The sequence below is a fragment of the Pan paniscus genome, chromosome 1 (genome assembly GCF_029289425.2).
Source record: "Pan paniscus chromosome 1, NHGRI_mPanPan1-v2.0_pri, whole genome shotgun sequence".
Taxonomy (NCBI): Eukaryota; Metazoa; Chordata; class Mammalia; order Primates; family Hominidae; genus Pan; species Pan paniscus.
The window spans coordinates 27,092,852-27,237,030 of record NC_073249.2 but is presented as its reverse complement, the minus strand read 5'-3'; the positions used below and the strand labels follow the sequence as shown (position 1 = coordinate 27,237,030).

The window sequence follows — 144,179 nt, the reverse complement described above, 5'->3', positions numbered from 1 at the left end:
AGCTTTATTATATAATCATCTAAGTTATGTATTTCAAATGGTTAGAAAACCAAGGTGCTGCCTTTTGTGGGTAGCCCCACCACATGCATGGGGAGCGAAGAAGGTTGAGAGGCTCCACCCTAGCTGGCTCTGCTCCTGGCTCTCCTGGAAGACTGAACCCTGGAGCCTGCAATCCACATCTCAAGTGGACTTAGGCCGTGGCATGTTAATCCTCCAGTCATCTGCACCCTAAACCTTGGAGGCTTAGCATTTGTCTTTTTGCTTCACGGTTGAATTCAAAATCAATAAGATGTGATGGAAATGCTTGGACCACTGGACCGAGGAAGTTTTCCAAGACCCCGACATGAATTTGCCCACATCGGACAAGATCAAAACAAGGTGGCCCTATGAAAGACCATTTGAGGCCAGCTCCTGAGTTTCCTATTTCCCATTATAGAGAAATTTTGGGAAAGCCTTTTCACAGGAGATGGAAGTTGAGGCAGGATTTAAAATACATGTAGAATTTGGATAATCGAAGGGAAGGAAATAGCATTCCAGGCTGAGGTTTGGAAAAAATAATTGAATAATTCAATGTGTAAACCTAAAATAAAATCCTAAGCCCCCAGCTGACTGAACAGACTTCTTCTGGGCCATGGGAAACCTGAAAAATTGAATTCCCATCCATGACAAGAAGATAGGTCAGACATACCTTGATATGCTCTCCTGCCTTTTGGAGTTTAGGCACAATGGATCATAACTAATATTAAAATAGAGATCACAAGACTGATAAAGACTCTTTGTGACACTAAGATACAAAATTTCAGTATGATTCTGGTATAGCATCACATGACAGATAGCAGGCTGTGAAGGAAATAAAAATTTTTTACCCCAAAATATATTTCTTTGACATATTTTGAAATGGTCCTGCAAAGCCACCTCTTGTGGGGAAAATTTGCATCTGTAGAGAATCTCTCCCCATTTATAGGTCTTTCTGGATCCAAGAGAGATCAAACTAACAGTCTGACACCTTTTAAGATACAAAAAGAGACACTTATCATCTATCTGTCTGAAACCTGCTACTTAGAGGCTTCATCTATATAGCAAGAACCTCAGCTTCCACAACCCCCCTTATCTTAACTCAAGCATTTCTTTCTACTGTCTCCAACTCTTTAGGCAAAGCTTAACTATTTCAATCAATTGCCAATCAGAAAATCTTTGAATCTATATATGATCTGTAAGGCCTCACTTGGAGATGTCCCACCTTTGTGGGCTGAACAAATGTATATCTTGCATGTATTGATTTATTAATATGTCTTTGCCTGTAATTTCTATCTTCCTAAAATGTATAAAATCAAGTTGTAACCTGACCACTTTGGGCACACTTTCCAGGACATTTTGAGACCATATTCCAGGGCATGGTTACTTATATTGGCTCAGAATAAACCTCTTTAAATATTTTAGACAATTTGATGTTTTTCATCAACAAATGCTTGATAACTAGTTTAGACTCTTACCTTATCTGCCCAGCTCATACCATGATAAAAGCCTTAGGAAAGAAGACAAAGTTTATCCTAAACCTTTATTCTCTATTCCCCTAAAGCACCTACCTCAAGGCTGGACGCATAGTGAGTTCCTAATAAACATTATTAATTATTGCTCTCAACATCACTGTGTGAAACATATATAGGCACAGAAGGCTGGATTTTGTGATTACCCATAAAGAGTGCTTAGTTGTTATGTAAAATGAATAATGTGAACATGCTGAAACATAAGAGGATCAAATTATGCCCTAACCACTGCCTGTTCGCAAGTGAAAACCAGCGAAAATGGGGATGACTCATCTTAAATCCACCATCAAATGAACAGTGTTTCTCCATTTTCAAAGCTCCACTTGGGAATTAGAGTCAAGATAGATGAACATATTCAGACTCTATATGAACATAACTGGAGGACAGGGGCTACCAAAATTGAAGCTAGTAAACTGTATCTGGAACACTCTTGCTGTTTCTGGTGGTGTGGATAACATGTGCTATTAGCACAGGGGTCAGTTTCCACTGTAACCAGGACCTGCCCAGAAAACTTAATCTCATCAGAGTTCAGGCCTAGTCTAAGACACACTGTCCTAACACACAGTGCCCCTGTCTCCTTACAAGGACAATCTTTGAAAATGCTCCACAAATTAATAATAGTAACAACTTCTACTCTCCATTGAGTACCTCACTATGTGACTGTCTACGCTTCTATGCATTTAGGTACATTTCCTCATATAAGCTTGTCAGCAGCCCTCTGATGTGGATATCAGGAGATCCAGTTTGTAGATTGAGAAACTGAAGCTTAGAGAAGACAAGCAGTTTACCCAGTTTGCCCCTTAGCATCCTGCTTCCAAATCCATGCAACCAACCATTAATCTTCCTCTGCTCTCTGCCCACTTGGACACCAGAGTCCAGGCAGCCAGTGTAGAAAAGGCCTAAACTTTATCTCCCCGCCTTTCCTTCATCTTTATCTTTCCTGAGGATCCATATAGGAAACAGCGAGCTAGAGAGTTAAGCCTGGGCTTAGATGCCCCAGCAGGGAGAAGTTGGGGTGAGCAGTTATTTCTGATCTTTTCTGTGTTCTCTGCAGGTAAAGGCCTAGCATCTCATGATTTAGTGTGGTGGTTCTCAAAGTATGGTCCTGGCACAAGCAACATCACCATCACCTGGGAGCTTGTTAAAAATGCAGAATCTTGGGCCATAACCCAGATATACTGAATCTGAAATTCTGGGGACAGAGCCCATTAATCTGCATTTTTAAAGCCCTCCAGGTGATTCTGTTGCACACTAAAGTTGGAGAACCCCTGTTCTTCACTAACTATTGTTTAGTGGAATAACGAAAAAAAAAAAAAAAGAAAGAAAGAAATTAGCACTGAAGCCAGTAGAATGCAGAAGGTTGGGATTTTCAAAACCAGTCTTGTAGCTGTCATATTTAGAATCACAATATCCTATCTAGGCACAGTAGCTCATATCTATAATCTCAGCATATTAGAGGGCTGAGGCAGGAGGATTGCTTGAGGCCAAGAGTTCAAGACCAGCCTGGGCAACATAGTGAGACCTAGTCTCTAAAAACAAAAATAAAGATAATTAGCTGGGCGTGGTGGCATGTGCCTGTAGTACCAACTACACAGGAGGCTGAAGTGGCAGGATAGCTTAAGCCCAGGAGTTTGAAGCTAGACAGTGAGCTATGATCATGCCAGTGTATTCCAGCCTGGGCGACAGAGCAAGACCCTGTCTCTAAAATGAATAAATAAATAAAATCACAATATTCTAACACTTAAAAGATAAAAAATAAATTCGAGGCTTTCTAACATAAAGTGTTCATTTCACACTAGAGAAAACTGAGGCCCAGAGAAGCAAAACATGTTGTCCCTTGTCACACAGCAAGATTGTGGCAGAGCTTTACAGCAGAACCCAGGCCTCCCCTTTCCAGTTCTAAGTTATCTTCTGCAATCCAACTTGCCTTCCAATGTCCAAATACACCCTCAACAATTCTGGCTGCTCCCATGTCTGTGCTTATAACTGTCTGATAGTCTATGCATGGGGAAAAAAAAAACTTTCTCCTTTTCTGAACATAAATATAAGTAGTAATTTCTTTTCTTACATTTCTACTCTGCATCAATATCATACAGTCCCAATTTTTAAAGCAATCTATCAAACATTTTATTCAAATTAGTATACAAATTTTGGTTCTTCTTTCAACTCATGGTGGGGCTAGGATTTAAATTGTTATATGATTTTTTTATGCATTTACATAATTTTTTCCTGACGAACTCAGAATTTTGTTTCTTTATCTCTCTGGAAGATAATCATCTCAGATTACTCTAATCATGATGTGCCCAGCAACACTGTTTGATTCTCTTTGCTGAGCTGTGGGAAGTCACCTCTCTAAAACTGTTCACCCTCAGAGCAAAATCCACTCTTTCCTACTCTCATGTAGCAAACCAGATGCCCAAAAATCCAGACAAAGTGAGTTATTTGTGTCCCAGTTAAAATGGCTTATATCCAAAAGACAGGCAATAACAAATGTTGGCAAGGATGTGGAGAAAAGGGAACCCTTGTACCTTGCTGGTAGGAATGTAAATTAGTACAACCACCATGGAGAACACTTTGGAGGGTCCTCAAAGAACTAAAAATAGCTGGGCACAGTGGCTCACGCCTGTAATCTCAGCACTTTGAGAGGCTGAGGCAGATGGATCACCAGAGGTCAGGAGTTCGAGACCAGCCTGGCCAACATGGTGAAACTCCGTCTCTACTAAAAATACAAAAAAAATTAGCTGGGCATGGTGGCAGGCACCTGTAATCCCAGCTACTCGGAAGGCTGAGGCCAGGGAATCACTTGAACCCGGGAAGCAGAGGTTGCAGTGAGCTGAGGTCACGCCACTTCACTCCAGCCTGGGCAACAAGAGCAAAACTCTGCCTCAAAAGAGAAAAACAAAACAAAACTAAAACTAAAAATAAAGCTACCATATGATCCAGGTATACCATATATACAACTGCTGGATATATATCCAAAAGAAAGAAAATCAGCATATCGAGGTGATATCTGCACCTCTGTATTTGTTGCAGTGCTGTTTACAATATCCAAGATTTAGAAGCAACTTAAGTGTCCATCAACATTCAAATGGATAAAGAAAATGTGATACATATACACAATGGAGTATTATTCAGCCATAAAAAAGAATGAGATCCTGTCATTTGCAACCACATGGACAGAATTGGATATCATTATGTTAAGTGAAATAAGCGAGGCACAGAAAAACAAACATTGCATGTTCTCACTTATTTGTAGGATATAAAAATCAAAACAATTGAACTCATGGACATAGAGAATAGAAGGACAGTCATCAGAGGCTGGGAAGGGTAGTGGGGTGCTTGGAGGAAGAGGGGGATGGCTAATGGGTACAAGAAAATAGGATCAAATTTACCTAGTATTTGATAGCACAACAGGGTAACTATAGTTAATAATAACTTAATTGTGTACTTTAAAATAATGAAAAGGGTAGAATTAGATTGTTTATAATATAAAGGATAAATGCTTGAGGGGATGGATACCCTGTGTTCCATGATGTGATTAATATGCATTACATGCTTGTATCAAAATATCTCATGTGCCCCATAAATACATATATAGCCACTTAGGTACCCCCCAAAATTAAACATATTTTTAAGTGAGTGATTTGTGAAAAGAACTCGGTAATCGGCATTCAAGGTGGTGGATAGTTTTCAGAATTGTAATATTTCCATCCAAATGTTTGGAATCTTATAGGTGGGTTATTGGCTGAGTTGTTTTTGTTGTACTTAATATCTTTAATTCTTCCTTTCTTGCCAAGTATTTGAGAAAGCGGTCTGTTCAGAGACACTCCCATTCACATTTAACTCTAGAGATGCTCTGGAACTCTCAGAGCTGGGCACCTTCCCAATAGAAGTGGCTCCCCAATAGAATCACTCAAGCTCTACCTTCACAAGGGCCACTTAGTTTTCAACCTATTTTAAGCTTCTTCATTTTTTTAAAAAAAAAGCAATTAAGCACTTGATATGCTACATTTTTAGGAGGGGATACTGGGAAGTCTCAGAGAAATAATGTGAATCCAGGCTCTGAGAGCTTGCAATCTAAAACCAATAGCAAGAATACAGACACCAATAGGAACAGAGAGAATAAATGGATGTCAAAAACAAGAATGCATTGTGCTGTTTGGCACTCTAGAGAATATCCTGGCTCGTAGCAGTGCAAATTGCTCTTACTTTAGAAAAATAACCCAGCTGAACATCTGCTTTGTGTGAAAGGTTAAGCTTTCCTCCAGGCCAGGAACTGGAAGAAGTCCTGAAGAAGGAGAAAGCAATAGGGCTAAATTTTCTCTGCTTGAGGAAATTTGGAGTTTCAGAGCTGTTCAGGAACAGCTGGAGGCAAGAAGAGGGGGGCGAGATACAAGAAGGATGTGGGGAACTGACAGAAAGGTTAGAGAGGTCCAAGCAGGAGCTGAGGCACCAGCCAACAAGAAATGCCCTAGTCTTGTGTTACTGAGAGTTGAAGAGATAAAGCCTAGTGTGGGTCAAGGTGGGATGTTAGAAAGGATGGCACAGAAAGCTTTCATGCTAAAGCCAGGTGGGTCATTCATGTTCTTGGGTCCAGGGTTAATTCATACGAAGTCTTTGGGACATGTAAGAAGGAAAGCGATTCCTCGATTCCTCGGACCAGTTCAATTGACATTGTAATGAAAACCAATTGTTCTCTTTGAAAACCCTAAAATGATATGCCAGAGCAAAGCTGGTGACTCCAAAATCTAAAGAATGTTTAAAACTACAGGCCAGGCACAGTGGCTCATGCCTGTAATCCCAGCACGTTGGGAGGCCAAGGTAGGTGGATCACCTGAGCTCAGGAGTTCGAGACTAGCCTGGCCAACATGGTAAAAACCTGTCTCTAGTAAAAATACAAAAAAAATTACCCGGGCGTGGTGGCATGTGCCTGTAATCCCAGCTACCCAGGAGGCTGAGGCAGGAGAATCGCTGGAACCCAGGAGGCAGAGGCTGCAGTGAGCTGAGATCGCACCACTGCACTCCAGCCTGGGTGACTGAGCAAGACTCTATCTAAAAAAAAAAAAAAAAAAAAAAAACACAAAAAATCTACTAAGTACTTTTTAGACCCAACACAGACCCTCATAGGCCAGGGACGATTACAAGAGTATGTTTTTTGGAGATTTCAATATACATCCAGTGGTCTGCACCTAAGCAACTTGAAAAATATATTGAAATTTCAGAAATAATTGTTGAGGCTCTTTGTCAAAAACAGTGGCACATGTTGTGTAAGGTAAATGCATACAATGTTATTTGCCAAATTAAAAACAAAAAACAGGACCAAATTCTGAATCCTTCTCCTGAGGTTGACCACCGTTGTTCTAAAGCCAGGCTTCTCCAACTGTTTCCATCTACTGATTAATTCAGAAGGAGAAAAGTTTTTATGAAGCAACCTCCATGTCAACTATAAATGGTTGCTGAAAGAAAGAAAATAAAAAATATATTACCAGAATAGAACAGAAATGTGAAGGATAAACCAAGAATCAGGGTGAGTTATTAACAATCTACGTGAAAAAGGAGGCCTTGGCTCTCAGGTCACGCCACCTGGAGGCCACCCATGGTACTCTAATTCCCTGCTGGGAACATTGTCCTCGGAGACCAAATCATGAATCTAAGATATCAATACCTCTTACAAAATAGGCAGGACATGTCAAGGCAAATGTGCCATTCATGCCCAGTGCCCAAAATGGGGCCTGTTTTCCCTGTTAGCGTGAGTCTGACTCATAGCCCACATACTGAGTGGGTTGAGAATTGGGGTTTTGAGAGGTGAGTCAAGAGACTCCAGATGCCCACATGTTATTTTCACTGTGAGGCTGGACACTCATCATTAGACCATCCTCCAAAAGAGCTGTGTTGGTCACTTGTTCATTTCGGTGTGCATGAACTAAATCATAATAGTTTTTAGAAAGTGTATAAGCTGCCTATTAAAAAGTCAACCTCCAAAGTCACAATAGATTTAAGACTTCCATTGTGAAACAGGTGCTTAGAAAAATCAATCTATAGCAAGAGTAAATTAGCTGATTTTTAAAAAATTGTAATCACCCTAGACTAGTTTTATTCAATGAATGTGACACTAAAGACAGTGAGATTTGCTTTTTCTTTCTTTAAGGAAAACAACAAATGCCAGAAAAAGAAGGCAAAACGATGAAATGATCTTTCCAGGTTACTAAATTATTGGTCAAATTAATTATTCATTATTGTCGATGAATATTGATTAAACACAATATGAAGAACTATTTTCTTTTATTTCTTAGCCCTCTGTCTAAGCCTGAGGTCTTTAATAATTTATGTCCCTTTTCTACCAGAAAAATGCTTATGAAGGACAGTCTGGTCACCTCTTTCTTACTCAAAACCCCCCATAGTTTCTCCCTTGCCGACCAAGTATGAAAGCTTTCCAACATTTTCTGACTCACTTTCACTCTTCTCTTCATGCACTCTACACTGTACCTTCCTGGAACTACTCACTGTTGCCTATACAAATTCCTGCATTTCCTCTAACTCTTTGCCCATTCTGTTTCCTGAGCCTGGAATGCCTTTTGCTCCAATCTTCGTAATCTTCACCCACTTTACATCTCTTTTTCTCCCCATCTTCATTCTCTCCTCACAATGTAAAAATTAAATATCCATATGGATATTTATCTTTGCCTTATATATAACAAATCCCTTTTCCAGTATGTCATTTTTACCTTGTTTTGCTTACTAGATAATAGCCTGCAGAAGACTAGCTATGTTGGTTTTATCTTTGTAACCTGGTGTCTTCCCTGGTTTCTGGACCATAGTAGGTGTTCAATATGCATTTGTGAATAGAAATACAGGGGCAGCAAGAGAAGGAAGAGGGAAGGAGGAGGAGGAGGCAAGGAGGAAGAGCAGGAGGAGAGGGAGAGAGAGAGAGAAAAGAAGAAGGAAGAGGAGGAGGAGGAGGAGAGGAAAACTGGGAGGAAGAAGGAAGTGAATGAAAGAAAGAGGGAGAAAGAAATTCAGTTTGTTCTAGTCTAATTGGCACTTAGGAAAGTTTCAGATGTGGGCTTTACCTTCCCTTGTCTGTTCTTTCACCTCCTATTCACTTCTCATTCACCCAAACTTTGTTCCCACCCCTCCACTGAAATGATCTTGCCAAGGTCAACAAAAACCCCTTGATGTGGTTTGGATGTTTTCTTCTTTCAAAATCTGATGTTGAAATCTGACCTCCAATGTTGGAAGTGTGGGCTAGTAAGAGGTGTTTGGATCTTGGGGGTGGATCCTTCATGAATGGCTTGATGCTGCCCTCACAGTAATGAGTGAGTTCTCACTCAATGAGCTCATGTGAAAGGTTGTTTAAAAGAGCCTTGTACTTCCCCCCTCTCTCTCGCTGCCTCTCTCGCCATGTGACATGGTGTCTCCCTTTGCCTTCCACGATGATTGTAATCTTCCTGAGGCCCTCACCAGAAGGAGATGATGGCACTAGGCTTCATGTACAGCCTGCAGAACCATGAACCAAATAAACCTCTTTTCTTTATAAATTATCCAGTCCAAGGCATGTGTATGTATTAGTCTGTTTATATAGGTATGTGTTAGTTTGTTTATAGTGACACAGACAGACTAACACATACCTACTTGCCAAATCTGGTAATCACCTCCATCACTCTTTTCTTGGAAATCTCTCCACATCTGAATTTTGTGATATCGTCATTCCTGCTTTTCCTTATATCTCCTTTATTCTTGCATCTCTGACCCCTTTGCTGCATCCATTTCCTCTAACCATCCTTTAAATTTGGCGATTTTCAGTATTCTTCATCTTCCCTTTCCCCCTTTCATGCTGCATACTCTCTGGTTAAACTTATTCGTTCCCATGACTTCAAATTAGTTGCTATAGTTAATAATTCCCAATCTACATTCCTAGCCTTCTCGTCTCCTGAACTCCATCCATATCTATGTTGCCAAGCATCTACGATACATCTCTTCTCAACCACCGACTTAAGTTCAGCATGTCAAAACTAGAAGGTTTTTTTCCCAAGATGGCAGATTAGAGATTTTCAGTGTGCCTCACTCATGTGGAGTTAGCAAGATAGTACATAAAAGTCAACTCTGTGAGCTTTAATTCAAGAAGAAAAATAGGAATCCACGATAATTCTGAAGGACAGCCCAGATCCCAGAGACGAGAACACCAGAAAACAGTCCCTGTGACAGCATCCATCTGATAAAAATGAGTCAAGCCCCAGTACATGAGAGGGACAGAGATCCTCCCCCATAACTCTCCCTTCCAATGGGAATCTGAGCAACTCAGGCTTAGGGAGAGTATTTTGTTTCTCCCAAGCCCTGGAGCTAACTTGGGGAGAGGCTTGGAGATGCTGTGACAGAAAGATACCATGAAGAACTACAGACATTTTCTCAGACCCAAGACTAAGAGCAGGAAGCCATTTTTAATCTGGGCATATAAAAAGATCTTTGGTAATCTGGCAGCATGACCATGGAGGCACTTTAGTCGCAGGCCAGAGATTGGAACATTTGCTCTGGAACAGGGTAGGGGCCTTCACAGCCAAAACTATGGAAAGCATCTCAGCAGCAGGTGTTGGAACTGTGCTGTCCCCCATCATGAGCCTGGGGTGGGAGGAGAGCTGCTATACCTGCAATTTCTCCTGGGTGGCAAGACTTGCAGCCAGAGCCAGCTTGGCGACTTGGAACAGGTCTGCATGTGCCGTGGCTGAATGCCTCATCTTGTTCCTCTGAGACTGTGGTGCAGCAAGGCCCTCTCTGTTCCACACTCAGGCAGAAATCCAGGCATTTGGAGCACCTGCTTGCCTGGAACAGCAGACTGAGCTTCCCCACCCTTCATGGACATAGATTGTGGTACAGTGGGGCTCTCTCTGCTCCATACCCACACAGATCTCTGGGAATTCAGAGCACCCACTCACCTGGATCAGCAACCTGACCTGTACCACACTTTCTGTACAGAGATTCTGATGCAGAGAGGCCCTGTCTGCTTCACATCCAGGCAGATTTTCAGGAATTTGTATCACCAGCTAGCCTGCATTAGGAAGGCTCATCAGTCCCACCCTTCCTGGACATATATCATGGTGCAGGGGTGCCCTCTCTGCTACACATGCAGGCAGATCAGGCATTTAGAGCACTGCTCTCCTGAATGAGAAGACTGAGCCACCCCACCCATCCTGTGCAGATATCTTGGTGCAGGGGGACCCTCTCTGCTCCACACCCAGGCAGATCTCCAGGCATCTGGAGTTTCCACTCTCCTATATTAGGAGTTTAGGCCACCCTACTCCCCGTACAAAGAACTGGGGACCAAGGATGTTTCCCAGCTCCAGATCTAGGCATAACTCTGGGTACTTGGTGGCTGTCCACTGGATTCTACCTCAGCAGCAGTGATGGTGCCTGCTGTCAGGGGACATATAAGTGAACCTGCCTAATCCAATCTTACCCTTCATGGCTCCTTCCACACTAGAGCTGAGCAGTGAGCTGAGACCACTGTGTATTCCACATGTCAGCCCATTACCTGAGGCAACAGAGAGCTTCTGCCAATAAACAAGGATCAAGTATATAACCAGCTGTGTTGGCTGCAGCTAGGTCTTACCTACAAGCACCATCTACTGGTCTGTAGGTTGAACTGCACAACCCAATATAAAACCTATCTAAAGAAGTGAATAGGGCTATAGAAGTAAAGCCAAAAGACCCTACCCAACATACTCTATAGTCACACTCCTAGGGAAGGTGAAAAGAGAAAGGGAAAGAAAAAATAATATTATTATAGATAAAGAAAAAGAAAGAAAAAATCCTATCTACACAAAAATAATTATAAAAATTAGAAATGTCAGCATCTGTAGGTGAGAAGAAACTAGCACAAGAATTCTGGAACTATGAAAAATATAAATGTAGTGACACCACCAAAGGATTGCACTAGCTCTCCGACAATGGTCCATAACCAAAATGGAAGCTCAGAAATGACATATAGAAAAATGAAAGCATGGATTGCCAAGAGGCTCAAAGAGATCCAAGACAAGGTTGAAAAGTAACACAAAGAAAAGTCTAAAGCGATCCAGGAAATTAAGAGATAAATATCTTAAAAATAAGTCAATTGGAGCTCTGGAATTGAAAAACTCACTTAAGGAATTTAAAAATACAGTTGAAATCTTTATCAATAGACTAGACAAGCAGAAGAAAGATTTTCAGAGTTTGAACACTGATCTTTCAAACTAACCTAATTCAGATAAAAATAAAGAAAAAAGAATTATAAAAAAATGAAAAAAGCCTTTGAGAAATTGTTTGATTATGTAAAGCAACCAATTCTACAAATTACTGGCATTCCTGAGAGAGAAAAAGTAAACAACCCGAAAAATATATTTGAGGATAATTCAAGAACACTTCCCTTATCTTGCTAGAGAGGTAGACATCTATATACAAGAAATCCAGAGAACACCTGCAAGAAACTGTGTAAAATGAAAATCACCAAGACTCAAGACACACAGTCACTAGACTATATGAAGTCAATGCCAAAGAAAAATATTTTAAAGGCATGCAGAGAAAAAGGACAGATAATTTACAAAGGGAATCTTATCAGGTTAAATGCAGACTTGTCAGCAGAAACCTTACAAGCCAGGAGAGATTGAGGACCTATTTTACACATTCTTAAATAAAAGGAATTCCAACCATGAATTTCATATTCCACCAAGCTAAGCATTATAAATGAAAAAGAAATAAAATATTTTTCAGACAAGCAAGCACTATAGGAATTTGTTACCAGTAGACCAGCCTTACAAGAGAGCTTTAAGAGAGTTCTAAACATGAGAATAAAAGAACAATACCTACTACCACAAAAACGCACTTATGCACATAACCTACATATCCTATAAAACAACCACACAATAGAAACTGCAAAGTAACCAGCAAACAACTTCACGATAGGATCAAAACCTCTTATATTAGCATTAACCTTGAATGTAAACAGTCTAAAAGCTCCACATAAAAGTCACAGAGTGGAAAATTGGATTAAAAAACAAGACCCATTCATCTGCTGTCTTCAACAGACCCATCTCACACATAATGATACCCATAGGTTCAAAGTAAAGGGTTGGAGAAAGATCTACCATGCAAATGGCAAACAAAAAAGAGCAGGGGTTGCTATTCTTATATCAAATGAGAAAGACTTTAAATCAACAATAGTAAACAAAAAAAGAAGTCAGCTGGGCATTATGTAATGATAAAGGTTTCAATTCAACAGGAAGATTTAACTATCCTAAATATGTATGTACCTAATATTGGAGCACAAGAATTTATAAAACAAGTACTTCTAAATTTATGAAAACACTTAAACTACCACACAATAATAGTGGGAGATTTGAACACCCCACTGACAGCATTAGACAGATCATCAAGGCAGAAAACTATCAACAAAATTCTGGACTTAAATTTGACACTTGACTAATTGGACCTAATAGACATCTACCGAATATTCCACCCATCAACCACAAAATATCCATTCTTCTTATCTGCATATGGATTGACCATATGTTCAACAATAAAGTGTGACTCAAAAAATTAAAAAAATCAAAATCATACCCATATTCTCGGACAACAATTAAATAAAAATAGAAATCAATACAAAGAAGATAAGAAGATCAGTAAAAATCACACACTTACATGAAAATTGTATAAATTGATCCTAAATGACTTTTGAGTAAACAACAAAATCAAGACAAAAATTTTAAAAAATCATTTAAATAAATGAAAACAAAGACGTAATGCATAGGCTGTCCTTGTACTGCTATAAAGAAATACTTGAGATTGGGTAATTTATAAAGAAAAGAGGTTTAATTGGCTCATGGTTCTATAGGCTGTACAGGAAGCATAGTGGCTTCTGCTTCTGGGAAGGCCTTAGGAAACTTACAAACTTACAATGGTGGAAGGTGAAGGGGAAGTAGGCACATCTTGCATGGCAGAAGCAGGAGCAAGAAAGTGAGGGTGGAGGTGCTACTCACTTTTAAACAACCAGATCTTGTGAAAACTCTATCACAAGCATAGTACTAGGGGGTGGTGCTAAACCATTCATGAGAAACCGCCCCTATGGTTCAGTCGGCTACCACCAGCCCCCACCTCCAACATTGGAGATTATAATTCAACATGAGATTTAGGCAGGGATACAGATCCAAACCATATCATTCCACCCCTGGTTCCTCCCAAATATCTTTTCTTCTCACATTTCAAAATATAATCATGCCTTCCCAACAGTACCCCAAAGTCTTAACTCATTTCAGCATTAACTCAAAAGTCCAAAGTCTCATCTGAGAAAAGCCAGTCCCTTCTGCCTATGAGCCTGTAAAATAAAAAACAAGTTAGTTACTTCCATGATACAACAGGAGTATAAGCATTTGGTAAATGTTCCCATTCCCAAAGGGAGAAATCAGCCAAAAGAAAGTGGCTTCAGGCCCCTTGCAAGTCCAAAACCCAGCAGGACAGTCATTAAATCTTAAAGCTCCAAAATAATCTTCTTTAACTCCATGTCTCACATCCAAGGCACACTGGTATGAGGGGTGAGCTCCCAAGACCTTGGGAAGCTCTGCCCTTGTGGCTTTGCAGCATTCAGCCACCCTCCCAGCTGCTCTCATGGACTGTTGTTGAGTGCCTGCAGTTTTTCCAGGCACAGGGTACAATCTGTTGGTGGATATATTATTCTGAGGTCTGGAAGGTGGTGGCCTTCTCACAGCTCCACTATGCAGTGCCCTAGTGGGGACTCTGTGGGGTATCCAACCCCACATTTCCCCTCTGCACTGCCCTAGTACAGGTTCTCCATGAGGGTTCTGCCCCTGTAGCAGGCTTCTGCCTGGATATCCTGGCTTTTCCATACATCGTCTGAAATTTAGATGGAGGCTCCCAGCCTCAACTCTTGCATTTTGGGCACCCACAGGCTTAACACCACATAGAAGCCACCAGGACTTATGGCTTGCAACCTCCGAAGCAGTGGCCTGATCTGTACTTGGGCCTCCTTGAGCCAACGGCCCCTGAAGCCAGAGTAGCCAGGATACAAGGAGCAGTGTTCCAAGGCTGTGCAGGGCAGCGGGGCCCTGAGCTTGGCCCATGAAATCAGTTTTCCCTCTCCTTTGCATCAGTTCCCAATAAGTTCCTCATCTCCATCTGAGACCTCCTCAGTTTGGCCTTCTATGTCCATAGCACTATCAGCATTTTGGTCACAACCATTCAGCAAGTCTCTAGAAAATTCCAAACCTTCCTTCATCTTTGTCTTCGCTGAGCCTTCTACACTCTTCCAACCTTTGCCCATTATCCAGTTCCAAGGTCACTTGCATATATTCAGGTATCTTTACAGCAGTGCCCCACACCTCGGCACCAATTTTCTATATTAGGCTGTTCTTGCACTGCTATAATGAAATATCAGATTGGGTAATTTATAAAGAAGAGATTTAGTTGGCTCAGACTTCTGTAGGCTGTACAGGAAGCATAGTGGCTTCTGCTTCTGGGGAGGCCTCAGGAAAATTACAATCCTGGCAGAAAGCGAAGGGGAAGCAGGCATATCTTACATGGCATGAGCAGAAGCAAGAGAGAGAGTGAAGAGATGCTGCATACTTTTGTTTATTTATTTATTTATTTTGAGATGGAGTCTTGCTCTGTCACCCAGGCTGGAGTGCAGTGACGCCATCTCGGCTCACTGCAAGCTCTGCCTCCCAGGTTCATGCCATTCTCCTGCCTCAGCCTCCCGAGTAGCTGGGACTACAGGCGCCCGCCAACATACCCAGCTAATTTTTTGGATTTTTAGTAGAGACGGGGTTTCACCGTGTTAGCCAGGATGGTCTCGATCTCCTGACCTCGTGATCCACCCTCCCCGGCCTCCCAAAGTGCTGGGATTACAGGCATGAGCCACCGCACCCAGCCGAGATGCTGCATACTTTTAAACAACCAGATCACAGGAGAAGTCTATCACAGAACAGCACTATGGGGATGGTGCTAAACCATTTATGAGGAACCATCCAGTGGTCCAATCACCTACCACCAGGGCTCACCTCCAACACTGGGGATTAAAATTTGACATGAGATTTGGGTGGGGACACAGATTCAAACCATATCACATAACATAGCAAAATCTCTGGTAGGCAGCAAAAGTAATGTTAGCAGGAAAGTTTATAGACCTAAAAACATACCCCCAAAAGTTAGAAAGTTCTCACATGAATACCTTAACATTACACCTAGATGAACTAGAAAAACAAGAACAAACTGACCACAAAGCTGGCAGAAAAAAAGAAATAACTAAAATCAGAGTGGAACTGAATGTATTTGAGATCCAAAAGTCCATAGAAAGGATCAACAAAACCAAAAAAGTTGGTTTTATAAAGATCAACAAGATCAATAAACTGCTAGCTGGACTTACAAGGAAAAAGGAGAGAAGATCCAAATAAGCACAATTAGAAACAACAAAGGAGACATTACAATCAATCTTACAGAAATTGAAAACATCTTCAGAGACTATAATGAACACCTCTATGCACATAAACTAGAAAATCTAGAGGAAATTGATAACAGTCCTAAAAATACACAATATCCCAAGATTGAATCAGGAAGAAATTGAAACACTGAACAAACCAATATAGAGTTCTGAAATTGAATCAGTACAAACAAACAAACAAACAAAAACCCAGACCAGATGAATTCACATCTACAAAGAAAAGCTGATACCAATTCCATTGAAACTCTTGCAAAAAACCAAGGAGGAGTTACTCCTCCCTAAATAATTCTATGAAGCCAGCATCACCCTGGCAAAAAGACACAACAAAAAAAGAAAACTGCTGTCCAATATCCCTGATAAACATAGATGCAAAAATCCTCAATAAAATACTAGTAAACAGAATTCAACAGCACATCAAAATGTTCACCATGATCAAGTAGGCTTTATTCCTCAGATGCAAGGTTGGTTTAACATATACAAATCAATAAATGTGATTCACCACATAAAAAGAATTAAAAACAAAACCCTGTGATGTGATCATCTCAATAGATGTGGGAAGTTTCCAATAAAATCCAACATCCTTTCATGATTAAAAAAAAAAAAAAAACCTCAAGAAAGTAGGCATCAAAGAAACATACCTCTTTTGCTGTGCAGAAGCTCTTTAGTTTAATTAGATCCCATTTGTCAATTTTGGCTTTTGTTGCAATTGCTTTTGATATTTTCATCATGAAGTCTTTGCCCATGCCTATGTCCTGAATGGTATTGCCTATGTTTTCTTCTAGGGTTTTTACGGTTTTGGGTTTTACATTTAAGTCTTTAATCTATCTTGAGTTAATTTTTGTATACGGTGTAAGGAAGGGGTCCAGTTTCAGTTTTCTGCATATGGCTAGCCAGTTTTCCCAGCACCGTTTATTAAGTAGGGAATCCTTTCCCCATTGCTTGTTTGTGTCAGGTTTGTTGAAATTCAGATGGCTGTAAATGTGTGGTGTTATTTCTGAGGTTTATCTTCTGTTCCATTGGTCTGTATATCTGTTTTGGGACCAGTACCATGCTGTTTTGGATACTGTAGCTTTGTAGTATAGCTTGAAGTCAGGTAGCAGGATGCCTCCTGCTTTGTTCCTTTTGCTTAGAATTGTCTTGCCTATACAGGCTCTTTTTTGGTTTCATATGAAATTTAAAGTAGTTTTTTCTAATTCTGTGAAGAATGTCAATGGTTCTTGAATGGGAAAAGCATTAAATCTATAAATTACAGCAAAGGAAACTATCATCAGAGTGAATGGGCAACCTACAGAATGGGAGAAAAGTTTTGCAATCTACCCATCTGACAGAGGTCTAAAATCCAGAATCTACAAGGAACTTAAACAAATTTACGAGAAAAAAACAAACAACCCCATCAAAGCAAATGATATGAACAGGCACTTCTCAAAAGAAGACATTTATGCAGCCAACAAACATATGATAAAAAGCTCAACATCACTGATCATTTTAGAAAAATGCAAATCAAAACCACAATGAGATACCATCCCATGCCAGTCAGAATGACGATTCTTAAAAAGTCAAGAAATAATAGATACTGGCGAGGCTGTGGAGAAATAGGAACGTTTTTACACGGTTAGTAGGAATGTAAATTATTTCAACCATTGTGGGAGATAGTATGGCAATTCTTCAGGGATCTAGAACCAGAAATACCATTTGACCCAGCAATCCCATTACTGAGTATATACCCAAAGGAATATAAATCATTCCGTTACAAAGACACATGCATACATATGTTTATTATAGCACTATTTGCAGTAGCAAAGACATGGAACCAACCTAAACACCCATTAATGATAGACTGGATAATGAAAAGTGGTACATATACACCCTGGAATACTATGGAGCCATAAAAAGGAATGAGATCATGTACTTTGCAAGGACATGGATGAAACTGGAAGCTATCATCCTCAGCAAACTAACATAGGAATAGAAAACCAAACACCATGTATCTCACTCGTAAGTGGGAGTTGAACAATGAGAACACATGGACACAAGGAGGGAAACAACACAAACTGGGGCCAGTCAGGGGTTAGCAGGAAAGGGTAGGGAGAGCATTAGGACAAATGGCTAATGCATGTGGGGCTTAAAACCTAGATGACAGGTTGATAGGTGCAGCAAACCATCATGGCATACATACACCTATGTAACAAACCTACACATTCTGCACTTGTATCCCAGAACTTAAAGTAAAAAAAAAAAAAAAGAAAGAAAGAAAGAAACATACCTCAAAATAATAAGAGCCATCTATAACAAACCCACATCCAATATTATACTGAATGGGCAGAAACTGGAAGCATTTCCATCAAGAACTGGAATAAGACATGAATGCCCACTCTCACAACTCCAATTCAACATAGTACTTGGAAGGGTCAGCCATAGCAATCAAGCAAGAGAAAGAAACAAAAGGAATCCAAATAGGAAAAGAAGTCAGACTTTCTCTCTTCACTGATGATATGATTCAATATTTAGAAAACCCTAAAGACTCTGCCAAAAGGCTTCTGGAACTCATAAACGACTTCAGTGGAGTTTCAGATACAAAACCAGTGTGCAAAAATTAGTAGCATTATTAGTACACCAATAATGTTCAAGCTGTGAGCCAAATCAAGAATGCATTTTCATTTACAATAGCCATTTAAGGCCAGGTGTGATGGCTCACTCCTGTAATCTCAGCACTTTGGGAGGCCGAGGCAGGCAGGTCACCTGAGATCAGGAGTTCGAGACTAGCCTGGCAACATGGTGAAACCCCATCTCTACTAAAAATACAAAAATTAGCCAGGCATGCTGGCACAGTTCCAGAACTTGGGAGGCTGAGACAGGAAAATCACTTGAATCAGGGAGGCAGAGATTGCAGTGAGCCAAGATCTCGCCATTGCACTCTGGCCTGGGCGACAAGAGAGAAACTCCATCTCAAATAAATAAATAAATAAATAAATAAATAAATAAATAATTTTTTAAAAGCCATTTAAAAAATAAAATATCTAGGAATACACCTAACCAAGGAGCTGAAAGAGCTCTATAAGGAGAACTAAAAAACACTGCTGAAAGAAAGCATAGATGACCCAAACAAATGCGAAAACATTCTATGCTTATGGATTGGGAGAATCAATATTGTTAAAATGGCAATACTGCCCAAAGCGATCCACAGATTCATCACTTTCTAACAAACTATGAATGTCATTTTTCACAGAATTGGAAAAAAAAAAAAAACTATTCTAAAATTTATATAGAGCCAAAAAAGAACCAAAACAGTCAAGGGAATTCTAGCAAAAGAACAAAGCTGGGGGCATCATATTACTGACTTCAAAATATACTCAAAGACAACAGGAAGCAAAACAACATGGTGCTGGTACAAAAATAGACCCATAGACCAAAGGAACAAAATAAGAACCCAGAAATAAAGCCATACACATACAACCATTTGATCTTCAACAAAGTCGACAAAAATAAGCAATAGAGGAAGGACTCCCTGTTCAACAAATAGTGCTGGGATAGCTGGTAAGCCATATGCAGAAGAATGAAACTGGACCCCTACCTGTCCTCATGTATAAAAATTATCTCAAGACAGATTAAATATTTAAATGTAAGACCTCAAACTATACCAATCCTGGAGAAAAATCTGGGGAACCCCTTTCTGGATATCAACCTTGGGGAAAAATTTATGACTAAGTCCTCAAAAGCAATTACAACAAAAACAAAAATTGACAAGTAGAACCTAATTGAACTAAAGAGCTTCTACATGACAAAAGAAACTATCAACAGAGTAAACAGACAATCTACAAAATGGGAGAAAATATTTGCAAACTATGCACCTGACAAATGTCTAATATTCACAATCTATAAGGAAGTTAAACAATTGAATGAGGAATAACAAACAGCCCCATTTTAAAATGGGCAAAAGACATGAGCATACACTTCTCAAAAGGAGACATTCAAGAACCCAAAAAAAAGTGAAAAAATGCTCAACATCACAAATTATCAGAGAAATGCAAATCAAACCACAATGAGATACCATCTTACACCAGTCAGATTGGCTATGATTTAAAAAGTCAAAAAACAACAGATGTTGGCAAGGCTGCAGAGAAAAGAGAACACTTTTACACTGTTGGTGGGAATGTAAATTAGTTCAGCCACTGTGGAGAGCAGTTTGGAGCTTTCTCAAAGAACTTAAAATAGAACTACCATTCCACCCAGCAATCCCATTACTGCATACATACCCCCCAAAACCCAAATTGTTCTACCAAATAAAGACATGTGTACTTGTATGTTCATTGCAGCACTATTCACAATAGCAAAGACATGGAATCAACTAGGTGCCCATCAATGGCGGATTAGATAAAGAAACTGTAGCACATACATACCATGGAATACAAAGCAACCATAAAAAGAATGAAATCATGTCCTTTGCAGCAATATAGATACAGCTGAGGGCCATTATCTTAAGCAAATTAATGCAGAAACAGAAAACCAAATACCATATGTTCCCACTTATAAGTGGGAGCTAAACATTGGGCAGTCATGGACATAAAGATGACAACAATAGACACTGGGGACTACTAGAAGGGAGAAGGAAAAAGGCGGAAAGGGCTGAAAAACTAACTGTTGGGTACTATGCTCAGTACCTAGCTTACAGGATCAGTTACACCCCAAACCTTGGCATCACTCAATATACCCAGGTAACAAACCTACACAGGTACCCTCTGAATCTAAAATAAAAGTTGGAATTATTTTTTTAAATGAGCCAAAAACCTTAACAGACACTCACCAAAGAATATATACAGATGGCAACTAAGCATATGAAAAGATGCTCCACATCATATGTCGTCAGGGAAATGCAAATTAAAACAATGAGATACCACTATGAACCTACTGGAATAGCCAAAACCCAGAACATTGACTCCAGTAAATGCTGGTAAGAATGTGGGGCAGTAGGAACACTCACTCACTGCTGGTAGGAATGCAAAATGGTACCACAACCTTGGTAAACAGTTTGGCAGTTTCTTCAAAAAACGGACAAACTCTTACCACACAATTCAGCAACTGGACTCTTTGGTATTTATCCAGAGGAGTTTTAAACATATACCCCCACAAAAACTTGCATAGAGATGTTTATAGCAGCTTTATTCATAATTACCAGAACTTGAAAGCAACCAAGATGTCCATCAGTAGGTGAATGGATAAATAAACATTGATACATCAGGCAATAGAATACAATTCAGTGCTAAAAGGAAATGAGCTATCAAGCCATAAAAGATATGGGGGAAACTTAAGTGCATATGACTAAGTTAAAGAAGTCCATCTGGAAAGAGTACATACTGTATGACTATATGATATTCTGGAAAAGGCAAGACTCTGGAAACAGTAAAAAGATCAATGGTTGCCATGAATTAGCAGCAGGAAGGGGGAAAGGATCAACAGGCAAAATGCAGAGGTCAGTGAAACTACTCTATGATACTATAATGCTGGATACATCTTATTATACATTTGTGCAAACCCATAGAATGTATAATGCCAAGAGTGACCCCTCATGTAAGCCATGAACTTTGGGTAATAATGATGAGTTAATGTGAGTTTATCACTTGTAATGTAGCACTCTGATGAAGGGTGTTATTAATGGGGGGCAATGCATGTGCAGGGTGAGGGGATAGCTGAGTAATCTCTGTACCTTCTCAATTTTGCTATCAACCTGAAACTATTCTAAAAAAATTAAGCCTTTTTAAAAAAATGCACCTTTAATAAAAAATGCGAAGATGTTCTCATAGAAACTCTATGAATTTAGGATATGAATGTATAGCTATATATTTATATCTACACATATATAATGGATTAAAAATTAAATAGCACAGAAACTATCATTTATAGAGTGAATTTCTAAAACTTATTTGATGTAATTAGGTAAGTGCAAATTTAAAACTAAAATGAAATACCTCTATACACCTATGTCAATTGCTAAAATTCAAAAGACTAATAATGCCACAAGTTGACAAGGATACGGAGCGGCTAGGACTCTTATTCATTGCTGACAGAAATGCAAAATGATACAGCCACTTTGGAAAACAGTGTGGCAGTGTCTTATAATGTTATCAGTAATACCACTCCTAAAAATAAAAATATATGTCCACAGGAAAAAAAAACAGAATGTCCCATGGACCCCCATAAGTTTATTCCTATTACATACATATTCCACTGCCTAGCCAGCCCACAAGGCCAGAAAAAAAGAAGCTCTTTCTAAGCTCTCCCTCCTGCAACTTATCATATCCAATCAGTTACTAAAGTTCCTTAATATTTTTGCATTCTCCATATTACTGTCTTCCTTGATGCAGAACATCATTACTTCAGGTCTAGGTGATATGGTTTTCCTGTGCCCCCACCCAAATCTTATCTTAAATTGCAGTTCCCATAATCCCCATGTGTCATGGGAGGGAAATGGTGGGAGGTAACTGAATCAATGGGGTGGTTACCCCCATGCTGTTCTCATGATAGTGAGTTCTCACGAGATCTGATGGTTTTATAGGAGGCTTTTCTCCTTTGCTCAGCATTTCTCCTTCCTGCCAACTTGTGAAGAAGGACATGTTTGCTTCCCCTTCTGCCATGATTGTAAGTTTCTTGAGGCATCCCCAGCCCTGCAGAACTGTGAGTCAGTCAAACCTCTTTCCTTTATAAATTACCCAGTCTCTGGAAGTTCTTTAGAGCATTGTGAGAATGAACTAATACACTAGGTTACCACAAGAGCTTGTAAAAGGTTTCCTAGTCCTTGGTCTTTCTTTCATTTGAGTCATCTTCTGAACTTTAGCCAATTCATTTTACTTTCCTAAAATGTAAATATGTTCATTTCACATCCTACATATAATCCTTCAATAACACAACATTATCTTCAGGAAAAAACCTGAACTTCTTAGGTTTATGTGTAGTTTCATACTTCAAACCAATCTTATTATCTTTCATTGCTGGTTGATGCAGTAACCAATAACCATGGCCATTCACATCTAACTCAAAGTCAGGGAGTGCAGTGAGGGGCCAATGATCATTTCAGCCTGGTGTCCGTCAGAACTCCCACACAAAACCTAATCAGGTCTTAGTTATCTCTTTCCTGAGCACTTCCTATTAATATTTTGTTAGCCTTTCCCAGACTACACACATGCAGAAACATGATAGACAAAAAAAAAAAAAAATCTTTTTATTGAAATGCCATGGAGTTCTCCTGAGAGTAATACAGAATATGAAAAACAGATTATAATGTCATCTTACCAGACTACCCACTTGTGTAACACAAAAGAACAAGGCCAACAAGGCCTTATAGGCTCAAGCCCTCAAAAGCTCTTTCTCTCTGCCATCCCCTTTCTCTCCCACAATCCCACCCCTTTCCCTGGTAACACTTTTTTTTTTTTTTTTTTTGAGACGGAGTCTTCTGTGTCCAGGCTGGAGTGCAGTAACGCAATCTCAGCTCACTGCAACCTCTGCCTCCCGGGTTCAAGCAATTCTCCTGCCTCAGCCTCCCAAGTAGCTGCGACTAGAGGCGCACACCACCACACCCAGCTAATTTTTGTATTTTTGGTAGAGACGGGGTTTCACCATGTTGGCCAGGATGGTATTGATCGTTTGACCTCATGATCTGCCCACCTCGGCCTCCCAAAGTGCTGGGATTACAGGTGTGAGCCACCCCACCTGACTGGTGACTACTTCCTTATGTTATGCAACGTGGTGTCACATCCCGTCCTCAGAAAGATTGATTCTTCCCCACAGGGTACAGACATTTCAATCCTCAAAGTCTCTTTATGTTTGTGTATTTGCCAAGTCAAGGAATGAGACCTCTGCCAGCTGTAAACAGAGGTTCACTTCTATGCAGACACTGCAATTCCAGGGAACACAAGGTGGTCTCTGGTCACATTATATGGACAATGGTGAGTCCTGAGTATCTGGCATCTCCACTAGTGAAAGCTATCCTTGAGTTCCTCACAATTTACCTAGGAAGCAAGCTCACCTTGCTAAGGGTAACGTAAGCTACCCCATCTCATATGAAGAAAGGATATCCTTCCGGTTAGTAAGACTCTAAGCCCACCTGCCTCCTTGTTTTATCTGTCATTTCTTAGATTTTGGGTGAAATATTTGAGTTAATTTTAAGCTTCCCACCCCTTACCCATTTTGTCTTATGAAACAATAAACCTTGATTTATTATTCTGAGATCCTGCAACTCTCCTGAGCCTGACCTAAGTTACAAAAGTCAACTTACTGGCTGTAAATAGCACTAGGGTTAAATTCTCCCAAAATTGATAACTAGCAATTTCACTTTTGACTTTGCCTTCAGCAGAAGGAAGGGAGGGAAGATTTTCATTCATCCCACTCCAATTGTAAGAATTTCATAACCCACACCATTCAGTTCTCCAGCCTCACCTTCCACCACTCTGCTGCATAAGCCCTATGTGTCAAAATTACTTGCAGTTCCCATGCCATGCTCTCTAATGCCTCTGTACCTTTGCTTGTGTTATAATTTTCAGCTTGAAGAATCTTCTCCACGTTTATCCTTGCCCCCTCCATTATTATTCCATCACTCTCCACTCCCTAGGTATCTTGTATTTAATTTATCTTGTCATTAATTAAAACCTTGGAAGCTTTTTCATGCTCTGTTTTTCTCTTTGAATTGGCTGACCATCCTGTGTTCCCATACTGACTAAATACATCTTTATCATAACAAGGAAACACTGCATTGCCACTGTGGAATGATTGTCCATCTCAGCCATGAGACAGTAAACTCCTTGAGTTTATCCTAGAGATTGAGAATAATTTTGTATGTTTCTTTGTAACCCCAGAGTTTAGCAGTGCACCTGGTTCAGAACCATTGTTCATCAATCATCTTTTGAAAGATAGATAGATGATAGATAGATACATAGATACATATAAAAATAGATGATCGATAGAGAGATAAAATGATGTTAATAGTAAGCCTTTCACCAGAAAGAACAGAACTCATTAAAGGAGTTTGATTTTGTCTCCCAGCCAACTGGAGAAGGACGTTGCATTAGGAAAAAGCTTCATTCATTATATGAGGGCAGATTCTCTGAGATCTTTGCTGGCACATTTGCAAATGTGACTCTGGGAAAAATGAAAACCCAACGTGTGGAGCAAACAAATATTTTTGTGTGTGTGCATGCACATGTGTGTCATGACGTAAGAATGGAAGTAGACAGAGAGACCTGGGGAAGCGAATGTTACACGCAGAGTCTATATGTATGGCATCTTTTTTACTGGGCCTCTCTTCCTAACTGGACAATCTGTGTTTTAGCACTTTCCAGAAGGTAACACCAATATTCTCCCTTCAGCAGACCCCCTCAGCTTGATATTCTCCCAGAAACATAGGTTTCTCTGAAGAGAAAAGATCAAAAATAAGAAGCAGAGACTTTTGAATTATATTTAGATTCTCTGCCTCATTTTCTTTGGACCCAGTATCCAACTTCTTTAGGGATTCTGGCTCAAATGCTAATTAATGCCCATACTCACAGATGACATAACTAAGACATCTTGATAAATCATATGGGATCCACATGCTGGAGTTAATAGAGACGTCCAATATACTAGAACAGTTGTTTCCAAATATGTTTTTCTCAACATACACTCACACAAAACGAAACAAGTCTCACAAAGCAATGTAGTGTCCCCAATGTCCTAGTGCAGTTTTTTTCTTTTTTTTTTATTATACTTTAAGTTTTAGGGTACATGTGCACAACATGCAGGTTAGTTACATATGTATACATGTGCCATGTTGGAGTGCTGCACCCATTAACTCGTCATTTAACATTAGGTATATCTCCTAATGCTGTCCCTCCCCCCTCCCCACACCCCACAACAGGCCCCAGTGTGTGATGTTCCCCTTCCTGTGTCCATGTGTTCTCATTGGTCAATTCCCATCTATAAGTCCTAGTGCAGTTTTAAGCCATAATAACTTCAGAAGGATAAATGCTATAAACTTAAAACAGCATCATTTGGAAATCTATTTAAATGTAATATATACTTACTTAGTTTTATGAACTTTGAAATATTACTTTTTTCGGTCAATGTTTTCCATATTCAATCAGAGGGACTAAAACTAAAAATTACAAATTACAAATGTATTTTTGAGAATAATCTAAAACTGAACTAAGTCTCTGGGGACACTATGTATATATTTTTAATACTTAGCATTCTCTGATATTATTCTCTATTCTACTTAATTGACATTATTGTATTCAATTTGTCTTTTCTTAATGCTAGTCTCACTCCAATAAATTGGTTTCATGACCCATTAATGAAAACCACAACTCTAGAAGGCAGGAGTGTATGATTAGGTAAGAAAAACTTAGTCCTTCCTTGATTCAAGAGCTCAGTCATCCTGGGCTCAGTGATTTCCATGTGCATTCATTTTACAGATATGCTAGTGAGGGAAAGCCATTAAAGCTATGGTAGGATGAAGTTGGGGGCCCCATGGCTATGAGTGTTGCTTCAGAAAGTCATCACTTTAACAAGGTCTGAAAGCAATGGATCCTTGGGATGCAATGATTCTGGGACACAATGGAATATTTTCTGGACTCAAGAAACATCTGAAAATATTTTACTTGTTAACAGCAAATCTTGTCCCCTGCCAGCACTCTCTGCTCCCCATTTCCCACCCTTGGTAACAGAATAATGGTCTTAATGAAAAACATCCAAAACAGAAATGACAGTCTTTTAAACACCAATCATCAAGTTTAGGTACCTGGAATAGGGGAAAAATAAAATCACATCCTCTGTCACATAATCTCTGGCTAACGATGCCTGTTTCTAATCACTGATGTTATACCTATTACTCTCCAGCATATGATACTACAAGGCTCCTAATTTTCCACTCGTGCTCCACTAGTTCTAACTTTTATTTTCTTAGCTCTGATCACATGTGCTTTGCCTTTCACCTACACTACACTTCACCTAAGCTACAACTATCTCAAGACTTCTGTGCTCTATCTCTTGTACATTTCATTCTGTTTCAGAGTGTTTTCAGCTGCAAGTAAACAGACAAGTAATAAACGTTGGCACATTAAGGACATTGTTATGATCTGATATGGTCTAGCTGTGTCCCCACCCAAATTTTGTCTTGAATTGTAGCCCCCACATTTCCCACATGTTGTGGGAGGGACCTGGTGGGAGGTAATTGAATCATGGGGGTGGGTCTTTCTCAAGCTATTCTCATGATAGTAAATAAGTCTCACGAGATCTGATGGTTTTATAAAGGGGAGTTTCCTTGCACAACCTCTCTCTTCTCTTTTCTGCCACCATGTGAGATGTGCCTTTCACCTTCCACCATGATTGTGAGGCCTCCCAAGCCATGTGGAACTGTGAGTCCATTAAACCTTTTTCCTTGTAAATTATCCAGTCTCAGGTATGTCTTTATCAGCAGCGTGAAAACGGACTAATACATGATCTCAACAGAGATGAATTTCCTAGGGTCAGTGACACATGATGTCAACAAGGATCCAGGTGTTTCCATTTCTCTCTTTTCCATTTTCAGCATAGAGAGCTGCATCATCCTCAGTCTTATTGCTTTATGCCCGCAAGATGGCTGCCATGACTGCTGCTTCATACACCACATCCTCATATCACTGAGCCAAAAGGCAGGGAGAGAATCTTCTCCCCACACTTCTTGGCCTCAGAAGTTCCCCAGCAGATGTTCCCTCAGGACCCTTTGGCCAGGATTAGGTTCCATGCTTATGCATCAGTAGCAAGAGAAGCTGGGGAAAATGAGTCTCTGGCATTTTCAATTTCTGCATCAGAAGGCCGTCTCTCCCACCAAGGAAAACTCAGCCACCCTGTGTTCTGCACTCAGTAGTGCTCACAGTGTTTTTGAACTGAGTGCCCTGTGGTTGCTCTTTAAGAAAGAGGATGAGCACACAGATTTGGTTTAGATAGCAAGTGAATCCGTTAATTTAGCTTTATTGAAGGGTAATCGACTTTTCTCCCCTGCCTGGGGAGAAGTCATTTCACATAATGCCAATTACTATTCACAAGGATGCTGGATGGGAGAGTGTGCAGAAGGATCAATACAAAGCCGTTCCCCAAGCTGTAAAACCAATTATAACAAAGCTCCCTGATGCTGGGTCAGGAGGACAATTGTTTTTCTACTAATAATGCACATTTCCCCATTCCTGTTACTATCTTTATTTTACATGGGAGGATACTGGCAGTAGAGGGATGTCTCCAGACTTCTGATACCATATCTCCAAACCATCCTGCATTTGATCATCAAAATAACTTTTCATAAAGAGCATTTTCATCATGAGATCCAATCAGTAAAGATACACAGGAAATTTACTACGCAATTAGTTCAAGGCAGGAATGAGGAGGTAGGGTGAAGAGAAGCAGAGAGCACCCTTAAATGTGTATGCCCATGCGTGTGCACACGTGCATATGCATGCATGCTAAATTTCTACCTCACTTTTAGCTCATATCTATTAATTTAGATTCAGAATTGTTTGGCTAAATTGTCCATTGATACATTACTCACTGTTGGTCTATGTGTATTGGCCTTCTATCTTAGGATAGGAACCTTCCATCTTTATGCTCCACTTCAACCATCCAGTATCTGGCAGACAGTAGGTGCTTAAAGAATAAAATGAATATAAAGACAAAACTCTGAGTTCCTTCAAGACACACGTGGTGATTTTCTTTGTAAAAAAAAAAAAAAGAAGAAGAAGAGTGCAAATAGCAAGCATTTGTTAGGACAGGCACTGTGCTAAGCACTTAGCCCTCATTTTCTCATTTAATTCTCATACTGAATCTTAGAAGGAATCCCTTTTTCCCATAGAGAGAGGATATTAACAAACTTGTCCAAGATCAGACAGCTATCAAATTCCTGAGCTGGATATCATACTCATCTTCTGTCCTATAATCCCAGCACTTCCAGAGGCCAAGGCAGGCAGATCACTTGAGGTCAGGAGTTTGAGATCAGCCTGGCCAACATGATGAAACCCCGTCTCTACCAAAAAACACAAAAATTAGCTGGATGTGGTGGCACGCACCTGTAGTCCCAGCTACTAGGGGGGCTGAGATGGGAGAACTGCTTGAACCTGGGAGGCAGAGGTTGCAGTAAGCCAAGATCATGCCACTGCACTGCAGCCTAGACAACAGAGTGAGACCCTGTCAAAAAAAAAAAAAGAAGGAAAGAAGGGAAGAAGGGAAGAAGAGAAGAAGGGAAGAAGGGAAGAAGGGAAGGGAAGGGAAGGGAGAAAGGAAAAAGAAAGAAAAGAAAACTTACAATATATTCCTAACTCTTACCTCTCAATTTTTATGTCATTGTTATGGCACATTTTATCTTTACATATATTATAATTCCCACAATACAGCGTTACTACTTTTGCTTTAGAAGGTTAGTTATATTTATAAATAGTGCAAATAAGAAATGAAATGTCTTTTATGTTTACCTTCATTTTTATGATTTCACATTTCTTTATATATACCCAAACTTTTCTCTGGTATTACATAACATTTTTCTGAAGAGTTTCCTTTAACAGTAGTTATTTTAGCATAAGACTTCTAGTAATGAATTTTCTCAGCTCTCATTTATTTTAATAATATTTATTTCATCTTCATTTTTGAAAAAAAATTTCACTGAGAGTAGAACTCTGGATTTATAGTTTTGCCTTTGTTGGTTGGTTGGTTGGTTGGTTTGTTTTAGTACTTTAAAAATGTCCCTCCATTTTCTTTTTAGCTTGGAAATTTCCTAACAAGAACTCTGCTTTAATTCTTCATGATTCCTCTCAACAAAATATGTCTTTCTCTGGTTGCCTTCAGTATAGTTTATTTATCTTGGTTTTTAGCAATGTGATTACAATGAGTAGGTTTTTTTCTTTATTTGTTGTTTTAATTTATTCTGCCCAGTATTCTCTGGGTTTCTTAAGATTTTTGGTTTGATGAATCTCACTATTTGGGAGAAATCCTCACTCATTATTTCTTCATCCATATTTCTTCTTTTTTCTTCTGATATTCTAAGTACATATCTTGACCATCTGATATTGTTACATGGCTCTTGAATGCTCTGGAGGTTTTTTAATTTCCTCCACTCTATTTTCTGTGTTTATAAGTTTGAATAATGCCTATTGACCAGTCTTCGAGTTCACTGATTCTTCCCTCTGCTGTGTGAACTCCATTGATGAGCCAGTCAAAGAAATTCATCATCTTTGATATCATCTTTGTATTTCTAGCATGTCCATTTGATAATTTTAGTTTCCTTCTGTCTGTTGAAATCTCCATCTGTTTAAAATGTTGTCAATTTAGATGTTGTAAAACCGTTTTAACTGTAGTTATTTTAAGGTCTCTTTTATAGACTAAATATTTGTGTCCCCTCCAAATTTCATACGTTGAAGCCCTAACCCCCACTGTATTTGAAAATAGAGTCTGTGAGATGATTAAGGTTAAGTGAATCTTAAGGATGAAGTTCTAATCTGATAGGGCTGATGCTCTTATAGGAAGAGGAAGAGCTATGAGAATGCTCTCTCCTTTCACCATATGGGACACAGCAAGAAGGCAGGTGTTTGCAATCCAGGAAGAGAGCTCTTGCCAGGAACGGAATCTGCTGGTACCTTGATCTTGGACTTCCCAGACTCCAGAACTGTGAGAAATAAGTTTCTTTGTTGACGCCATCCAGTCTGCGTTTTTGTTTGTTTGCTTGTTTGTTTTTTTGGATGAAGTCTCACTCTGTTGCCAGGCTGGTGGGCAGTGGCATGATCTTGGCTCACTGCAACCTCCGCCTCCCAGGTTCAAGCAATTCTCCTGCCTCAGCCTCCCAAGTAGCTGGGATTACAGGCACATGCTACGACGCCCAGCTAAGTTTTGTATTTTTAGTAGAGACAAGGTTTCACCATGTTGGCCAAGATGGTCTTGATCTCTTGATCTCATGATCCACCCGCCTCAGCCTCCCAAAGTGCTGGGATTATAGGCATGAGCCACTGCACCCGGCCTGAGGTATTTTTTAATGGCAGTCTCAGCTAATCAACACAGATTCTGTTTGACATCTGTGTCATCTCTGAGTCTAGTCCATCAGTTGCTTTGTCTCTTGACAATGGGTTGCCTCTTCTGGTATTTTATATGTTTTATAATTTTTAATTAATATCAGGCACTGTGTATAAAAAAGTAAAACTGAAACAAATAGTATTTATTCCAAGAATGGCCAAGTATCATTTTATATTAGGCTATTAGTGTTTGGGGTTGAGTTAACCTAGTCAAGAGTTGAACTGAGTATGGATTTTGTTGTTGGTAAAGTTATCTTAAGTAGACCACAGTCTTCAGGTTCCTCTAGGGGTGAGCTACCATTTACGTTTAAGGTGTTGTTAATTTGTTTGGATTTAAATCTACCTTCTTGGTGTTTTCTCTTTGATCGATTCATTCTTGGTGGGAGTAGGGTACACAGATTTTTTTTCTCAGTGTCAGTGCTTCACCCTCCACTTTCAGCAGTCCCTAAACACCTGCCTCACAGAGAAGGTCTCTCTCCATGCCAATGTTCTTGTTTCTTTCTCAGCAACACATCACTGTTGCTTGGTACTCTGTGTCATGCCCATGATGGGAGCAGAGGGGAATTCTGTTTTGCTGACCTAGTTTTAGTCATAGAGAAACACTATGCTCTAGAGCCTAAGAGTGAGGTATTTTCAGCATTTCAGAGTTTTTGTCCCTCCTTCCGATGTCAACCAAACTCTGCCTTTTATCTACAGTCTGTCTTAGTAACAGTTTCTTGCCCCACTCTAGGCCTCTCCTTGATCTCTGTCACTGTAATTACCACTTGTCTGCTTCAGTCTGGATCCCACCAATGTTCTTTCTCACATGAGCACTTCACATCATGCACGCTGCTCTTAAACACTCTGATTTCATTATTGATACTGATCGCCTGCCCTCCTCTTCACCTGCTCCACAATCAGACTTGCTCTGTGCCCCTTTGAAGTTGCCATTCTATAGGAAACTTTTCCTTACCACCACATGTCCTATACAACCAGTCTCCTAGGTACAAAACAAGCCTTCCTAAACCACAAATTATCTTATAGATTTCATATTTTTGCATTAAAATTAATGCCTTTTATACTGTTCGATTCATGATTCTTAAAGATAATGGTGCAAGGAATTAGTTCATAGACTAAAACCTCTTAAACAGCTCTCAACATACATTTTCTCAGATTGCTGTCCCATCTTGGAACCCTTTCTACTGTCATATTGACCCATTGTGTGAAAGAAAGTTAACTAGGTTATATACTACATTAGAATTTGCAAAATGTTGTGCCATTTGCAAAAGTAATCACCATTGCTTCTCTCCTTATAATCTTCCCCAAATATTCACTTCCACACACATTTCCTTCATCACAAATTAATATGACACTGCAGAAACTCGTAAATAAATCTTTGACTTTTTATTAACTGCAAAAGGTCAAATAATATTCTGTCTTCCTAACAATGATTTACACCAAAGTCATAAATATCTGCCTTAGAGTGATGGAAACTAATGTTTAAAATCAATTATTTTGTTATTCAGCTACTGAAACAAGTAAATTTAATTAACAGTATTAAGCATCATTACATTTATTTCTGGAGTAGATAAATTATTTTGCTAATACTTGTCATTTCAATTAACATCATTATGTAATTATAAATGGAACTTACACAGAAAGCAGGCTTCCAACCACCAGGTCTGTGGCCTTCTCCACCCCTAGCCTTAGCATATAATGGCCCATCTTCAATCACCCTTTGGAAGCTCCTATGCAAGAAGGCTTTTCTTGAGATTCTCCCAGGAACCTGATGGTTGGTTCAGACCATGTTGAGTCCTAAACAGAACACCCATAAGCACAGGTATTCCTCCCAAAATGCAATTCATTTTGGCTGAAGCTGACTTTGAGAACCCCAAATTCTCTATTCCTACAATTAACACCATGCTGCACCTCTCATGATCCACTTGCGGCCAATTTAATGCACCATTCTTACTTCTTTGTGATCTATTATTATCTTTTGTGCACACACAGGATTTAACTGGGTTTTCTAGTCACCCCACACTTTCATCCTAATTTTACTCTGTGTTTTTGCCCTGGCCCAACTCCTGCTGCTCTTGTCCATCCTGACAAACCTTCCACAGTAAGCAAACTTTCTTCTATTTTTAAAGGCTCTTTTAATAGTCCCTGTGCTTCCCGGCCTAACTAAAGCCTGGTTATCTCCTAAGGACACAATTGCCTCTAAAACACTCTTATGTGCAGGTTGCCCATTCTCCCATGGTCCACAGACCTCAAGACCCAAAGATAGAGCCTACACCTTTCCCATTATCCAGTCCTACTTCCACACCCTTTTTTCTGCTCCTCTGAGGCTCATACCACTCAGCAATGCCAGTATCAGTTCTCCTTTATTTTCTTTACCCACTGCTCATGCCCTTTCATTCACCGAATTATTTTCTCCCTTTTACCCACTCCACATGTAGCCATAATAATGGATGACTTCTCCTCTAGTCCTTTAATTACTAATGGGGCTTGTTATTTCTAATGACTTTCACCTTCACTCCATATCAGTCACTAACCAAAAAGGTCATACTCCAGACATCATCATCACCCAGAACTCTTTGATGTATGAAACTATACTCAAACGTTTATGATCACATTTCCTATTCCAAGTATCATTCAAATACTCCTGCTTCACTTGCTGTATACCATGATGGGACCCTCCCCCTCACCAGGGTCCTGTCCCTTTTCTTCCTATCTATCAATCCCCAATCCCCCTTTTAGTCACTGTTTTTCCTATCCAACAGAGGAAAACAGAATATGGACCTATGGGTTCCTATGGCTAGGAACCCATAATGGATAGTTTCCATGTTTCATCACCTCAATTCCCTCTTGCTCCAAGGCTCAAATGCACATCAATTCAACTGTCAGAGCCATCACTATAACTACACCAGTGTTGCTGATCACAACTGTGCAGATTATTCTTTCTCTAACATCATGCATACCACAGTCACATGGGCCTTGGTAGCTGTCTAGCAACTCTTCCATGTTTTCATGGGCAGATTTCACTCTCTTTCTTCACAGTGGCTATTTAAACCCTTTTCCCCACATACCCACTCACTTCAGAGGCAATAGAATCCCCAAGACTTTCTGCCTTTACATTTGTGCTTACAGCCACAACCTTTATTGCTCATTTCTCCTGGTACCAAGCATGAAGTATTTCTCCTCCTGTCTAAGGGTCATTCTTCTACTTATTCTCTGGATTCCTCCATTCCTGTCTCCCCAGGGACATTCTATTTATTAGTAACTCTCTCCTATGATTTCAAATTCTGCCTCTTTTATTATCATTTTTGTGAGCAATTATAAATGCCAAAGAATTTCCCATCTTTAAAAAAATTGTCCCCAACCTCATATACATTACAGCAACATCTTTTGAAGGAATTAGTCACATCCTCAGCTTCCATTTTACTACCTCCTTATTGGCTGTAATCTGGTTTCTGGTTCCACTATTTCACCAATGTCTAATTCCAGATTTATATTGCCAAATATTTACTAGATATTTCATTTGTACATGATACCAAAGTCACAGAGATAGCAGAATTTAATATGTTCCCAAATGGTGTCATGGCCTTACTCTCCCACCCCAACAGTTTCCCTGCTACCAAATTTCCATTGTCTACCAACCATTCTGGCCACCATTTTTCATTCTCCTTTGCTAAAACATCCTCCTCCATCTGACTTTTAAATTTTTGTTTCCTTTTATTTTGTATAGCAGACTTAGTCAATCACATAATTTTCCATGATTTCAACAACTAATGGCTCCCAAACCTTTTACTAATCTCTAAATTTAGCTGCTTTCTAGGCACAACTTCCTGGAGTCACATAGCCCACACTCAGCAGGTCTGAAATGCAACTCTATTCCCGCAAAAATCTATTCAATGCCTATAACTCTTTGAATAAAACCATTCATCCAAAACTTTCACATTGAATCATCCTCAGCTCCCTTCCCACGCCTCACACTCTGTATCCAATCAATCACCAAGCCGCACAGATTTTCCTTCAAAACACCTCCCTAAATAAGGATCATCATAATCGCTGGCTGAATTATTACAATGGTTTTGGGACTGATCTACCTGCCATCAGTTTCCTCCACACAGCATAACTTCCATTTTGACTTCTAGAGTCAGCCAATATGCAAATTTGATTTTATAACTCTAAATGGCTTCTGCCCAAGCTTGCTATACTAAGGACTACTATATGTAAATCATCCTCAGTCCACTTGCATGGTGCCATCATATGGAATGCTCAATACCAGGTGCTAACAAAACTTGGAGAGACTATTTAATTGGGTATTGTGGAGCAATAAAGGAAAATCAAAAAGTAGTATGAATCCCATCTCTCTATTTTTCTACTACCCTCGTCCTAAGGTGAGAAACTTTCCCAGTTCATTCTTAGGCTGGAGATGCTTGGTGAATTACAGATGCCAGTGACTTATGCTGTACGATGTCGTGCTGTGTTGGCTCCAATTTTATGTTATTTGGATTGTCATTGCAGGCGTAATTATCAAGGATGAGTTGGAACACAAAGTATCATCTGAATAAGAAAGATGAGCCTCACAGCAACTCTCTCCTCTGAGACAAGTTCAACCTTATATTATTACCCCACCACAGTCTACATCATCAACATTTCTAATGCAAGCTGGTACCTCTATATGGATTGCTGTATACTCATTTCTTAATCAAACACTGTTCTGCTTCCTTTAAGTCTCAATTCAAAAGTCGTGTCTTTGTGATCTCCCCAAGTAAAGTGAATTTATCTCTGCATTCACATACCTTGTAATTTACTGCCAATTTTTCTATCTTCCTTCCACAGTGGTGATTCATCTTATTTACATTCAGAACTTAACACAACACTTGACTTTTAAAAATGTATGTTGAATGAACAATGAATGGATGGATGTGTCATTTTGGTGTCCCTGGAACAGATGTTAAGAGCAGACTTTCAGTTTCCCTCACGCTCAGTCTTCTGAAAGTATTTGTAACTTTTGTACATATTTTCCAATCTCAACAAGCTCACTAGTAAAATTTTGAATTACTCTTCGGGCTAGTAAGATCTAGAATAGTGTTAGAAACTAACAGTTAATATCATATAACCATTCATTTATGCTCATTCATGAGGCTCTAACTTGTGTCAAGTAAGAATCAGTCAGGGCCCAATGAGAAAACAAAAAGTGAGAAAAAGCTTCTGTCTTTCAAAAACTAAATGTGGAGGACCACAGCCAGGCCTGCCCTGAGCAGCATTATTTGAAGGAGGAAGACAATGGTAGTAGATAGAACTTTGAATGCTGATGGGGCACCTCCCAAAGCCTTCTGATGCAACAGACATCCAGCCCCTAGCTCCAGGCTTATCTAATGTGCCAGATTCTCATGCTACATAGGGTGCATTGATAGCCTCACTTCAAGCATGCTTCTAGAATAAACTAAAGAGACACTGAAATAGTCCATCTACTTATTGATATAATTATATGGCACAAACATCATTTGCACCATTTATTTGTTGATGTGGCAGTAAAGTAAAATGAAAGCCACTCTGAACTAACTCTGAGTCCTTTTTCATGCCAAGCTTCAAATGCAGCCTGACTCTTATATCTGGGGTTCCTCAAACAGAGAAAGATGTGTGCGTACATACATACAGAGTCCACACATACATACACAGAGTCCACAGATCTTTTTATTTTTCCAAGACTTGTTACATCAAGGCCCTAAAGACTAGCTGCGGGAGTATCTCTCCCTAATCAATGCCCCCTACAGAGCTGAACTGCCTCCTACTGTTACCACTGAGAAGTGAGAACTACCTCTGAATTCAGTAAGTGTTTGATGAATTAATGTGTCAGCCCTCACCAAAAACCTGAGTGAGCAAAAATGAACTCTGATGTGTCTTGACTTCTTCCATTACCACTGACTTCCTTAACAGGCCAGTTGTCATCCTAAGAAAATCAGAGATGTGTAAATTGAGAATGAAAAGAAGCACATTCATTAGTCACTTTGCTAAGAGTATAAAAATGGCCTCTTTCAAGACATTTCTACTGTCACAAATCTTTGAAACAGAAATAGAGACTAGGTTTTCATCCTTTAGTCAAACACAAGTCTCATCCTATATGTATGTGTGTGTGTGTGTCTCATACAGCCATATGTGTGTAAATAAATATATGATATAGGTAGATAGATGATTGATGATAGAAAGATAGATAAACAGATACATAGATAATAGATTCCTCCATAATTCTCTTAAAGATGTTATTATTTTCCTAAACTAATTTTCTCGCACCCAGCTCAAAACTTAAATTCTCTTTAGAGACCCCCCCTGAAAGCTATAATTCTCTGTAATCCTGTAACTACAGCATATAACCAATCCTAAACTTCTATAGTGTTTCTAATCCATGCCATTCATTCTCCCTTTGGGATTCTGAGCTCTGATAGTGGTGTCTATGTTTTGAGATCAGTGATAAGACAATTGGTTTCAAACAATGCTATTCACCTGAGATAAAAAAGAATTTATTTGTATCAGCTATGAGCCCTGCACAGTGCTAGTTCTTGTGTTGGAAAGAGATGGAAACGAAGAAGGGTTGGGTGAGTACTTTCTAAAAGTATAAGATATGGCTCTTCCAGTTTGAATTTGCAGATAGTAGGAAGAACCTAGGGCTTTGTGAGAAGATCCACTATCAACGAGTGAAAGATTTCTGTTTCTTGTTCCATCCAGAGGACCCAAGACTGGCAACAGCCATGCCCCCAGGATGTATTAACTCCTTCATCAGTGTTTCTCAAAGTGTAGTCTCCAGACCACCTGCATTATAATTACTTAGGGAGCATAATAAATGCTGATTTTCAGACCCTGCCTCAGATCTAGATTAGAATCTCTAGAGTATAAGGTCTGAGAATATCAATTTTACCATGCTTTCTAGAAGAGCTATTGATGCGCATAATAGTTTGTGAATCGCAGCACAAAGAGTTCAAGAAAAAGACTCTCATTACTATCCACACACCCCTCATCTTCCTCAAAAAGAGAATACTGAAGCTATTGCAATTGGTGTCAAGTCTAGTTTAGTTTGCTCTGCTTCTGCCATTGGTGTCTCTCCACTTGCAGATTCATTCTTCCCCAGGTCCAGAGCCCATTCTAAGTCAACTCATAAAGACCATCTTGAAATTTAGTCTCACTACCCAGACCTGGAAATTGGTGGCCCTAACCATGACTACTGAGTTGCTGTGTTTCCTGTCCAAAGTCACACAATCTGGTGTTAGGATCACTGGAAGGTGAGTCCTTGGCCTCCATGAACTCCCCTGGATGAAGCATCACTATGCAGTTTATTGGCTCATTCTGTGAAAGTGGCTTTCTCCTCAGCCTTCCTCTACTCTTGCTATCTGGTATCTAACATGAACTCTAGCACTGGGACTTTGCTCTGAATTCAAGACATTTGTTCTACAAAAATTTACTGAATACTATTGAAGGACTAAAGTACAAAGGTGAATACAATTGCATCTTTCATACCTGGCAGTTCATGTAAACAAGTAATCACAACATGTGATAATCAACAGAAAAATGGAAGGGGAAGAGTTGATACTAAGAAGAAAATGTTCAACTCTGCTTAAAGGGGTAAATAAAACCTTCTAAGTTACTTGAACTAGACACTTCAGAATGGGTATAAGTTGGAAAAATGAACAAAGCAGAAAGTGCTCCAGAGATAAGGTCCTATGAGAGCCATGAAACAGCACGACACATTCAAGGGTCTGCAAGTCTGGCTTGTGGGATGGCTGGGCTTTGAGACGGGAAAGTGGAAAGAAAACTCTCTATGCTTTCTTCCCTTAAGCTGAATCCTGCTGATCCTACCACCTTTGTGCTAAGTACGGGCAGATCTCCTTTCATTGACCATCTTCCTCTCCAGTTCTAAACTTCACCTACTACATATATCCCTTCTCTTCAACTAAACCAGACTTCTAGAAGTACCCTCTAGACACTAATGGACCACCCCGATTCTTTCAGAAGCATCACTTTTTTAACTTTGCTTTTAAGTTCAGGGGTATATGTGCAGGTTTGTTATAGGTAAACTTATGTCATGGGGGTTTGTTGTACAGATTATTGTATCACCCAGCTATTAAGGCTAATATCCATTAGTTATTTTTCCTGATCCTCTCCCTCCTCCGATTCTCTACCCTCTGATAGACCCCAATATCTGTTGTTTCCCTCTGTATCAGACCAGCTTTTGAAGGCTGAGCCACACCTTGTAAAGAAGTTTGTACTTTGTCCTAGTCTTTTTCCTGTCCTGCCCTCCATCCATACCAGTTACATTTTGCTTAGATTCTGACTAGTGCTACTCCAGTCTTAATGTATGACAATCAGGGTTTACCTCAGCCTTATCATCTCAAGCACAATGAAGTTGAGGCTGCTCTGTGTGAAGTTCCTTCTCCTTCTCACTTTTCTTCTACTTGAGTTACAAGGCATCATTGCTTGTCTGATCCAGCTGGTATTTCTCAGCAGATCACTGATCTCTGTAGTCCACAGCTGACTTTTAGTGCCTTCTTAGAAAATACTTCTTGGTTTTGGCATCTTCTGCTTCTGTTCACTCTACACTACCTGCCCAAGTACTCCACAATGCAGCAATCCTGTAAGCTCAATAGCAGAAAATACTTATTTCAGACTAGTATTATTGTTGATTCCAAGATATAGGTATGTATTATTTCTACTCTTGTCCAAAAAGCTTCCTCATAACAGTGTCACCCTCTTCCCCTGATCATTTGTACTCATGCCCCCACAGCTCAAGCTTCTATTAACTTTCAGCAGAAAGACATGGTTATGGGGCTAAATCTACTTACTAAGGCAACTTAGTACATCAACTCTTCTCTGCTTTCCCACCAAAGGCAACTTGTCAGGCAATAGAGCTTTATTCTGAATGTTTTATCATTATTAATCATGATAATACCTTAATGATGTATCTATCAAAAAAATTATTTTTAAATTATAAGTTCTTTGATGGAAGAAAGACAGTAAGAAAACATATTCTCGGGCTAAAATTATGAACTATGAATTTTAGCCCAAGAATATAGCTCTATGTCTGGCAAATATGGATGTATAAACACAATTGTGGAATTTAATTAATTTGCCTCTAAATTTAAACTTTTCTAATAATTTTTAACTCAAATCACAGGGGTAAGAAGTTCCACTCTGACAATAGCAGACTGGGTAAAAACAACTAGAGACAAAATTTGAAAAATAATTTTTTGAAAGCCCAAGAGAGCTATAAGTGCAATATGAAATTGTAGAGCCAATATCTGGGAAAAACGAGAAGACAAGAGATAAGCCCTGCATTTGGAGCCACTTTTCCTCTTAGGCGTTTACCAATTATGAAAGTGTGACTGAGAAACCTAGAAAATCTTACCAAAGACCCTATGATGACAAATGGTAGAGTTCATGGTCTGCCAATGAAGAAGAACCCTAGCAAACCTCAAGAGATTAGGGTTGGACTCAAAGGCTCACACCCAAGGAAAAAACATGATGATGAACCAAAAACAGCAAAAGGGGCCAGGCATGGTAGCTCATACCTGTAATCCCAGCACTTTCGGAGGCCGAGGCAGGCGAATCAGGAGTTCGAGACCAGCCTGTCCAACATGATGAAACCCCATCTTTACTAAAAATACAAAAATTAGCCAGGCGTAGTGATGGGCGCCTGAGGCTGAGGCAGGCGTTTGAACCTGGGGGCAGAGTTTGCAGTGATTGTGCCACTGCACTCCAGCCTGGGTGACAAAGAGACTCCGTCTCAAAAAAAAAAAGAGTAAAAGGCTTACTGGTAGATATTATCATTCAGGAAATTTATTCAGAAGTTTCCTTGGATTATCACCTATGAGGGAAGGGAAAGAAGCAAATTTGGGCATAGGAAGAAGTTGAGCTATGATAGTCTCAAGAAAAGACTCAGCCAATTCCTCAGGAAGCTTTGAAGCTGAAGTAGCCCTTTAGCATTTTCCCTAGTTGGGAGAAGGAAGCCAAGACTTTATACCCCTACATTAACAAGTCATTGCATGCAGGCTGCCTTTGGGAAGAGGGTATGACCTAGACCAAAATGCTTCTCTTTAGCTATGGACAGTATCTGTAGAGGACTAACAGCTTAGGGCTGAGTGCAAGCATCATTCCTGGCAACCTGGGAACTAAACTTGGGCTCATCCTTTGTCAATAAGGGAGAGAGATAGACAGTGCAACACAGGAATCACTACAGGGACAGAAGCCCAGCTTTAAATCATCTCAATTCCTGACTGGATTAATGTGACCTGAATGCCCCTAGACTAGCTGCCTGCCAGAAGCAAATGTAAATCCCCTCTGCAGGAATATAATAGCATCAAAAGACTAAAATTATCTCTAATTTTCTGTATATAATGACTGTCTGAATCACAAATAACCAGGAACATTAGAAGATAAACCCATATGACTAAAAACCAAGAGAAACAGAAAAAAAAAAAACAGAGCCACAGAGATATAGATTAATGTGATAGTAAACATAGACTTTCAAATAGTATGATTAAAGACTCAAAAGACAAGAAAAAATGGATAGAATATAAAACTAAAAAATAAGTCAAATGATAATTCTAGAACCAAAAATATAACAACTGAAATTATGGGCTTAAATAACAGTTTAGACACAATTGAAGAAAGAATTAGAAGACTGTGATATAAAAATACCCAATTAATGCATGCAAAGAGACAAAAAGAGAGAACATATAGATAAAAGAGAAACAGCTATATGGGATACTGAAGGAAAATCTAATATATGCGTAATTATAATCTCAGAGAGGAGAGAATGCAATAAAGTAATATTTGGAGGTTAAGAGTTAAGAATTTTACAAAACTTACAAAAGACCTCAAATCATATATTCAATAATCACGATGAACACTAAGCATGATAAAAACAAAGAAAAGCACATCCGAGCCCATTATAGTAAAATTACTGGGAAAAAAATGACAGCAAAAATTTACAAGAAGCCAGGGAGTAAACACATTGCTTTCATAAGAGCACCAAGATTTATAGCTGACTTCTTGATAGAAAATATGGAAACCAGAAAATAGTACAGGAACATCTTCAAAGTGTGGGAAAAATGTAAGTGCCAAACTGAAATTTTGTAGTTATCAAAAATATCCCCCCCAAAAGGCTAAAGACATTCTGAACTAAAGACTGAGAGAATTAATTACCAGTGGACCTGTACTAAAGGCAATATAAAAAGAGTTCTTCTGGAAGAAGGAAAATATTCCTAGATAGAAGCATGGAGATGTATGAAAGAATAAATGTCAAGAAAAGGGAAGTTATATGTGTTTATCTAAATAAATGTTGATTGTATATATAGTTATAATAAAGTCTGTGGGGTTTTAAATATAGTGAGAATTTAAAATACATGAAAACAAATCACTTATAAATTTGGAGGAAGACAAATGGAACTAAAATGTTCTCAGGGCTTTGAATTGTTCAGGAAGAAGTAAAAGCACTAATTTATTTTGAACCTTAATAAGTAAAGAATTTGTGTTGTAACAAATCAACAATTTTATTTTTTAAGTAATATTTATTTTCCTGGACAGTGCACATTTAGGGCATTAAATCCAGAGGCCCACTCCACTGCTGGGATGCTACTTGAGGCCATCATCTTCCCCCAGGCTCCACATTTTAGCCTTGTACAGGGTGGTGATATTGTAGACCTGGGGGTGGTTCAGCCTGTGACCGTGGCACTCTGGGTTAACCCTCTGGAATTCCAAAGGGATCACTTATCTGGAGGCATATGCAATCTGTTCTCTGCAAAGCCTAGGAGGGTCCAAGCAGGGCAGGCCTGGCTTGGCCAGCCACACTTGTCCTTTCTGTTATGTTAAGCCTGTCTGTCACAAGATGTCCTGGAGGTTCAAAGGTGCAACATTTCCACATGCATGCTTTGCACCCATGAGCCAAGTCTTTACTCCCTCCCCTTTGGACTCAGTCCTTTCTCATGAAAGTAAGAGGTGGAGGACTCTGCTGAAAGCTTCTTTCTCCCAGTCTCCTCTCTTCAAGGCCATCTCCCATATCTGCAGAGAAGCTGTTGTGAATGATTAGCCTATTCACTCTTCTCCTCACCAATAAAACCCAGACTTCCTGCTTCAGAGCCACATGCTCTAGACTGGAGTTGTGTGAACAGATGAGAAGGCCAGGCTGCAAGGACTCTGAGTCCACTCAGTTTACTGATTTTCAGTCTGTGTCTCTGGGTATTTCTTCCTTGGTCTCTGGCAGCATGGCAAATGACATTCAGAAACATGGCATCTGCAGATTCCTCCAGGTTATATCATGCCAAGATATGGGCTTCCTACTGATCATGTAAGCCCTGTTAAGGGGATTCACATGAAACTCTATGTAGACCTCCTGGGTTTATAGTCCTTTGAGAACAGTTGCCACAAAATTTGGTTCTGGTGGACCTCATCTGTGATCACCTTCTTCCTTGGGTGTCCTGCCATGGCCTTGGTGCTGCTTAGTCCATTCTGGTGGTCTCTCAGCCCCATCTCTGATGTCCTGGTCCCCAGCCTTCTGCTGTCTTCAGGCGACAGAGTTGCATGCTGTCTTCCAGGCAACAGTGCCCCTGTAGTACGGCCCTGCCCTCACTTCTCAGAACCTAGCCTGGTTACTAGAACCACCTCTGGATACCACCAGGAAAGGGCTCATTGTCAAGGGGCAGACTCAGGAGGTAATGAACATATGACTGGAACTCATTTTAGCCAATCATTTCCCTCCTCGAGAATAGGTTAGATGCTTTTCACTCCTTATTCTCCTCTACCTTCTATGTCACTGGTCCTGCAGATTGCCCTGTGATTACAGACCAAGTTCCATGGAGAAACCATTTACAAATGTAGAGTCTCATGCAGGCTGGCTGATCAGGCAGGAGGTGAAAGGAACAGATGAGGCTGAATACTGGTGTGCCATCGTCTTGCATTCCCTATGTACACAAGGTCAGGCTGCTGGGAATCCACAGTCCTGGTAATTCTGAACTACCCAAGAACCATCCCAAGAGGAAGGAAACCAACTCTCCAGGATGAGATTTGTGAATCATAGTCTGGTTGCAAGTGGCTGGATTAGGAGTGGGGACTAGAGTACAGGGGTCTAGAAACAAGGGCTAGGAGGAGCAGTAGAGGGAGAAAGGCATAATGGAAACTGGGACACTGATGCACATAGCAGTGGCAAATGCATGGTTTAAAACTAACAGAAGAAGAGCTGGGTAGAGGGATCCTTAAGGTAGCATAGTGGGCAGAGATGATGTCAGTCAGACAGGGTAACAGATAGAGCAGGAAACCAAAAAAGTTGGATGAAACAGGAGAATAGGATACAGGTCTGAAAACTGAGGAAAGACTGGAGAAAAGAGGGCTGGAGGACAAGAGCATAAAGAAGCAGAAAAAGGTGAAGGCTGGGGTTGAGAGGGATAAATTCAAGGTAGCTTTCTTGTCATTTTTTCAAATGAGAGCTGTACTTACTTGTTCAAATGAGTCACAACGAGTAACTGGGATATGCTCAGACCAACTCCAACTTGTATCTCACATCCAGTCCTCGGAATACTCCCTGACTGAATGCCCACTGCGAAACATATATTCCTCTCCCTTTTGGTCTAGTGAGGAGACCCTACCAATCAGGGAAATGGTCCCAGTTTCCAGGTTTAAGGGTGATCATGGAAAATAGAAGACAGAAGGAAGGGAGCTGTAATATTAGTCCCTGTTCTTGGAATACCATGTAGTTTTGCCCCACTGTAAGCAAAGGTGGATCAAAGGGCTAAGATAGAGTTAGGGAGCTGGGGCCTAGGAGAGTGGTTCTGAAGCAGGAATTGGGAAAATGGGAAAAAATCAGTGCCCCAGCCTCCTTTCCCTACTACAGTGTTCATAGCCCTTTCATATCATTTCCACCACTGCACACATTCCACACAATGAATATGTGTGATTAGAGATATGTCCATTTGACCACGGAGAACAGTGAAAACTAGAGAAGGCCGTACCATAGGAAGGCAGCGGGTGACAAAGCAGGTTGGACTAGAACTTGGGCAGGTAGCAGAGAGCATAAAATGACAGAAAGCACTGAGCAGCAGCATTGTCTCCTTCTGTGTCTCTGAACAGGATCCTGTAGGGGATGCTTCAGTGTAGAAGTGGACTTTTTATAGCTTACCTCTTGGTCCCTGTGGTCCCATGGCTTGATGCCTCTTTTTTTATTTTTATTTTATTTTTAAAATTTTTAAATTTTTAATATATTTTAACAGTGTAAAGAGGTTTTTTTAATTGTGTATATGTAACATTGGACAAAACTATTTAAAGTCAATAAATTTTTATTCAAGGAATTCCATGTTGTGATTTCTTCCACTGTCCATCAAGGCCAGTTTAGATCCTCTAAAGAGCTGGAGTCAAAAGATTTATATTCAAGTTAGCCCTTTTTAATGAAACTGAAGCTTAATTTAATCCAGTTGTCCTGTCAGCCCATAATTCTTTTATTTTGGCTCTGTCATCTCCTTTTTAATATGGATATATTTTTTTAATTTATTTTATTTTTTTTTAGACTCTGGGGTACATGTGCATGTTTGTTACATGAGTATACAGTGTAATGATCAGGATTGGGATTCTAGTTTATCCACCACCCAAATAGTGAAGACTACCTAGTAGTAGGTCATTTTTTGGAGCCCCTATACCCCCTTTTGAAGTCTCCAGTGTCTATTATTTTCATCTTTATGGCCATGTGTACCTATTGTTTAGCTCCCACTTATAAGCAAGAACATGCAGTATTTGGTTTTCTGTTTCTGTGTTATTTCGCTTAGTATAATGGCCTCCAGTTCCATCAATGTTGCTGCAAAGAATATCTTTCTTGTGGCTGCATAGTATTTTCTTTGTTCAATCAACCATTGATGGACACTTAGGTTGGTTCCATGATTTTGCTCTTGTGAATTGTGCTGCAATAAATATGCAAGTGCAAATGTCTTGTTTATATAATGATTTATTTTTCTTTGGGTATACACCTAGTAGTGGAATTGCTGGATTGAATAGTAGTTCTATTTTTAGCTCTTTGAGAAATCTCTATACTGTTTTCTACAGAGGTTGAACTAATTTACATTGTCACCGACAGTGTATAAGTGTTCCCTTTTCTCCACATCCATTTCAACACTTGTTGTGTTTTGACTTTTTGTATTTCTTTTTTTTTTTTTTTGAGACAGAGTCTTGCTCTGTCACCCAGGCTGGAGTGCAGTGCCGTGATCTCAGCTCGCTGCAAGCTCCGCCTCCCGGGTTCATGCCATTCTCCTGCCTCAGCCTCCTGAGTAGCTGGGACTACAGGCGCCTGCCACCACGCCCAGCTAATTTTTTGTATTTCTAGTAGAGACGGGGTTTCACCGTATTAGCCAGGATGGTCTCAATCTCCTGACCTCGTGATCCGCCCACCTTGGCCTCCCAAAGTGCAGGGATTATAGGCGTGAGCCACTGTGCTCGGTCTTTTGACTTTTTAATAATAGCCATTCTGACTGGTATAAAATGATACCTCATTATGGTTTTAATTTGCATTTCTTTGATGATTAGTGATGTTGAGCATTTTTCATAGGTTTGTTGGCTTCTTGTATTTCTTCTTCTGAGAAATGTCTGTTCATGTCATTTGCCCGGCCTATAATAGGGCTGTTTGTTGTTTTTTGTTGAGTTGTTTGAGTTTCTTGTAGATGGTGGATATTAGTCCTTTGTTGGAAGCATACTTTGCAAATATTTTCTCCCATTCTTTAGGTTGTCTGTTTACTCTGTTGATTATTTATTTTGCTGTGCAGAGCTTTTTTGTCTATTTTTTGTTTTGTTTTGGGGGTCTTTGCCATAAATTCTTTGCCTATGCCAATGTCCCGAAAAGCTTTTCCTAGGATTTGTATAGTTTCAGGTCTTACCTTTAAGTCTTTAATCCATCTTGAGTTAATTTTTGTATATGGTGGGAGCCAGGGGATCCAGTTTCACTCTTCTGCATATGGTCTGCCAATTTTTCCAGCACCGTTTGTGGGGAAAAGCAAGAGAGATCAGATTGTTACTGTGTCTATGTAGAAAGAAGTAGACATAGGAGACTCCATTTTGTTCTGTACTAAGAAAAATTCTTCTGCCTTGAGATTCTGTTAATCTATAACCTTACCCCCAACCCCGTGCTCTCTGAAACGTGTGCTGTGTCAACTCAGAGTTAAATGGATGAAGGGCGGTGCAAGATGTGCTTTGTTAAACAGATGCTTGAAGGCAGCATGCTCCTTAAGAGTCATCACCACTCCCTAATCTCAAGTACCCAGGGACACAAAAACTGCGGAAGGCCGCAGGGACCTCTGCCTAGGAAAGCCAGGTATTGTCCAAGGTTTCTCCCCATGTGATAGTCTGAAATATGGCCTCGTGGGAAGGGAAAGACCTGACCATCCCCCAGCCCGACACCCGTAAAGGGTCTGTGCTGAGGAGGATTAGTAAAAGAGGAAGGAATGCCTCTTGCAGTTGAGACAAGAGGAAGGCATCTGTCTCCTGCCTGTCCCTGGGCAATGGAATGTCTCGGTATAAAACCCGATTGTATGCTCCATCTACTGATATAGGGAAAAACTGCCTTAGGGCTGGAAGTGGGACCTGTGGGCAGCCATACTGCTTTGTAAAGCATTGAGATGTTTATGTGTATGCACATCTAAAAGCACAACACTTAATCCTTTACATTGTCTATGATGCAAAGACCTTTGTTCACGTGTTTGTCTGCTGACCCTCTCCCCACAATTGTCTTGTGACCCTGACACATCCCTCTCTTGGAGAAACACCCACAAATGATCAATAAATACTAAGGGAACTCAGAGGCTGGCGGGATCCTCCATAGGGGATCCTCCATAGGGGATCCTCCATATGCTGAACGCTGGTTCCCCGGGTCCCCTTATTTCTTTCTCTATACTTTGTCTCTGTGTCTTTTTCTTTCCCAAGTCTCTCGTTCCACCTTACGAGAAACACCCACAGGTGTGTAGGGGCAACCCACCCCTACAACCGTTTATTAAATACAGTGTCCTTTTCTAGTTGTTTATTTTTGTCAATTTAGTTTCAGATTGGTTGACTGTAGTCATGTGGCTTTACTTCTGGGTTCTGTATTCTGTTCCATTAATCTATATGTCTACTTTTCTACCAGTGCTATGCTGTTTTAGTTATTATAGCCTTGTGGTACAATTTGAATCCAGGTAATGTGATGCCTACAGATTTGTTCTTTTTGCTTAGTATTGCTTTGATTATTTGCACTTCATTTTTTTCAATATAAACTTTAGGATTTTTTTCCTAATTCTGTTGAAAATGATGTTGTTAATTTGGTAGGAACTGGGTTGAATCTGTAGATTGCTTTGGGCAACAGGGTCATTTTAATGACATTGATTCTTCCAATTCATAATCATGGGATGTTTTTTCATTTGTTTGTATCATCTACATTTTCTTTCATAAGTGTTTTGTAGTTCTCCTTATAGAGATCTTTCACCTCCTTGGTTAAATATATTTCTAAGTATTTTATTTTATGTGTGGCTATTGTAAAAAAAAAAAAAGGCAAAACTACAGTTACTTTCTTCAAAAAGAAGATTCTTTCCTTGTGTTTTAATTAGAAACTTTAGATTTTTAGAAATTGATGGACTAACCTACACAAACATACAAATAATGCAAGCCTACATCTATGACACATTGTTTAAAAAAAAAGTTTCATTTTAGTTTAGTGCAAAAATTAAGTTTATAATTCTTACCAAGTGATTATTACAAAATGTTTATTTTATTAAATCCAATGCATTCACAAGGTGTTAATACTTTAAGTATTTATCATTTCTACCAACTGCATTATCTAAGTAAACCAAGCAAGCACTTTTATCATAAATGTAGTCAATGATTATTAATACTTTCTTTAAAAAGGACCTAAACTTCTTAATCCAGTCTATCATTAATGGACATTTGGGTTGGTTCCAAGTCTTTGCTATTGTGAATAGTGCCACAATAAACATATGTGTGCATGTGTCTTTATAGTAGCATGATTTATAATCCTTTGGGTATATACCCAGTAATGGGATGGCTGGGTCAAATGGTATTTCTAGTTCTAGATCCTTGAGGAATTGTCACACTGTCTTCCACAATGGTTGAACTAGTTTACACTCCCACCAACAGTGTAAAAGTGTTCCTATTTTTCCACATCCTCTCCAGCACCTGTTTCCTGACTTTTTAATGATCACCATTCTAACTGGTGTGAGATGGTATCTCATTGTGGTTTTGATTTGCATTTCCCTGATGACCAGTGATGACGAGTATTTTTCATGTGTCTGTTGGCCGCATAAATGTCTTCTTTTGAAAAGTGTCTGTTTGCATCCTTTGCCCACTTTTTGATGGGGTTGATTTCTTCTTGTAAATTTTTTTAAGTTCTTTATAGATTCTGGATATTAGCCCTTTGTCAGATGGGTAGATTGCAAAAATTTTCTCCCATTCTATAGGTTGCCTATTCACTCTGATGGTAGTTTATTTTGCTGTGCAGAAGCTCTTTAGTTTAATTAGATCCCATTTGTCAATTTTGGCTTTTGTTGCCGTTGCTTTTGGTGTTTTAGTCATGAAATCCTTGCCCATGCCTATGTCCTGATGTGGCACATATGTGCCATGGAATACTATGCAGCCATAAAAAAGATGAGTTCATGTCCTTTGTAGCTACATGGATGAAGCTGAAAACCATCATTCTGAGCAAACTGTCGCAAGGACAGAAAACCAAACACCGCATGTTCTCACTCATAGGTAGGAATTGAACAATGATAACACTTGGACACAGGGCGGGGAACATCACACACCGGGGCCTGTCATGGGGTGGGGGGATGGGGGAGGGATAGCATCAGGAGAAATACCTAATGTAAATAATGAGTTAATGGGTGCAGCAAACCAACACAGCACTTGTATACATATGTAACAAACCTGCATGTTGTGCACATGTACCCTAGATCTTAAAGTATAATTTAAAAAATAAAATAAAATAAAATAATAAAAGGACCTAAACTTTCCCCAAGTTTCAGCACAGGTAGTTTTATTGTATATTACATCTAGTAGATAATTTTAAAAAATAGTTCATATGAATGAATAGTTTCAAATAGAGTAAATATATTCTACCATGTTACAAAACACAGCAAATCAAAAGCAATTACCAAGTTGAATAATAAGTCACAAAGAAATAATTCTGGCTTGTACAGGAATGTGTAGTATATTCAACGCTCTTAACAGTTACCCACTAATACATATTTCTAAAGCTTAACTTGGAGTTCAAAGATGAGTTTCACAGTAATGTAATTTTAACCTCCATTTACATTCATTTTTATATATTACTAAGATGCCTAGTCTATGTCACAATGATGCTTTCCAGTGTCCACAAATTTTAGTTTCAAGATGTGCATATGTAATTCACTAACATATGGGACAGTTCTTACTATTATTATACCAACTATCCTAAAAAGAAAAATAAAACCCTACCTTACATAGAACTCTGAACATGGTGTAACTTAAAACAGATTAGTAAAACATGATTTTTAAATATTTTAGCCATTTTCTATATATGTGTATAAACTTACCTATTTAATATATGAGAGCTACAACTTTATTCACTGAGAAATTATGCATTCATTTTCTCCAACCATCTTTCTTACCTTAACTCAAAAATCTTATGACTTGCTGACTCTGCTTCCATGAATTTCAAACTGCATTTTTTTTTTTTTTTTTTTTGGAGAAGGAGATGGAAGGAAGGTGATAAATACACTGTAAACAGAAATAAGCCTCCCTCACATTAAGCCCTTTTTGTGTGAGTTCTTTTTTACTTCTATAATATTTCTTTAATACTTTAAGAGTCAGTTACACAGGTTGGGCACGGTGGCTCATGCCTGTAATCGCAGCACTTTGGGAGGCTGAGGCAGGTGGATGATTTGAGGTCAGGAGTTCAAGACCAGCCTGGCCAACGTGGTGAAACCCCATCTCTACTAAAAATACAAATATTAGCCAGGCGTGATGGCAGGTGCCTATAGTCCAAGCTACTCGGGAGGCTGAGGCAGGAGAACGTCTTGAACCCAGCAGGCAGAGGTTGCAGTGAGCCAAGACTGCACCACTGCACCCCAGCCTGGATGTCAGAGTGAGATTCCATCTCAAAAAAAAAAAAAAAAAAGAGTCAGTTACAATGTTTCATCTTTAACACTAACACAAATAAATTACTACAGGGTAAGTCTACCCTATCATTTTGGGACCTAAAATTCTAAATATGTGAACAGAAAAGTCAATACTTCAACATTCAATTCTGAAACTTAGAACAGTTCTATGATTTGACTAAATGGGTCAAAGCAGTTACAAACAAACAATTCAATAGGTGGTTGGTTATTCTGCTTTTGGAGGTGGGCAAAGAACAGAGAGTGCAAATGGAATAAGAAATAAAAATTGTTTCCCATTTTGAGGGGGAGGTATGATCACAGGGCAGTTTAAACCTCTGTAAGTCCATCTGACCTATCCAACCGCCTAAGATGAAATTTTTAATTTTTAAAGTAACCCCCATTCTTTCCTTGAGACTTTCTTTAAACTGATTGGTAGTCACATCTCCAAGTACGATCAGAGCTTAGCAATTTGTTGAATAAAATATTACGAAGGTAAAAAAGACAGACTAAATTTTAAACTAGAAAAAAATCTACTCAAGTATCACATTCAGTTTTCAAGTCGTTTACTGACACAGCTCAGCTACAGATTTGGCTTCAATCACTCCTGAACATACTCACACCCATAACAGGCACCCCAGCCACTGATCTGCTTTATGACACAAGGCCATATGGTGAGAGATGAATTCTCCAAGCCCAACTTTAATAGAATTCTAAAAGTAATTTCTAACTTTATGAAAATGCTTCTTCAGAAAATATTTTTCTATCACTCCTTCATCTCCTAAACTGACGGATGTGTTTTTTTTTATTCTAAGCTAAATCTGAACTTGCAAAATTGATTCCAGGCAGAAAATCTCTATAAATTAAATCAAAAACAAAAATAGATTATACTTTGGATATATGTGTGTTTATGTGTGTGTGTCTGTGTGTGTACATGCGTGTGTGTGTGTGTGCGTGTGCATGTGTGTATACTGATTGGAATCCTCCAGCATTTTTAAACCAAATTAGATATGAATTTTGGGATTCTACTACTCACAGCTCAAAATCCATAATGAGATTATTCCATATTGCTTGCCTGTATCAAAACATCTCATGTACCCCATGAATATATACACCTACTATGTACCCACAAAAATTTAAAAAAAATCCATAGTGATTTAAGTATGTATTTTCTCCTGTTTCCTTCTTGGCTACCCATCTTCCTGCCAAAATACTTCAATATAGCCATGGCTCAAGTTTAATGAGAGGAGACAGAAGTTTTTGGATAGCTTTTTGTTTTTTTGTTCTTTTTACTTTGGTGATCAGGGTGGCACATAATGGTTCTTGGCCATTACATGGAGTCACTCCCTGAGGTATAGCCCTGTGGCTAAACTGGCGTCTCTGTGATTTTCCCAGCTGCTTCCCTGGGAGTGGTATTGTCACACCAGCCAGAACCGTTCTTCCTAGCCCTTGCTTCCAGATTCTCATGTGGCTTCTCAAGGGACATCCCTGGAGCTCCATTCTCTTGATTTTTGGTGGGAAACAATGCATTGGAGTGAAGTTCTTATAGTGGCTACACAAGAACTAAAGATAGCCCTTTAGGGGGCTCCTGTCACACTTCAGCATAGCTATTTATATTGTTTGCCCATTTTTAATGGGATTATTTGGGTTTTTTATTTTTTGCTGATTTGTCTGAATTCCTTGTAGGTTCTTAATATTAGTCCTTTGTCAGATGCAAAGTTTGTGAATACTTGTTCCCATTCTGTAAATTGTCTGTACACTCTGCTGGTTATTTCTTTTGCTATGCTTTTGGGGTCTTAGTCAAAATATTTTTTGGTCATTCTACTCAGCCACTAAGAAATAATGAAATAATATCTTTTACAGCAACTTAGATGGAACTGGAGGCTATTATCCTAAGTTAAGTAACTCAGGAATGGAAAACCAAATACTGTGTGTTCTCACTTGTAAGAGGAAGCTAAGCTATGGCTATACAGGGGCAAACAGCATTGCATAATAAACACTGGAGACTCAGAAGGGGGAAAAGGGGCTGAGGGATGAAAAACTACCTATCGGTTACAATATATACTATTCGGGTGACAGATTACACTAAAAGCCGAGACTCCAGCACTGTGCAATTCATCCATGTAACCAAAAACCACTTGTACCCTTTAAAGCTATTGAAATAAAAATAAATTAATTAAAATAAATTCAATTTAAAAATGAAATAAAATAGCTTTGCTATGGGTCGTTGTGAACTCTTCCCCTCTATGTGGAGCTAAAGACCAAAATATCAAGACATTGCCCCATCATTAGGGCAGGGCTCTGTATTACCTAAGCATTTATAAGCAAATAGAGAGACTGCCTCTTCTAGCATTTGTAATACTTCTCGGCGTTCAAACCACAAGACGGACAGTCAGACCAGTTAGTTAATACCAAGCTCACAGGCACTCATACACACACAGTCTTAACACAGGAGCCAGTAGGAGAAGAATCCACTTTCAACTGCATGACATGTGATAAAGTGGTAGGGTGCTCTGTGGTGTAATCTTAGTAAATTTTTCTTTTGACTTCAGGTTGAGGTAGGTGTTGCTTTTTGTATCTATGATTATATAGTAGAGAATGTAATTGACTTGGAACTTTTTGTATTTTATTATAAATTGACATTATCATTGTATATATTTACAGGGTGCAAAGTGATGTTATGATGTATGTATGGATTGATTAAATTAACTAAAATATCCCTCACCTCAAATACTTATTTCTTGTCTTGAGTGTTGTATTAGTCCACTCTCACACTGCTATAAGGAAATACCCAAGACTGGGTAATTTATAAAGGAAAGAGGTTTAATTGACTCACGATTCTGCATGGCTGGAGAAATCTCAGGAAAATTACAATATTGGCAGAAGGGGGAGGGGAAGCAGGCATCTTCTTCACAAGGAGTCAGGAGAGCAAGGTGAGTGAAGGAAGAACTTGCCAAGTGCTTATAAAACCATCAGATCTCATGAGAACTCACTCTCTATCACCAGAACAGCATGGAGGAAACTGCCCCCATGATTCAATCATCTGCCACCAGGTTCTTCCCTCAACACCTGGGGATTACAATTCAAGGTAAGATTTGGGTGGGGACACAAAGTCAAATCATACCAAGTATCAATTGATATTTTAATTCTTATTTGTAATAAAGCTGCTTGGAACTTTATAAGCCAGTCAACTCATATCTACCCCAAATACAAAATACCATATATGCAAGAGGTTAGTGTGCACTGCATGGAATGCAAATTCAAGCTCATTGCCTAATTGATACAGATCATTCTTGCTGTTTGAAATTGGCTCAGCACTTTTTCTCTCAAAATTTTCTTCCACTTTTCTTAAAACATGATATTAAGAAATGCTCAAAACCAACCTGTAAAAAAAGAAAAACCTAAAAATCCCAGTTAATGAGAGATTTGACCCCAGAGCCCTCTGTCTCCAAACTAATTACAATTATAATCAAGGGACTGTAAAGAATAAGCAGCCTCGCTGCTGGATTTTACATACCAGACATGTTTAAGTTCTCAAATTCAAGAATTTTTACTTGATGGCATCAACTGAGGATAATTTTTAAGACCAAAAATTAATAAGTAAACTTGAATTGTGTGCCATTTGAATCAAAAGTGAAAGAATTAAAGATACTATAAGAGAAATGGTGAGAGAATTTATGGATGCTGCTTTGACTGTAAAGTGGGGCTTAAGGACTTTGTGAAAACAGTGACCCCACCCTCCCAATAAGTGCACCTTAGTGTTGACAATTATGCTGAGCTTCCACCGTGATCTGATTTATGCCGGTGAACACATCTAACACACACACACACACACACACACAAACACACACACCACCCCATGAATCAGATTCTGATTTGTTTTACCTGTGACGATAGAAAGGAATGCCGAAGATCACTTAACATGATTTTTGCCCCTTTCTTTGTCTTATTAAGAAGACAAATTTACCTAAAAGAACCTCTTCCCTAAAAGAAAATACTTATGGAAAAGAAAAAGAAGCCTTGTGTAATGCTTGTTCTGATGTGTCTACAACCAATATTAACCAATAATTCGGAGACCTCTGGAGATGAGGGGGCTTGTCCTGAGATTTCCCTTGGGGACAGAAATATTTAAGACAAAAAAAGTTTCAAATTAAAAAAAAAAAGACTCCTACTTTAATGAAAAACTTCTACCCACATAAAAACAACCTCCAGGGGCTTTGTTGAAAACTGTTAAGATAAAATATATCCCACATTTTATTCTTCGTAAAAAGGCTTATTATGTTCTCTCCTATTAACTTTCTCCTCGGGGTATTTCTGATGTCTGCAAAACATATTATAGCAGTTTCTTGCTGAAAGGTTTTGCAATGCTGTCATTGAATTAAATTCAAGAAATGATGAAAACTGTGAACAAGCATTGGAGGACTTAAATGAGGCACCTATTAAATAAGAGATGAGGAGGTAAATATAAATATCTACCTAACCCCGTTATACAGCAGACCCAGGAGAGGCTGAATGTGGGGCCAAGGTCTTCCTGAGAACTCCTCTTCAGAAGAAACTGCTCACCTTGCTGACCAAATCCTAAATTAGCCTTTCCCTTGCCAAATGTCACTGTGCTCTGCATCCTTTCTCAATCAAATGACTCCCTTTCTGAAAATGTTGAAGAGTCTGCTCTCTACAAAGCAAGTTCTCCAGGCCAAGGCAGCAGAGTCCATTAGAGGGCGAACCCTGAGGGCTTCACATTCATACATGTCCTTCACTTTCTAATTTGACTGCAGGGACAGTGAGTCTATCTCCAAGAAAGTATGGAAAAGGAGGGATGGAGGTAGTGTGGAGGAGAAGACCACAGTGTGACACTGGGGCCTGTCTCCATTACCCACCTACAATGATTGTCCTGCCCAGCGTGGCCTCATCTACATGTTTTAAGAGTCAGTCCTATGCTGCTTGACTGCTTGTACTCAAACACAGTATTAGAGCCCCCCTTTAATTAGGGTGCAAACCAGCTTCTTCCAGAGACCATAGTTTAAAAAGCATCCTCTTCTTATGATTTATAAAAAGCATTATGATCATACCTAACAACATATAAAAACTGGCAAGAAAAAATATCATCCATAATCTCACCTCACTAAATGGGGTTCATTTTAGAAGAAAAAGCTGGAAAGCAGGAGGGACTCTGGCCTGGCTTCCCATCAGGACTCCGAATGATGCTTCACTGGTCACAGGGTCACAACACAGGATTGCTGGGACATCAGGGAGAGAGATAGTCTAGGTTAGCACTTCCGTGTGTACAGTAAAGGGCAGATGTTCCTGCATGCCCAGCTGAGGAAAGGTTGGGACTGAGTAGTCAGCTCCTAGAGGCTGACTCTCAGACAAGACTGAGTGACCCTGAAGCTAAGGGCTGCAGAACAAGCTACCCACACCAAGGATGAATGAGGGGTGAGGGTCGCCACCAGACCTCAGACTCAGATGCTCCAGCCTGCACTGAGGTGGGACTGGGACTGAGTCAGCCACCAGGCCCTGGCTGTGCCAAAAGAGCCCCCATGGATTCATCACCCCCAAACTTCAGCATCGGATGAATGTTCAGGGAAAAGGGTCATTACCACAGTGGCCAGGAAGGCAGAGGATAGAGCAAAGACCTGTTCATGTGCTTCTGAGGTCATCTGATGGCCATGAGGGGACATTCATACCCTGCCCTACACACCCAGATACCATTTTGGTGAGGACCACGGGGAGGGGCAAGAATATGAAAAACTGAGAATTATCCCAAGAGACTGAGCTAACCTAACCAGATGAGAACACACTTAGATTTCTCCTTTCCCCACAAGGCAGAGAGAGAGTGGGGAATGGCAGGATAAGCACTCAAGGGGAAGATTAGGTAAGTTACAGGAAAAAAGAAAAGGGAAGTTACATTTCGTTTGCATATCTCAACACAGAGTAAGTACATTTTCTACCTCTCTTTATAACATTGCAAAGATCATCCTCAAGCCTAAAGCTTTTTCTATGACTTTGGTTCTTTCTTCAGAGTAGATTCCCAGAAGGGCTATAATTCGGTTTAAAGTTTTAAAGTATCTAGTTATACACTGCCAGACTGCTTTCCAAAAGAAATGCAGCAATTTTGACGCTTTAAAGCAATGCATGTGAGAGTAACGGCTTCTCTATGTCCTACTTTCTAAGAACTCCCTTACATTTCCAGGGAAGCAATGGAACATGGAATATGCAATAAGAGCAGGAAAAACACACCCTGATTCTCATGCATTCTGAGTGCAGATTTGAACTCTGATTTGTTTCAAGGACTCTAATTCAGATTTGCATAGACTGTAGTCCCAAAGATCCCACCCTTCAAGGTATGTGAACTCAGCAAGTTATTCATACTTTTTGCACTTTCCTTTCTCATATATAAATAGGGATAAAAATATCTACTTCCAGGAGTCATTGTGAGGATTAAATAAAATACATTTATAAAGTGCACATTACCTGTCACCTAGTAAATGCTCAATAAATGCTAGCTATTTTATTTTTGGATTAGCAACTCCTTCATGCCTCGTCCATCTCTGTTCCCTTAGGACTGGTAAAATGCCAGGCCTATGGTGATATTTAATAAACATTTGTTTAATAAATGCTGAATGTATATATTTTCATGCATATATTTTCATGTTCACACTTGCCTACAGGGCAGGAAAAACTTGAAGAGGCAAATTGTGTGAATCCCCGGATGCAAAGCCTCAGGGTAGCAAGTGTCAGGAGCTCCTCCATACTCAAAAACAAAGACAGAAAACACCCCCCACAGGATGCTGATAAACCAGTGAACTATTTTGGAGAGGAAATGGGGAGAACATGGGACATCAGGATAAAAATTTAAAGATGCATTGTATGGGGATATGAAATCAAGAATACAGAAAAGAAATAGAGTGATAGGGGACAGGAGAAGATACAGTTTTTCACAGCTGACATGGACACACAACAGAGTTTTTGTGCAACCAGCTGACCCAAATATTAAAACATTCTTGGTATTCAGAAAACTGGCTGGGTGCGTTGGCTCACATGTGTAATTCTAGCACTTTGGGAGGCCAAGGCGGGTGGATCACTTGAGGTCAGGTGTTCAAAACCAGCGTGGTCAACACAGTGAAACCCCATCTCTACTAAAAATATAAAAAAATTAGCCAGGTGTGGTGGTGCTCGCCTGTAACCCCAGCTACTCAGGAGGCTAAGGCGGGAGAATCGCTTGAACCCGGGAGGCAGAGGTTGTAGTGAACCGAGATTGCACCACTGCACTCCAGCCTGGATGGACAACAGGAACGAAACTCCATTTCAACAACAACAAAAAGAAAACTTCTTTGTGTGAAAAACTGAACAGCAGAAACCAGCGTGCCAGAGGCTAAGGATGGAGGTGAGATATCCCTGGAAGGAACAAGTAGGTGGCTCTGAGAAGCATTCACTCCCTGAAGGAAACCAGGACATATACATATATATATTTTTTGATAGCTTGAGGAAAATAAGGATGCTGTCCTGGGGTAGACAGGAACCCATACTGTAACCAGATATTACTGGGCCCTGTCCTCTTCCCTTCTCAAAAGTGTGAACATGTCCAGATGGGGCATTCAGGGCGACAGGTATGATCACTGTCACTCTCAAGGTCTTCTCTGGCCCTCAGGCAGTGAGTCTCTCTACTTTCGTCATTAGCCACAGGGGTACTCATCCATGCTCATGTACCAATAGCTCCCTTTCCCACCAGAGTCCAGAAGGTCAGCATGGCTGTGGTAGGCCAAATAATGGCCCAAAAGATTTCCAGGTCCTAATCTCTAAAACTTGTGAGTGTTACCTTGCATGGTGATACTGTTTAGATATTTGTCCTCTCCAAATCTCATGTTAAAATGTGATCCCTGGTGTTGGAGGTGTGTCTGGTGCAAAGTTTTTTGGTCATGGGGACAGATCCTTCATGAATGTTTTGGTGCTGTCCTCAAAGTAATGAGTATTTGCTCTATTAGTCCACACGAGAACTGATAGTTAAATAGAGCCAGGAACCTCCCTCCTCTGTCTCTTACTTTCTTCTTTCTTGCGCTGTGATACCTGCTCTCCTTCCTTTTCCACCATGAGTGGAAGCTTCCTGAAGCCCTCTTCAGAAGCAGATTCTTGTGCCATGCTTCTTGTACAGCCTGTGAGATAGTGAACCAAATAAACCTCTTTTCTATACAAATTACTCAGCCGGGTATTTATTTATAGCAACACAAATGAACTAAGACACCTGCTTGCTTATTCCACTCATTGCCTGAAAAAAAAAAAAAAAAGATGCATAGGAAATAAAACTTCTGAGATCTTCCCTACCTCAGATGCTGTATTCCAGCCTCACATTTGATTTCTATTTTGTCTGTGTATAAAATTATATTTTGGGCATCACAGAATGTTAAAGACATTTTTCCTTTCTCCAGCTTTTATTTTTGCCGATGAGAAGTTGAAAGCCATTCTAATTCCAGATCTTATGCATATGACCTCTTTTCTCCCTAGGAAAGGTTTTGGAATCCTCTCTGCCCCTAGTGTTCGGAAATTTCACATTAATTTACATTTTAATAGGTTTTGTTTGATCAACTTTGATGGCACTCAGGGGCCCTTTCAATCTGGAAACTTCATATCCCTCAGTTTTCGAAAATCTTCTTGAATTACTTATGTGATAGTTTTCTTCCATTTTCTCTGTCCTAAAGCATATACTTTTACAAGCTGGACCTTCAAAGTTAGCCCTTTGCTTTTTTTAATATTTCTATTCTATTCTTCATCTCTGCATTTTTTTCTTCTTGTTAGTCTACTTTCTGAAACATTTTCTCATTTTATCTTCCAAACTTTTTATTGAGACTTTTTTAGATCTTCTGTAATAAGTTTGGTAAGCTTAAAAGCTCTTTCTGGTAACATTAATGTCTTTCTTTTGTTGATTTGTCTATCCTTGTTTTTTAGATGAATTTTCATGTATTTCTCTAAAAATATACTTCCTTAAAGAAAGTGTTCTACTTTTACATACTTTCTCTTTCTTCCAAAAGTTTTTTATTTCTTTTTCTGCCTGTTTTGTACTCTGGCTCTCCTCAAATCTATCTGCTGATAGTTGGTTATGTCTTCATTTTTAAGAAGGAGGAACTAAAAATCTAATTGCAAGGTTGTTTGTAGGTATGGGGTTTATCTCATAGCAGACCTCACTGTAGTGTGACACAAGAAGGACTCAGCTGTTTCCCTTTAGATCCCTAAAAATTATTATTGATAGTGCTTTTCTCTTGTGCAGATACTTTCCAGAAAGAAATCTATGAATTTTCTGCTAGGAGGTTGGGACCATGGGGGTAAACCCCACTGTGATGATTTTGGGAGGCAAGTGGAGGAAAGAGATTGAGGATATGGATCTTACTGTTTATATCATCGACCTTTATTTAATTCTCCTATTTGTATTGAAATCCCAAACCTCAGTAAAGAGCCACATTCATTTAACTTCTTCAGAGAGCTAATCACTGGTCTTATGCAGGAGTGTCCTAGTGATGTTTCTTTAAAGATGTTATCATGACTTTGTCTTGCTCATTCCTCTTCAATGGCTCCTTAATGCTACTTGGGTAAAATTCAACTTACTAAGCATAACCTTGAGCTGGTTTCTGATCATCCTTCCACCTTCTCTCTCAACACATTTTTCCCCTCCTCATCTCGCTATTGTCATTTTCTCTGTCTCTGCTGTATGTTCCAGGTACACTGGGCTTGTTTCAATTGCCTGACTGACCCTTGCTCTTTCAGACTTATGAACCTTCTCAAATGTTATATCCTCTGCCAATGACCAATATTTTGACCTCTGTTTTACATGGCTAACTCCTACCTATTCAGTAGGTATCAGCCTATATGTCACTTCCCATGAGAAAATTTTCTTGAGTTAGATACCACATCATGTGCTTCCTTTAGCACCCTGTTCTTTTGTCTTTACTACACTATGTTATAATTTGCTCATATGTTTGATTCCCCACGAGAGCAAATAAAAGTTCTCTAAATGCAGGAACATTATCTATCTGGTACAATACTGTTTTCCACAGTATTGATTGCAATACCTGGTCCAGAGAAGTGTTTCAATAAACATTAGTTAGATGAAGTAACTAAGGAAGTGAAGGAGGTAGGATGGGAGGGAGGAAGGGAAAAATGGGGAAGCCACTGGGGTTCCTCTCTTCTACCTTCCCAGGTCCTGACTTGGTGTTAAGATAAATCTGAAATATAATAAGGTATGTGTGGTTACTTTCCCTTAAACTAATTAAACTAATGTACCTGTAAAAATGTTAAGCTGATGCAAGATATGATGATTAGAATGGATATACCTCTTCTAGTCTACACAAAATGGACATTAACTCAGTTTACCTCCCTATCTCAGAAACACACCAAGAGACACCAGAAAGACTGGACTCTTGTCCAATATACTTTCTTAAGTATATTGGGATAGCTCATATTTAGTCTTCTACTATTTGTAAGAGTTAAAGAAAGAGAAAAGAAACATGAAACACGTCCTGGCAGCCAAAGACAGGTTTTCTTCGGATAAAACCTGAGAGGGGCTTCTGGCCAATTTCAGTAAGGAGCGTTTTCTCTTACAGACTAACAGTATATATTGCTTTTAGGGTGAGGGGCTTATTACAAGCTTGGAATATTCCTGTGTGAGGGAGAAGTTTTATGGTGGGGTTGGAATGTCTTTGAGGGGAGGGGAGGTTATCTTGGGGCAGACATCTTTCCAGCCGGAGTGGGGTTGTCTCGAGGCTGGCAACTTCCTGGCCAGAAGTGAATTATCTCAGGGCTAGCATGTCCCTGGTCAGGGAGGAGTTTGTAATGTTTCTGGTTGGAGATGTTGTTTGTGGTTTATGGTTGTGCTGACCTTAGCCATTAGGCCGATGCCCTTTGGATTTAGGTGGTTTTTTATTAAGGTGAACTTTAGAATGTGGGGCTTGTCAAAGATGGTGATACTCCTGCTCTGTCACTATTTGGGGGAGAAAAAAACAACATGTGGCTTACTGATTGTATATGAGCAGCATTAGAAATAAAACATGATCTACAATTGGATTTTATGATACACCAATTTGGAGGATAGAAGGAGAAAGAATTTCCTATGTTGTTCTTCAATTTACATTTTGATTCCCCAGGTAAACCTATTTGACAATAAGCTACATAGGGTACAAACTGTTCCTTCACCTTCCTCTGTAACTCCCTGGTGCTTAGCACTCGGCAGAGCAGGGCTGCACTCCATGCTGCTGCCCCACCCACTCCCTCTGCACTCATCGCATCTCCTTTCTGAGGGCCCTTCATCAATCCTTTCCCCAGAGGCCCTTGCCCCAGCAATTTTCCTCCCAATTACCATTAAAGTATACCCTTTCTCATCAGTTACATGTAGTAGCTCCTAGATAGATGACACCATTACCTTCCAGATGAAATTTCTAGCCTTATTAGATGGTAGCAGAGCCTTCTGAGGGATATATTAGAACACTGAGTCTGGCCCTGTTTGAACCCTGGCAATCATGCTGAGAGGAACCCAGCTGCAAACTAAATGGCCTAATAAGGTCTTTTTCATCTGTAGTATCTCTGATTATAGGCCTGTCATTTTTATTCCCATTCCAGAATAGATTTATTACTTTCTGAAGACTTAAAAACAAACAAATCTCATTCGGTTGTTTATGAGGCCAGAAGTGTTGAATTTAGATAAGTTCAGGTTTAATGACACATTTGACCTACCACATTCAGTCTCCCTAGAAACTTAGTCACAATGTCTGAATGTGTAACATTAACAACTAACCCTCTGTGAAGAAAAACCCCTGTATGGACACTTGCAGTGCAACTTTGAAATGCCTACATGTTCTGGGAGTCTAGTAAGTACTCTACCTTTGGAATAGCCACTTTCACCCTAAGAGGCCAAAGAATTTGCAAATATATCCCAGAAGAGAATATTTCACGTAATTTTAAAATATAAGAGTTCATGTTTGTGTGCCTTGCCCAGTCATGCCCAAAGCAAAGATAGGAAGGGAAGAGTGAAGTGGGGAGGTGATAGTATATCTGCCATTCCTATGACAGTCGGATACTATTGTCAGAGTTTTATCATGTCACATCCAAGGTCACTTTGACTTCAAGTCTGTCCCTTCTTAGGAAACTCAAGGTGAACTTTAGAAATCCCACTGCTTGATTGTTTCTACTAAGCTTATTTTTACATCAGTGTTTCCCAGTCTGTCATGCTACTTGCCATTTGTATGGAAGAGTTAACACAGCAGGCTATCTTTATGAAGGCCTTTTTGCAAGGTGAAGGTCAGCCTTTGGCAACTAGGCATTTGTATTTCAAAAGGATTTCCACCACCCTAATTGACAAGAGTGGCCCACTATGCCTAAACCATTATACAAACAATATGATGTCTGCTAAACATCTGCTTTCTTTGTGGAAGTCTAGAATCTTGTTATGTGCTTGGCAAAAGGCCCACATGATCAGCCTGCAATGAAAACCCTGGGCACTGAGTCTCTAACGAGTTTCCCTGGCTGGCAACATTTTACATGTGTTGTCATGACTTTTTCCTAGGGAATGAAGCATGGACTGTGTGACTCTACCAGGAGCGACCCCTTGGAAGCTTGTATTTGGTATCCTCTGGACTTCATTCATGTACTTTTTCCCTTTCCTGATTTTGCTTTTGATTCTTTTGCTATAATAAATTGAAGCCATGGTTTGATGAGGCCTGGGAGACTTCCTAGCAAATTATTGAACCCTAGAGTGGTTTGGGAGACCCCTGACTTGCAGCTGTAGTCAAAAAATTTTGCAATTAGAAGGCACTATTATCAATTACATTATTTTTAACATTGAAGTTATCTGTTCTTTAAGTTTCTAAAGAGTGGTTCCTTCTAATGCATAAACTCATTTTTCTTGGTTGCTCCCAAAAGAAACATATTGTGATCCTCTTCATTTTCTGGTCTTGATTCAGTGTGTTACTTTCTCCTATGGAGCGTTGTTTCAAGAGTTACTTGTATAACGACAAGCTGAATGCATAACAGGCTTGGTTCACTCACCAATACTCTGGCAATACTTTATATTCTTTGTTAGCACCACTTTTTTTCTGGAATACTCTGTATTCTATTCCCACATAGATTTTGAAAATTTTGTCTTGGTTTTGGTTTTAATATTGAAGGATCCAAGCTCTATTTCGTCTTTTATTCTCACACCCCACACTTGTTTGTAGTTGCCTGTGCCTGTGATCTTATTGACCCCAATCACTTCAAAGGCACTTGGATCTCAGGACAAGAGGCTTTGAGAAAAAGATGCTTTGTTTCTTTGGCAGGAAACTTACAAGTGAAAAGTTTTACTTGTATACTAATCTTATTTAATTGGATTTATTTTATAAAGTGGAGAAAAAGATATTGGTACTACAAATTCCAGGTCAAGGTCACCCTCTCAGCGCACTTTATATGAAACCCAGATCACACTCTAGGAAATGTGATCAGAGACCTCTGTTATACTCCACTGGGTTAGAGCCAATCCTTACTAATGTGATGTAAGAACCAAGAACCTGTTAGGCAGACATAAGAACTCAAATTATTCCTTTAAATCTTGTCAGACAAGCTTAGAGATGGCAACCTAAAAAAGAGAGAAAGCAAACTCCACATAAACATTAGCTTTCTGCCTAAATCCCTGAAATCTATGTCAACTGCATATGGGCAGTTTATCTCTCTAAAAGCATCCCACTCCCGGTGATACGCCCAGCTCTGACACATCACGCACGATTGTTATTCATCATCTGGTCACTGGGTTTAAGGCACAGCTCAGCCACTTATTAACTGTGTGACATTGACCAAGTTAATCACATACATTGGCCTGAATTTCCTAATCTGTAATATGCAGATGATAACAGTATCTAACTCATAGTGATATTGTTAGGATTAAAGAGTTTATACATATTCAACATTTAAATGACTGCCAGTCACCCAGTAAGCCCAATAATCTAATTACTCATTATCATTAATATTATTGTAGCCACTTGAGGTCACAGTTTTCTTTTCAAACAAAAAGAAATCCTTGCTTCTTAAGTTGGCAAAGTTCCATACAGCCCAATGACTCTCTACTATGGTTTGAGTCATTAGAAGAAAATATATTTGACATTGAACCTTCAAGAAGTGAAAAACAGGAACTAATCCAAGTTAAAGTGAAAGGGCAGGAATTACAGTTGGCCGATGACATGGATCACTCCTTTATTGAGAGCTAAAAATGGCAGCATTTTAAAAGACTTTACATAACTCTTAAAAAGCAAAACGCTCTGTGATTTTTTTTTTCCTGAACTCAAGACTAGCCAAGCATGAAGTTTCCTAGAAGCCTCTTCTTAATTATCTTTTGTCCACCCCACCCCACCTCAACTCCTGGAAATAAGTCAGCATCCAGCCACTGCAGCCACCTCGATGCTATACCTTAATTCATAAAATTGAATGATTAAGACCCATCAAGCCCTGCAGATGTTTTTTGAGTCCTAACATTTTCAATAACAACTCGATATTGGGTGTTAGGGAAATCCAATAATGCTGCCTCTAAGCCATATGTCAAATGCAACTCAAGTTCCCAAAGGGTTGTGAGAAATGATGAATGCATTATCAAGTTTTTGAAATATTTTCTTCTAAATGAAGTGCAAAATATTTTGATGATTAGGAAATTAGTCATAGGCTTATTTAAAGGCATATGTGGATACAGTTTACTATTTTATCTAGAAGAACTGCCTTAGGCTTAGATCATAAATCTCTGAAACTAAACATAGCCAATAATATGGATTTTCTTTTTTAAACCGGCAAAAGGCCCACGCTTCATGATTTTGTTCCTGTTTGTTTCTTAAAGAACGATTTTCCTTAGTGTCACTTCAAACTGTTACAGTTTGTTGACATGGTGTCAACTTTAGCTCAAGCCTCACTACTTAAATTGTAATATCCAGAAACCATTTGTAGATGAGAATCACAACACTAAGGATTGCCATGTTCCAGGGATTCATTGGCCAACCTTCTCCAAAGAGACTTTTAGTGATTTTTTTGAGTAGACATAATGCAGGGAGAGGAGAGAGTGTCTCTAATGTGCTTTTTATTATCTGTTCGTTCCCATTAATGTCGCCAGAAATTTTAAATGCCTTAGAATTTAGCCAAAACAGAAATAGATCATGGGTTCAGAGATCTAACAGTCAGACACATTGTCATCTTGCTGGATATTTTTATGTTGGGGGATGTGTGGGTTTGATACGCAGAGGAATAGATGTTATTCTATCTTGCAAGTGTCAGGGAAAAAATCTGAAGCTATAATACAAATCATTGAAGGAGTCAGAATGTCCTTGCCTTTAAGGTATTCACAGTAGCAAATGTGTGTGTGCACACACATATACACAAATATCCTGGAAATTTTCAAAGATTAGAATTTGAGAATATGAACTAGATTGCTGGGGATAAAAATAGGTAGCAAGTGTCTATGAAAGGAGGAAAGCATCAGAGAGAAGGAAAAGGAAGCAGCATTTACTGAATAACTGTGCAATGGAGTAAATATGATTTTACTTGGGTTGACTCTTTTAATCCTCACCCCAACCCAGCTTAATCAGCAGTATTTTAGTGGTGAGAAGCTTAGATCTGAACGAAAGGTCAGTAGATTCCAAAATCCTACCTTTTACCAAATATGACACATTAACTTACCAGACCACGAGCTATTAATTTCCTTTCATGTAAATGTTATCCTCTTTATTTTGGAAATTTTCCACTATATGGTATACATGTGTGTGCACACACACATGCACATATTTTATGTACTGTATTTAATACTATACTATAAAACATTCTGAAGGCAAGGGTATTCTTGCTCCTTTACGGTACCTGTTATAGCTTCAGTACCAACTGGTGGAGGCAATCTCTAGGTGACACAAAAGAAAGTAAAATTGTAATCAATTAACTAATTAGAATTGATTATCATCCCCATTAAAGTTGTTAACATTAACTGTCCATATTACTGCATGTGTTATAATCTGCCTGCATTACTACAAAGGAATCCCTGTGACTGTAATTTATAATGAAAAGAGGTTTAATTGACTCATGGTTCTTAAGGGTGTACAGGAAGCACGGGGCCAGCATCTGCTTCTGGTGAGGACATCAGGAAGCTTACGATCATGGCAGAAGGCAAAGGAAGAGCAGACATATCACATGGCGTGAAAGGGAGCAAGAAGACAGCAGGGAGGTGCCACACATTTTTAAACAACCAGCTATCACATAAACTCACTCATCCGCAAGAGGGTGGTGCTAGACCATTCATAACGGATCTACCCCTATGACCCAAACGCCTCCCGCTAGGTCCCACCTCCAAAACTTGGGATTACATTTAACATGAGATTTGGAGGGGACAAACATCCAAACCCTAATACTGCATTTTAGGGAAAGCCTGAGTAAAAAATAAACAAAAACTATGGAAACCCTCTATCAAAGAAAGTTGTATGTGTGATTCGAATATACAGAACTAATACTAAAGATGGTACTGCTCTGGGGGAAGCAGGGGTGAGCAGAATTGCCTCCACCTTGGCCTTGCCTGTACACACAACAGCCCGTGAGCCACTGCCTTTGAGCCTCCCAGACTTCACAAAGTACAATTTTAGAAACAATTAGACCAGAATACTTGAGCCCTATAACCTCAGCTTCCCAGAGCAATACCCCCATTGTTTGGCCTCAATAAGAGAGATAATTGTTTAAAAATTTAACAATAATACAACACTGGGTTCTAATTTCTTCTTCAATTGTCAATTAATGGATAAATGGCAGAGTCAGGAGTCTATGCTAGGAGGTTGTTCCAAAGACAATTCCCTAAGAATCTGGACCACAGACTTCAGGGGAAATTTCTAAGCCATTCAATACCAGTATGAATATAAAAATGGAACAGAGTTTCCTCATCGAAATGTTAGTCTAGAATATTCCATTTCAAGTGAAATAAAGCTGGCTAATTTTTTGTAGTTTTTAGTAGAGACACGGTTTCACCATCTTGGCCAGGCTGGTCTTGAACTCCTGACCTCATGATCAACCTGCCTCAGCCTCCCAAAGTGCTGGGATTACAGGCGTGAGCCACTGCACCCAGCCCAACAAGATATATTTTAAAATGTACACACTGCCACACAGAAAATGGAAAATACAAAAGAGAGATTAAGACATATGGTGTATTAGTCTGTTTTCACTCTGCTAATAAAGACATACCTGAAACTGGGTAATTTATAAAGGAAACAGGTTTAATTGACTCACGGTTTCACATGGGTGGGGAGGCCTCACAATCATGGTGGAAGGCAAACGGGGAGCAAAGTCACATCTTACATGGTGGCAGGAAAAAGAGCTTGTGCAGGGGAACTCCCCTTTATAAAACCATCAGATCTCATGAGACTTATTCACTACCATGAGAACATTATGGGGAAAACAGCCCCCATGATTCAACTATCTCTACCTGGCCCTGTGCTTGACATGTGGGGATTATTACAATTTAAGGTGAGATTTGGGTAGGGACACAGCCAAACTGTATCAAATGGCTAATATATAAAAAGGTATATCATGTATGTAATCAGTTTCCCAAAAAGATAGAATAAAAACAATAATGAGGCAATATTTTAAAATATCATGAATTTTTATCTATTTTAGCCAATAGACAATATAAATCTACAGGTATTGGAAGCCCAAGATATTTCAAGCAGGAAAAATAGAAACAAATCCATGTCTAAATATATCATAATAAAGTTGAAAAACAACAAAGACAAAGTAAAGGTTGTTAAAGAATCCAGAAAGGAAGAATGGGTTACCTAAAAAGGATGAAAATAAGAATGACAATAGACTACTCAAAAGCAATAATAGAATCCAGAAGACAGTGGAATAATAGCTTCAATGAATTGAGATAAAATAATTGCCATTGTAAAATTTTTTAACCAGCAGAATTATATTCACAAACAATAATAAAATAAAGTCCTTTACAAATATAAACAAATACTGAGAGTTTACCACCAAAAATCTAATACTCTTTATTAAAGAGGTAATAATGAATTACTTCTGATAAAGGAAAATAATCTCAGAAGATAGTCGATATGAGAAAAGGGGATCAAAGTTAAATGTAACTAAGGTTCTGAAGTTTTTCCCTAACTATGAGGTTACCACATTCATCTCACAAGCAAGTGGTCCTCAGTTTAAAATCAGAGAGTGAGGCTGGCTCTTATCCTTGGCCCTAAATGACTTCACAGTAGTTGACAGTTCAGCTCCTGAGATTCAGTGGCAAAATAGGCTGGCATGTTTAACCAATAATGAAATGTTGGTTGGTCAAACCCACCCTGGAATTAGCTCTTAGTAAGTTGTGCTGGTCTTTTCCTGATGCTACTTTTTGCTTTCTTTCTATTAGAATAACTCACTTGACTTATGTTCTCACCTGGCTCAAATAGTATGTTTGGCGCCTAGTGATGACATTCCCCTACTCCCCGCACCAATCCAGGGCCTTAGTTGAGAAGTCACTATTGCAGCCACTGAAGCTGAGGCTGAATCTTGACATCTCTGAGTCACCCTTTCTTAAAAGCAATATCTTAAGAAGTTTTTTCCTACAATACTTCTCAGCTAGCCTTTAATACTGGGCAATATCCAAGTCAAATAAGAACCCTCACTTCTCTCTTTGTTCAATCACTCCCAAGGTGAGTTCTCCACTCTTAGAGAATCTTGCAGGTAAAATGTTGGCTTGAGCCTGAGGTATAATAGCTTATTTTTACTAGCATTTTGTTTGTTCAATTGGTTTGGCATTTGGGAAGAGGGATTCTACAGTCGAGGTATAATAGCTTATTTTTACTAGCATTTTGTTTGTTCAATTGGTTTGGCGTTTGGGAAGAGAGATTCTACAGTCCTTTTTAAAGCCATTAACTTCACACTAGAATTAAAATACATTTCTAAAGGGGAAGGAAAAAACATCTGCCTAATGTTTAGATAATGCAGTAGCTTGGAAGATGCAAACTGGGGCAATTAGTGCACTGAAAACTTTATCCAAGGAAACTCCCTAGTGTGCAGGATAAAGAGGTAAGTAATGAAAAATGAGACGTTAGCAAAAACACAGGATAGAATTAGAAGATTCAATACACTCTATAGAAGTAGATTAATATATGCTATACGGAAGATAAATTATTCAAAAAATGGCTGAAATGTTCCAATATTGAAGAAAAACAAGAAGATATGTCACTGAAGGAGTACCTCTAATACCAAGCTGGCTGCGGAGCACACTTGCATTCTTGCACTTGCCACACCATATGGTGAGTATTGATTTTCTTGTCTATCTCCTCACTCAGAATTAAGCCAATTGAGAGCAGGAAATCTATCATATTCTTTTTTGTATTACTAGCACCCATGCAGAGATTTGCAAAGCTTAATAAACATGTGTTGCTCACAGAGGGTAGAAAATAGAAGATGTTTATTAAGAAAATAATTACTACACATTTGTTGAATAAAGGGGGCATGCACTGTGGAGTGTGACCATTTTTCCTGCAGATGTTTGTATGACATCAGCCTTTCCCATCTATAGGATGCTGCAGCTGGGGTTGGGGAAGGGAAGATAGCTCCGTTCTGAAGAGAAGAGTTCACTCGAGGGCTATGATTTCTGAGACCTGCTCTGTAGCCTTATTTATTCTTCCTATTTATCCTAAATAGGAATCTGGTTGTGTGTAAAACAGAGAATTGACATCAACCTGAAGCACATGGAACAAGAGCAAAGGACTGAATAATATACAAAAAAGACAGGTGGTAAGTGAAATACAAAAATTTTAATAGCAACAAAAAAAATCATGAGCCAATGGAATGAAAATTTAGCCCTTCTTCCCCCCACCCCTTCCAAAAATGCCTGAGAACAGGGGAGGTCAGCAAAACTTAGGATTCCGTGAAAATGTCTAATCTGTGGACTACTCCACTAAATATCTTTATTGTGATGAAAAGTGATAACACTTGGGATTCACAGAAGTTTTTCATTTTTGCAACCTCTGTACAAAATCTGAGTAATTAGTCCTGACAGTGCTGCTCCAACAGATGCTCATTAGAGGCAGCAACAGCATGGGTGTCCTCATACACATGCCTATTGTATAAGATCTGCGTCCATCCATTCCTCTCCTCTACAATTTCCCATCATACACAACTTAAACTCTCATGGCAGATTTTAGGCAAAGTCCCATCTTCAGCTTGGCCCTCTGCATTTCCTTCAGGAGTATGTCTCCCCTCGGAGTTAGCCAACATTAAAATGTACCCCAGGATTCTAGTCTGAAAATGCAGAACGTGTGATAAGCCCAATGCTTTCCTCATGTAAGGAGCCCATCCCTTCATGTTTGTAGACTGATGCTACAAGGACCTGCCTTCCAAGATATTTCCCAAATAATGAGAAGAAAATAAAAACAAAACCAAATATGAGAAATGGCAATGTCACCACTCTGAAGGAGAGAGATAAAAGGAAACTCCTCAAAAGAACTGAAATACTACTCTCCTTCCTTTATCCTACCAATGTTTCTTCATGAAAAAAATCTAGACTCAAATGAAGTTGCCTTATTTGTGAAAGACTACACTCTCTCTCTCCATGTTTGGATACCTAAGTCAAATCTTATACCAGAGCCCACTAATGTGAAGACAGGATAAACACATTGACATTGAAAAGCTATTGGTGTTTCCCTACTTCTACTGTGCTCTGGCTCTAATAGCAATTGAGCCTGGATCAAGACACCTGTGCTAACTTCCAAACCCAAGTCTGTGGACTTGTTAGAGAGTGGGCTGGGATGATTTCCCCACCTGAGATTCATGTTGTCCAATTTCTGATGAATTAATTGGGTATTTGGCATCAGTTAATTGAAGTGTCCCCCAAAACTATCTTAAAACACTTTTATAAAACATCTAAGAAAAGATGATAAGATGAAAAATGATAGAAGCCCCATAAAACTATGGCAATCATAATCAAATGGTCATAATTATTCCTGCAAATCATGTGAGTGATTTGAAGTCAAACAAATGTAAAGCTAATAAAATAAAAACATAGAGCCATGATTTTTAATTTAAGATGATGATCTAAGGAGCAAAGCAAGGAAAGAAATTAAAAAGGCTATTTAAAACACTCCAGAAAACCTCATTTTACAGCCTCATTCATTCTACAAATATGGCTTCTTGTTAATAATTTAACCTTAACAGTTCCCAACTGTGGCACAGTTTAACAATCCACTTACAATGGCTGTAAATTATTCAAATAAGACAAAGTTAAATGGTCACCAACCGCTCAATATGTAAGTTAACAGCTCTCTGAAGTCCCATCTAATCTTTAAAACATGACTATTTTGACATTCACTCATTTTAATAAGATTTTGGAACTCTCTGAAAACCTCTAGCGGCTCTTCTCTGGGGACAGAACCTCCTTAAGGTATCAAATTGTCAGAAGTCTGTATGCTTCATCTGCATTCTTTCCCAGTGGTTCTTGACTTGAGTGAGTTTCCATGTCAGCCTTCCTAGGCCTTCGGATGCCATGAGGTGTGGGGTATCATTGGAAGATGAGACTGAGAAAAACTGATTACGGGTTATGGAAAGCAAGGACTCCCATATAAACTTCTCCAAAGGACTGGGCAATATAGAGATGTCTTTAACTGGCACTCATGTCCATGCAAAGTCTATGCAAAGGTCAGAAGTTCCAGAGGTGGCCAGTATGCCAGCTGCTAGGAAGAAAATGAGAAAGGGGTTTGTTTTTCAGGTGGGAAAAAAAGAATCCTGGCAAGAGTTAGGTAAGATGGTAAGATCCTAGTCAGAAGGGCTGAGGTCCAGAGCACAGCATCATCCTAATATGAAACTTGAGGCTGCATAAAAAGCAAGTACAGCCCAGTCCTGCAGAATAGGGATCCACATTCCAGCTTAGGTGAGGGCTGCAGCATCATGAACTGCAACACCTGGAGTTCACCCTAGGCCACTAGAAACCTAGAGCAGCAAAATAATTTCCATGCCATATGACTGGTGGGTTAGAGCTGCGTGATACTCAGCCTCCTGAGTCAGCTTGGCTTAAGTTCTAGGCAGAGAGAGGCTTCAGGTAGAAGTCAGTATCTGCACTGAAGTGGGCTGGAGAAGGCAGGGGATGAAACAAATGGAGTTCTCTTTACCTCAATAAGTCTGTGAAATAAATAATGAAGATGGGCATAAGGCTTCTTATGTCCTAAGAGCAATGCCATTACTGACTTAGAGATGCCCCTCTCTCAAACCATTCCATGGCCCCTTTAGAAATGTACCATTAAGCCAGTATGTGATGTTTTTAATAGCTTGAAGAAATCCATTTATCCTTTACCTCTTAAGTATACTAGGTAGTCAATTGTAAGATGTGAATTTTTTTCACATTTTAATGTCTCTAACAATCAACTGTTGTCTCACAACCACTACTGGTTGTCATGGCAGACTGTCATTTTCCGTATGCACATGAACTTGGGTGCTATTCCTAGGGCTTGTCTGAACAACTGGAAACTCTAAGCATTTCAGTCCATACAGTGTCCAAGGATCACTTGAAGAAATATGATTTCTGGTTGTCATTTTCTGGTAAGACCAAAAAAATGCATGCATCAAAACATGTGGAAACGGTCTCAGTAGCCCTAAGAAAAATCCAAGAGACACAGTGAAGAACATTTCTTTGAAAGCTCTTGATGGCGCAGAGTGCAAAAGTGAGTGGAAAAACATGGACATTGATGACAGAACTGAAAAGCTATTCAGAAAAATCAGATCCTAAGTTTGAATAAGTTTTAGGAACTGAGAAATATAAATGAAATTCTTATCCTCCAACTGACTGAATGGACCCCCTCTTGGCCAAGGGGACCCAGAAAACCTTGAAAACTGAATTCTCACGGGGATGGGTGTTCAGACACACCTACTAATACCCCCTCCATCACTAATGGCGTTAGGCTTTTTTCCCTAAGGGCTAAACAAAAACCAGCCCTCTGGAAATATTGCTCCACCCCTGACATTAACCAACTGCCTGACGTTTTCCCTCTCTTTTGCAGTTTCAGCAAAGCAACTGACCAGCATTCCTTCCTGATAAGAAACCGCCATCCATGGAGTGGTTCTGGCCAGTCTATGGAGAATGTAGTGAAGGTTTTCCTGTCTTCTGCTTCACTTTTTGACATTAGAAGGCCAAAATCTCCACCTTGGATTATGCTAACACCACCATTTATTGAACAAGGGTCATGTCCCTTGTCCCATGAACAAGGACAAAAAGCATGAAGTTCAACTGTGCATGTGCATGTTTCTCCTTTCATAAATATTCATGACTGTTCCCATAGCTTATTGAATATGTATATCTGGCCACCCCATTCAGCATAAATTCCTGCCTTACTCTTCAAGTGTCATTCCAGGATTCTGACCGGAGGGAGGCGACACTTCCCAGCCTGTCAGAATGGCCACCCTGCAGGCTGCAACTCTTTATGGGAAATAAAGCTCTCCTTTCCAAATTTATGAATCTTGTCTTTCTTCAGTTGTCAGAATGTATTAACCAATTTCTTTTGTTTATATCTTCCTTTCTATGGAATATGCAACAGTGATATATGTTTCTTAAAAACATGTATAAGTCTAAAAGAATCAATTTCAGTAAGTTTAAAGACTCTAAATGATAAAATTGTAACATTGCTTAATTTGAAGAAAATTTTCTTTATTAGCAGTACACAAAATATAGTGGCTTAAGATCAAAAGCATTTGGATTTAATGAAATACACCAGCACTTCCCATTCTCCCAGGTTGTATCGTTTTATTTAATCCCATCAAGAACCATTTTTTACAACTGTCACCTCATTTTCCATGTTTCAACCAAACTGACCTTGCTGAAGTGACTCAAATGTGCTGTGGCAGAGAATGCTCATGCTTGCTAGTGTCCCTGTTTTGCCTCTTATTCCAGAGCACAGGCTAGATGGTAAATCCCAAACCTTGGTAATTGTAATGTGTATGAATTCTGAACAATGGCACATTTGTGCAAGGGATATATGCCACCCTCAGGCCTGGTCTCCAAAACCACTCATGCAATACAAGTACTCACTCTCTATGCCCTCTTTATACCACACTTAAGGTGATCCCCATCACAAATTTGGGACCCATTGGTAAAAGTAGCAGGACCCTCCTCAGCTTGGATCCCTAAACAATTAAGTGGAGCAGAAGTCCCATACTTACTAATGCCTACTAGGTTCCTCTACAAATAAACAAAAGATAAACTTTAACTGCATGAAGCCATTAAGATATGGTGCATTTTATGTTGTTGTCCTTGTTGTCAAAGTAGTTATCTTATCCTGCCAAGCACATTCACACCTCCTGCTTTTGTACCTGCTAGTTCTTCTTCTCCAGGCATTCATTGGCTCAATCTGTCACTTATTTATGTCTGTTTTAGAGAAAAACTCCATGTTTTTCCTCTGCTCTTGCACCACAACAATTAACACAGAAAACTTCCATGACCAAATGTGTGGGGGTTTTCTCCCACACACCAAGCAGCAGACACCAGCTGAGTGTCCTCTAATTTAATTCTGACACTATTTTCCTGCATTTAGTGAACTCCAACAGGTTGGGGGCTCAGTCCCCAAGACTGCTCCCCCAACTCCCAGACTTCAATAACAAGCCTCTGAAACTTCTGGCTGACAAGCTTCAAGTTGGGGTTCTCATGACTCTCTCTTTGGGTTCAATTAATTTGCTGGTGTGGCTCACAGAACTCAGGGAAACACTTACTTGTGCTTACCAATTTGTAAGGATATTACAAAGGATACAGATGAGGTATGAGAGAAGGGGAGCAGAGCTTCCATGCCCTCCCTGAGAAGTTCCTCCAGGAACCTCCAGGTGTTCAGCTATTGGGAAGCTCCTCAAACCCCATCCTTTGGGCCTTTTATGGAGGCTTCATTGGTTGTCCATGACTGAAGCATGGACAACCACGTCAAAATGTGATTGGACAAAAAGGATAAGATCTAAGCCCAGCAAGAGACCTGTCTGTTCAGATTCTTCTTGGTCTTTCTGTGCAGCAATCTTTCCTCCAGAGTATGGGGAAGGACTCTCTCTGGAATGAGGGTCTTGTGATTTACAATGAGATTAGAATCTTGCATTAAGTAGGTGAAAAGAGGACAGGAGAAGGTCAGAGAGAAAGATTTTGCTTTCTGAGGCCTAAAGCACCCCAACATTATAACAAAAGACTGTAACAAGGGTGATGGGAGTTATAAACCAGGAACCATGGATGAATACGTATATAAAAATAACACCATAGGGTCTATTCTCAAATGTCACATCCTCAGAGAGGCCATCTCTGGCTTTCCTATCTCTCTGATCCCTTATGTTGCTTTATTTTTCTTCATAACTATCAATGAAAAAGAGTCAAACTCTGTAAAATATTTGAAGGGACCTATTCTGAGCCAAATATGAGTGACCAAGGCCCAAAGCATAGTCTCAAGAGGTCTTGAGAACATGTGCCAAAGGTGGTTGGGTTACAGATTGATTTTATAATTGTAGAGGGACAGAAGTTACAGGCAGACATCAATCAATAAATGTAAGGTATACACTGGTTCAGTCTGGAAAGATGGGACAACTCAAAAGTGGGGGCTTCTAGGTCATATGCGGATTTACAGATTTCCTCATGGTAATTGGTTGAAAGGGTTAAACTCTGACTGAAGAGTTGAAGCCAGCAGAAAGAAATGTTTGTAATTAAGATTCAGGATGGGGGGTGGGGTTGTGGAAGCCAAGGTTCTTATTACGTAGATGAAGCCTCCCAGTCGCACACTTCAGAGAATAAATGATAAATGTCTTTATCAAGCCCTAAAAGGTTCCAGGCTCTTAGTTAAATCTCTCCTGGATCAGGAAAAGACCTGGAAAGGGAAGAGGATTCTCTATAGAATATAGTTTCCACATGACAGACAGCTGTGCAGGGCCGTTTCAAAATATGTCAAAGAAATACATTTTGGGGTAAAATACTTTGATTTCTTTCAGGGCCTGCCATCTGTCATGCGATGCTATACTAGAGACAGGTTGGTATTTGATATCTTATTGCTACAGTTTTGTCAGTCTTAAAATTTCTGTTTTAATATCAATGTTGGTCAGTTGTGCCTGAATTCCATAGGGAGGAGATTACAATGAAGCATGTCTGATGTGATGCCCACTTCCCACCATGGCCTGAACTAGTTTTGCAGGTTTACTTTAGAATGCCCTTGGTCAAGAGTGGGGGTCCATTCAGTCAGTTGGGGAGCTTAGAATTTTATTTTTGGTTTATATAATGTTTATCACTATATAATATTATATTATAGGTTTATTTGCTGTTTGCTTCCTCTAAAGAATATTAAACTCTTTTCTTCAGTTGGTATACTCTTGTCCCCATACTCTAGAAGAGTACCTAGTATAAAGTATGGTCTCCGTAAGTATTTCTTGACAAAATTAATGAATTAATTAGCTATAAGAAAGTAGTAGAACAGGTTAGGTCACTGTGCCCATGTTCAAGAAGGAAACTGAGTTACAAACAAATTGTCATCCCACAGTGCTAAGCAGTAGCAAAAATGAGGTTGGCCCTAGCTTTCTAAAGTTTAGGGGAGTTTTTTGGTTTGTTTTGCCCTATACCATACAATCTTCCTCCACAAATCTGAAGTTCTAGTTAGTTGGTGTACCAACTACATACCTGAAAAATGTAGACATTGTAAACAAGTAGGTAAACATTTTTAAATAGCCTTCAAAACTCTAGATGTGAAAAGAGCTGACCACAATTTCTCCTATCTTTTCATTTATTCTAGCCAATTATACCCTCTTGATATAAAGAAACAAGCTCACCACACCAGGACCCCCCTCAGCTTCCACTCCAGTGACCCTTGGACCAATAGAATTTCTGACTAAATGAATATCCCTTCAAGACTTAGGATACCTACACTGAATGTTTCTACCTCCTTCTCTCCACCCACAAATGCATCTAGTTCTCCATGGTCTCCCAAACTATCTCCCAGAAACCTATTACTAAATAATCTTCAAACAAGTGGGCCAAAATCCTATCCCTCCCAGAATTCCTAAATGCTGGACTTAAAATTTAGTCTCTCTTTTCTTGTCCAGAGAGAACAGTCAATCAATGACTTCATACACTGTATCACTGAGTTCCTCTTGTAACTTTAATGTTTTCATTTAAGTATCAGTGCCAGGCCCAGATTTGGGAAAAGTCCTGAAATTGCTAAGCATTCATTTTTGTGCCCTTCTTTAGCCCTTTCTGCACCAAAGATCAGATCTGGGTGCTTGACTTCCAGGACAGTACTGTATGTACTAGTCTAACATTTGCCAAAATTTGTTCCCCAGAAGACTAATTGTATGAGATGGTCCATTATAATTTTATGCTCAGAGAAGTTGGGGGAACCTTGCATCTTATACCTCTCTCATGGATTTATGCTGCATAAATATGTGTTGAAGGCTTGAGAAGCACATAAGTGTTTAACTTTATTTAAGCCAGAATTTCCCAAAATTATTTGACTAACAAACGTCTTTTTTCTCTCTCTTAATGCCTATAGCTTCCCACTGAATTATTGTTCCTTGAAAGATATTTTGAAGAATATTGCTCTTGGTTTTTATAATCCCAGCCACACACAATTTCCCAACCACTCAAAGCCAAATAATGGTAACAACAACACAAAAAATCAATTTACAATTTAAAATAATTGACACCACTGACCAAACATCTGCATTTGCATCTCTGGGGCTGCCGCAGTCCTGGAACTGTCTTTTACGGCTCTGCTTTCTCCTGACCTTGTCCTGGGCTCTCTTTCAGCTCCCTCTGGCCAGGTCCAGCAGTACTTGTCTCTTAAGAGCCATGTAATGACTCTGACCTGAATAGACCCAGCTACCTAAATTCTTTCCTTCTTTTCTCTGTATTTCAACCTTTCTCCCAGGCTATCTGCTCCAGGTTCTAAATGTTCTCTGCCATTTAAACAATTGCCTGGTGAATAATGATTAATTTAATGAGGAGTCAGGATGGCTCAGGGCCAGAAAAACAATCACTTGTGGCTCTCTGGTCAACTCCAATTACGTCTGCTAATGAAAGAGAGAAATGATTTTTAAAAATCCCAAACCATGAAGTTATGGAGGTTCCAGCTGGAGACTGCTTTGGATTTTTTGTGATTGGATTTTTTAAATCCAAAGAGGACCCCGCTTGTGGCCATTTCAGCCCAAGGGCCATTATGGAATCTAACTGACTTTCAAAGCCTCATCCACTCAACCCATGGGCCAACTGTTCCCATAAGAGAAAATGGCAAGGAGGACAGACAACTTCAGCATCAGAGAAAATGCCAACTAACTGATCCTCATAGGAAGTTCTGGGGACTTCTACATGTAGGTAAGGCCTCTATGGAATTATAAGATAAAACTTGGATAGTGCTGCTGCACTGAGCAAGTGCCAGCTACCTGCCCCATGTCCTGCATTATCTGGGAGATGGCGACTTGTATTGCATGAACCCAACCCTCCAAATTTTAGATCCTGGAACTAGGTACAGCTGTTTTTTGAAACCAAAGAGCAGAAAAGAAAAAAAAAACCCACACAAGTCCTAGGAGCAGGTTTTATTTTGCTGCTGGTTCTATTTTCAATCATTTTTGAGGGTCAATGTTCATTCTCAACTCCTTCAAGGGTTTGTAATTTGGCTGCTTTGGGGATAGCTGAGTCACATTTTATGACAGCTTAGAAAATGCTGTGGCTTTTCAACTCTTCAGGGGACACCCTTAGGCTGGAGTTAACAACTTAGGCTTGAAGCTAGTTAGACATGGGGTATGGTCAGGTCACAGTGCTTAGTAACCTCAGAAACTTCCGATGGATAACAAAATGGTACTCAAGAAGGTAACTGGGAGGGATGCAAGACACCAGTGAAAAAAGCAGAAATAGTAGATTAAAATAATAATCACAACAGTAACATAGGACAGCAATTTTGGGCATGTATAATAAAAAAAAGACAAGGTAATTAACAGAACTTGTACATCTATGGAAATGGTTAACAAATGAGGGGAAGCGTGAAAGACAACCACTATAAAACATGGCTCTTTCCTTATGAGCCTACTCTGAAACAAATGGAGCAAAGGAGTAAAAGAGTTTAAAAAAACTCTGGGCAGAATTCTCTTTGAACTTGTTTCTGTGACATCTCATATTCCAGAGGACACCCTTAGGTGGAGTTAACTTAGGCTTGAAGCTAGTTAGACCTAGCATCTAACTAGTTCTGGTCCCTTACTAATAAAAGCATCCAGTATTTTTTAAATTCGCCAATAATATTCACTCTCTCACAATAAAGATGGATAGAAATAATTTTACTCACATTCATTTTTATCTAACATTCAATGAAATCTTCAACCAATCAGTGCTATCCTTAACTTGCACTGAAAATATCACTATTGAAGGTGACTCTTGTATACAGAAAATTTTATTCTGCATCCTCCCCCTGCCACCAAAGCTAACTAAAACAATGAGTGACCCAGGCTTCTCACAGTCATTTTGTGTCCTTGACACTGCTCCTGCTTCCTCTAGGTTCCCTTCCATTCTCCTTGCTCACCTCCAAACTCCAGATAGAGAGGAAGAAACCCAGGAAATATGGAGCTTCAAATGTGCTTAAAACTGCAATATCACCCAATTTGAAATTGATTACAGGGAATGTAAGCGGCTGTTTTTAGGCTATTACTAAGGTTTTCTCAAAGAGTTAATGGAGATTTTGTTTGTTAGCTTTTCACATATAATTGTATATGATCTTGTGACTTACGTAAAACATTACAATAATGTATTTGAGAAGTAGCAACTCAAGATTTTTCCTAACAAAATGTGTGCCATTTTCCTCTTCCCCAGAACAAACACATATACTCATATTGATCTGCTATCAAAAGGTGATTCCTGTACAAAATTAGTCTGCAAATCATCTTGCAGCTAACTAGATGTTTTGAGTACAAACATGAGGATGATTCATTTTTTCAAAACAGAATGTAGCTGGCAAAAATGTTGTATTGCTTTAATTTCTCGTTTTGGATTTGAAAAAAAAGAGCAGCTCAGCTATTACTGAATGAACTACTTATTCTTCAACATTGAGTCTGACTTGACCAGGAGGGCACATAAACAGCTTGCTTTAAGAACAGCTGGTTGACTCACTGATTACAGTCAGCAAATTTTCTAGCTGTGTCAGGGCCTGCCTGGAATTGCAACCTGGGAAGCAAAGATACTCCTTAGGCAGATGGGACTTCTGAAATCAGCCAGTGGCTCAGGAAACACAGAAGTTCAAGGCCTTGGGTGGCCAAAAGTCATCATATGGCCCACATTAGCCTATTCTTTGTGTGTAAGATTCAGCCACCTGAGAAAACCTAATTATTCTTTTGCCATTAGCTTCAACAACATCATGATCTTCACCCAAAATAATCAAACTCTAACCTGCACACGGTGCTGTACCTTACAAGCACATGGCAAGCAATGTCTGCCTCCCCAGGCCTCCCACAATGTTCTTTCTGAGTCTACTTTTCCACCGTGTATTGGCATAATGGTGCAGGTGTGTGCCAACATGCACTTCTTCTGCAGTCTGTGAGCTCCTCAACTGGAGATACTATTGCTGCGGTTCAATCAGGCTGGTGGGAAAAATATTAGAGATAGTTATAGAGATAGACACAAATCTTCTTGGAAGGCCAAGAAGTTTGCATAACTTCGGTAATGTATCTGGCTGATGGTGGCCTGGTCCCTTTACCTTTAATTAAACAAATTAAAGTAGTAACAAAGGAAGGCAGAGTAGTTTACCTAGCTAGCTTGTTTACCCATGTGGTCTTAAGACTAACCTCTGACGTACTGCAGGTGCTTAAGTGCTTTTTACTTGGGAAGTCCACAATGTCAATTACCCTCTAATAGTGTTGACTCAAGCCACTGTTAATTAATCTTACTGAATAAATGCAAGTCTCACTACATGATCAGTGCCATAGTCGCAACTGTTTACAGCACTTAACAGGGAGTCTGTAAGCAGCTCAGACACCCTCAGCTGGACTGGCAAAGCAGAATATCTGTGTGTCAGTGAATGTTATTCATCCGTCCCTGGGTCAGGTGTCTGCAAGGGACAGACCTCCTGCAGCTGGTGCCCCTGTGTGAGGGGCGCTGCTGCACACTATGACTCATACTAACCTGCATAGTGATGCACAATCCAAAGGAGGATCCCAAACTTCCTGCAACTGGAACCAAACCAAAATTCATCATCCAACGTAACACATCAAAGTGATCATTTATAGAAAGACCCTTCAAGACACTCTGATAATCACACATTTATAAAAATTACACAGATATACATATATAAGCAAATCTCCACTAATTTCATTAATGAAATAAGAATAAGTAATTAATCCAAAGCAGAACTTAATCAAGATACCATTAATATTTGCCTTAGGAATATTATATGATTTTTACATAGTGATTCGATATGTGCTCAGTTCTCACTAAAATTAGTCTGTCTTTTCCAATCCCACTGTGTCAGGTCGCAGGAGAGTACAACTCAGCATGTTCTGGTTGGCAAGGGACAGTCAGTGAAAAATGAATTACATGGTCCCATTAAACCCTAATATGAATAAACTGTGTGTGTATGAGTGTATGTGTCTTTAAGTGTATGAGGAGTGACATAGTATATGTGAGTGTGTGCATGTTTCTGTGTGTGCCTGTGTATGTGTATCCAGATCTCATTGTCTTTACTTTGGATACAAAGCTATGGTGCAAGTGTGTTTGACTATCATCTTTTAAAAATAGCCCTTTCACATGGAGTTTATTTAGTTGGTCTTACTGATCAAGACTTAAATATCACGTATTGTGTGCCTAGTTTTGTTCTAAACGAGGGCCAGCAAATCATGGCCTACGAGCTGAATCCAGGCCTGTTTTGGTAAATAAAGTTTTATTGGAATACAGTCATTCCCATTTATTTACATACTATTTATGGCTGCTTTCATATTAAGATAGTTGTGACAGAGACCATATGGCCCACAAAACCTAAAACATTTTCAGTCTGACCCTTTACAGAAAAAGTTTGCTAACTCTTGTTAAAAGTACTTAACAACTACTAACTGCTACCTGTAAGGTTTCATCTGCATAACAAGACCACCTTTGCTAGCCAGGTTTCCTCTTCTCTCCCTCCTATAACCCATTTTACCATCAGAACCTGTTTCATCACAATCCAAGCCCCTATTCTTTGTGTAACCTCAAGATTGTATCAAGCATCAACCATCTGGCCATTTCTTTGAGCTTTTATATTTTAGATGACACCTGAGCACACATATACATCTGATAAAATTTGTAAGCCTTTTTTTATCCCCAGTTAATCTGTGTATTATCAGTTTGCTTTATAGACTCAATCACTGATCCTTCAGGGGAAAAATTTAAACTTCCCTACAGTAGAGACTATTATTGGAAGAAATCATTTCCCCTTTAAAACTAGCAAATTAAAAGGATTTTGATGATGGCTTCATTAGCCTTATAGAGGTATGAATTTAGAAAAGAATTAAAGAATTCACAACATCCCAGGGTTTCTGTGTCCAAACTACTCTGCAGACAATGAACTTGGGGAAGAAATAGAAAAAAAATTGTATCAGAAAGCAAAACTAAATTATAAGGTACTCAAGAGAGGACAGCTTATAGCTTTTAACGAACACTTTATAAAGAACATTGAATAAAGGTGTAAAAACAACCAAGAGAATGAAAATGGGATACAGAGGAAGTATAAACAGTCAAGAGAGAGTCATTGAAAAGGAAGGTAGGCAAAGCAGATTGAACATTCATTTTACCAATTCATGAAAAAGAAATTTTTTAAAGGAAACAAACTAATATTTAAGATGATAATATAACATATCTTTCTATAAATAAAGGAATGCCTGAATCTACAAACTGAAAGACCTACCAAATACAGGGGAAAATTAACCAGAATTATCAACTGTCAGACATGTTCTTATAAAATTATTAGACCTTAAAGATCAAGATAAATATCCTCACGGGCATCCAGGCAAAAAGGCAAAATAAAAGGTAAAAAAAAAAAAAATAGATTGTCCTCAAACTTCTCAGAAACAACTTAAAAAGCAAAACAATAGTAGACCAGCATTGTTAGAAAACTTCAAGAAAAAATGTAAACGAAGGACATTATACCGAACCCAGCTGTTTTTCAAGTTTCAAGGCCATAGAAATGCAGTTCTGAATGTGGCATAATGAAGGAAATACTATACACATGTGCCCTTTCTAAGACATTTAGTAGAGGACAGGCTTCATCAAACCAAAATTACAGGCAAACCTTTCAAAAGGACTGGCAGTGGGCATTTTGTATCGTCAATTGTAGAGGTAAAAACAAAACAAGAGTGGGTTATGGGCAAGTAATAATATGTAAATATTGTATATTCTGACAAGTCGAAAGAGTGAAATTGAAAAGTGGGACCAAAAGGGGCAAAGCCGGCCAGGTGTGGTGACTCACCCCTGTAATCAGGCCAAGTGTGGTGACTCACACCTGTAATCCAAGCACTTTGGGAGGCTAAGGCAGGCAGGTTGCTTGAGCTCAGGAGTTTGAAACCAGCCTTGGCAACATGATGAAACCCCATCTCTACAAAGATAAAAAATTAGCAAGGCAGATGGCATGTGCCTGTAATCCCAGCTACATGAGAGGCTGAGGTAGGAGGATCACCTGAGCCTGGGGTGGTCAAGGCTGCAGTGAGCCATGATTGCGCCACTGCACTCCAGCCTAGGCAATGGAGTGAGACCCTGTCTCAAAAAAATTAAGACTTTATAAAGAGAAACAAAACAAAAGGGATAAAATGGAAAATAGAATCAAATCATTACCTGTTGTGTACAGACAATAGATGGAAGTCAAAGGGCACCACTTAAAACTGACAGATGGTAAAACAAGTAAAAATAAAGGGTACTGAACATAAAAAAATGTATTAATACAAAGGTAACTACTTAGAATAAAAATTTAAATTTTCCTAAATGCCAAAATAAAAATTTTAAAGTCAAAGAGGCTATACCAAATAGAGAAGGGGAAAAGCTAGTAAATTTAGGATAGTGCACATGGTAATCTCACTGTAAAATAGTAGGGTGGGCCGGGTGCGGTGGCTCATGCCTGGAATCCCAGCACTTTGGGAGCCTGAGGCGGGTGGATCACCTGAGGTCAGGCATTCAAGACCAGCCTGGCCAACAGGGTGAAACCCTATCTCTACTAAAAATGCAAAAATTAGCCAGTCGTGGTGGCATGCACCTGTAATCCCAGCTACTCAGGAGGCTGAGAGGCAAGAGAATCACCCGGGAGGCAGAGGTTGCAGTGAGCTGAGATGGCGCCACTGTACTCCAGCCCGAGAAACAGAGCAAGACTCTGTCTCAAAAATAAAATAAAATAAAGTAAAATAAAAGTGTGGAATTGAGATTAAGCATTATAATAATATCAAAAAATGTGAATATGCTTAAGTTATCTATTAATAAAAATGATTTAAAAGTTGGTATACAAAACAAAACCTAACTCTATGCTATATATAAGAGATACACTTAAAATGAATAATTCAAAGAGGCTAAGAGTAAAGAGGTAGCAAAAAAATGTACCAAGTAAAAGAAAGCAGAGGACACCGTGCTGTTACCAAAGTAGACTTCAAGCCAAAAAGCATTCAATGAGACAAAGAAGGACATTTTATAATATTAAAAGCCACATTGTACTGTGAACGAAAAATTGTCTGAGACAAGTCTCAACCAATTTAGTTTATTTTGCCAAGGTTAAGGATGCACCCATGACTCAGCCTCAGGAGGTCCTGACATGTGCCCAAGGTCACTGGGGTACAGCTTGGTTTTATACATTTTAGGGAGACATAAGACATCAATCAATACATGTTAAGATGTACGTTGGTTTGGACTGGAAAGGCAGGACAACTCGAAGCAGGGGCTTCCAGGTCACAGGTAGTTTTAAAGATTTTCTGATTGGCAGTTAGTTATCTAAAAACCTAGAATCAATAGAAAGGAAAGTCTGGGTTATGATAAGGGATTCTGGAGACCACGGTTTTATTATGCAGATGAAGCCTCCAGGTAGCAGCCTTCAGAGAGAATAGGTTGTAAATATTTCTTATCAGAAGTAAAGAGTCTGTCCTATTGGCCTTAAGGTCTGTGTTGATGTTAATGGTAATGAGGTATGTCCAGACTGCCCCCGACTTTCCATCATGGCCTGAACTCATTTTTCACTCTAACTTTGGAATGCTCTTGGCCATTCCAAATCTGTTCAGATGGGTGGGGGGCTTAGAATTTTATTTTTTGTTTATGCTACATTGAAAATATAATGGTTATGAATATCTAGGCACCTGGCAACTACCTTTATGAAATACAAGTCATGGGAGATGCAAGGAGAAATAAGTAGAAACACACTAATAATAGAACCCTTTAACACATCACTCTGAAACAATACAGGTTAAATAGACCAAAAAGGTAAGGTTGCAAAGTAGCTAAACAAAATAAGGTGGATTTTTTTAGGCATATATCAAACACTACATCCTGATAATAGAGAGTATACCTTTTTCTCCAGTGCACATTGAATGAAAATTGATCATATACTTCAGTTCAAAGAAAACATCACTAGGCTCCGTAAAATAGAACTCCTCGATCACAATGCAAAAAAGGTACAGAAAGAAAACAAAGAAAGATTAAAAAGTCCTTGACCTTAGAAATTTAAAGACTTTCTAGCTCTTGGGCAAAAGGGAAATACAGCCAAGCACGGTGGCTCATGCATGTAATCCCAGCACTTTGGGAGGCCATGGCGGGAGGATCACTTAAGGTCAGGAGTTCGAAACCAGCCTGGCCAACATAGTGAAACCTTGTCTCTACTAAAATACAAAAATTAGCTGGGCATGGTGGTAGGCAGCTGTAATCCCAGCTACTGAGGAGGCTGAGGCAGGAGAATTGCTTGAACCCGGGAGGCAGAGGTTGCAGTGAGCCGAGATCATACCACTGCACTCCAACCTGGCGACAGAGTGAGACTCCCTCTCAAAAAAATAAATACATAAATAAATAAAGGTGAAATACAAACAGTAATTATAGAATTTCTGAAAAATGATGATAATAAAAACATTACATATCAATCTGTGAGATGTATTAAAGTAGGGATCAGAGGAAATTTATACCTCAAAATATCTATAGCAATTTTAAAAATATAAAAATAAATGAAAACTATTAAAAAGGTCAGCCAGAAAAAGAAATTTAAGATCAAAGATTAATTAGGAAAAGTTTTTCTAAAAAGATATTACAAACAACTTTATGCTAAAAAAAAAAAAAAAAGAGAACTTGGATAAAACAGATAAATCCCTCGAATAAATTCAACTTATAAAAATGTACACAAGACAAAAAGAAAATTTGACTAGCCATATATCAACTTTAAAAAATTAATCCAAAATTTAAAATCTTCCCACAAAAAAAAAACTCCAAGCCCAAAAGGCCATACCAGTGAATTAATCTGAGTATTTTTAAAAATGATAACAAAAGAGGAGGGAAAAAAAATTACCTCAAGTTCTAGAGACATTTTGTTGGAAAGTCTGTTAGTCAACCCATGTCTTAACTACCACAGGTAACCAGAACCAAAGCACCCTATTCCAAAGCTCTCTCCCCTAGTGTTGGGAACCTGCTCTTTCCATCCACAGCTCAAGGCAGGAGACAACAAGCATTTTGTCTGTATGGCAGGAACAAGAGAACACAAATACCTTGCAGACAATGACCAGAGTGGCACACACTGAAAGAGTTGCAGCTTCTAGGAGCTCAGCAGGAAGCCCAGCAGCTCATGCTAAGTTTGTGTTCCAGCAGTCAACATGGGAGGAGAACATAGGTCAGAAAACAAAGGGATGAGGTTAGGGAATTTAGAAAAGCCAGCCTGGGCAGGATAGGCTCTTTAGACAACGTGTGTACTTCCAAAGGGAAGGAAGCAATGAAGCCCTTCATCTGACCCCAAGAGAGACATCGCTTTCTTTTCTTACTCTTCCAGTTTTATGACCCTCCCCCCATCAACACCCCAAGAACTTCTTAGAGACCAACACCCTCCTCCCAACCTCAACGCAGGACTTCTTAGAGACAAACACCTTAGGGGCAGAGATTTAAGTATTTTGTGCACTCTTTTCTTCCTCTAACTCTAAGGAAGAGACATTCTCCCAGATTGAATTGCAAGTCGAGAATACTACTGCATACCCAGGAAACACATCCAAATAGAATATGAAATTGCTGACTGCTCAGAGCATCATGCTACATTAAAAAAAAAAAAATCTAGAAAAAAAGTTGATTCCTGATAAAGACTCACTGATGTTAGGCTGCCTGTCTTCCACTTGCCCTCAGCGCCACCCCCTCTCCATCTCTGTTTATCCTTTCCACCCTGCCTTGTGCCCTGGGAGGCTGACCTGTACAGATGGCATCAAAAGGCCTTTTGGCTCCCAGTTGGGTCCAGCCAATGTGGAACACTACCATAAAATGGGAGGGAGTAGGGGACAGACGGGTCAATGTACCCGTGGCCTCCCTCCCTGCAGAGTCCTGGTTGATTCTCAATAGCAAGCATCCTGCTCTGATCAGCTTACTCTTGCTACCTAATTCTGTCTCTGAGTCCCAGTAACCACTCCTCTTTTCATCCTTCCAGGCCCTGAAACACACCCTTCCACCCTCTATTACTTCCTCTGGGGCACTGCACAGTCCCCTGTGGCTTTTCTATACGTAGCCTTCTCATTTCAAAATAGTCCATTTATTAACCTCTTTGAATATCTGCCATGTCCTCACATTCTGCTGTTGAGTTTCTGACTCTACAGTGAAGAAAATAAACTCTCAGAAAAGAACTTTAGCCTGGAGATCCCAGGCCATGCTGCTGAATCAAACCGTAAGGTCATGGCAAGGAGGGCCTGTCCCTAATTGTCACTTCAGGATATTCCAAATATGAAGATAGGAGGGAATACTGGTGTCCATCTTTGTTAGGCATAGAAAACTAGCTAAGATTGGATGTTTATTTTACTTTAATGCAGTATCTGCACAGTAAATGTTTGCAATTCAGAAGCATTTTCTCCAAATATTTAGGAAACAGCCCTTCTCTCTAATAAGTATTTTGAAATAGTTATAAAATTTTGTTTCTTTTCTCAGGCTTTTATATTTTCAGGTCATTAAAAAAATCATCCTTGCTTGGCTATGCTACTAAAATCTCAACTGCCCTGTGGGTGTGGCCAGGAAGAAAGACAGTGCTTGCCACCAGTCCTGCTGGGCAGTCCAGCCTTGATCCAGAGGTCTGGGAGGGCATGTGTGATGTGTTCCAACCCTATTTGTATCACCCTCTAATTGGAATCCTGGTTTGTAGCCCATTCTGAATGAGCCTGCTTTAATTCCCTAAACAGATATCTCCAAATGAAAAACAAAAAAAGAAATTTGTAAAGCAAATGACTGTCAGGTGTTTGGTCCAGTCTGACTTAACCAGACACTTCAAGTACAATTAAAAAAAAAAAAAAAGAAACATAATTTTGGAGCCAGAAGACCTGGGTTCAAATTCTGGCCAATGTACTTAATATATCTATCTTGTAGATGCTCAACTGCTCATATTTGTCATCTGTGAAATGGGTATAGTAAAATATTCTCACCTGCACAGTGTCATAAAATGTAAATAAGGTAATTTGCCTAAAAGCATATTAAAATCAAATATGCCAGGCAGATTTTATGTTTGTTTTTATTGTTTTAGAAACAGAGTCTCACTCTGTTGCCTCATCTGTAGAGCAGTGGCATGATCATAACTTACTGCAGCTCACACTCCCGGGCTTAAGTGATCCTCCCACTTCAGCCTCACAAGTAGCAAGGACTACAGGCATGCACCACGATGCCTGGCTAACTTTTTAAAATGTTTTTGTAAAGATGGGGTCTTGCTAGGTTTCTCAGGCCGATGTTGAACTCCTGGCCTCAAACAATCCTCCCACCTTGGTTTCCCAAAGCTCTCAGATTACAGGCTTGAGTTACTACACCCCACCAAATGTTTGTTTTAACAACAATTTTGAAAAAACAAAATAGTAGAATCTAAGCCATTTTGTCCAAAAGTCATTCACCCAAATATTAATTAAGGGCTTGGCATTGATTCAGAAGATGTATACAGCATAGAGTCAGCCTCTAGAGTTTGCAACATAATTAGGGAAACAAATATAGCTTTAATGATTATTAGAATATTAGCAAGTATATTCTGGTGGCTAAGTTGTGTCATTTAAAAAAGTTCTTTATGACCGTGGTTCATGGAAGAAAGAGAGCAACATAGATTCATTGCTGTAATGACAGAGGTCTTCACAGAGGAATTTGGAGTGGAATAACAATAGGAGTTAACATTTATTGAGTAATTCTTATCACTTTAAGACATAATTTTGAGCTGTTTATGTATTAATGCATCTAAGCCTCAAACAACCACATGAAATAGTTATTACAATTTTCTCCATCTACAAAGGAGGAAACTAAATTTCAGAAAGTTTAAGTAATGTGTTCATTGTGCACAATTAAGCAAGTGGAAGACCTAAAATTCAAACCTGGACAGTCTGACTCCAGACCTCTGCTTTGACCCTTCCTGATGATGTGGGTGCACCTGGTACACCTGCTAACACATGGCACAAAGGTTCTGCAAACTCTACTGAACAATTTGCCATCTGGCTCCTTCCATCTTGGCTCCTTCTTATCCAGTAACTAAATGAGAACTAGAAAAAGCTGTTCTACTTCCAGTCCACGGGTGACCTGCTAAGTAACCTTGGGAGATTTCATATTTCCTGCCACAGCTTTGTCAGCCTTAAATAATGAATTTCAGAAAATATAATTAAGTACAGTTTATTTGAGTGCAAAGCCTGAGGACAGCCACCCAAGACACCAACTCCAAACAAATGGGGTCAGCATTCCAAAGTGGAGAAGTTAAGGTTCCACTTAAATAGAAATCTTAGCAGGATTACAACATTTTCCATACAAGATCAGTGCATATGCCACAGAAATTTAATTGGTTAAAATTGCTACATTCCAAGGCAGATTACTCTATAACTCCCTGAAGAGGGGTAGTGATCTAAGTCAGTGTCTTAGCTCTAGCACTGTTTGGTCTTAATTATTTAGAGAAAAAAGAAAAGAAAAAGGCAGAAGTTGCAGCTGCAAGCCACATGACTTAGATGGCATAGCCACCTTCCTCTCAAGGCTCAGGAAAATTTAAAGCTCCCACCAGGTGCAGTGGCAAATGCTTGTAATCTCAGCACTTTGGAAGGCCAAGGTGGGAGGATCACTTGAGCTCGAGAGTTTGAGACCAGCCTGGGCAACATGGTGAAACCCTGTATCTACTAAAAATACAAAAATTAGCTGGGTGTGGTGGCACGCGCCTGTAATCCCAGCTACTCGCTTGAACTCAGGAGGCGGAGATTGCAGTGAGCTGAGATCGTGCCACTACACTCCAGCCTAGTGACAGAGCCAGACTCTGTCTCAAAAAAAGAAAAGAAAAGAAAAGAAAAATCTGGTCTCTACAAAAAATACAAAAATTAGCTGGGTGTGGTGGTGTGCACCTGTAGTCCCAGCTACTCAAGAGGCTGAGGTGGGAGGATCTAGGTTGCAGTGAGCCTAGATCATGCCACTGCACTCCAGCCTGGGCAAAAGATTGAGACCATGTCTCAAAAAAAAAAAAAAAAAAGCGAACATGGTCAATTTTTTCTTTAAATTATAATTTAAAAAGTGTTAAAAACGTAAAGTTCCAACAGCTTTAAGTTTGAATTATTTCAAGTTTGAATTTTTTAATTTCATAGCTTCTTTATCAGTAAATCCAAAATGACACTTCCACAAATGTACCTCAACTGTCAGAATAAAAGAAACTGTGAGAATAAATGGGAAAGGCTGCTGAAAAATACAAATGACCTAAAAGAGTAAATTAATTGTCATCATTACTATTTATTTTTTACTGTCTATCTAATCCCATGGCCAGAAGGTATATTTCTAACTATCATCTGTAATGACAAAAGGAAAGTGCGCAGAAGCATGTGCCTGGATCGGCATGGCCCGACAACCTCTGCAGGATGAGTTGCTGTGTGTGCAGGTCCTGCAGCAGATGGAACAGCAAGTGTGCACATCTGTATTATTCAGGTGATGTGTGGATACAGAAGAAGGAGAACAGAAATGACTTTTAGAACCAGTCTTGTTTTCTGCTTGTGTTATTTTATACAGGACTACTTAATGTCTCATTTTCAAAATTGTCTGAATATGCATGTCTTTGATGCAAGCAAGACACAGGGCTCCTAAATAAAAGAAGAAATAGGAATATAAGTAAACAGTAATGAGCTGTTTTTCTTTCTTGTTTAAAATATGTTATTCTACTCTGGCAGCATAGAGAAGCCCTAAGGGAGCATTAAGTAGAATTTTAAAAAGCACTTCCTCTGATTCAGTCCATACTAGCTTCGTGATGACACCTCAGCAAACTCAGTTAAATGAATTTCTGAATGAATAATAAGTGACAGAAATCAATCAGGTATCCCTGCTGCTGCCAAATTTACAATATGATAAAGTCACTGACTAGGAGAGAGCTAAGATTGGCCTTTGGACCAAGTGTGGGAGGCTTAAAATGCATAATGTGGAAGTTAGAGGACAGGAAGAATCTGTCTTGCATTTGATAACCTGAAAAAGGGGATATAATTAATATCTCTTGGGCTTGCCACGTCTGGTGAATTAAAGGGAATTTTTACTTGACTATAGAGAATGCAGGAAAAGAACCATAGATGTGACAGAAATATTGGCGAGTATTTATTCATTCATTATTTCACCCATTCATAAATCATTCAGTGATAGTCAAATAACTCACTGTCAAGCATACGCAGCTAGGTGCTGTGGATTAAAAATGAAAGAAGCGGAGTCCCTGATAAAAGGAGCTCACAATGTAGTCACAGAAATAGACATAAGCAAATAAATATAATGTGATGAGTTTATCTTAATTACAGCCATGGGCACAGGGTACTGGGAGAGCCCTTAAGGAGGTGCAGGGAGGCAGGAGGAATGCTTCCCAGAGAAATGACCCTGGAGCTAAGTGTTCAAGTATCAGCATGAAATGACCAGGTGAGGGGCAGGGAGATTTTGCACCAAGAGGACCTATTTGAGTAAACAACTGAAAATGAGATAGAGAATGGTTTATGCAGGCAACTGCAGACAATTTACTATAGTATAAAATGCAAAGCAGGAAATGGGGCAGAAGAAGCCAGAAAAGGTGGTGAGGACCAGGCCGCAGCAGGCCTTCTCCAAAGAAGCAGCTTGTTTTTTATCCTTTTGGGTAGAGGTTCTCAAACTTCAGCCTGATTCAGAATTACCTGAAGGGTTTTCTAAGCATGCATTGCTGGGCCCCACCCCCCAGAGTTTCTGACCTCCTAGGCCTGGGGTAAGGCCTGAGAATTTGCATTTCTAACGAGTTCTCAAGTGATGCAGATGATGCTGGTCCTGACAACACCATGCTCTAGGCAACCAAAAGGGCTTACTGGGTTTCAAGCAAGACATCCATAAGGTAAGTTGTGCCCCTTAGAATCCATGGACTCTCTGGATAGGCTGCATTTTTAAGAGTCAAGGACTGGAGGCGGGGAGGCCAGTTAGGAGGCTGTGCCAGAGGCCCGAAAGGAGAAGCAGACAGACAAACCAAACCATAACTTTGTTAGTTAGCAATTCCATATGTTACTCACAAACATTATTGTGGAAAAAATCAATGTGTCATGTTTGCAATGTCTGGTTCTTTAATTAGTGCATAAAATGTGAACAATATTAAAAGAAAAAATATTTAAGAGAAAAGAGGTAGAACTGGAATTACACACATTTTCTATCGAGAAATGAATTCTACTGATTAAAACCAGAAAACAGAGATTAGTTTCCTACCTTGGATTCTTAATCCCAGTGATAGGGACAGAAGGCAGGGAAATTCTGGGCAGAAGAGGCCAAGTCCTTGGCAAGGGCCCCACCCTCAAGCTGAAAAGCCTAATACCACCACCCAAAGTGAAAAGTTACATCCCTGTTTTCCTGATCAAATGTTGCCTTTTCCAAAACCACCCATGGCCCACCCTACCCCTGATCCTGTGCCCATAAAACCCCCAGGCTTAGCCAGCAGAGACAGCAGAAGCAGTTGGACGTTGGAGACTATAGTTGGACATTGGAGAGAAGCAGCTTGAATTCAGAGGGATAGCTTGATGGCATAACTTCAGAGAGGAGTCCAGCCAGGGATGGCCAGACACCTGGGGAAGATTACCTTCCCTCTCTATCCCCTTTTCAGCTCCACTTCCAGCTGAGAGCCACTTTCATCAGCAATAAAATCCCCTGCATTTACCACCTTCAATTGGTTCATGCCACCTCATTCCTCCTGGACACCAGTTAAGAACTCAGGTGCCACAAGTGTGGGTGCAAAAGGCTGTCACACTGACCCTCCACTGAGCTGTTAACACTCAAGCCATCTGTGGATGGCAATGCTAAAAGGGTGCTGTAACACTTCCTCTGGGGCTTCAGGGGTCATGGGCACCCTCCCCTAGATGCTGCAATAGGGCCAGTACAGGGTTGGCTCTTGCTGGTGCCCAAAAGCGCCCACCCCAACTCCTGTACCCACTCATCTGCACTCCCCCTCTCATGATGGGTGGAGCAGCAAGTGAGTAGAGTTCACCACTGCCAGTGCCCATGCATGCCAGTTCCTACCAGTGAAGGGGTCAGGGAAACATCCTGAGTTACCAGCCTGGCCTATTTGATGAGCTAGTAAGTGGTGTCTCATCATCCCCTTTTGGAGAGTAAAAGAATTCCAACTCTGAAAGAAGAAGGAAAAGTCAGGGCTTTGGAATTAACAAAGAACATGTAGAAAATAAAAATGGACACTTGGGTGGCATGCCAGACCCCTATTGACTCCAGTAAGGATGGTACCATGTCGCGAGGGAAAAAAAAAAAAAAAAGAGAGCGATCCAGAGACAACAAAGGAGACATGAGGTTTATTAGGGGGAATTTACATACAAGTATGGTCCAGTGGCAGTGGGTTGAACAGGAGAACCACTACCATTTGTAAAGAGTATACAATTTATATAGTATTTTTACTTAGCACCCTCCATCCAGCAACCTCTACCTAGCAACCTCCATTCAACCCAAAACAAAAAACCTTGATCCTCTGTATGACCTGCATTCTAAGTGACGGGCTGGAGGTTCAGATGTCCTTCACAGATAAAGACTGAATCTCCAGGTTGGCCACTCCTTGATACCTTAGCTCAGGACTTCAAACACACATCCTTCTTAGACCACAGTGTCATTCTCAGGGTATGCTTAAGTTAAATTATTGCTGTCAAGTGTGCCTGCCCGGGGCGGGGGTGGAATGATGGAGGTGGGAATGAGTGAGCTCAGACTCATCAATTCCCCCAGTCTGACATCCAGGTAAAGCCCCACACCTGCGAACCCACCCCCTAAATCACCAAATATTTGCTAGTTGCCTTTCTCCAACCTGAGTTCATCACGGTTCCTCTCCTGGAATCTGAAGATCAATGAGAAAGACACAGAGACTAAAAGATGTTGCAGGAAAGTCTCAGAGCAAAAGTTCTTCTGCTAGGAGCCCCAGAATCCAGAGGAGGTCTGGATTCACCTTTCCCTAGGTCATTCAGTAACACCCTAAATTCTGTGTGACCCCAGTTTCACAAGAGCCTGCTTCCTCAACCATCTGTAGAGAAGAACCAGTTTGTTTGTTTTAAATATCCAATCCACCACATATCTGTGCACTTGTAAAATATGATTTAACAATGGGTTACTATAACCACAGTCTGATCATGACAAAAAACATCAGAAAAATCTCAATTGAGGGACATTCTACAAACTACGCAACCAGTACTCCTCACAACCGTCAAAGTCAACCAAAACAAAAGTCTCAGAGACTATCACAGCCAAGAGGAGCCTAGGGAGACACAGTAATTAAATGTAATGCAGTACCCTAGATGCAATCCTAGAACAGAAAAAGATCAGGTAAAATTAAGGAAACCTGAATACACTGTGGACTTTAGTTAATAATATGTATCAATATTGGCTCACTAATTGTGGTAAATGTACCACACTGCTGTTAAAAATAAGGGAAATGGTGTAGAGTATATGGGAACTCACACTATCTTCGCAATTTTTCTGGAAATCTAAAACTGTTCTAAAAAAATTATCTTTAAAAATGAAGTTGCTAGAAAAATAAATTAGAAAAAGCAAGATGAACAAAATATAACCTCTGAATTTATTATATTCAGCAGACATAAAATTACATTTCAATAAATATAAAAATAAACATAACCTAGAAAAAAGAAAAGAATAGCAAAAATTATACACTTCTTTTATTGAAAGTGTGTATATACGACAATAAGTAACGAATCACTGATATACAATCATAATTTTTGTCATTCTGCAATTGTAACTAAACAAAGAGTGTGAAAGAGTGAGTCCACATACTAAACACTGAAGTGCACACTTTGAAGGAACATCATATTTATCAGTATTAAAGTTCTTAACATAACAAATGAGCATGCTTTGTGCTGGTTAATGTATTTGATCAAGTTTGGATTGAGCACAATGCTTCTGGCTTTTGATAATGTATACCTAAATTATTTCTGTGTTTCATAACACTGATAGTAGAGAAACCAGTCTTACAGATATATGTTGACAGGAGGATTAGAAGTGATTTTAAAAGGAATTTTAGCAAGCTTCGCATATTTATGTTGGAATTTTATTCAAAATGAAGAAAGCAATATTTTATTTTTGATGTTCATTTTCAATCCATCAGTAACCACTCCAACAATTTTTCTTATAAAGTCATAATGAAATTTAAATTATCTCTTAATGAAAGGAATGGATTTCAGATCAATAAATTTCCTATGTACAAATTTTTTTTTTTTTTTTTGAGACAGAGTCTTGCAGTGTCACCTGGGCTGGAGTGCAGTGGAGCAATTTTGGCTCACTGCAACCTCTGCCTCCTGGGTTCAAGTGATTCTCCTGCCTCAGCCTCCTGAGTAGCTGGGATTACAGGTGCCCGCCACCATGCCCAGCAAATTTTTTGTATTTTTTTAGTAGAGACGGGATTTCACTATGTTGCCCGGGCTCGTCTTGAACTCCTGACCTTGTGATCCACCCGCCTCGCACTCCTAAAGAGCTGGGATTACAGGGCGTCCGGCCCCCTATGTAAGAATATTTTTAATAGAAAATAAAAATGCAAAAATTCTGTCAAAATTCATCAAGTGTTTGGTGATAACATTTTACATTTTTGAAGTAATCTGGATCATGACTTATTTGAATTGTTAAATTATGGAACATGTCATAATAATCTTTAAATCTCTGTTCTTCTAAGCTTCCGATTTTGTTCTTGTCCTTTGATCTTATCTGCCACTGACAATTATGCTGTACTCCTTCCTTTTATGGAAGTATTAGGATCATTATAATACCAAAGATACCAGACAAACAAGCAGTTTAGATGTCCAATTTACCTCTTTAAGAAGATGAGACCTAATACTTTTCTTATCTTGCAGAAGTATTAAGAGCTTATTCTATAAATCAAGCATGCTCAACTTTTCTGCTCTACAATCATTGTGCCTTAATATGCAATGAAAGTCATATGTAATTCATCTTCCACGTTATCCCATAGTAAAGAGAATAATCTAGAATGTCATGGACTCCACTTAATTTACAATTTTTACTGTGTCACTTGACACATTGTTTATTTAGGCTTTTTTCACAGCATGACTTTTGCAATAAAGGAAACAATGCATTGATTTTTCTTCTGGCCCAAGCTCCTTGATCTAGGTAACTACTTCAGAAAATTTTCTTTTCACTGGAAGTGTGACATCAGAGCATATATCTATACAGAACTTAAACTCTAAAACATACTTGTTAACTTTGTAATCCTTCACAGATTTATACAGTTCAGAGCTAATCGTAATTGTCAACAGTGAAGCCAAAAAAATTAATTCTTCAAACCACCATCATGTTCAAGTTGCACATATATAAAAAGAACTGCAAGTTAATATCAGTGCACAAGTCAAATTGCAATGAAAAACACTTTGCTAGGTTTATTTGTTCTTTGAGTTGGTCTTATATCATTAGCCAGTTCAAAATTACATCAAGCTATTGTGTCCAAATACAGTTACATCTACATGTCAAAGTAGCTTAAGCTATTTTGCTACATATTTATCCTATATTTCCCAGCAAACATCTTTAAAACAGCTTTAGCAATTATATATGATTTTTAGTGTTATCAATATGAAGTTCTATTTTATGCATAAAATTTTCGACATCTATTTCTTCCATGTTTTAAATTCAGCACACTTTTTTTTTCAAATAATTCTTTTCGTTTTGACCTTTTTATGTTTTGCGTTTAAGTGTCACTTACATTTTGGGAGTTTTACTGTCTCATTAGTTAGCACATCTCTGAAAATGGAATCCACCAATATATTTTCAAAGTTAATACATCATGACCAATTAGAATTTATCCCAGGAATACAAAGTTGGATAACATTCTAAAAGCACAGTATAAACAAATTAAGAAAAATCATACTAGCTCAACAGATGTAAAAAGGTATTTGACAAATTTCAACATTAATTCCATTAATTCCTGATAAATACTCTCAGCAAACTAAGAATAGATGGGAACTTCCACAACATGAAACAGTGCTACAAAAAGCCTACAGCTAACATCATACGTAATGATGAAAGATGGGCTGAATTACGTCCCATCCTCCAAATTCATATGTTCAAATCCCAACCCAACAATATCTTAAGATGTACCATGGTTATTTGGAGATATGGTCTTTAAAGATGTAATTAAAGTAAAATGAAGACACATGGCTGAGCCCTAATCCAGTACGACTGGTGTCCTCATAAGAAGAGGAGAATAGGACACAGACGGACACAGAGAAAGACCGTGTGAAAAGGCGGCTGTCTGCAAGCCAAGGAGAGAGACCTCAGAGGAAACCAAACTTTCCAGCACTTTGATCATGGACTCCTAGACTCCAGAACTGTGAGAAAATACATTTTTGTTGTTTAAGCCACCCTGTCTGCAATATTTTGTTACAGCAGCCCTAGCAAACTAACCATCACATAAGATTAGGAAAAAGATTAATATGTCTTCCCTCATCACTTCTACCTAGCATTGTCCTGGAAGTTATGGCCAGTGCCAAAAGTCAAGACAAAAAATAAAAATTGTCCAGAATGGGAATGGACAACTAAAAATATTTTTGTTTGCAGATGACAAGAATGTCTATGTAGAAATTCTTATGAAATATGTTTAAAAGGTATCAGAATTAGTTAGCAAGTTTAGCAGAGTTGCATTTTATAAAATCATCACATAAAACTATTTTATTTCTCTATACAAGCAACAAAAAACAGAAATCGAAATTTTAAATCACTACTATTTATAGTAGCTTAAAAATATTAAATACCTGAGGTTAGGAATGACAAAAGGTACACAAGACCTGTTCAGTGTTAATTACTGAGAGAAATCAACAAAGACCTAAATAAATGGTGAGACACATCACGTTCATGAGCCAGAAGACTCATACTGTTAAAATGTCATTTTTCCCAAAATTGACCTAGAAAATCAACACAACCCCAGAAGCAAAGACCAGTCAAAATCCCCAAATTCCTTTTTTTGTGGAAATTGAAAAACTGATTCTAAAATTCATATGGAAATATGAAGGATCTATAATAGCAAAAACAACTTTGAAAATAAAGAACATAGTTGGAAGACTAACACAACCCACTTTCAAAATGTATTATAACACTATAGCAGAAGTTAGCAAATTAAGACCTGCAGACCAAATTCAGCCCATGACCTGTTTTTTACAGTCCCCAAGCTAAGAATGGTTTTTATATTTTTAAATGGTTGTTAAAAGAAACACACACTACAGAGGACGTATATGCCTCACAAAGCCTAAAATATTTACTATCTGACCCATTATGGAAAAAGTTTGCTGACCCTCAAGCTACAGTAACCAAGACAATGTAGTATTGTCATACAGACACACAAATAGATCAGTGGAGCAGAAGACAGAACCCAAAAATAGACCCACACATATATGGACCACTGATTTTTTTACAAAGGTGCAAAGGCAATTCAGTGGACAAATTATAGTCTTACTATCAAATGGTGCTGAAAGAATTGGATATCCATGGGCAAAAAAGGTAAACTTTGGTCTATGTTAAACTTTGAATAATATACACAAATTAACTCAAAATGTATCATAATCTAAATGTAAAGCCTAAAATTATATAACTTCTAGAAGAAAACATAAAAGAAAATCTTTGTGACCTTGGATTTGTCAAAGATAACCCTTAGCTATGACACTAAAGCAAGATCCATGAAGAAAAAAAATTGACAAATTGAACTTTAACTAAATTTAAAATGTCTGTTCTCAAAAATCACTGTTAAAAGATTAAAATACAAGACAAATACTAGAAGAAAAATTTGCAAATCATGTATCTGATAAAGAATTTGCATGTAGAATACACAAAGAACCCTCAAAACTCAATAATCAAAACCTAATATATTTTAAACAGGCAAAATATTTGAACAGACACTTCACTAAAGAAGATATAAACACAGCAAATAAGCACATGAAATGAGGGTCAACATCATTAGTCATCAAGAAAATGCAAATTAAAACTTCAGGTAAATACCACTACATATCTATCAGAATGACTAAAATTAAAATTACTGGCCATATCAAGTATTGGCAAAGATGTGAAAGAAGTGGAACTCTATACTGCTGGCAGGAATGTAAAAATGGCAGAACTACTTTTAAAAACAGTTTGGCAGTTTCTTAAACATATGAACATATACCTATTATGATCATGCCTAGGGGTAGTTCCAAGAGAAATGGAAACACGTGTCCATATAAAGACTTGTGCCCAAATGTTCATAGCAGCTTCATTTGGAGTAGCAATAAACTGGAAGCAAACCAAATAGCTATCATCAGATTAATGAATAAATAAACTGTGATACAACCATACAATGGAACAGTACTCAACAATGGAAAAGAATTAACTATTGAAAATGCAACAACATGGATAAATCTCAAAATACTTATGCTGTGTGAAAGACATCATGCAAAAAAAAAAGAAGAAAAAGTACATACTCTGATTCCATTTATATAAAATCCTAGAAAACAGAAACTAATCTATAGCAACAGAAAGCACATCAGCCTGAGGATAGGGAGAGGGCAGGCAAAAGAGATCAGGAAGAAGGGAAGAGATGCAAGAAAACTTTGGGAATGATGAAGATGTTCATTATCTTGATTGTGATAATGAGTACCCAATTACATACACACATCAAAACTTATCAAATTTTATGCTTTAAATATGTACATTTAAGTTATACCAACTACACCTCAATAAAGCTGTTTTTAAAAGTAAGGCAAGCTACAATTTTTACTTAGCTTCAAAAAAATTAAGCTAATTTTTTACCTAAAGCAAATAAACAAACAAAAAACACTGCCATTTAAGCACTGAGTGTTATAGAACACAAAATTTCACTGAGACACAGACATAAAGCAGAGAAAAATCCAACACTACATATCATTTGTTAGCAAATATAAATCATTTGGGGAAACTCTGGATATTGTACACATCACATTTCACTCTCTACCTTCAGTTCCATCTTGGACATTCTCTGTGTACATTAGTATGCAAAAGACTCCACAGGTCTTGAGGAAGGAAACTTACTTGACTGGCCCAGGCCCCTTTTCCCTAGATAACTATTAGTATTCCATAGAAGTAGCATCCATGGGTACAATTTAGAAAACAATTTTATAGACTGTAGGTGTTAGCAGACATCAAGTTAAGGGCAATAGGCATAGCAAGGAAAAGAGGGATTACTTCCAGCCCTAATATTGTATTAATCTGTGACACTCAAAATTTGGACTACTAAGCTAGACCCAAGTCAAGATCAAAATACATGCTAGAAACACTCTCAGATCATTTTAATTACATTTTAAATGTTACAAAAAGGGGAAGAAAATAAAAAGAGATAATAAAGCCCAAAGTCAATAGACAGTTTGACTTTGCTTCTTACAGGTTTTATCATATTCTATCCTTGACAAATTTCTCTATTATCTTAGCTGTGAATTAACCGCTATGCTTTGCAGACTAAGTTAATCCTTCTGTAAATTTTACATCTTTATGGTTCCATGTCTAAGAGGATAACCATCACCAAGTTAAAAATGCAAGCAATAATTTCTTTTTTTTTAGAATCTCTAAAAGTCATTTTAATTTGCATGATATATTTCTCTCCACTGTTTTAGAGAGACAGAGGCTAGCTTTTCATTTTCAAGGATTGATGAACAATCATCCACGAGTTCTTGAAGTTGAATAACAGAAAACTGTACTTGTTTTTCAAATCATTTGGCTACTGTAAGAAGCTGCTGTTCACAAAATGCACATTCAGTAAGCTACAGTCCTATTGGCAACCCTTGGTTTGAAAGTGCAACAGGAATACTCACTGTTGGCAATCCTGCCATGTTTACAGCCTGTGTGAAACTATCATCCTGGGCACTTCTTGTTGTGTTGTCTTCTTTGATGAATTCCAAGTATAGTACTGCCTCACTCAAGGTGGTGGGAGTTAGCAAGACATCTACTCCAGAGTTAAAAGCATTCACAAAATCATTATCAATGAGGTATCTCACCTTCTGTGCTTTGATGAAATAATTTTCATAGTTTTTTTTAACAAGAAAAAGTTTCCTGAGAGAATTCTTCCTCTCACCACATCATTGAATCCTTCTTGTCTGGTTGCAGCATACCTGGCTTCAGTGGACACATCAATGTCACATCTGTGATCATATCGTAGCCCATCAAATCTTGCCATATTTGATGCCACTTCCAGTGTGCACAATACATGGTAGCAGATAACTGAATAACTGGTGTGAGGAAGGGATGCTTCAATTACTTTGGCCCTCACAGACTCAAAGAGGTCAGCAGCTTTGGACCAAAGAGATTGTACTTCACTGATAATTATGGTACAAGATTTTTTTTTGGAATTCCTATACATAGTTTGTTTACATCTGTCAAACTGGGAAGTATGAATGGTTTAACAGGATCTTGTACTGTGGTAGAATCCTTGAGGTCATGCCCAGCCAGTACACCCAACACAATAGCTGCATCATCCACACATCTGGTTAAGATACCTGGCAGATCCATCAAATTCACCAGGGGAATGAGACCATGACGGGAAAGTAAGCCATAGCTTGGTTTGAAATCAACAGGTTTAATTTTCCTCAGATCTATATTCCTATACTCCTATTACAGTCCATGACACATTGCATTATAACTGTTTGTTAATGTATCTGTCTTCTTTGCTCCTGAAGGCAGATACTGTCTTATTCAACACTCAATAAATGTCTTTTAAATTGAATTATCATCATAAATAATGTATTAACGGTTTTCCTCAAAACACACGCAAACACTCTCTCTCCCACACACACCCACAGAGAGGGAGCAGGAGTGGGGAGAGAGAGGGAGAGAGAGAGAGACAGAAAGTGAGAGAGAGAGAAAGAGAGAGAGAGAGAAACTTAGGAGGAGCTATAAGAGAAGGTTACAGTTTTAGCTCTTGCCTTTTCATGGATTACAACCTAAGACAGATAATAAAGAAAGACATGGATGATCACAGTAAACTTCCATAGGATACACCTGAAAAGGAGGCAGTCAATGAGCAGATAAGATGGTAAATAAACCAGGACTTTTGCCTGCAGCAGTTGAAGCAAAAACCCTAGTACAAAAAAAATTACATTGGCTCATAGACCTAGAAAATTCAAGAAATGTATCTGACTAAAGGCACAGCTAAACCCAGGGTTTCAGATTATACTGCTTGGATATGTAATACCCATTTGAAGCCTAACATGTCAAAAACCTGAGCTTCTTCTAATCGTCCTCCAAAATCCACTCCCCATTGTGCCTTCTGCATCTCAGGAAATGGCAGCTCCATTGCCTCAGTTATTCAGGCCAGGAACCCTAGAGTCAGTCTTGTTCCCTCTCTTTCTCTGACTCTCCACATCTAATCCTTCATCATACTGCAGGCTCCACCTTCAAAATACATCCTGAATGCAGTCTTCTTACAACATCTCCTAAACCAAATCATCCCTCACCTAAATAATTACAATATCCTTTGCCTTCCTAGAGGCGATTTTCAACATAGACCAGAAAGACAGTTTAAAGTAAGTCAGATCATGTCTCCTCTTTGCAAAATCCTCCATTGCCTTCTCATCTCTCTCCACATAAAAGCCAAAATCCTTACAATGGCCTCCAAGGCCCCATGCTATAGGCTTCCCTCCCCTCTCATCATCACCTCCTCATCTTCCCCTCACTCTGCCCCAGCCATACTGGTCTCCTTGCTCTTCTCTTACTCAAACACACTGAGCATGTTCTCATTCTGAGGCCTTTGCATCTGTTCTTCCCTTTGTCCAAATATGCGCTTCCTGCAGATGTCTGCATAGCTCACACTCTCATATCCTTCAGATCTTTTCGTAACATCACTTTCTCAGAGAGGCCCTCCCAAGCTGTTCTTTCTAAACCACAACAATCCCCACCACCCAATTCTCTATAGTCCTTCCTCATGGTTTATCTCCACAGCACTTATCAAACATGCTACCTAATGTACTGAATTGTGTTGATTGTCTGTCTCTCCTTGCTAGAATGTAAATTCCTTTCTCCATTGGTAGATACCCATGTGTTCCAGGAAGAGATGATGGACAGTTGCTCCTTTTCCATTTGTCTGCACTGAACTATGTCACCTGGACCTGAAGTCTTATAGGGTTTCTTATCAAAATATGATTCTTTCTTTCAGCTTTTTCCAGTGTTCCCTTTTCCACTAGTCCTGGAGCCAGGATGTAGAACAAGACACCATCCTGTCCCCAGCTGGGAGCATATAATATCCATCCTCCCTGCTTTGATAACAGAACTCCCGAGTTTCAGCTGGCAGCCTATGTGGCCATGCGCATAAACTCTGAACAACAGAATGTAAGAAGAAATGATGTGTGCCACCTACGAGTTGTACCCCTGAAAAGAAATGTGTGAGTACTTCCCTGACCCTTTCTCTTTTATTTCCCTGTTGCTGGTGAAATAATAAGAATTATCATCTGCCTTGGACTCTGAGGTGGAAGCTCTACATGGAGGACTCCACTGACACCCTGGCAGCCCTGGACCACCTCCTCCTGTACAGTCATACAAGGAAGAGAGAAACTTCTATCTCAGTTAAGCCATTATGTCTTGAAGTTTATTTGTTATAGCAGCCTGGCTAATACCCTAATACAAAAATTACACTGAGAATGTCTTTCTTGCCTTTGGGTATTTTGGGAGCAAAGGAAAATAACTTGGAGTTGAGGAAAGAGAGTAGAAAAGAAATTAAGAACTACTCAGTTCCAACCCAATTCTGGCACAGAAGGCTGGGGCTTCTCACATCATAAAACATCAGAGCTCCTACTTGTACTGATATGAAATAACCTCAAGAAAAATTGCTGATATGCTATTGTTAGCTAATTTTTAAAGGTTTATATATATGTAAGCGTTCTAAATGTAGACTATTTCTGGAAGAATACCAACAAATTTCTTAGGTGGCTGCCTCTGGAGATGGGGACTGAAGGATAGGAAGACAGCGTTGGAGGAAAAGAACTCGCTTTTGGATGCTTTCTGAATGTTATTTCATGTGTAACTATTCAAAAATAGTAACATTTAAACCTTAAGAAGTCAACAACCTAAAACTAATTTTTAGAGAGGATTAAAATCTCAGCTATTAACCCTTTATCTCATATGAATGATTTTCACCCTTTTTCGGTGACCATAGCTCACAGTGGCACAATGAGAAAAAAATGTCGCATTTTTGAAGGCCATTGTTATCAATGGATGTGAAAGCAAACTTCCTTTTGGACATAAGTATGCATAGCTTTCAAATGGCACAAGAAAAATCAGATCTTTCCTCAATGTATTTTTTCGTTTGTTTCCAGTGGAAGCAGAAATCAGCAGCAGCCTAGCATCCTTGAAACTTTCCCTCCTTTCCCCCAACATCATCATCATTTTATAAAGGTCATCCCACAATGAACGGGTTGCCAAGTCAGGGTGAAGGCGGCTCCACGACGGCCCTCATTACGCTGATCTGTGCTGTCTTCCATCTCCTCATCAGCAGCAAAGTCAATATTTCATCTGGGAGCTAAAATTAAGTCATCACCCCTCCTGTGAGCAACACTACTCCTGAAATAAAAATTTTACAACATTAGGTTGGAGGAGGATCACTTAGCATTTGAAAACACTTCCCCTGTGACCTTGAGCTTTTATCGCTTGGGAGCCAAAATAAAATCTCTCAGGCAAGATTTATGAATAAATAATTAACCATGAAAATAAAAGCAGCACGGAAAAAGAAGTAGGTCCTTTCCATTTACAGCCAAAGTTGGTGTGTGTGTGTGTGTGTGTGTGTGTGTGTGTGTGTGTGTGTGAGACTTTCTCTTTTATGCACATGGTGTTTTCAAGAAAAAAAAATCCAAGATATAAAAGCCTGACATCACCACAGGAGCCGTAAAACATTCGGACAGATTCTGCATGGCCTGCTTCTTCCATGGGCCTTCCTGGATCCTCAGAAAGTACCCAGGTCACCCAGACACTGAGCAGCAATGACAGCCCTCACTGCTCTCCATCCTCCTGGGGTTGGCTTCTCCCCACCCCACTCGACCCTTCCCAGCAAGAGCAAGGGGTGTTTTCCTAGTGGTCCACCTGCCAGCCAAGGTGGGTCTGAAGGGGAGGCAGCAGGAACTGAGTCCCGCAGAGAAGACTCTGGGCTCACACATCCCCCATCTCAGAGCAGGGCTCTCTAAAAGCAGTTCACCCAGTGAAACAAAAATGACAACACTGGGGAACACTCAGCTCAGTTTCAAGCTCAGGAAAAATAATCACAAATTAAGAGAGCTCCCTCCCTCCTTTAAATGCAAACTCAGCATGTGGAGGAGGAACGCAGTCCAGTCTTCGGTGCGAACTGCCACAATCTCTCTCCGAAGAACTGCAAGTGCCTTCCTCTTCCTGAAGTGCTCACCTCCTGGTGAGCTGCCCATCCCAGTTCAAGCAAAGAAAATACTCCCAGCATGAATGAGAGAAATTCAAAGAGAAGAGGCCTCGCTGCCTCCCGGTGAGAAAACCGACTGAGGGGCAAAGAGCCCAGGGATCTCCCTAGCCTGTCCCACGGCTCACAGTCCATGAGGAAGCATAAGAGTCTTGAACTTCATCCTGACGCTGGAAATCTAAACTTTTTCTTTTTCATCTTCACAGCACCTATTGTTTTTCTTTAGACTGCTCTAACCTGCCTCCCTGCTGACTCATTTTTGTCATGTATTCTGTGAAGAAAGATAATCGACCAAATCATTCTGAAGCATAACTGCCTGTTAAAAGTCAGAAAAAGAACTTGCCCAGCCTCCTGCTCTGTAGCAAGCACGCCTCCGCAGGGTGGACGGGAGGCAGGCCAAGCCTACAGGCTGGTGGAGAGCCCTCTTCCTGCAGATAAAAGTGGCAGAAACACTCCTCCCATCAAAAGAAGTCAAATGAAGGTTAATCTTTTGCATCCCCAATCTTCCCTTCAGAAAGGAGGTTAATTTTAAGAATTCCTCTAGGAGTTGAGTAATCCCTAAGGGTTCTTCTGTCTTCAAGATTCCAGGATTCCCAAGCTTCCTACTTTGCTCAGGAGGTCTTCGGTGACTCTGCATTTCCATGACATTTCCTAACATTAAAGTTCCACCCTGAAGAACCTTAAGAGATAGTATAAACAAAAGCACGTTGTAAACCCTAATGCATGCTACTAATGGCAGTTTGCTTGTGCAAAAAACTGCTCACTCCTGTTTCCCTATATTCCAGAAAAACTTCAGCTGCTATTTACCTTATTCTTAAATCAAGTTGTTTATTTGATTCTTGCCTTCAATATTTTTAAGCAGCTCCATTGAGGTATAATTGGCAAAGAACAAACTGCAAATATTTTAATTATACAATTTGATGTTTTAATAAATATAAACACCATGAACAAGCTCTATAATCAAAATAATAAACATATTCATCATCCTTGTTTTCGCAGGCCCTTCTTACAACAATTTAAGAGCAAAATAACATTGTTTCTTACCCTAGACCTAACCATAATTAGCTGTGTGATCTTGAACCTGTTTGCAAGTTTTCATCTTTTCACCTCTTCAAGGAGAGAATTGTATCAGATGATCTTCCTAGTCCTCCAAGACAAAGCCTTCTATGAATCTAGGCTTGAAACCAACCTTCAAGGACAGAGGTCACCCATGAATTTCCTTGTTGTTCTTTCTGGCCACAAAGTTTATTCTCAAGCTATGGCACTCATGATGATACACATGGCATCATAATATTTATTTTTGTTTCTAAGTAGTTCTACACTGTTGCCTCTATAACAGGACCAGTTTCATGGACCAGTGACCTGAGCAGCCACACAGGGCCCCACCCTCAGAAGGGCCAGGCTGTTGAAGTTCAATGCTCCGCAGTTGCCATCTTGAAGTCCTTAATAATTTTGTCTTTGAATTTGTGGTCAGTAAATGAAGTCTGATGAGACCATGGAGCTTCAGGCTTGGAGCTTTGACTCACATACGCTCCTATGTCCCACCACCTCCCTATCTGCTTGCCTTTTCGGACGGGCTCTCAGCAGTCCACTCCCCAACCCCTGGTGTCCTGGCCCAGGCTGACATCCTCGTTCCTGACCGCATCCCACAACCACTACCACTGTCCACCTGGGGTGGAGACCAAGTTGCATTGACAGGAAGAGGGCTGCATTCTACTGTCATTCTTTACCCCAAGGAGAGAGAGGATCAGGGTTAGACACTCACCCCATGGCATCTTGGGACAGGACAAGACAGCATCCATCCTGCACCAGGCTGACAGCACCACTACATGTTTGGTGGGTGACCAGTGGGGAGGGATGTATCATCCACCTCAGTCTAGGTACCAAGCGCATCCAGGCAGGGGTTAGAATAGACAGCCAGCATGTAGGAAGGGGAGATTGACTTTGCCATCCCATCCAGCCCCACATTTTTATTTTGCACTGGGATCCACACAGTATGTGCTTTTGAATATAAATTGCCTGTTGCAGACCAGGAATCAACAAGACAGCCTCCCATCTGTGCCCTTTCAAGAGGTCCTGCAGGAAGTAACATTGCATAGTGCTAAAAGCAATGAGTATTTGATGATCCTCTGGCCCTTGGTCATCCTGTCACTCAGGGACCGGCAAAGACAGGTGACGAATCTCCAGCTGGTTTAAAGAAAAGTGTGAAATGGTGTTAGCCAAGCTGGAGCTGAGCTATAGCAAACTCCAGGCTGGATCCTGCCTCTAAATTGCATCTAAGTATATGCTAAGCCTACCTGGTCTGCTCTCAAATGGGGACTCTGCCCCTCCTCTCTGGATATCTCTCCCATCACCTCACTGCTGCCTGAGATGGCTTGGCTCTAAAAGAAAATAGTACCTGTATTAGTTTACTAGGGCTGCCATAGTAAAGCACCACAAACTGGGAAGCTTAGAACAGCAGAGCTTAATTGTCTCACAGTTGTAGAGGCTAAAAGTCCAAGATCAAGGTGTCAGCAGGACTGGTTCTGTCTAAGGATTGTGAGGGAGAGTCTGTTCCATGCCTCTCTCCTAGCTTCTGGTGGTCTGCCTACAATCTTTGCCATTCCTTGGATTTTACATGCATCACACTGATCTCTACCTTGATACTGACATAGTGCTGTTCTTCTTCTTATAAAATTTTCCCCTTTTATAAAAGCTAAAGTCATGTTGGATTAGGCATCCACCCTACCCCAGTATGACCTTATTCTAACTGACTAATTATATCTTCAATGACCTTATTTCCAAATAAGGTCACATTCTGAGTTGTTACAGGTTAGGACTACAACACACATTTTGAGATGACACAATTCAACCCATAACAGGAGCCCTGAGTAGACCATCAGAGACAATGTTTCAACAACAATTACTCCTGGGAGTGGAAGCACATTGGCTGGCTCAAAATTCACACTAAGAGTGAGCAAGTTTTGGAGAGGAGAGAAAGTAAAACCTAAAATCCTTTGGCTTTACAACACAGTTGGGGTATAGAAGAAAAGGTTGGAGGGAGAGAGAAGAAAGGGGAATAAAGTATCCTCACAGAATACAGGAATAAAGAATGTAAAAAAGAGTGACTAAGCCCAAGGACAGGCTTTGCTGGCTCTGGAAAAGGCTCAGTCCTGAGGCTGGAGCATAGTTACCATTCTTAAAAGGTTGCCTATCCCCACTGTGTAACTTTACTGTCATTTTCCTAATGTGGAAACTTAAACCAACACACACACACACGCCCAATACATGCATGCACACATATATGTGCACGCATACCTACTGTCCTCTCTAACAATGTTCCCTTTGCTGCCACAAAGACCTGTTTCTCTTCCAAAGCGAGTTCTTCCAGAAACTGCTCCTTCATCTCCAACTATGCCCAGAAGAATCAATACCTCTTAAATGTATTAAGCAAAATCCTGCAGCATCTGCAGACCTGGATATCAGAATCCTGCTAAGAAGGAAGAAAATAAGTTGCAATTGCTGCATCTTTCAGAAAAACAGTCATCAATTTAAAGCTTCTTTGAATATACTCCAGCATATTATAATGTACATACAAAATGACAGGTGGGTATTTTAAGTCCTATTAGGAGCCCCTAAATAAGTTATCGCCAGTCAATCCCAGCACCTATAATCTCTTCTACAATCTTGCTTTTGTAAACAACATGCTATGGTGTCAGCTGTCTGTAATCAGAAGACAAGGTAATCATATGTTCTCAAGAAAATCCATGCACTTGTTAATGGCCCTAAATGTTGAACAAATTAGCAGACTTTAAAAATTCATTAACACTTCTGTTCTTAATCTATGGATTTGTTCATTTAATAACTGTGAGCTCACAATAAGGATCTATTAGCATATCATATGATACGGGTTGGTTGTGTCCCCACCCACATCTCATCTTGAATTCCCATGTGTTGTGGGAGGGACTTAGTGGGAGATAATTGAATCATCGGAGCTGGTCTTTTCTGTGCTGTTCTTGTGATGGTGAATAAGTCTTATGAGATCTGATGGTTTTATAAAGAGGAGTTTCCCTGCACAAGCTCTCTCTGTTTGCCTGTCACCATCCACGTAAGATGTGACTTGCTCCTCCTTACCTTCTGCCATGATTGTGAGGCCTCCCCAGCCATATGGAGCGTAAGTCCATTAATCCTCTTTTTTTGTAAATTGTGTAGTCTTGGGTATGCCTTTATCAGCAGTGTGAAAGCGGACTAATACACCACAATTACTATTTGGATGATCTGGCCAGGTGATGTATAAGATGGGATTTTACTTTCCTAAACCTGTGTATGTTGAAATCCTCTGCCAGGGAAATTAACCAAGTCTTGTCCAGAGGTGGAGCAACATGGTTTTGAATGGTCCAGCACTACAGAATAATAATTGCCATAAATAAATACCAAACTCTTTGCATCTTCCCAAATGCTCTAGGAGGTAGGTCCTATCATTTTTCTCATTGTATGGTCTTAAGTCTTGGTCACATCAAGTCAGGGGCCCACCCTCCCCCAGTATGACCTCATCCTAACTTAACTAATTACATCTGAAATGACCCTATTTCTAAATAAGGTCACATTCTGAGTTACTGAAGGTTAGAGCTACAACATATGAATTCTGGGGGTATCCACCTCAACCCATAACAAGGCCCATGAATAGACCATCAGAGACCATGCAGAGCCATGAAGAAACTGCAGCTGCAAAGAAGCAGCCAGACTGCTGGACTCCAGAGCAAGGAGCTATATAGAGGAAAAGAAGAAAAAAGAGAACTTGAGAAAAGGGAGACATGGAGCTCATATACACTTTTCTTTCATGGTGACAGTGATAGAGAAGGAGAAAGAGGGGAGAAACAGAGTTCCACTCCTTTCCGTGGTCAGTATCTTTTAGTTGTTCCTTTTCTCATAGTTTCTAGCCCATTCCTCTGTTTCTGAAACTACAGTTCCATGAGATATTTTGCTTTTATTCCATAATTCCAAACTACATGACAAGGAGATTCTCAGCCCATAGTAATTGAGGGAATTAGATGCTCTTAAACAGTGGCTGATGTAATAAATATGACAGGCCCAATATGATGGTCAATGCATGTCTAATGCACTCATTTGCTGAGAATTGCTTGAAATTAGTGGACTTCACAGCAATTAGCATTGTTTATATACACATACACACAAACACCATGGCCAAACATCACAGTAAAGAGATGGCCTCCTAGAGGGAAAAAACAGCAGACCTGTATTATAGTCAAAGCAGACTTCCATTACAAAATACCATACATTGGGTGGCTTAAACAACAGAAATCTATTTCACACAGACTGGAAGTCTAGAACCAGGATGCCAGCATGGCTGGGTTCTGATGAAGGCACTCTATTTTTTTTTTTTTTTTCTTTTTTGAGATGGAGTCTCCCTCTGTCGCCCAGGCTGGAGTGCAGTGGCGCAATCTCTGCTCACTGCAACCTCCGCCTCCTGGGTTCAAGCAATTCTCCCATCTCAGCCTCTCGAGTAGATGGGACTACAGGCATGCATCACAAGGCACTCTTACTGGTTTGCAGATGGCCTCCATCTCACTGTCCTCACATGGCAGAGAGACAGCAATCTCTCTCTTCTTCTTCTTATAAATCCACCAACCCCATCATGAGGCCCCCACCTTAAGACCTCATCAAAACTTAATGTCATCCCAAAGGCCCCATTGCTAAACACCATCACGTGGGGGTTAGTGCTTCAACATATGAATTTTGGGGAGGACACAATTCACTCATTCACTCTGGCCCCCTTAAAATTATGTCCTTCTCACATGTAAAATACATTCCTTCCATGCCAACAGCCCCCAAAATCTTAAGTCATTCTAGCATGAACTCTAAAGATTAAAGTCCAAATACTCATATCAGCGAAATCAAATATGGGTGAGACACATATGTTGCTATGATTCATTCTGAGACAAAATTCCTCCCCCTGTGCAAACCTTTGAAAGCAGACAAGTTACATGCTTCCAAACTATGATGATGGGACAGGCATAGGATGAACATTCCCATTCCAAAAGGAAGAAATAAGAAAGAAGAAAGGAGTAATGGGTCCTAAGAAAGTCTGAAACTTAGCAAGGCAAATTCCACTAGATCTTAAGGCTCCAGATTAATCCTCTTTGGTTTCAGGCTCTGCCTCATGGACCACTGGGGTGACAATCCCACTTCTGAAGTTCTGTTAGGTGCAGGGTTTCACCCTCAAGGTTCTATGTGGCCCCACTCACAGGATTTTGCACAGTGGTCCCATTCCCACAGCATTGGTCAGAGGCCATCTAGCCTGTTCAAACCAAGTGGCACCACTGATAATCTCTGAATTGCCTTCTTGAAGAACAGTGCATGTTTTCTTGAAGAGTAGTGCATGTTCACAGCTAAATGGCTCTATGGTCTGGTCTTGCTAAATCAAAGAAGTACAACTGCCTTCCCTAATTTAGTCTCATTTTTTTTCTGTTCTCTTTAGTTCAAACTGGCAGGGTCTTTGTTGGTATAATCTCATCTCTATTCCTGGATTCTGTTAAAATGGCTAAGTCAATAAGTCATACCCATGATGTCTTTATCAAATGATTGTTCAGCCACATCTTTAATGTTCTCTTCAAAACAAGCTTTTCCATTTTTTGTAATGTGGATAAGCTGAGAATGTTCCAAATCTTTAAATTCTGCTTCCTTTTTGATTAAGAATTTCTTCTTCATTTCATCTCTCTCCTTTAGTATTTTTCTATATGCATTTAGAAGGAACCAAACCACTTCTTCAACACTTTGCTTAGAAATCTGTTTAGCCCACATTTTGCTCACAAATTCTACCTTCCACCAAACACTAGAACACAGTTCAGCCAAATTATTTGCCACTTTATAAAAAGGATCACCTTTCCTCCAGTTTTCAATATCATGTTCCTAATTTCCATGTACACCCTAGTCAGGATCACTTTTAACATCTATTTTTCTAGCATACAACTCAAAACTCTTCCAGCCTCTACCTATTAACCAGTTCCAAAGCCACTTCCACATGTTTAGGTATTTGTTATACCAGCACCCCACTTCTTTGTATCAAAATCTGTATTAGCCTGGATTCTCCAGAAAAACAGAACCAATAGGGTGTAGATATATAGATAGATCTAGATACAGATATATCTTTCAGTTCTGTTTCTCTAAAAAATCCAGACCAATACAGACATGTCTATAGACATAGACATACACATCATATATAATCCAAATATGTCTATAGATAGAGATAGGTATCTAAATCTATCTATATATAAACATATAGATAGAACAATTATAACAAACTGACTCACATGATTATGCAGGCTGAGAAGTCCCAAGATCTGCAGCTGACAAGCTGAAGACCCAAGAGAGTCAATGGTATTTCCAGCCCAAGTTAGAAGGCCTGACAACTAGGAAAACCAGTAACGTAAGTCTTCATCTGAGTCTGAATCCGAAAGCAGGAAAAGAGCAATGTTCCAGCTTGAAGAGAGTCAGGCATAGAGAAAGAATTCTGTCTTACTCAGACTTTTTGTTCTATCCAGGTCTTCCATGGATTGGATGAGGCCCACCCACATTGGGAAGGCAATCTGCTTTGCTGAATCTACTGATTCAAATGCTAATCTCATCCAGAAACACCCTCACAACACACTCAGAATAATTTTTGACCAAATATCTGAGCACTCCATGGCCCTGCCAAGTCAACACATAAACTTAACCGTTACAGAACCCAAGGAGAATAACACAGCTCTCCAACAGAATGGTTTCTGCCTCTCCACCCTATTCCCTACTGATTCTTTCCCTCAGGACCCTTGCTAAGTGTTCTCTTGACCAGATGAAATGGCAAAGGGTAGGAAGAGCAGGGAAGAATACAGACAGGATGGATGGAACAAGAAGAATTTCTGAATGAGTTTGGGGCCAACCCCCTTTTGAGGTAAAACTTGATTTTGGTAATCCGCCAAATTATAAAGGGGAATTTTAAGTAATCCCCTGTGTTTGGCCTAGACTTGTAGTATATTAAGGCATTAAATTGGATTAAAATTATATATTTAGAATTTTCAAGGAGGTAAGCAGTATCAAGAAGAGACTTTTTTAAAAGAAAGGCTTAATAAGCTCCCACAACGTTCCTGGCCCTCATCTGATGCCCCAACAGCCCTTTGAGATAGACATTACTATCCCCACATTACAGAAGTAGAAACTAAGGTAAAGGCATGTTCCTGCCACAATGGTGAAACAAGGACTGACCCAGGTAGTTGTCATTCCTGGCCTGCCGTTCTTCACCACCTCACAGAACCTGCCGTCAACTGGCAATGACTCCCCACTCCTTTCTCCACATGTGCACAGCTCTAGAGAACATGTTTCTCTCATCAGGATAAAAAATGAATGAGGGTTTTTAGCACCCGAGCTCTTGAATCAATTAAGGATTTTAATCAGAGATGAGAATTATAAGAAGCTGCCAGTAGACTCATTCCTGGGCAAATCCCCCTGCCCATGCCTCATCACTTCTAATAAGACCATCATAGCACTTTTAACCCTGCACTCCACAGTTAGTGAGGCATTCCTGATTACTCACATCTGTGAGAGAAATCGCCTTATTAGGCCCCGAGCTGATGCTCTTCTATAACTCCTTATATGATTTTACAAATTCTCCAGGACAGGGTATGTCAAGATGAGAGAAAACAGGGAAGCATATTCCATCCTGTGCAGAAGCCAGGTAGAAGACATCACGTTAATACAACTGTAATGAAGCCAGGGGCTATCAGTCATAATTAATAGAGCTGAATGAAAGAGAGGTGGAACATTTTTCAATTTATCTACCGACAAGAAAGGAATCGCAGCACATTCCCCCTCCTTGGGGAAATAACTGCAGAAAATAGGGTTGTTTTATGTGGTCAGACCTTACATACATTTTCCCTGTTACAGTCAATTCCCATTTCAAGAATACGTAGACAGATGTGTAGAGCTTGTTTCATAGAAATAGACCCCAGTATTTTGTTAAGTAACACTGACTAACTGATGAATTATTCCAAATAGTAACCATCTACACTTGACAGGACTGTCTCTCTAGGACACCAAGGGACACATACTGACACCTGCATTCTTCATCAATATATTTAATTGCTCAATTCTGCTTTGCATAAAGGGGATTCTTCTCTTCTGCACCAGTGTGTGGTTGAGAAAGCTGTCTGGGAAAAAAAAAAAAAAAAAAAAAGAGGCACTCGGGTTTGAATATGTAACTGAGCTCTCCACAAAAAACAGCACAATATAATGAGACCCAAGAGAGCCTCCTAGTGCTGTTCCATCCAGGCCCCAATTCCTCAATAATAAATTTCCTTCCCCAAAAAATAGTATTGAACTCTGCAAAACTGTTAATTGCAGCTTGGAATAGGTAAATCTAAGCTTCCACTTTCCAGAGAGCCTTAATATTGGATATTAAACCATAAGAATATGAACATAGCCTGAACACTGCTGGCTACGCACACAGAACACTGTACATAGTAACCTGATGGAGCTTTATGCGGAAATTGTAACTAATTTACACCGCACTGGGTACACATCTTGTTCTCTTTTCATTCCATGCCATCTGCTCCTTTGTCACCACCACCCGTGGCAGGACATCTCCTCAGCTGCTGCCACTGAGCTGGAATTGTGCCCTCTCCCTGTGATCTGCTATCAACAAGCATTTAGCACTCATCCCTGAATCAGATGGGACTCATTTAATCCAAAGGGGCTTGCTGTGTAGTAACACCTTGGCAGGCTCTGCACTGCTGGGGAGAAGCAGACTTGGGAGATTATTTCACAGCCTCATCAGATCAAAAATATCGTGAAAACCTAGGAAACGGTTGCCCCTCAAAATGTATAAGCCAGCAGTAAAATGAAAACACATCATAGCACTCCCTGACTTCCACCTCCTGTGAGTGCTTTCTTTTGTTGATCTGCACCACACAATGTATTCATTCATTCATTCAATAAACATGTTCTGACACCTCTTCTGGGTTCAAACTCTTAATCTTCACCTTTGACAAGGAGCAGAGAACGAGAAGAGCTCTTTGGACTAGTTCTCACACTCACAAAAGGATTAAAATTTAGACTGGTGAAGTTAACTCCAAATGAAGTTATACATCAGTCCCAGAGGTACACTGAATGATTAAAAGAAGAAACTTATCACCCAGACTTACACTTATATGCAATCACCAGAACACACCACCTCTAACATGCTATGAATTGTAATTAAGCTCTGAACAGAAAAACTATCTTGTGTCTTCATGCTTTACAGCATTAATTTTTTCAATGTACACCTCTAAAATGTACTACAAAAAGTTCAGACATTTGTGTTTTAATACACTGAAAGCCTTTAAAAATGTAAGTGGCCAGGCAGGGTGCCTCGCACCTGTCCCAGCTACTGGGAGGTGGGGATGCTGAGGCAGGAGGGTAACTAGAGGCCAGGACTCCAGACCAGCCTGGGCAACATAGCAAGACCTCATCTCTTAAAAAAATAATAAATTAAATAAAAATAAATAAAATGGAAGTGAATTGGACCCTCTCAATCCCTACAGAAAAGGAAAGAAGAGAAGGGGCTAGACAAGTGAATAGCAATCCATAATACAATCTGTCCACTCAATGCTCTGTATCTTTCTAGAGGCTTTTCTGTTGAGCTAGGGCACCCACTAATGCACTTTCTCCCTTACCTTAATATTCTCCCTTTCCCTGTGTCAAAATATCTTCTGGGGGCTTCTAATGAGAGAGCACACTGAACTAATTTTTTAAAAAAGAATCCTCTCTCAAAATCATGTTAAATGCTCAATAAAATATAACAAATACTTAAATTCAAGGTTAACTTTGAAAGAAAGAAATTCTGGGAATAAAGAGGGAATCAAAGTCAGATAGTCAACGGGAGCTGTACTTTCAGGCCTTTTGTCTGTGCTAAACACTTGGATGAACATCTCTATGTATAAAACCTTTTTTCAATTTTGTCTGCCTCATCTCCATCCTCAGCTTCCAGGATATATTCGTAGAAGTAATGTTCTTTGTATACATGCTTTGTATCTGTGCATCTTCATAGGCTCTGCTTATGGGCACTTATTTTCTCTACTGTTAGTAAATTTCAATATGTGGATTGCCAAAACAAACCACGCTGTACCACAACAAAACTGCTTTTTGTAGGTAAATGACCAAGCACTAATATGGCCTTTCCACCAGCTACTGATATCAACAGCAAAGAGCTCACAGCTCTGGGATCCTCTGGCCCGGCAGATATCTCAGTCCAGGCAGACTGCATTGACCAGGTCTCAGTGACAAAGGCAGAAGATGATGGGGAGCCCATCCACTCACTTGTATTCTTGATATTCTTGGCTGAACTCATTGTTGGTCCAGTATGAGTCTTCTTAAACTGAATCTAACTCATTCTTATTTCCAGTCTTACCATCCTTTGTGATCTGACCATGCTCATCAATCACCACCACTTCCCACCAACAGTTATTCTTCAACTCATACCCTAAGTGGCAAAGTTCTCCATCGACCCATTATCCATTTCCCCATCTTCCTCACTAACAGAACCTCAGTCTTGGAACAGCAGTGGACACATCCTTGGATTGCAGTTGGTTTAAGCCAAACACAGCCACCCCATTCCTCAGTTTCTGAGCCTTCTAATGGGTGACCACAGGCTCCAGTTCTAGCCACTTTGATGCAAAGAGGATGCAGTTTTGGAAAAACTTTGGGTGTTCTTGATGGAATAGATAGATACAGCTGACAGTTTCTTCTCTTTTCTCCCCTCATGAACATGGATGTGATGCCTGAAGCTACAACAGACAGCTTCAACCAACAGAAGAAAAACCAAAGTTAAGGCAGAAAGGACACATACAAAGAGACTGGATCTTTAACAATGTGGCTGAACTGCTGTTTCCACCCTAAATTGCCAAACTCTAGACTTATTATTTAAGATTATTAAATGTCCTTATTTTTAAGCCACTGTTTTTTGAGTATTCTGGTCAAAACAGCTGAAAGCATTTCCAACTGATAACACCCTTTTAGTTCCTGTATTGCACTGAGAACCACCATGTATGATTCATGGCACCTCCAATATGATGAGTGCCCTGATAGCAACTATCCCAATATGCAACCTCCTGTTTGTTTCATTATATATTATTCATTTTCTTTCTAGAGTGTAAGCTCTATGGGATCTGACTTATTTATTATTGTATTCCCAACATCTAGAAAATTGTCTAATACACAGTAGGCATTCAATAAATAACTATTACTGAATGAGATCAACTGGAAGGAGCACATTGGTACTTGAGCTTAGGGAGGCAGAGGGGAATTAGTGGTGGGTTTGATTGTAATTGAAAGGCCAGCTCTGTGAACACAACATAAGAGAAGTCAATTATGAGAAGTCAGGATTGGCAGGAAACAGTTGAGTTGGGTAATACCAATCTGGCTGTCCAGAGAGCAGAAGGAATCCCCTTTCCCAGACAACAGGGACTCTGAGGAAATCTGGATATCCAACTGACACACTGATCCTTTCTCAAGGTTGGAAGCAGACCAGGATGTCAAACACTCACTGTTGTCATTGTAACCTTGTAGTTCTGATCTTCCCTTGCCAGTGATACCTGCTGTGTTGGGCTCTTTTGTGGCTCTGTGAACTCATTCTGTGCCTGGAGCTCTGAAGTATGTTTAACAGTGTGCTCCCAAAATTCATGTTCACCCAGAACCTCAGAATGTAACCTTATGTGGAAATAGAGTCTTTACAGACATAATTAAGATAAGGACCAAAATGAGATTATATTCGATTAGGGTAGGCCCTAAATCTAATGACAAATGTCATTATTATAAGACACAAAAAATTATAATACTTAGACTCGGAGGAGAAGATAGCACAAAGGTGGACACAGACTGAAGTGATGCAGCAATAAGCCAAGAAATACCGGAGATTGTAGGAAGCCACCCGAGCTAGGAAAAGGGAAGGGAGGAATCTTCCTTTGAGACTGTGGAGGGAACATGGCCCTGCTGATACCATGATCTCGAACTTCTGGCTTCCAGAACTGTGAGAGAATAAATTGCTGTTGTGTTAAGCTAGCAAGTTTGTGGTAATTTGTTAAGGCAGCACTTAGGAAATTAATACAGGCTCCCAGGGATTCCATTCTGTTCATCTGTTTGTGTGCTGTTTTTAGAAGTGCAGCTGGTTTCTCCCTCTCTGGCAGGGTTAAGTACTCCTCCAGCAGCACTGCTAAGGATGAAAGTAGCATGGGTCTCTTCTCTCCTGAGAAGGGCTTATTCCTTTTCGGACTTTAGTTCAATTAGATTTCTTTGCATCTTCAACTCTCTGATGCATTTTTTTTCAAGGATTATTTTGAAATGAATCCAGCATTTTTGTTGTTGTTAGGATGAGAGCAACATTCTTTTGTAAATTTCTAAAGCCTAACCACTAACTTGTAAGAAACTTTTTAATTTGTCCTGTCAACTTCAACAAATTTACAAGAAAAAAACAAACAACCCTATTAGAAAGTGGGCAAAGGACATGAACAGACACTTTTCTTTTTTCTTTTTTTTTTTAAATTTATTATTATTATACTTTAAGTTTTAGGGTACATGTGCACAATGTGCAGGTTAGTTACATATGTATACATGTGCCATGCTGGTGCACTGCACCCACCAACTCGTCATCTAGGATTAGGTATATCTCCCAGTGCTATCCCTCCCCCCTCCCCCCCTCCACAACAGTCCCCAGAGTGTGATGTTCCCCTTCCTGTGTCCATGTGTTCTCATTGTTCAATTCCCACCTATGAGTGAGAATATGCGGTGTTTGGTTTTTTGTTCTTGCGATAGTTTACTGAGAATGATGATTTCCAATTTCATCCATGTCCCTACAAAGGACGTGAACTCATCATTTTTTATGGCTGCATAGTATTCCATGGTGTATATGTGCCACATTTTCTTAATCCAGTCTATCATTGTTGGACACTTGGGTTGGTTCCAAGTCTTTGCTATTGTGAATAATGCCACAATAAACATACGTGTGCATGTGTCTTTATAGCAGCATGATTTATAGTCCTTTGGGTATATACCCAGTAATGGGATGGCTGGGTCAAATGGTATTTCTAGTTCTAGATCCCTGACGAATCGCCACACTGACTTCCACAATGGTTGAACTAGTTTACAGTCCCACCAACAGTGTAAAAGTGTTCCTATTTCTCCACATCCTCTCCAGCACCCATTGTTTCCTGACTTTGTAATGATTGCCATTCTAACTGGTGTGAGATGGTATCTCATTGTGGTTTTGATTTGCATTTCTCTGATGGCCAGTGATGCTGAGCATTTTTTCATGTGTTTTTTGGCTGCATAAATGTCTTCTTTTGAGAAGTGTTGAACAGACACTTTTCTAAAGAAGACATACATGCAGCCAACAAGCATATGAAAAGAAGCTCAACATCAATGATCATTAGAGAAATGCAAATCAAAACCCACAATGAAATGCCATCTCACACTAGTCAGAATGGCTAATATTTAAAAATTAAAAAAAACAGATGCTGGTGAAGTTGTGGAGAAAAGGGAACACCTATACACTGTTAGTGGGAGTGTAAATTAGTTCAATCATTGTAGAAGACAGTGTGGCCATTCCTCAAAGATCTACAGACAGAAATAACAGTCAACCCAGAAATCCCATTACTAGGTACATACCCAGAGGAATATAAATTGTTATATTATAAAGGCACATCTATGCAATGAACTTCCAGCACTATTCAAAATAGCAAACACATGGAATCAACCTAAATGCCCATCAATGACAGATTGGATAAAGAAAATGTGGTACATATACACCATGGAATACTATGCAGCCATAAAAAAGAATAAGATAATGTCTTTTGTGGGAACACAGATGGAGCTAGAAGCCATTATCCTTATAAACTAAAGCAGGAACAGAAAATCAAATACCTCGTGTTCTCACTTATAAGTGAGAGCTAAATGAAGAGAACTCAAGGACACAAAGAAAGCAACTGGAGCCTACTTGAAGACAGAGGGTGGGAGAAGTGGGAGGAGGAGAAACAATAACTACTGGATACTAAGCTTAGTACATGGGTGACAAAATAATCTGTACAACAAACCCCCATAACATGAGGTTACCTATATAACAAACCTGCACATGTACCCTCAAACCTAAAATAAAAAATAAAAATAAAAATAACCTGTCCACATTTTAATAAAAGCTATTACATAATGAGTTTATACCTACTTTTTTGTTCTTTCCCTTTTTGTAATACTTTAATAAAAATAATCTGAATCAGCACTGGTGTTTTAGAGAAATTTTTCTTTCAGAGGCAGTGGTTTAGCTCATTCAATTAATTATGAATTTACCTAGTTTTATGCACTCGAGCCCACAATTCCCATCTCTACATTCCTAGAGGATGCAATGGAAGATCTCATCACATTTATTGCTAAAATTCTGATTGATTATATCTATAGAATTCCTTTCTTAAAAAATATTTTATTTCCATAGGTTTTTGGGAGCAGGTGGTATTTGGTTATAAGAGTAAGTTCTTTAGTGGTGATTTGTGAACAAATACATACTATTAGATGGAGATACATGTGGCATAAACATAGCCATAGGTATAGATACAGGTATAGGTATATGTACAGGCTCATGTATAGGTGCATAGATAACAGATAACACTAGTCAGCCTTGACTTGCTCATAAGTGAATCCATGCTGGCTTCTGATGATCATCCCTTTCCTTTCTTGGTATTAGTGGCAAGAAACCCACACAAGTCAATGTCAACTTATGGATTTCTAGTTTGTGAATCTTCCATCTTTAAATTCCATTTTCCTCTATTGAATCTGGCACTGTATTGTCCTACATCTATTCTCCTAGCACCTCTCTTGTCAAAATGTGAATTATATGTCCCACAAGCCCTCTCTCATCCCAGAAAAACAATTATAAAGTTAATGCTGGGCAACAAAATGCTATTTTTTATTTTAGATGATTCTCAAGAATAAATGAGATTATTAGAAGAAGATTATCCTAGTACACTAGCCACAGAACCCATCTCCACTCAGCAGCAAATAACATCACAGCATAGTTCTAAGATATTTAATTACCCTATAGATAATGCTATGATAGTCTGACATATAACATTTAATGCTATGTAGTGTTTGAAAACTTCCAAAGAGAAAGTTCTTCCTCCTCCCCGGTTCCAGGCCTACACAAATAATTTAGGAAAGACTTCTTCCTATGAAAAACAGATTTTCTAAAGTCTAAGTGTCTAAACTTTCTAAAAATAAATATGTAAATAAATGTGTGTCCCCTAATTCCTATGATGTGAATGCTTTCTGTACTGGACCAGATCTCATTCCCCATGATAGTGGAGATTTCTGGAGAAATATGTCTCCAATCCCTTTAGGACTTAAGAAACTGAATTTTGAGTGTTAAAATTGTTACTGTTAGAAATGGAAAAAATTATAAGTGGTCCTTTTCATGGAGTAAGGAAAATGTAAGATATCTTCTCATTAGGAATTAAGCTTCTTTTTCCAATTGCCCTCTAGGAAGTTCTGTCAACAAACTTGAAATGCACACTGCTTTGCAGATGGCGTCACACTTGAGGTTTGTTCCTCATGCTCATTATTAAATGTAGTGAAACATTCCTTTGACTCTACATCAGACACTAACTGAGGATACAAGGCCTGGGAGAATATAAATATTTGCACATAAAAAAGAATTATGACTTGATTTGCTGCTCTTTCACCCAGATGTTTGCATTGCTGGTATTTTTTATCACTCTACTACAGAATGATCTTCAAAATGATAAAAGCTCCCAAAATGCCTTATCTTCTTTTTCCCATAATGATTTTTAAAAAAAACACTCGGGGCTGATGAAATATCAAGACATATGTCTTTTTAACTAGCTAAACCCAAGGAGATTTTGATATCCTGTATCCAACAGTATAATCTGCCATCCCAAGGAGGTAGAGCCAGGCCAGGCGGGCCCATGGCCAAGCAGGTCAAGGTTGGGCTTTGGTCTGAGTAGACAGATTAATGTCCTAAAAAGAAGGAAGTGGAAAAAAACAGTGAGGTAGTGCAAATGACATCCAAATAAAATGCTAGTGGTCAGCACTAGTGAAGCAAAATCCATGGTCAAGACTAAAGACAAACTCAGGAAGTCATAAGCCAGGGACACAGGAGGATGGAGCTGGAGAGGGGGAACACAGGCAGGAAGGGAGCAATCTATCCCAGAATATCTACTGTGAGTGATGTTCTCAGGAGCTGGTCTCACATTATGAGGTGGGTTATATAGACGGGTTTGCAGATGTAAACTTAGGACACACCCTGAGGTTTGCTAGAATAGGAAAGGCCCCAATATTTGCACACTAGAATCAGAAGACTAGGCAAGAGAAGTTCTCATATTTTTTTCCAACTGAAGATTCTAAAAGATGTTTCATTGACAACACAGGATTCATTGGAATTGAGGGAAATCTCTACCTTTCTCTTTCAAATGGCAAGGATTTATGTTTAAAAACAAAACAAAAACATTGTTTTCTGGGTTTGTGACCCACCTCCACCCCCAACCTCCATTAGGCACCTTCCTTCTGACAACAGCCTCCTCAATTCTAGTTCTAAATCCTGAGATGCCCCACTCAATGTGCCCCATAACTGGCCTTTTATCTTGAAGTTTCTAGAACCAGAGCTCAGATTTACCCTTGGAAGTTTTCTTTCCTGGGGACAAAATCCCTAACCCTGAGCCCCATAGGGTGTCTGGAGCTTCAGACCTGTAAATTGATCTCCCAGGCACCAAACTCACCTGCTCAGATTTTGTGAGATAATCACCACAAAGACCCATTAAATTCTCTTATCACTTAAGTGGACAAGCACCTGCCTTGGGTCCTTGGTCTATCATGGCTACAGCCCTTAGACACCAGTAGCTGGAGCCATTGCTTTGCTCTCAGCCAGACACTCCAACCTGCAACCTATCCCTACCACTTGGACTCAATGGCACAACTACAAGACCAGTCAGTGATTCATCCTTCCCTCAAGAGAAAAGCAGCAAGCCAAATAAACCATATTGCATTTGTTCCCAAATGTAGACATCAGCAGTTGCCATTATCCAAACTTTGCATGTGAGATTCTATGAGGCAATTATGCAGGAACAAAGATCAAGGCTTGAAGAATAATAGAGATGGGATCAATGATAGCATTGGTATATTCCTCCAACTATTTGACACTATTGATTACAAGAATGTTCCTGTATTTCAGAGATGTTAAAATATGGAGATTTGTCATGTTTTGCAGGCTAGTACACAACTTCTATTGTCACCTTCTAGAATTCATTCCACTTCTTTTTCTAAGTCCAGGCACTGCTACTTACCAAGCCAGTTCCTGTTCCCTTTACCTGACCCTCTGGATCTTTATAAAGGCCTTAGGACTCTGATCTCATTTGCCTCTCAGTCTCAAATCCCCACATAAAGGGGACCTATCTTGCAAATGGAGAACACTGTTGTTCATCTCTTCCTCTCCTAGCCCTAGATCAACTGCTTTCTTTTCCTTTAAGGTAGTCATCCCACCACCTTGGGACATCCCACCACAAACTTTTGACAGTTTCCTCAAGATCCCATCCAGAGCCCTGGGAATTTGGTTACCCACATCTGGACAGTTGTTAAGCCTCAACATTACGGATTCCTTTCAAGATTTAACGCATACAACCATGCTTCTCCTTGAACTGCCCTTATCTTTATTCTGAAGAGATATGTAATCATACAAGGCATTGCCTAATGTGCAGCAAGTCAATACACCAAGATATTGGTTTGCAGCAGAGAAAGTTTTAATCATAAGGCTGCCAAATGAAGAGATGGGAGGAAACCTCAAATCCATCTCCGTGGAGAGCTTGGGTCTAGGTGTTTTAAGGAATTTGGACAGGTAGTAGGCCAAGGTGTTGACTGGTTGAAGAATGAAGGGTGAAGTCACGGGACAGAGAAGTAAAGAAATAGCATTCTCATGCTGACTTGGTTTCTTGATGGGAACCAAGGACTAGTTGGCATCAGCTGTTCTGAAAAACATCTCAAATGGGAAGTCTTGTGCCCCTGATGTTAAAGATGCTATTTATAGGAAAAATGAGGAAGTTAGAGTTTATGTCCTGGCCTACATGGTCCCTAAGCAGCTACAGGGAAGTTAGTCAAAGGGTAATCTGATTAACATTTATCTGTACTTTTGTCTAATGCCTGCATATAATTCTTATTAATGCTATGGGGACAGTTTCATGTATATTTCCTAAGATAGAAATGTTGCTCTCAGGATCTGGCATTCTTATCCTACTTACAAGCTAACAAGTTAACCTGTTACTATTTCCCGGATGCTGACAGAAGATATGAGATTTCTAGATCTGTCATAAATGACATTATTACTCACAGCTTGTCCAGCAGCATGAGTTTATGTTTATGTCAGGTCCCTTTGTCTCCTCCTCATCTAATTCCTGCAGGGGCAACTTGAAGCAGCCCTAGCGAATGCTGCACACGTAATGGGTTTGCATCACAGTGGAGGAGCTCTGAGTTTGGGGACTCCACCTCCACTATAGCAAGCCTGCTCTTTGTTCCAAAGAGTCATTACCTCATTCCTCAAGGTTGCTCGCTGCAAACATGACCGTGAGCAATGACCCAGGCAAAGAGTGATCAAGGCCTGCATTCTTGAAAAATGCAGCAAGGATGTGCAGGGACACTCAGAGTTCATAAAGGATTGCCTCTCCCAACAGTTGCTACAAGGTTTTGGCAAAAGGCCTAGGTCATATGGTCTAAACTATAAGGTAATGTTGGGTTCAGATGCAGGGAAGAAATCAGGGCTTTTAAAAAAAATCTTTATCCATATAAACCATGCAACTCCTAATGAAAAGGGCTAAAATAATTTTTGACAATATATGGAGAAAATGTTTTATAATAAAATACATTTAATATAATTTTGTACTTTTAAAAAATAATTATTCATGGTTTTGATACTTAATTTCCTTCCTCATTTCAAGGACCTCTCAGATTCTTCTTTCACCAACTTGCTTCAATATAATCAATATCCTGGATTTATGTACAGCTTCCTCATTTCACCTGGGATCAAAGTTCCTTTATCCTTATCTCTTCTTATGAGAAAAAATACTTGCCCTTATAGACACACTCTTCATCAGAGGAAAATCTCCAGTTTGTCCTTTCATGCTGCAGCTATCCACTCTGGCTCTATTTCCCATATTTAGCAGAAAGAAAAGATTGTAGCCACACAGACCATCTCTGTACTGAGGATTATTAGCAAGCTCATTTCTCATCTTCATTTGCTTCTTCTTTTTTTCAGTCATAATAAAAAACTACCATTCACTGAGTGTCATTTCTGGGTCAAGCAGAGTGTTCTGAGTTATTTACATGTATTGTCTCATTTATTCCTCACAACAACATATTATATTTACAGAGGTGCTTTATCATACCCATTTTATAGATGGAGAAACTGAGTTACAGAGGAGTTCGATACCTTGTCCAAGTCAGGCAGTAAGTAAGTGTTGTAAGTAGATTTCAAACCCAGATAAGTGAATGAAACCATGCTGAATGAATTAGGAGAGAATCTCAGGGCCAGAAGAGTGGGCCTTGTTGCTGCTCTACTCATGAGTCCTCAGACACATTTGGCATTTTCATGGATCGGAGCTCCTGCTATTTCCCCACTCCCAACAGCCAGCATTTAAATCTCCTTTTCAAAGAACTTGCCCTCAGGCTGCTGTTACCTGTTTTGCCTAGGTGCAGAGAGCCAGAAGTGCCTAGAAATTTACGTTCCCACAGGGACAGCCCTAAGCCAACATCTGTGGTGCAGCAATATAAATGTTTTTGCTCCCTTACACTAATGAGGATCACTCTGAAATACGACCGCCACTGTTTTTGGAACTCCCCTGCAGTAGTGAGACAAAATTATCTTTTGTGCAACTTTGATACCATGTTTTGGGAGCCCCCAGCGAAAGTGGGGTTCCGGTACCAGAGTAGCTGGCAATCCTGCCCCAGTGAGACATGAAGGGGAGTTAGGCATGGGTATTTACAGTGTCCCTTTCATGGGATACTTCTTTTACCTGGTGGAGGACCTAATACCCAGTTGTCTGACCCATGACCAGGGGTCCCTCACATAGGAGACTTGTTTATACTGGAAAACACCCTTGTGGTCAGGTCTGACCCATGTCCAACTTATGCCTGCTTGAGTATCGTTCTGGTGCAAGGAGTCCAACTTTGTGTTCTCCTGGGGCATCCTGGGGCAAACCTAGCCTAGAGTAGCTCCTGGTTCTTCAGAAGGAAGACTCAAATTCAATACACTACCACAATAGGAAATAAGTTCAAAGACTTATTACTTACAAATCCTAGGCAGGGAGGGCACAATGAGTTGGGAGGCAGTCCCCCTGCCCCCGGTCACACAAGGCAGGAATAAAGAATCAGGCAGAGAGACTGAGAGTGTGGAAACTAGCAGTATATGTAAGGGAACAGGGTGCAGGTCACTTTAAGTTCAAGGGTAAATGCCTGAATGGTCTATTTAAAGGAAGCAGCAAGAAAAGCAGAGAATCCAGTCTGCTAGGCAAAACAGATGCCTCTAAGTTCCCATCTTCGGCCACCGGTGTGAGTCATTTGGGTGTGGTGTTCTACTTCTAATGCCTAGGGGGAAACCTTACTGCGTTGTTCCTGTTGCACTATATCCTCATTCGGTATCTTTCTTCCAAGTTCCACTTCTCCACTCCCTACCAGACTTTCTTTGAAGCATTTCCTAATAAATCATTTTCAATAAATTCTCAGTTTAGCCTCTGCTTTTGGAAACCCAACCTAAGATAGCTGGTTCCATGCTTGGTCCTAAAAAGCAGACTCTCAGGATAGGATTTTAGAACTGGATCACTCACTAGACAAATGCTAACAAGAGACCCACTGTTATGGGGAAATAGAGTGTAGACATCCACTAGCATGCTGCCCCAATTGCTAAGACTTTTATTTGTAATGAATTTGGATAGGATACAGATGGAAGGGGATGCACTGGCATGCGTGATACCTATATTAGTTGAAATATATGGGAGATTCAGTAAAAGACCGTGGAGTTGGGTTACTGCCACTTACAATCGATGAACTGAAAAAAATATATGCAATTAGTAATTCGGGGGAAAATGCAAGAGCTAGAATATCTTTATGGCAGTGTTTAAAGGTATCTTTATCCACTGCAGCCAGACAGTAGACTATGCTTAAAATCAGGCCCAGGCCTTGTTAGGAGAGTAGCAGAGCCACAACAATGGGTGAATTTGAAGCCTGAAAGTACCTTACAGAAGGCCAGATATGTTGAGAGCCACGTAATCTGGATGCAGAATCTGAACTGACACTAAAAACAGGCCTTGTTAGAGAGGAGACATATAGACATCAAGAGATAAATGCAGTCCTGGACCAAGTCTAGCTTACAATGTGTTAATGGGTCCACAAGGTGTTCATTTCCATTGTCCCAGAGTATATAACTGACATTGACATATTTTACATCTGGCAGAACTCTTATACTGGTTACTTGACCAGCAGAGTAAATGCAATCATGGTAGGAAAGGTCAAGAGGAAGCCTTTAAAAATGCCTCCTTTCCTGGCCAAAATAGTAATGCAGAAAAAATACTGTATCCCAGGTAGAATAACAGTGATTAATACTACAGTCAACACCTAAAGGATCGGTTACTCTAGCAAACAACATTTAATTCACCAGTCGAGCCCTTGCAAAAAAAAAAAAATGTGGATTCTGGTAGATGATGGTAGACTATCTCACACTTAGTTAATCTATGTCCCTAATCACAGTTGTATGTGAAGTATGTTATCTTTACTATAAGGGATCAGTACAGCCTCGTTACTTGATATGTGCCTATTTATCTGGTGAACAAATTCTTTTCAATATCAATCAGAAAGATAGATCAGAAGTACTTGATTTCACATAAGACAGATAACATTACATTCATAGTCTTGCTCTGGGACTATGTTAACCCTCCTGCCCTCTGTTTCAATATAGTATGAAGAGGTGTGGATCATTTGGATAGTCCACAAAACATCAGGTTAGTCTGTTAAAATAATGACGTAAGTTAATTAGACCTGATAATCAAAAAGTGACAAGAACCATAGATGCCCTGGCAAGAAATATGCCAGGGAGAAATATAACCCTAAAAATAGTCAAGAACTTGCTGCATTCGTGAAGTTTTGAGGAAGACAGTAGTCTGGACATAATGGAACATCCATCCCCTCCATGGTAAAGAACAAGCTATTGTGCCTTACACCTCCTTCCACCCAGAAACTGGGAAACCTATTCTGATTTTAGAAGCAACATATTCTGCACTTGGAAAAACTACTGCTGTGATCAATTTATTGGGGCCATAATACACTGCCAGTTTCAAGTAGAATGTCCAAAGAAAAAGAGAATTCTACAAGTTTAGACTGTGAGGCAAGGGGACCTGCCTGCACATGAACCAGCAGACATAACAGTGATAGAATACACAGTGGAGAAAACCATCATGCAGAGTTTTTGACCAGTCAAAGGAAGCAAATTTCCATTTGCATGCTTTCTGCAACAGGGAATTATACACCATTTGAAAAACAACTACTAGCATACTATGGCAGAGATGACGTGTCTAACTACGAAGTATCAAATGAACATATCACTAGAGCTGTCCCTCATGAGTTCGGCGCTACAAGACATACAAAATCATAGAATCAGGTAGGCACAGAAGGAGACCATCAGGCTTGAGAAGGTCCCTAAACAGATGCCCAAGAATCCCATTTGACTCATCTCTGCTGCACTGACACTGTCCATGGTCTCATGGAGTAGAATGGAAAGGAGTGAGTTCCATACAACCAGCTAATAGAGGAGAAAAAAAATGCCTAGTTCTTGAATAAATTAACTCAATATTGGTGTGAGCCAAAAATAGACTGCTGCCCCACTATAACCCCAGGAGTGACCTTATTCTTCACAATGGGCAGAGCTTTCAGTAATGTGCCTTATTATCCACTTTATATGGAGAGAAAAGTGGCTCATAGTAAGGGTATATATAGACATCTGTTTTGTGGAAAATGGCCTGGCTCGTTGGTCAGGGACATATAAGGAGTAAAGATAAAAATTCAGGGACAAGAAGGTATGAAGAAAAAGCACACAGAAGGGCCTATAAGAATGGACAGTGGTATGGTTTGGCTGTGTCCCCACCCAAAATTTCATCTTGAATTGTAATCTACTAGACAGACTCTAAAACAGTCTTAAAATTCTCAAAGAACCAAAGAAAGATGTTGAAAAAACAAAAATCTCATCTTCAATTGCAAACCCACATGTCAAGGGCAGGACCAAGTGGAGGTAATTGGATCATGGGGGTAGTTTCCCCCATGCCGTTCTCATGATAATGAGTCAGTCTCTTGAGATCTGATGATTTTATAAGCATCCGGCATTTCCCTGCTTGCACTCACTCTGTCCTGCCACCCTATGAAGAAGGTGCCTGCTTCTCCTTTGCCTTCCACCATGATTGTAAATTTCCTGAGGCCTCTCCAGCAATGTGGAACTGTGAGTCAGTTAAAACTCTTTCCTTTATAAATTACACAATCTCAGGTATTTCTTCAAAGCAGTGTGAGAACGAACGAATACAGATACCAAATGTCAGGATCTGCATGCTACACATTAACGCCCATCAGAAAGAATCTGATGTAAAGGAATTAAACAACCAAACAGGCAAAACATCTCATCTAGCAATTATCATCAAGACTCTGTCCTCAGCCATCACATGCTTGCATGGTAAGAACATAAATGTAATAGCCGTGGTGGCAGAGATGGGTTTAATAGTAAGAGATTTCTCTTACAAAGACTAATTTCGATATTGCCACTTCTGAAGGTCTGACCTATCAACCACAGACACTGATGCTGGGATCTAGATATGGTGCCATCTCTCAAGGATGCCAACCAGCCACTATTTTTTGCAGGTAGATCACACTGAGCTCCTTTCACCTTAGAAAAGGCAGAGATGCATCCTCAAGAGGATTGATATGTATTCCAGGTATAGGTTGGTCTTTCCTGCCTATGGTACCTCAGTTAGTATCACTATCCAAGTGCTTATACTGATTAGCCAATATAGGATTACATATAATAATGTCTTAGACCAAGAAACCCATTTCCAGCCAGTGAGGTTCAACGCTGGGCACATGATCGCAGGATTCCTATGTTATACCACATCCAGGAGTTACCAGCTATATACAACATAGACTATCCATTGAAAATGTAGGCCGGGCACAGTGGCTCGTGCCTGTAATCCCAGCACTTTGAGAGGCTGAGGCGAGTGGATCACCTGATCCAGGAGTTCAAGACCAGCCTGGGCAACATGGTGAAACCCCGTCTCTACTAAAAATACAAAAAAATTAGCTTGGCATGGTGGCACGTGCCTGTAATCCCATCTACTCAGGAGGCTGACACAGGAGAATCGCTTGAGCCCGGAAGGCGGAGGTTGCAGTAAGCCGAGATTGCACCATTGCAATCCAGCCTGAGTGACAGAGCAAGACTGTCTCAAAAAAAAAAAAAAAAAAAAAAAAAAAAGAAAGAAAATGTAGCTAAGCTGCCAGATAAGAAGATAAAAGATGAAATTTCACAAAAATGAGGTGCTATCAAGATGTGGTATATACCTGGAACCAATAATAATATGTTGCTATGTCTTAATAGTTAGAATATCTGGGTCCAGGAATCAAAAGATGAAAGCAGATGTGGCCTCTTTTATCTTCATACCCAGTGATCCACTTAGGAACTTTGTGTTTCCTAGTCCTACAATGTTATATTTGGCAGATCTAGGGGTACTGGTTCCCAGGGGTGGGAGTGGAAAGGAAATGCTTTCACTAAGGGACACAGTAAGGCTCCACTGAACCTAAAGCTAATCATTTTGGGCTCCTCAATACAGTAGATCAGCAGACACAGAAAGGAGTTTCATTCTGGCAGGAAGTATTGACCTAGACCATCATGAGAAGGTAGAGTTGCTGCTACCTAAGAGGGGCAATGAAAAGTAAGTCAGAAAGTCTGAGAATTCACTAAAGAGAAGCAGTGCTTTCTTCCCTGAAGCACCTTCTCTTGGTGATGCCATGCCCAGTTTTAACTATGAGTGAGAAAGAACAAGATTCATGGGAGGAACATTCATGGGAGGGACATGATTACCTAACCCTCAGAACTCTCTGGAAAGAATATCTGTGTCATTTCAACTGGAAAGCAATCTAGATTAGTAGAAATCCTGCCCATGCAGGAAAGGAGTTTAGGATGAATGGTGGAGAAAGGAGTTGATAGGTATGGTCTCAGTTAAACAGTGGGAGCTGTAGCTTATTCCATTAACCATCCTCTTGTAAGTCCTTTTATTTACTTAGAATTTGTAACTAGTCACAAAACCACAGGATCAATCAAATAAATTTACATGAGATGGAAGTGGCCCTGAATGGTATAAGGGGTGGAGTGTAGTTAGTCTTCCATCTGTGTTCCCTTAGATCCCTTAGCCACTTTTGTGCACATCGGTTCTCAGTTTGCTTTCATTCCCAGCAGCAAGCACCTATGTATCTTCACTGGAAGACTCCACTTAGGTTTCTAGAAGTCATGTTGCCTGCACACACATAGCACAGCCAGAAGTACCTGAGAACTGACATGGCCCCAGGGGCAGCACTTAACCAATGACTGGTAGATGTGAGGTATAAATACTCCAGCTCATTTACTCCATTATTAGAAAAAATCTGAGGTGTGACCTACATTGTCCCCAGAGTTCACTGCAGAAGTGATATAAAATTCCCTTTAAGGGACTTCATTTAATTCCACACCCTCACTCAATCTCCTTCTTTCCAGTGCCACATTTCCACTTCTCTACTGGTTTTTCCTGGGATTATGTTCTAATGAATTATTTTAGAAAAATAGAGTAAATATACTATTAAATATACTACTTATCAAAGCTAATAAAACCAGATACATAAGATATATTTTGGCCAGACATTTTCACATTTATGTAAAGTAGAGTGACAAAGAGCACAAAATATAGCAAAATGTAAAAAGGTATAGAAAGCACTCTGAGAAATTTTGAAAGAATTTTCCATTTGCACCCTTGGCTCCAAAGAAGAGAGAATCTCACTCTGTTGCCCAGGCTGCAGTGCAGTGGCATGATCATGGCCCACTGCAGCCTCAACCCCTGGACTCAAACTATCCTCCCATCTCAGCCCCTCAAGTAGCTGGGACTAAAGGCATGCACCACAACATCTGGCTAATTTTTCTATTTTTTGTAGAGACAGGGTTTCGCCATGTTGCCGAGGCTGGTCTTGAACTCCTGAGTTCAAGTGATCTGCCCACCTCAGCCTCCCAAAGTGCTGGGATTACATGTGTGAGCCACTGTGGCCAGCCTAAATACTTTCCTTCTATTCATAGCTGTAAACCAACCTCTATTCTTAGGAAACCTAAAAAAAAGTGGGGGAAAAAAACCCTATAGTGTGTTTATCTGCTTCAGTTAATGGTTAGCAAGATCTGGACAACCAGATCTCAGCAGGGCCTTTATCTCTTAAAAAGATATTTCAAGAGGATTCTAGGAAGATAGTGGAGTAGAAAGCACCAGGAATCTATCATCTCCACCTAGACAATAATTGCACTAACAGAATCTGTCTGATATAACTATATGGAACTCTGGAGTCTACTGAAGGCTTTTAACTTCCAGCAGAAGGTTTAGATAGTAAATTACAGTTAATTTTAGTCAATTTCCACTCTTTGCACAGCAGCAGCTACCTATCCTCCACTCCCAGCCCAACGGCAGACAGCTGTGCACACCTTCCAGGAGCAGCTTGCACACAGCTTACGGGAACCAGGTGGGCAAAAAGCACTTTCCCTACAAATATCACTGATTGCTGCTTCTGATAACATAGGTGCAGACAAAGGGGTAAGTAACCATTGTTATCGCATCTCTCCCCATTGTTTGCAACCTCCTACACCACTGGCTGAAGTAACCTATAGGGGATTTAGGAACAGTGCCCTTTCCCTGATGGCAGATCTGCTAGACAGACTCTAAAACTATCTTAAAATTCTCAAAGAACCAAAGAAAGATGTAAAAAAAAAAAAAAAAGGCAAGAAAATGATGTCTGAACAAAATGAAAATATCCAGAAAGAAATGGAAAACCTAACAAGGAAACCAAAAGGAAATTCTGGAGCTGAAAAATAGAATAACTAAAATTAAAAATTTACCAGAAGTATTCAAAAGCAGAGATGAGCTGGAAAAAAGAAAGAATCTGTGAACTGAAGATAGAATACTGAAAATAAATGTGTCTAAAGAACAGAGACAATGAAGATTGAACAATAAGCAGAGAGCCTAAGAGACCTGTGGGACACCATCAAGCAGACCAATATATGCAGTATGGGAATTCCAGTAGAATAATAGAGACAGAACATGGCAGACAGAATATTTGAAGAGATAATGACTGAAAACTTCCAAGATTTGATGGAAGGCATGAATATAAACATTCAAGAAGCTCAATAAACTCCAACTAAGATGAACTCAAAGAAACTCACACTCAGACACATTATAATTAAACTTTAGAAAGATAAAGAAGGAATCTTAAAAGCCACAAGAGAGAAGTAACTAATCATATATAAGTGATCTTCAATAAAATTATCAGATTTCTCATCAAAAAATTTGCTCACCAGAAGGCATTGGACCAATATATTCAAAGTGCTATAAGAAAAAACTATCAACCAAGAATTCTGTATCCAATAAACTGTCCTTCAAAAGTCAGGGAGCAATAAAAATATTCACAGACAAACTTGAGCTAAGGGAGTTCATTATTATTAGATCTATCCTGCAATAAATGCTCAAGGGAACTCTTCAGGAGGAAATGAAAGAGCACTAGACAATAACTGAAAGCCATATAAGATACCTTTAATCAATAACAATAAATATATGGGCAATTGTAAAAGCTAGTATCATTTTAACAATAGTTTGTAACCACACTTTTTGTTCTCTATATGACTTAAGAGACCAACACATTTTTCAAACAATTGTAAGTCTAAAAGCTAGTATTACTGTAACATTGGTTTGTAAGTCTATATTTTGTTTTTTACATAATGTTAGAGATGAATGTACTTCAAAAAATTATTAGCTTACATTTTCTATTTTTTTGCTACAGACAATGTATGAAATGTAATTTTATGACATCAACAATCAAAACACTTGAAGATAAAGCTGTAAAGTAGCAGAGCTTTTGCATATTAATGAAATTAAGCTGTATAAATTCAAATTAAATTGTTATAACTTTAGGATGTGAAATGTAATACCCATAATAATCACAAATAAAACAACTATAGAATATACCCCAAAAAAAAGAAAATAAGAAAGTAACTTAAATGTCTCACTAGGACAGGTGCAGCGGCACATGCCAATAACATGCCATTAGTTTGGAGGGCCAAGGTGGAAGGATCATTTGAGTCCAAGAGTTCAAGACAAGCCAGGGCAATACAGCAAGGCCCTGTCACTACATATATATGTATTTAATTAGCCAGGTGTGGTGGCATGCACCTGTAGTCCTAGCTACTTGGGAGGCTGAGGTGGAAGGATCAGTTGAGCTTAGGAGTTCAAGGCTGCAGTGAGCTAGGATCACACCACCACACCCCAGCCTAGGTAACAAAGCATGACTCTGTCTCGAAAAATAAAAAATAAACTCACTATTAAAAATCAACTACACACAAAAGAAAACAGAAATGTGAAAAATGAGGGGCAAAAAAAGCTATAAGGCATATGGGAAGCAAATAGCAAGATAGCATAAGTTCCTCCTTATTATGAACTACTTTAAATTTAAATGAATTAAATTCTCCATGAAAAGACAGAGAATGGCAGAATGAAAAAATAACCATTATCTACCTATACACTGTCTACAAGACTTAACTGAGATCCAAAGACACAAATAAATTAAAAGTGAAAGGATGGATTACAATATTTCTTGCAAATAGTAACTGCTATGTTTGAATGTCCTCTCCAAAAACTCATGTTTAAATTTAATTGGCATTGTGATGGTATTAAGATGTGGGGCCTTCAATTGCTACAAAAGGAATAAAATACCTAGGACTAGAGCCAACAAGGGAAGTGAAGGACTTCTTCAAGAACTATGAACCACTATTCAAGGAAATCAGAGAGAACACAAACAAACAGAAAAACACTCCATGCTCATGGATAGGAAGAATCAATATCATGAAAATGGCCACAGTGCTTAAAGTAATTTATACATTCAATGCTATCCCCATTAAACTGCCATTGACATTCTTCACAGAATTACAAAAAAAACTATTTTAAAATTAATATGGAACCAAAAAAGAGCCTGAAGAGCCAAGACAATGCTAAGCAAAAAGACCAAAGCTAGAGGCATCACACTACCTGACTTCAAACTATACTACAAGTCTACAGTAACTAAAACAGCATGGTACTGGTATAAAAACCAACACATAGAACAATGGCACAGAATAGAGAACTCATAAATAAGACTGCACATCTACAACCATCTCATCTTTGACAAACCTGACAAAAGCAAGCAATGGGGAAAGGACTCCCTATTTAATAAACGGGGCTGGGAGAACTGGTTAGCCATATGCAGAAAGTTGAAAGTGAACCCCTTCCTTGGACCTTATGCAAAAATTAACTCAAGATGGATTAGAGACTTACATGTAAAAACCCAAAACTATAAAAACCCTAGAAGAAAATCTAAGCAATACCATTGAGGACACAAGCATGGAGAAAAGATTTTATGATAAAAAATGCTGAAAGCAATTGCAACAAAAGCAAAAATTGACAAATGTGATCTAATTAAACTAAAGAGCTTCTGCACAGCAAAAGAAACTATCATCAGAGTGAACAATCAACCTACAGAATGGGAGAAAAATTTTGCAATCTATCCATCTGACAAAGGTGTAATATCCAGAGTCTGCGAGGAACTTTAAAAATTTACAGGAAAAAAAAAAGCAACTCCATTAAAAAGTGGGCAAAAGACATGAACAGACACTTCTCAAAAGAAGACACCCATGCAGCCAACAAAAATACGAAAATAAGCTCAACATCACTGATAATTAGAGAAATGCAAATCAAAACCACAATGAGATGCCATCTCATGCCAGTCAGAATGGTGATTATTAAAAAGTCAAGAAATAACAGATGCTGGCAAGGTTGAGGAGAAAAAGGAATGCTTTTACACTGTTGATGGGAAGGTAAATTAGTTCAACCATTGTGGAAGACAGTCTGGCAATTCCTCAAAAATATAGAGGCAGAAATACCATTTGACCCAGCAATCCCATTACTGGGTATATACCCAAAGGAATAGAAATCATTCTATTATAAAGATACCTGTGGCTGGGGATGGTGGCTCATGCCTGTAATCCCAGCACTTTGGGAGGCCAAGGCAGGTGGATCACCTGAGGTCAGGAGTTCGAGACCATGCTGGCCAACATGGTGAAACCCTATCTGTACTAAAAGTACAAAAATTAGCCAGGCGTGGTAGCTGGGCACCTGTAATCCCAGCTACTCAGGAGGCTGAGGCAGGAGAATAGCTTGAACCCAGGAGGCGGAGGTTGCAGTGAGCCAAGATCACACCATTGTACTCCAGCCTGGATGACAAGGGTGAGACTCCATCTCAAAAAAAAAAAAAAAAGATACATGCACACGTATGCGCATTGCAGCACTATTCACAATAGCAAAGACATGGAATCAACCCAAATGCCCATCAATGATAGACTATAAATTACATGTGGTACATATATGCCATGGAGTACTATGCAGCCATAAAAAGGAATGAGATCATGTCCTTTGCAGGGACATGGATGGAGCTGGAAGCTGTTATCCTCAGCAAGCAAATGCAGGAACAGAAAATCAAACACCGCATGTTCTCTCATATAAAGGAGAGCCGAACGATGAGAACACATGGACATATTGGGGGGAACAACATACACTGGGACCCGTCAGGGAGGGTCAGGGAGGGAGAGCATCAGGAAGCATAGCTAATGAATGCTGAGCTTAATACCTAGCTAATGGGTTCATCTGTGCAGAAAACCACCACTGCACACACTTACCTATGCAACAAACCTGCACATCCTGCACATATATCCTGAAACTTAAAATAAAAGTTGAAGGAAAAAAAAAAGAAGTGGGACCTTTAAGAAGTGATTAGGTCATAAGGGCTCATGAATAGAGTAATTAGAAAAGAAGATTTTGAACATTCTCACAGCAAAACAAAGTTTAAGATGATAGGTATGTTAATTATCATGATTTGATCATTACACCATATATACATGTATCAAAACATCACATTGTACCCCATAAATATGAACAATTATATGCCAGTGAAAATATTTTTTAAAAGTTGATACATTTCAACTAGTTTTCTCAATCAGAACATATGTCTTTGGAGCATATGTATAGTTGCTCTGAAACCAACATGCTGCAGAGACCACATGAAGGTAAATAGAGAGTCAGAGGAGCCCTAGCTGTTTCAACCCCCAGCACTTTGAAGTTTCCTGGTCCCAGTGCCAAACATGTGAATGAAGAAGGCTTCAAGATGATTCCAGCATTATCCCTGTCTCATGGCAGCCAGGTGAGATCCTCTGAGTGGGAACCACCAGCTGAACCCAATCACCAAAATCATAAGAGATAAAAATAATAAATGATTATTGTTTCACACTCAAAAATAAGAAAATTACAAAATTCTGTGCATCGAAAGATACTATCAACAGTGAAAAGGCAACCCACAGAATGGGAGAAAATATTTGCAAACCATGTATCTGGATATAAGTGTCCAGGATATGTAGAGAATGCCTAAATATACAAAAAAAAAAATGGACAAAGGACTTAAATAGACATTTCTTCAAAGAAGATATACAAACGGCCATTAAGCAAAGAAAAGATGCTCAATGATATGGTTTGGTTCTGTGTCCCCACCCAAATCTCATGTTGAATTGTAACTTCCAATATTGGGGGAGGAACCTGGTGGGGGGTGATTGGATCATGGGGGTGGACTTCCCCCTTGCTGTACTCATGATAGTGAATGAGTTCTCACAAGATCTGGTTGTTAGAAAGTGTGTAGCACTTCCTCTTTCACTCTCTCTCTCTCTCTCTCCTGCTGCCACATGAAGATGTGTGTGCTTTCCCTTTACCATTTTGCCATGATTGTAAGTTTCCTGAGTCTTTCTCAGCCATGCCTTCTGTACAGCCTGTGGAACTGTGAGTCAATTAAACCTCTTTTGTTTATAAATTACTACAGTCTCAGGTAGTCCTTTATAGCAATGTGAGAATGAACTAGTACACTCAACATCACTAATCGTTAGGGAAATTCAACTCAAAACTACAATGAGATACCACATCACACCAATTAGGATAGCTACTATCAAAAAAATATAGAAAATTACACGTGAGGATGTGGAGTAATTGGAACCCCTGTGCACTGGTGGTGGAAATGTAAAATGGTACATCCATGTATTAGTCTGCTCCCACACTGCTATAAAGATACTACCTGAGACTGGGTACTTTATAAAGGAAAAAGGTTTAATTGATTCACAGTTCCATCTGGTGGGAGGAGACCTCAGGAAACTTACAATCATGCTAGAAGGCTAAAGGCACCTTCTTTAAAAGGCAGCAGAAGAGACAGAGAGTGAAGGGAGAACTGCCAAACACTTTTTAAACTATCAGCTCTCATAAGAATTCCCTCACTATCAAGAGAACAGCATGGGGGAAACTGCCCCCATGATCCAGTTACCTGCCACCAGGTCCCTCCCTCAACATATGGAGATTACAATTCAAGATGAGATTTGGGTGGGAACACAGACCCAAACCACATCAAACCACTACAGAAAACAGTACGGTGGTTCCTCAAAAAACTTAAAATAGAATTACCATATGATTCAGCAATTCCACTTCTGGGTATATACCCAAAAGAATCGAAAGCTGGGTCTTAAAAAGATATTTGTACATCTGTATTTGTAACAGTATTATTCACAATAGCCAAAAGGTAAAAGGCCACTCAAGTGACCATTGATGATAAGCAGATTAAGCAAACTATGGCATACATATATATGCAATGGAATATTATTCATCCTGAAAAAGGAAGAAAATTCTGACATATTCTACAATATGGATAAAATTTGAGAATATCATGCTAAATGAAATAAGCCAGTCACAAAAAGACAAATACTGTATGAGTCCACTTATTATTATTATTATTTTTTTTTTTGAGACAGAGTCTCACCCTGTCGCCCAGGCTGGAGTGCAATGGCATGATCTCGGCTCACTGCAACCTCTGACTCCAGGGTTCAAACGATTCTCCTGCCTCAGCCTCCCGAGTAGCTGGGATTACAGGCGACCGCCACCACGCCCAGCTTATTTTTGTATTTCTAGTAGAGATGGGGTTTCACCATGTTGGCCAGGCTGGTCTTGAACTCCCGACCTCATGATCCACCCACCTCAGCCTCCCAAAGTGCTGGGATTACACGTGTGAGCCACTACACCCAGCCCTCTACTTATATAAGGTACTTAGAGTTATCAAAATCATAGAGACAGAAAGTAGAATGGTGACTGCATGGGCAGAAGGAAGAGTAAATGTGAAGTTGTTTAATGAGTACAGAATTTCAGTTTTGCAAGATGAAAAAGTTCTGGAGTTGGATGGTAGTGATAGTTGTGCAACATTATGAAAGTATTTGATACATCTGAACGAAACACTTAAAAATGGTTAAGATGGTAAATTTCATGTTGTGTGTATTTTACCACAATAAAAAAATGGGGAAAAAAGATATTACAGTGAGTAAAAGTCCAGCTTCTACTGAAGTTATTTCCATTCTGTATGTCATTGAAATAGGCATCAAAGTCACTCCAAGATGAAATGAACATAGCCACTATACAAGGTCAATCTCCTCCTTTTTAGCTTTGACTCAGAGAGACCCCTTGCTATTACTGCTGTCAACTTCATATTCTCATTGTCACCCTCTTGACAGCATTGTCATTCAGATGTCCCAGGTCATATCAGGTAAGGCTAAAGCAATCAGAGCAGACAGATTTCTATTCAGGGCTATTTGGAACTGCCTTGTTACCTGAAAGATTCTCCTAATTCATGTGACAACTGGTGATCCACCTTACTCATCATCAGAGAAATATATAACTTTTTTCTCTCTCCCTCTCCAATCCTCTCCCCACCCCACTTAGTGTTAGGGATGGATTTGCACTGAGTCATACATACTCTCTTCTTTAGGAGTACAAATATGGGCAGCGTTGGTCCTTGAGTATACAGTCTAGGGAAAAGACATATATTAAACAACTAATTATGTAGATAACCATATAATTATTATTCTGATAAAAGATACAAGAGAGGATTACCAGAGTCCTATGAGATCATATAACTACAGGACTTTCTATCCTTGCTGTCTTCCAGAGATTGAGAGGTTGCTTAACTGAGGAAGGGGCATTTAAATTACAACCTAGAAGATGAAAACCAGGGAGAATGCAGTGTCATGAGCAAAGGGGGTGATGGTGGGCAATGAGGCCAGGGAGAGACAAGTCCAGATGATCCTGCTGTTTGTTGTTACCTCACTGAGTTAGATTCTCCTGCATACTGAACATCAGGAGTTTAGATCTGTTATAGTACAAATGATTTTCATTTGCAAATTCTATAATGAAACGCATAGGACAGAGAGCAATGTGAAAAATTCCCAGGATGTTTCAAACTTCTTCAAAAGTGCTTTAATCTTCTATCCTATACAGGTGGAGGCATTTTATCCAATACAGGTGAGGACATTTTTCCTTTCAACCAAGGCAATGTCTAACATTGCTCCAAAGAGTCAAAGCCCCATATGCCAAAGCCAGAATAGGTAATATGCACGTTCAGGCAACAATAAAATAGAAAACTAACTCCCCAATTGGAGTGTTCACTTATTGCTTGCATACTTGTTCAAAATGTAGCCAATTTATCTCTACAGACCTTTTTGTTAAATAATAGGAGGCTTCAGGTTAGATTCATTCATTATAGTCCTCAAAGTTAATCTCGGAGTGGAAAACTTAAAAGAGAAAGCTTCTGCTATAAGAAATCCAAATGAAATACCTAAAAGGAAAACTTTCTGAAAATTACTATGTTGAGTAGAAACTGTTAAGTATACAATATGTTAGAAAAGAATAAAAACTGATCAGTCCAGTGGGCACAACAATAACTTTGGAACCAAAGAGAAGCTGACGACCATGTGAAATCATCAAGTATACAATGCTCACCTGCAGGTACCCTCAGAATTGCTCCTATTAGACCAAAGCCACTGGCTGACCCGCACTTCACCCCTATGGTTCCTGTGACACAACCCCTCCACTTGTCTTATTGAAATCAGAACATTCTTATCCAGAGGAGGAAAGGGTGTGGCAGCAAAATTGTGTGGTCCAGATCTGGCTGTGGTGGCTCATGTCTGTAATCCTGGTAACTCAGGAGGCTGAGGAAGGAGAATTGCTATGGCCAGGAGTTCAAGACCAGCCTGGGCAACACAGTAAGACCTCCACCACTACAAAAAAATATATATATTTTTAAATTAGCTAGGCATGGTGGCATATGCCTGTAGTCCTTGATATTTGGGAAGCTGAGGTGGGAGTATCTCATGAGCCCAGCAGTTTGAGGTTACAGTGAGCTATGACTGTGCCACTGCACTGCAGCCTGGGAAACAGTAAAATCCTGTCTCTAAAAATATAATAAAATTTCACAGTGGCTCCCTCCTGTAATCTTAGCACTTTGGGAGGCCAAGGAGGGCAGATCACGAGGTCAAGAGATTGAGAACATCGTGGCCAACATGGTGAAACCCCGACTCTATTAAAAATATAAAAATTAGCTGGGCATGGTGGCACATGCCTGTAATCCCAGCTACTCAGGAGGCTGAGGCAGGAGAATCACTTGAACCTGGGAGGCAGAGGTTGCAGTGAACTGAGATTGTGCCACTGCACTCCAGCAGAGGCGGAACC

General features: G+C 39.6%; 1 long non-coding RNA gene and 1 pseudogene across 1 annotated transcript; both read right to left on the bottom strand.

Annotated features, from left to right (window-relative positions):
• Positions 1 to 34,793: 34,793 nt before the first annotated feature.
• Positions 34,794 to 114,701, bottom strand: LOC134729122 (uncharacterized). Its single transcript, XR_010109998.1, has 4 exons — positions 114,528 to 114,701; positions 56,315 to 56,433; positions 39,427 to 39,682; positions 34,794 to 36,000 (listed from the first exon to the last, which is right to left on the bottom strand). It is a non-coding gene; the product is annotated as an uncharacterized LOC134729122 (long non-coding RNA).
• On the bottom strand, positions 102,389 to 104,100 carry LOC100982580 (glutamyl-tRNA(Gln) amidotransferase subunit A, mitochondrial-like; annotated as a pseudogene).
• Positions 114,702 to 144,179: the final 29,478 nt, after the last annotated feature.